Source organism: Giraffa tippelskirchi, chromosome 5, assembly GCF_054371585.1.
Source record: "Giraffa tippelskirchi isolate mGirTip1 chromosome 5, T2T-mGirTip1v1.2.pri, whole genome shotgun sequence".
NCBI lineage: Eukaryota > Metazoa > Chordata > Mammalia > Artiodactyla > Giraffidae > Giraffa > Giraffa tippelskirchi.
The window spans coordinates 28,063,456-28,201,126 of NC_137279.1; the positions used below are offsets into that span (position 1 = coordinate 28,063,456).

At 54.9% G+C, this 137,671-nt stretch overlaps 6 protein-coding genes across 24 annotated transcripts; 3 read left to right on the forward strand and 3 right to left on the reverse strand.

The window, feature by feature from the left end:
- Nucleotides 1-664: 664 nt before the first annotated feature.
- On the reverse strand, nt 665-19,106 carry HES4 (hes family bHLH transcription factor 4). Its single transcript, XM_081488150.1, has 8 exons — nt 18,911-19,106; nt 17,778-17,905; nt 5,451-9,796; nt 4,776-5,327; nt 4,582-4,677; nt 4,415-4,502; nt 2,352-4,332; nt 665-1,809 (listed from the first exon to the last, which is right to left on the reverse strand). Exons 4-7 carry the CDS (start codon nt 4,881-4,883, stop codon nt 3,956-3,958), a joined length of 669 nt encoding a protein of 222 aa, XP_081344276.1. The 5' UTR covers nt 4,884-5,327; nt 5,451-9,796; nt 17,778-17,905; nt 18,911-19,106; the 3' UTR covers nt 665-1,809; nt 2,352-3,955.
- A 115-nt stretch (nt 19,107-19,221) lies between these two features.
- On the forward strand, nt 19,222-25,985 carry ISG15 (ISG15 ubiquitin like modifier). Of its 3 annotated transcripts, none has more exons than XM_081488152.1 (3): nt 19,222-19,760; nt 20,035-25,005; nt 25,445-25,985. In XM_081488152.1, exons 2-3 carry the CDS (start codon nt 25,003-25,005, stop codon nt 25,961-25,963), a joined length of 522 nt encoding a protein of 173 aa, XP_081344278.1. In that variant the 5' UTR covers nt 19,222-19,760; nt 20,035-25,002; the 3' UTR covers nt 25,964-25,985. The 3 variants fall into 3 exon arrangements, with proteins under 3 accessions (XP_081344278.1, XP_081344277.1, XP_081344279.1); XM_081488153.1 differs by lacking the exon at nt 19,222-19,760 and having other exon boundaries at nt 20,035-23,170; nt 24,846-25,005; XM_081488151.1 differs by lacking the exon at nt 20,035-25,005.
- A 2,099-nt stretch (nt 25,986-28,084) lies between these two features.
- On the forward strand, nt 28,085-60,210 carry AGRN (agrin). Of its 3 annotated transcripts, XM_081488147.1 has the most exons (39): nt 28,085-28,425; nt 30,584-30,845; nt 42,021-42,068; nt 45,537-45,752; nt 46,003-46,227; nt 46,316-46,540; nt 46,726-46,932; nt 47,994-48,212; nt 48,287-48,481; nt 48,573-48,773; nt 48,856-49,004; nt 49,091-49,196; nt 49,897-50,013; nt 50,096-50,260; nt 50,416-50,559; nt 50,666-50,790; nt 50,881-50,986; nt 51,079-51,411; nt 51,491-51,628; nt 52,085-52,212; nt 52,352-52,466; nt 52,545-52,664; nt 52,856-53,203; nt 53,321-53,513; nt 53,622-53,837; nt 54,304-54,533; nt 54,621-54,755; nt 54,853-54,949; nt 55,052-55,216; nt 55,332-55,443; nt 55,650-55,661; nt 55,902-56,018; nt 56,175-56,367; nt 56,447-56,534; nt 56,699-56,722; nt 57,321-57,353; nt 57,639-57,863; nt 58,330-58,433; nt 58,787-60,210. In XM_081488147.1, exons 1-39 carry the CDS (start codon nt 28,219-28,221, stop codon nt 58,942-58,944), a joined length of 6,201 nt encoding a protein of 2,066 aa, XP_081344273.1. In that variant the 5' UTR covers nt 28,085-28,218; the 3' UTR covers nt 58,945-60,210. The 3 variants fall into 3 exon arrangements, with proteins under 3 accessions (XP_081344273.1, XP_081344274.1, XP_081344275.1); XM_081488148.1 differs by lacking the exons at nt 55,650-55,661; nt 56,699-56,722; nt 57,321-57,353; XM_081488149.1 differs by lacking the exons at nt 28,085-28,425; nt 30,584-30,845; nt 56,699-56,722; nt 57,321-57,353 and adding an exon at nt 40,093-41,442.
- Nucleotides 60,211-61,812: 1,602 nt separating this feature from the next.
- LOC145505618 (tyrosine-protein phosphatase non-receptor type 11-like) lies at nt 61,813-74,386 on the forward strand. Of its 8 annotated transcripts, none has more exons than XR_014053156.1 (15): nt 61,813-61,857; nt 67,868-67,990; nt 68,992-69,189; nt 69,876-70,062; nt 70,133-70,252; nt 70,454-70,567; nt 70,720-70,816; nt 71,030-71,109; nt 71,442-71,597; nt 71,806-71,937; nt 72,626-72,780; nt 72,887-72,954; nt 73,105-73,216; nt 73,326-73,423; nt 73,579-74,386. XR_014053156.1 is itself a non-coding variant. In XM_081488154.1 (14 exons), the coding sequence occupies exons 1-14, from the start codon at nt 61,844-61,846 to the stop codon at nt 73,631-73,633; spliced, it is 1,845 nt and encodes a 614-aa protein (XP_081344280.1). In that variant the 5' UTR covers nt 61,813-61,843; the 3' UTR covers nt 73,634-74,386. The 8 variants fall into 8 exon arrangements, 5 of the variants coding, with proteins under 5 accessions (XP_081344280.1, XP_081344281.1, XP_081344283.1 ...); XR_014053157.1 differs by having other exon boundaries at nt 73,105-73,192; XR_014053159.1 differs by lacking the exon at nt 70,454-70,567 and having other exon boundaries at nt 73,105-73,192.
- Nucleotides 74,387-75,206: 820 nt separating this feature from the next.
- On the reverse strand, nt 75,207-76,451 carry RNF223 (ring finger protein 223). Its single transcript, XM_081488167.1, has one exon. The coding sequence runs from the start codon at nt 76,449-76,451 to the stop codon at nt 75,693-75,695; it is 759 nt and encodes a 252-aa protein (XP_081344293.1). The 3' UTR covers nt 75,207-75,692.
- Nucleotides 75,207-107,658, reverse strand: C5H1orf159 (chromosome 5 C1orf159 homolog). Of its 8 annotated transcripts, XM_081488159.1 has the most exons (14): nt 107,626-107,658; nt 95,274-95,703; nt 92,689-93,312; nt 91,064-91,170; nt 90,883-90,971; nt 89,329-89,404; nt 87,123-87,209; nt 86,745-86,810; nt 85,133-85,267; nt 84,570-84,595; nt 84,425-84,455; nt 83,248-83,330; nt 77,878-78,232; nt 75,207-76,460 (listed from the first exon to the last, which is right to left on the reverse strand). In XM_081488159.1, the coding sequence occupies exons 3-13, from the start codon at nt 92,751-92,753 to the stop codon at nt 78,011-78,013; spliced, it is 987 nt and encodes a 328-aa protein (XP_081344285.1). In that variant the 5' UTR covers nt 92,754-93,312; nt 95,274-95,703; nt 107,626-107,658; the 3' UTR covers nt 75,207-76,460; nt 77,878-78,010. The 8 variants fall into 8 exon arrangements, with proteins under 8 accessions (XP_081344285.1, XP_081344288.1, XP_081344289.1 ...); XM_081488162.1 differs by lacking the exons at nt 92,689-93,312; nt 95,274-95,703 and having other exon boundaries at nt 77,952-78,232; XM_081488163.1 differs by lacking the exons at nt 92,689-93,312; nt 95,274-95,703 and having other exon boundaries at nt 75,207-76,441.
- Between the last annotated feature and the right edge of the window lie 30,013 nt (nt 107,659-137,671).

A 137,671-nucleotide genomic window follows, 5' to 3' on the forward strand; every position in this document is an offset into this window, starting at 1 on the left:
AGACATGCAGACTTTTTGTTTGAAGTAGGAGGCCAGGAGGTGAGCCCAAAGTCACCAGGTGGGTGTCAAGGTCAGGCAGGACACCAAGAAGAGACCTCTGAAGCAGCAGCAGCCAGTTGCCTCTTGGTCACCATGGACACCAGGCTGCAAAAAGGGTTGATGTGCCCACTGGGGACAGGTCAGTGTGGCCCTGGGGAAGGTTGCAGGGTTTGTGCTGGGAATGGCAGGGCTGATGGGAACAGGCCTCTCTGGGCAGGGCGGTCAGCTCTGTGGTTCCCAGCATGGAGCATCGCCTACGCCTGTTTTTGTTTGAAGTCGGGGGCCCAGGAACCCCCAACACTATGTTCTGATATAGTGTGCCCCCTCAGTTACTGAAACAGAAATGGCCCCCAGCCCTGCCCACAAGCCACACGGATGGGGCCTGGGCTGCGGCTGGTCAGCCCAAGATGGGAATGGAAGGGGACAGGGGGCTGGCCTGTCCCTGCACCCCCAGCTGGCACTCACAGGGGATCTGCTTCCCAGTGGACATGAGTCCAGTCTGCTCCACTCATCACCACCACTGCAAGGGCTGTTTCTGGGCCTCGCTCCACCCAACCTCTTCCACAATCCCATCATCAAGTGGGCACGAGGTGCTGGCAGCCCTGGGTGACCATGGGCACATTAGTTGTATGTTGCTATTATTACTCACAATTACTTTAATTTTACATAAAACATTATTGTTAATTATAGCTGTACAACAAATTAACCTACAATTTACCGGTTTAAAACAACAAACACTTATTATCTCACACAATTTCTGAGGGATAGGAGCCCAGGAACTGCTCAGCTGGGTGGTCCTGGCTCTCAGTCTCTTCGGATTGCTGTTGAGATGTTGGCAGCAGCTGGGGTCCCATCTGAAGGCTGGAGACCGGCTTATAAATCCCACACTCTGTTGGACTCTCCATAGCAAAGGACAGCTGGCCTCCCCCACAGTGGAGAATGTTAGAGATAGAGAGAGACAGGCCAGGACTCCCCTGCAACCTCATCTTCTACAGGACCTTATTGCTGATGCAGGTCAACCTCAGTACATTCAGAGGTAGAATACCAGGTCAGGGCTCTCGGGGTGCCTCTTTGGAGGCTGTCAACCCCAGGGCCTGTTTCCTTTCCCAATGGTGCCTCCCAGGAGAGGTATGGCCCCTAGAGCTTCAAGGGGCAGAGAGCAGCAGGCACGGCTCCAGAACCCCCTGGGTTCAGCTTCTTTCTCGGGGGAAAGGGGAGCAGGTCCTGGAGCCTAGAGGAGGCTGTTGGGGCCTGGAGATAATCAGGCAATCACAGGAGCTCTGGTAGGGGAGCTAAGGCCTCACCTTTCAAAAGTCAAGACTCCCAGGAGCCCCAGGCCCTACCCCACTTCAAATTCCCAAGTGCCTGGAGTTTCATGGGCCTGGAGAGGCTGACTGCTGTCACCGTTAGGACCAACTCTTTCTACAGATTTCAAACACCTATGATTTGCTGTCATTGTCTGGTCCCCAAGCCCTGACCCCACAGGCAAGAAAGAGGGACCCAGAGTCACAGGGTTCCACAGGGCTGAGACACCCACAGAGCCAGGCAGAGCACCTGACTGCACACAGGAATTCAGCAAACATTCATTGACCCTTGGTCCCACCGGGAACTGGGCTGGACGGAGGCCACAGAGGAACGCAGCTCTACCTGCCAGTGGAGGGGGAAAGGGGCCACACCCTCCCCCCAGAAGGAGGAAGTTCTGGTTCCTTCCCCACCCCCTCCGCATGCTGGCCCAGAGAAGGTGCTTCCTCTATTATTCATCAAGAAAGTCTGCAAGACAAAAGCCAAGACACAAATAGTTGGGGGTGGTGGTGGTGCAGAGGAATTCCCCAGAGCCCCTCTGAAGCAGGGGAGGGACAGGCAATGGGTGGAAGAGTGGGGAGAGTGGGAGGAAGAAGAGTCCACCCTAGCTCTCCACAGACCAGGCAGGGGTCCAGGCTGAGTGTGGAAAGGGCCACGGCTCCGCCCCCAGCAGACGCCAGGATACTGCCCTCAGCTGCCCAGGGGCAGCCTGGGGAGGGGGCCCAGCCTCAGCTGTGCTTCCTAAGACTCCCCTAATCTAATCAAGGGTGAAACTCCTTTCACCCAAGCTAATTAAGGAGGTCTGAATGGCCTGAGCATCTTTCTCTTCCAAGCAGGTGCTGGGGATAGGAGTGAGTGACACAGAAAGGGCCCTGGCCTCCAGAGCCCTCGGGGCCTGGGGTGGCCGCCTCAGGTGGGAAAGTGGGGAGAGAACCTCGGGGGGCAGGAAGGGGGCTGAGCAGGGAAGAGACAGAGGGGGCAGGGAAGGGAGAGAGACACGAGGAACTTGCCTGTCTGAGGAACAGTGTGGTTCCCTTAGAGCCGGAGAGGTCCCTGGAGGGTTGACAGGGACCTCAGCACAAACATCTCTTTGGCGACAGAGTCTTGAGGACAGATGACCAGGAATAGGAAGTAAGGAAGTAAAGGCGAGCACAGCCCAGGAACAGGGGGATCTGGTTTGACACTGTGATTGCCCCCTCCCTGAAGAGTGATGACCCAGCTCCAGGTGACCTTCCTAGGCAGCCCTCTTCCCTCTGGCCACCAGGTGGGGAGTTCCCTTTTATTCCTTCAGGCCACGTGGAGCCCAGCTCTGAGGAGGTCCTGACCACCCCTCTACCCATCCAACCACCTGGCTTCATATCGCAAAGTCCCTCGCCTTTCCCTCCTGCACTGAGCCCCACCCCAAACATCTCCCCTTCCCCAAACAAGCTGAACTTTTGGCTCCTGAAATGGACCCTCTGCAACTCTTCTGCTGGGAGGGCTTCCCAGGCTGGTCAGCAGTAACTTCCCATGGTCCTGCTGGTGACCCAGCTTTCTGAGCCTCCCCAGGGCCTGGACCAGTGAGTGTGTGCAGGTCCCAGGGTGCAGCTTCTGGCCCACATGGCTGCCACTGCCCCGAACCACTGGCCCATCTCCCTGGACACCCAGGGAGATGGGCCAGGCAGCCAGAGAACGGGAGGGGACTGGCTTGGTGGGACTTGGAGGGCCCTGCTTGGTGTGCAAGGCTGAGTCCCGGAGGGCAGATGAACCTTGCTCACAACCATGACATGGAACAGGAGCTGTTGGGGCCATTGGAGGAGGAGACAAGCCTCTAGCAGTGACTCACCCTCCTCCTCCCTGATGCTTCCTGGCCAGGCAAGTTGTTGGCAACCATCTGATGAAATTGGCTGTGGATGGGAAACCCATCTTGCCTTGACCTCAGAGGGCGCAGGATGAGACATTGCAGTATCAGCCACATGACTCGACCACCTCCTCACTGCCCCTGGAGCACAGCTCCCAGCAGCAGCCTGAGGAGATCTGGGACCACAAGACAGTGGCTCCCCAGCCAATGCCCCATGCCGGCTAGGATCACTGTATTGTGGGGTCAGCACACAGCCAGTGTTCAAGACAGGTGCATAGGCCTGCCAATGAACCCCCAATTCCTTCCTACTATCGGGGGACTCCCCTCTCAGGGCAACAGCATGCACACGTCTCCTCCTTCCAGGGGCCTCAGGAGGGGTTTGGGGAGAGAACTGTGCCCCGGGATGATGCGCAACCGCTTCCCAGCACTGGGAGACGCTCTGGGAAAGTGGTGACTGTTCCAGTCCTCCCTGAGCCCCCCAGGGACATCTCACACACACCCTCCCCCCTCGAGGGGGGTCGCGGCTTCAGCGCAGACCGGTACAGCCAAACTCAAGGCCGGGCGAACCCCGCGCGGCCAACCGGCCGGCCCAGGTGGGAGCAGAATGCCCCCCTAGGCCAGCCCCGCCCATTCACGAGAAGACATCAACCGACCCCGCCGCTGGGCCTCGGCCGAACTGGACCTTTCACGAAAACGACTAAACAAAACTCCCTACCCGGTCTCTGGACATAACCATTTTCTGGCACAGTCTCAGTCGGTTCTAGGGCCGCGGCCTCACCGCAGCCACGGCCTCCAGGGCGCGCCCTGGCCCTGAGTCCCGGACCCGGGGGCGGGGAGGGCCAACCCCGGCAGGAAGTTGGGTGCCAAGGCCGCCCCGGGGCGCGGCAAGGGGCAGGGGCCGTCAAAGGCTGGCGGCAGCAGGCGGCGCGCGTAGAATTCGGGCTCCAGGGCTTCGGTAGCTGGGGCCAGCGGAAACGCGCGGCGGGCGGGCCCCAGCTGGGCCAGGCGTGCCGCCAGATGGCCGACCAGACGAGACCGCACGTCCGCAGGGACGCCTTCGCAGCCGGCCAGGAAGCGACTCACTTCGGCCAGACACTCATGGAAGCCGGCGCGATACTTGCCCAGGATGGCGGGGTCCGAGCAGAGGGCGGCTGCGGGGGTGGCAGGAACAGGCGGTCGGCGTCCGCGGCCGCAGCCCCGGCCCCTGAGCCCTCGCCGCCGCCCTCGCCTCACCTGTCACCTGCACGCGCCGCAGGCTCTGCAGGTGCCTCACGGTCAGCTCCAGGATGTCCGCCTTCTCCAGCTTCGAGCGGCGGGAGCTCTGCGGGCGGGGCCGTTGAGGGCGGCAGGGGAGGGCCGAGATTCCAGGCTCCCCGATCTCGCCCCCACCCCCAACTCACCTCTTTCCTGAGGGCGTCCAGGAGGAGGCTCTGCAGCTGAGCCAGACTCTCGTTGATGCGCGCTCGGCGCCGCTTCTCCATGACGGGCTTGGAAGACTGCGGGGCCGGCAGCCGCTGAGTCCTGCGGGCGTTAGCTCCCTTCTCCCCTTCGCGGCGCCCCCGCTCCTGCCAACCCACGCCGGCCAGGTCCCTACCTTCCGGTGCTCGGCCACGCTCCGGGGCTGGTCTGGGGTCCTGCTGGCGCCGGCCGGCGCTCCCGCCCGCGGCGAGGCCCTCGGCTTTCCCGAGGTGTCTGCAGGCATTGTGCGCCCCCGCGCCGCCCCCAGCCGAGGGCAGGCTGGGCGCGCGGTTTCCCAGGCCCCTCTCCCGCGGGTCCCAGGCTCGGCTACCAAGCGCGTGTCTGCAGCAGCCAGGCTATTTAAGGCAGCGCGGCCGCGGGGCGTGGGAATCCCTCTCCGCGTTCTTTCCCACACTCGCGCCAGCCAATGAGCCGCCGGCGCCGGGCAGCCCGCCCCCAGCCGCTGCCCCCGCCGGCTGTCAGTCACTAGTCAGCTCCCGGCCCACAGACCCCGCTGGCGACAAAGGCGAGCCGGGGCACCCCGCCCGCGCCTGCGTCGGACCACGCCGGCCAGGCGGGAAAATCGCCGCTCCCCGGTCCCCCGTTCCGAGCGGTGCGCGGAGGGGGCCTCTCCAGGAGGGCGGAGGCGCGAGGCTCACCTTCAGGCCGAGCGGGGACCGCGGGAAGTCTGAAAGGAAAATTCGCGAGGGGCACTTATGCGCTCACGAAGAACCGGCGAGCCTCCGCCTTCCGCGGATCCCGCCGGGGCCTTGGACCTCCGCGCGGCCCTGACCCTCGCCGCCTGCAGCACCTGCACGACGCCGGGGACACAGTGGACGTGGAACACCAGCCGCTGGACAGGAGAGAGGCTGGCTGGCCAAGGTTGTGAGGGAGGCAGGGGGGTATCACAGGACCAGTGAAAGAGATGCAGCAGAGCAGATAGCGACGTCATCACAGGCAGGATGATGTCATTGTACAGAATTTAAGGATGTTACTGGTCAGGTTGGTGATGTCTCCAGGCAGTCATAGGTGATGTCTCAGGGTTAAGGTAGATGATAACACAAGCCAGATGTAATGATGTATGGTCACTGGTGATGTCACTCTCTTCTGGATTACACAACAGTGATGAGCCAAGCGCCAGCCAAGAAAGTAGAACTCACAAAAAATGAAGGATAATTGTTACATTTCTGTTTGTTATTTCAAAGAAGCGCCTGGAGGAAAGAAGACTAAGCTTATTTTCGTGTTTGATGTTATTGTCACTTTGAATTCCCTTGTGGGGCACAATCATGTTTTGAGCTCTGGGGATGCCAGCCCGTGGTGGCCTGGGCAGTCTTGTCTGCATCCCACAGACCTCTCCGGAGGCCCACTGTGGGCCCGACTGCCCTTGGGGCTGGGGAAGCATCTCCTGGATTCTGAACTGATGCGGAAGGAAAAGGCAAATGAGCAAAATAAATAATGACATGGTTTCCAGAGACAGAAAGAAATGTGTAGGTTGTGGGGGGAGCGGAAAGCCTTCTTTCCAGTGAGTGGTCTGGATGGTATTTTTGCAGTGAGCTCTGCAAGTCCAGAGGAGGAAGTGGCATTCCCATAATGGAAAGGAACCACAGGACCAAGGGAGGAGGGGCAGGGACAGGCGGGATCGGGGCTCTAGGGGCTTCAGGTCCCCAGAGGGGTCTAGGAGAGTCATGCTTGGCTTTTCTGAGCAGCAGAGGAGCCGACTGGCAGCTCGGAAGGGCCACCTCCCATGCTACATTCTACCTAGTGGGTGGCGATGCTGGGTGGCCCCCACCTCAATACCCTTTCCCAGGGGTCCAGTCTGGGACCCCATGCAGATGCCTGTGATGCAGGTTTGATCACTGGGTGGGGGAAGACCCCACCCCCCACCCCCACCCCGGAGAAGGAAATGGAGACCCACTCCAGTATTCTTGCCTGGGAAATCTTATGGACAGCCTGGCGGGCTACAGCTCAGTCGCAAGAGTCAGACACAACTGAGCAACTGAAGGAAGGACCCTCCTGTACCTGTTTCCTTACCTGTAAAATGGGCTACCTTTTCATTTAGCCCTGGGCTACAGTCCATGGGGTCGCAAAGAGTTGAACACCACTGAGCAACAAACATTTTCACACTTTCACTGAGAAGATAAATGAGATCTGATTTTGAAAGCACCCAGCACATGCAAGCAGGATGGAGTCACCTGGATTCACCTCTGCCACATGCTCCACTGTACCCTCTGCCCTCTGAGACACCCCCTCCCTACCTGGGGTCTTCAGAAGCCTGTTTCTTGGCCCTTCTAGCCCCAACAAGGAGCCTTCTGTCGCCCAGAGCAGAGTGAGTTCCCAGGGGTGTCATCTATATCCCTGTATCCTTCCCACTGGGCTGCACCCTTACTCTCTCTGGGCCCTCGTACCTCTGGCTGTCCCCTCCCTGCCTTTTACATCTGGATTTGATCTCTTGTAGGACTTGGGACTCCTGGGGGCCATAGGGGCTCCCTTGCTCTGAGTAGGGAGGGAGAGTCCTGGGCTGCAGTGGGGAAACTGTTGAGAAATACTGACGCGGAACACAGCCTTTTCCAAAGATGGCTACAATACATCCACCCCAAACACTCTACCTGTGTGTCCTTGGTGAGATTTTGTGATGACATTAACATATAAGAGAGGGGCAGTGGTGAGCTATGAATTCTGAGGCTTGACTTTAAAAAAGTTCACCTTGCTGTCCTGGGAAACTCACTCCTGGAAACCATCGTCCCCTCTGTGAGGAAGCCCGAACGGGCCTCATGGAAAGGCCCCATGGAGAGGCCTTGTATAAGTGTTGAGCCAGAAGCCTAGAAATCTCAGCTGCCAGACAGGTGATCCCAACCTGCCACTTCAGAGCCCCCACTCACACTTTCCCAGCTGCCCCTGTGTGCTCTGTTCCATTCTTGATTCACATGACTGGTGTTACTGTGACCCTTTGGGGTCATTCGTTACTCAACAGTAGTAACTGGAATAGCTAAGATGGCCCAAGCCCTCGACCTGCCCCCTTCCCAGCAGCCCCAATCCTTGTTCCTTCCTTTCTCTGGCATTCACAGAGTCGCAGGAGCTTCCAGCACTGGCTGTCCATCTGACGAGGTGATTTTTGCAGCTATCCAAGGCCAACTATCTGTCCTCCTAGATCCAGGCTTGAGTTGGCCAAGTCCCAGTAGGCTGATGGTCCCAAGGCATCTCTAGGGACCACTGTTGGCCACTGGTCAGGAAAGGTAGTAAGGGAGTCTGTGTGGGAAGAGAGGTGTACTTTCCAGTCCAGACACTGGGCTGCAGCCTTGAGGGGGTGGGGGGGATGGTCTTTCTCACATCTGGCTCCCAGGACAGCATTCCACAACATTCATACGGTGTCCCTTGGGGGCCTGCCAGGTGCTGTCTGTGCATAGGCCCCTCCCAACCTCTGACATGGGGGTGGCACCTGCCCTTGCACTGAGCCTCTCAGCATTCCACAGGCACGTGGGTCCCAGGATATCAGAGACACCATAGACCATGACCAGCAACCTCCTGTTCCCTCTTCTCCTACCGAGGGGCAACAGCTTGTGGACTCAGGCAGCCAGGACCAGAGTTGCCAAGTGACCAGGTTAGAGTCCTTACAGGGTTTCTCCTGGAGCATGGGAGTTGGGTGCTTGGATGATAAAGTGGCAGAGGCTAGGGCTGGAGGAACCCAGGATTCAGAGGAGAAGAGGGAAGCAGATGACCAACACCCTAATCCTAACCCTGAGGGGGCATCTTTCACTTTTACAGGCCAGGGGACCAAGACACCTTCCCTCGGCCCTTGATGCTGGGCAGTGGGAGCATCCCACCAACACCTGATGCCTGACAGCACCTCCCCCGAGGTCTGGGCATTGTCAACATCTTTCTCCATTATTGGATGTTGACACCTCTCCACACTGGGGAAGCCATGTCCCCCCAATTCTGTGTGGTGACAGAGTTCCCACCGTATCTGCCTGTGATGCCACCTCCCTGTGGGCTTCCGTGGGTGCTTCTCTCTCCAATCTCCTTGGACCACCACTCTCCGGAGAGGTACACTTCACTCTGCTTCTGCCGGTCACATCCAGACTGGTTTCTTCTTCACCAAAAAAAGTCCCAGCTTTGAACCTCATCTTATTAACAGATCTCACCTTGTGAAGTCCACTGCAACCCTGGGGGGGGGGCCTCCCCATACTTTCTAAAGGTTCACTCCTGATTCCCTGTCACTTTCTCCAGCGGCTCCTGTCACAGTCCTTGTTGATTTCAAAATTCACACGGTTGATCTGGACTTCCTGGCCTCCATGGGGCATCCTGGTGTAGAGTTGGCAACTAAACTTCCAATCCTAGGCGCTGGGTGTTGACTGTAGCTCTCAGATTCCCACCCACCCTGGAGGACATGCCCACCATGAGGTCAGAGCCTGTGGTACAAGATCCCTGCTGCTTTTCCAGGGTGACTTGGGATCCTGCCTCCTCCCTCCACACTCTCAGTCTCTTGTCTCAGGTTCTGCCTCCCGTTTCTCCTTGTGCCTTTCGGTCCTCTGGTACTTGGGGAACAAGTCGTCACCCTAACCTTTCTATCCACACAGCTGGAGCACTCTCTGCCCAGTGGTGGAGCCTGACTGAGGCACCAGCCTCCTCTGAATCTGACTGTTCTCAGTTCTCAGACCAGCATTCTGCCATCATCCTTGACCCTGGGAGTTTACTCCCAGTGCTGCTCTGGCAGGTCCTACAGTGGCTCTATCTCCCTGATGTATACAAACACCCACTTCTGACCTCTTGCTTTTCCACCACCAGCTGCGAGCCGCCACCACCTTCAGCCAGGAATTTTGTAGATGTTCTTTGCCACAGCAAGGTAGCCAGTCTTGGAGCCAAGTGCTCAGTGGGGGCAGGTGGACAGGAGAGGAGATTAGAGGGCCAGCAGAGTCAGAAGAACAAGCCTAAGCTCCTCTCTTCTCTGGGAAGATTATGGGAAGCCATGGGAGAGAAGGTTGTGTGTAGATCACTCTGGCTCTTGGCTCCACCACAGATTATGGGGTCAGGATAGAAGCACAGCTGCTCGGCTGTATCCACAGCAGCCTCAGTGGACAAGGGCGCATAGATATAAGTGAGGTCATGGATGTTCTTGGGAGAGTTTTTTGTTGTTGCTACTGCTGTTAGATGGTTGAAGGGCTTAAAAATAAAAGCAAGTGTTTTAAATGATACAGATACTGTTTTAAAGGTTTAAGGAAGTTTAAGTTAGTTTGTAAATGAAACCAAATATTAACCAAAGACCCCTTTATAAGTGGCCATTGTAACTTCATAAATAGGATATTCAGGTTTTTCTCTAGAACATATATAAATATTTTGTGGTCATGTTGTTAGGTGCCTACAAATTAAAAAATAATTTCATTTTACCAATGAGCTCAACCTGTAATTGTTATGCAACCTTCTGCATCTAATAATGCTTTGACTATAAGATTTCTTTGTTAATCTGTTAGTAAAATTGCTAATATGGTCACATCTGTTTCCTTTTACTTAACATTTACATGGTAGGTTTCTTTTCACGGTAGGTTTCTCTTCATCCTTTTACTTTCAGTTTCCTGTAACTTTATGTTTCATATGATTTATGTCTTCTGTAAGCTGTGTAAAATCAGATTATTTTTAATTAGGCTGACAATCCTGGTCATTTAGTCCCCCTGGATTTCAGACCTCTGCTCTTTAGAACTGTGAGGGAATACATTTCTGTTGTTTTAAGCCACCCAGTTAGTGGTGGCTTAAAAGCCTCCAAGACACAGAGACATGCTTCCAGGGTTATCATTTTGCCTGCCTAAAGCCTTTGCATTTAGTTCCTCTTGTCCAAAGCAGGTGACATTCAATGAAGTAACTAAAAGAAAATAAAGGTTCTATTACTGTATATGCCATATTTTTGTTATCCTTTTAAATTTTTTTATTACTTAAAAATTTTTTGAATTGTTGTTTCATTCTTTTGTCTTTGTGCCATATTTAATGAGGACTTTCCTGGTGGTCCAGTGGTTAAGACTAGTGCTCCCAATGCAAGGGGCATGGGTTTGATCCCTAATCAGGGAACTAAGATCCTGTTGGCTGCATGCCATGGCTGAAAAAAAAACCCAACAAAACACAAAAAAACAGAATCAAAATAATGGTTTTTTGAAGGAGACAGGGATTTTCACATTCTATATTCTTTGTTATATTTGTGGCTTTCTTTTTATAATACTAATATTATTTATGCAAAGAATGAGTCACATTAGAAATTTAGAATAATATAAGCAATAGTTAAACTGTTTTGTGCCTGTTAACAACTTTGGTGCCCTATAAGATTATTTTGGGGGAATTAATGGAATGATTAATTCGTATGAAAACAATTTGGTTTTCCCCATTCCTTTTATTTAAATTTTATTTATTTACTTTAAAATTTATTTTTAAAATATTTAATTATTTTTAGGTATTTAATTTTATTTTATTTATTTATTTTGGCTGCAGCTTGTGGGATCTTAGTTTCCCAACCAGGGATGGAACCTGTGCTCCTGAAGTGAAAGTATGAAGTCCTAACCACTGGACTGCCAGGGAATTCCCTAAGTATTTATTTTTATTTTTAGCTAACGTATGCCTGAAATGTGCTGTTTGTAATAGTAAAAATGTGCAAACAACCAATATTTATTCAACAATATGAGACTGGTTAACTAAATTACACTTTATTCTATAATGGGCTCATTATGCTATAGGCAACAAATGCACATATGCAGCCATTAAAACAACTTGCACAAAAGTATGAGGCCTTACAAATAGCTGAGAAAAGAAGAGAAGCTAAAGGCAAAGGAGAAAAGGAAAGATATACCCATCTGAATGGGTCTGACAGAATGTGGCCCACTGGAGAAGGGCATGGCAAACCACTTCAGTATTCTTGCCTTGAGAACCCCATGAACAGTATGAAAAGGAAAAAAGATAGGACACTGAAAGATGAACTCCCCAGGTCAGTAAGTGCCCAATATGCTACTGGAGATCAGTGGAGAAATAACTCCAGAAAGAATGATGGGATGGAGCCAAAGCAAAAACGATACCCAGCTGTGGGTGAGACTGGTGATAGAAGCAAAGTCCGATGCTGTAAAGAGCAATATTGCGTAGGAACCTGGAATGTTAGGTCCATGAATCAAGGCAAATGGGAAGTGGTCAAACAGGCGATGGCAAGAGTGAACATCAACATTCCAAGAATCAGCGAACTAAGATGGACTGGAATGGGTGAATTTAACTCAGATGACCATTATATCTACTACTGTGGGCAATAATCCCTTAGAAGAAATGGAGTAGCCATCATGGTCAACAAAAGAGTCCGAAAGGCAGTACTTGGATGCAATCTCAAAAACAATAGAATGATCTCTGTTCGTTTCAAAGGCAAACCATTCAATATCACAGTAATCCAAGTCTATGCCCCGACCAGTAACACTGAAGAAGCTGAAGTTGAACGGTTCTATGAAGACCTAACACCCAAAAAAGATGTCCTTTTCATTATAGGGGACTGGAATGCAAAAGTAGGAAGTCAAGAAACACCTGGAGTAACAGACAAATTTGGCCTTGGAGTACAGAATGAAGCAGGGCAAAGGCTAATAGAGTTTTGCCAAGAGAACGCACTGGTCATAGCAAACACCGTCTTCTAACAACACAAGAGAAGACTCTACACGTGGACATCACCAGATGGTCAACACCGAAATCAGATTGATTATATTCTTTGCAACCAAAGATGGAGAAGCTCTATACAGTCAGCAAAAACAAGACCAGGAGCAGACTGTGGCTCAGATCATGAACTGCTTATTGCCAAATTCAGACTTAAATTGAAGAAAGTAGGGAAAACCACTAGTCCATTCAGGTATGACCTAGATCAAATCCCTTATGAGTATACAGTAGAAGTGACAAATAGATTTAAGGGACTAGATCTGATAGACAGAGTGCCTGATGAACTATGGACAGAGGTTCGTGACATTGTACAGGAGACAGGGATCAAGACAATCCCCATGGAAAAGAAATGCAAAAAAGCAAAATGGCTGTCTGAGGAGGCCTTACAGATAGCTGGAAAGAGAAGAGAAATGAAAAGCAAAGGAGAAAAGGAAAGATATTCCCATCTGAATGCAGAGTTCCAAAGAATAGCAAGGAGAGAGAAGAAAGCCTTCCTCAGCGATCAGTGCAAAGAAATAGAGGAAAACAACAGATTGGGAAAGACTAGAGATCTCTTCAAGAAAATTAGAGATACCAAAGGAACATTTCATGCAAAGATAGGCTCAATAAAGGACAGAAATGGTATGGACCTAACAGAAGCAGAAGATATTAAGAAGAGGTGGCAAGAATACACAGAAGAACTGTACAAAAAAGATCTTCACGACCCAGATAATCACGATGGTGTGATCACTCACCTAGAGCCAGACATCCTGGAATGTGAAGTCAAGTGGGCGTTAGAAAGCATCACTACGAACAAAGCTAGTGGAGGTGATGGAATTCCAGTTGAGCTATTTCAAATCCTCAAAGGTGATGCTGTGAAAGTGCTGCACTCAATATGCCAGCAAATTTGGAAAACTCAGCAGTGGCCACAGGACTGGAAAAGGTCAGTTTTCATTCCAATCCCAAAGAAAGGCAATGCCAAAGAATGCTCAAACTACCGCACAATTGCACTCATCTCACATGCTAGTAAAGTAATGCTCAAAATTCTCCAAGCCAGGCTTCAGCAATATGTGAACCGTGAACTTCCAGATGTTCAAGCTGGTTTTAGAAAAGGCAGAGGAACCAGAGATCAAATTGCCAATATCCGCTGGATCATCGAAAAAGCAAGAGAGTTCCAGAAAAACATCTATTTCTGCTTTATTCACTATGCCAAAGCCTTTGACTGTGTGGATAACAATAAACTGTGGAAAATTCTGAAAGAGATGGGAATACCAGACCATCTGACCTGTCTCTTGAGAAACCTGTATGCAGGTCAGGAAGCAACAGTTAGAACTGGACATGGAACAACAGACTGGTTCCAAATAGGAAAAGGAGTACATCAAGGCTGTATATTGTCACCCTGCTTATTTAACTTATATGCAGAGTACATCATGAGAAACTCTGGGCTGGAAGAAACACAAGCTGGAATCAAGATTGCCAGGAGAAATATCAATAACCTCAGATATGCAGATGACACCACCCTTATGGCAGAAAGTGAAGAAGAACTAAAGAGCCTCTTGATGAAAGTGAGAGAGGAGAGTGAAAAAGTTGGCTTAAAGCTGAACGTTCAGAAAACTAAGATCATGGCATCTGGTCCTATCACTTCATGGGAAATAGATGGGGAAACAGTGGAAACAGTGTCAGACTTTATTTTTTGGGGCTCCAAAATCACTGCTGATGGTGATTGCAGCCATGAAATTAAAAGACGCTTACTCCTTGGAAGGAAGGTTATGGCCAACCTAGATAGCATATTTAAAAGTAGAGACGTTACTTTGCCAACAAAAGTCCGTCTAGTCAAGGCTATGGTTTTTCCAGTGGTCATGTATGGATGTGAGAGTTGGACGGTGAAGAAAGCTGAGCACCGCAGAATTGATGCTTTTGAATTGTGGTGTTGGAGAAGACTCTTGAGAGTCCCTTGGACTGCAAGGAGATCCAATCAATCCATCCTAAAGGAGATCAATCCTGGGTGTTCATTGGAAGGACTGATGTTGAAGCTGAAACTCCAATACTTTGGCCACCTGATGTGAAGAATCGACTCATTGGAAAAGACCCTAATGCTGGGTGGAATTGGGGGCAGGAGGAGAAGGGGAAGACTGTCGGGAGCCGCGGTAGGCATTACTGACAAAATGGAGGCACGGCCCCAACCCCCTCTCCTCATCCTGCAGGCACGGTCCCGGGATGAAGGAGTTAGGTCTTGTGATTCTGACTTGTCCTTTCCTTCCTCTGGTTGAGTTGGCTGGAAAGAATGTTATAATCCATAACGTTAACTATTGACATTTATTCAAGGATCTTTACAAAGAATGCTCCAGGATGAGCACATAGGCTGCAGCCTGAGATCATGGGAAACATTGTTACCTGAAACCTGCCTGTAAGGGGAATGTTTATGGCAAAAGAAGTTTGCTGAGTTTAGGGGTTAGGAATAATTAAGAATAATTAGCAGCTAAAGGTTTAAGGTATGTTGTGAAAGTGAAGTCGCTCAGTCGTGTCCGACTCTGTGACCCCGTGGACTGTAGCCCACCAGGCTCCTCTGTCCATGGGATTTTCCAGGCAAGAATACCGGAGTGGGCTGCCATTTTCTTCTCCAGGGGATTTTCCCAACCCAGGGATCGAACCCAGGTCTCCCACATTGCAGGCAGATGCTTTAACCTCTGAGCCACCAGGGAAGGTATGTTGTGGTGTTGGCATATTTTACTATAGCTTATGGAAACTAGGTATTTTAGAGATACTAACAGCCAAAAGCCTTTTTAGGAGATGATGAGCTTAAGTTACTAGGGGATAGCAGGATTTAAAGAGATAAGAAATAAACTGAGGAATGTAATATACAGCCCAGAGACAAACTTGAGTTACAATGTTATCACAAGGACACTTAAGAAGAAACTCTGATGGACAACAATGATTTATGGAGACAGTAAATATGCGTGAGGGGAAACTGAAGATGTCATACCTCTGACCTAATGCTTTTGTAAAAGTATAAAAGAAAACCTGATGCTTAAAATAAACATGCAGCCTAGTGCTTTGAGCGAGAGACTGCATCATTTTCGTTCGCCAACCCTGTTCATCCCTTCAGGGCGTTTCCCTGGCTGCAGAGCTGGACTCCAGCAAGTGTCGCCTGAACAGAGAACACCTGAAGGGTAAGTAGTTAATCAAGTAGGTAAGTAATTAATTAAGCAATTTCATAAATGCAAAGCGGGACGGGTAGGATTGTGTTCGTGGGTGACCAGGGCCCCTCTGCAGTTCAGGCAGGGTGAGGAGAACACAGAATCAGTAAAAATATTCTCTAGGAAAATGGGACTCTCTGCATCCAAGAATAGACAAATGTTTATTGAAACGTTACTCACATGTTAGCCCATAGAGGCATTAAACTTCTAATTTTTGTATTCTCTAAATGTTTATTAAAATATTACTTCACATGTTAGCCCATAGAGGCATTAAACTTCCAATTTCTGTCCAAGAGCAATGCCCATGGTTTCCTGAGGAAATCTGAAAACCTGGGTAAGGTTGGAGATCAGTTACATTTGTTTTTTACTTTGCATGGGCCAGAAAAGGTTCCGGTAGATGCTTTTGCTCTGTGGAATATGATTAGGGACGTACTGGACCCTCGGCATGAGGCTGTTAGACAGCCTATGGGAGAGGCTGCAACGGTGGATGGTGGGCTTCGGCCTTCCGCGCAAAGTATGTTTTCTGCCATTGGCGAAGAAAAGGAGGGAGACTGTACTCAACCTCCCGAGGAAGGAGAGGACTTGCAGGACGCTGCGGCCGAGCGCCCTACCAAGGCCCCTCCTCCTCTGCGCAAACCTTTAAAAATTTATCCATCACTTTCTGATTTAAGGCGATCGCAGCTGCCTCCGTTTGCGCCTCCCAGGGCCCAAGAGTTCCCCACTTTGCCCCCAAAGCCTCCCAGAGCATTGCCTGAGGCTGAGAAAGATAAGGAGTTTTCTGAAACAAAGAAGCTTTTAAAGCAGACGCATGCACAATATACAGAGCGTGCTCCTTGGAGAAAGCCCCTTCAGGGGGCCCTCACCCAGGCTAAAAAAAAAAAAGAGTAAAACAACAGGGAGACTTAGAATTCTCTTTGGCCTTTCCAGTAGTTTTTACCAAAACAAAAAGGGAAGGTGAGGAAGCTCCAATTGGAGAGTGGCTGGTCCCCTGCCTGAGGGCATTTTAAGACTTGTGCTCGGGCGTGGCTCGCTTTCCCTTCAAGGAGTTTCGGTGGTGCCTGATGTAATAGATTCTGATTATATGGGGAAATTAAAGTTTTGATTTCAAAGCCTGCCAAAACCGTGCAAATTAATAAAGGTCAAAGAATAGCACAACTTCTGCTTTTACCTTATTATCAGATAGGAAAAACCTTGACTTCTCAAGCTAGGGGCCCCAGAGGATTTGGATCTAGTGATCTAGTCTTTTGGGTGCAAGAAATTACAGCTTCAAGGCCTTTGAAGGATCTTTTAATTCAAGGAAATAAAATGTCAGGGCTGTTAGACAGTGGAGCAGATGTCTCTTGCATTGCTGGAAAAGACTGGCCCTCGTCCTGGCCAACACGTCTGACCAATGCCAGCTTGGTAGGAATAGAGTCAATGACCTCGGTTGTTAAGAGCTCACAAATTTTGACATAGTCAGATGAAAAGGGGGCACAAGGCACCTTTTGCCCATATGTGATTCCTTCACTGCCTTTTTCTTTATGGGGGAGAGATATATTATCTCAGATGGGAATGCTTTTATATAGCCCAGATGAAAAAGTTACTAACCAAATGCTGCAAATGAGGTGTAACTCTGACAAGGGGCTTGGTAAAGATCAGCAGGGAATTGCTTCTCCATTAGAAATCGTTCCTCACAAAAATAAAAATGGTTTAAGATATTCAAATTTATCCTAGAAGCTGTTGCTCTTGCTGCCGATCCTATTATCTGGAAATCTGATGATCCGGTATGGGTGGAGCAATGGCCCTTAACAGCTGAAAAGCTGCAGGCAGCTGAAGACTTAGTTATGGAGCAACTGATGGCCGGCGATATAGAGTCTTCTAATATAGTCCCTGGAATACTCCTATTTTTGTCATTAAGAAGAAATCAGGAAAGTGGAGATTGTTACAAGATTTGAGAGCTATAAACGCAACTATGGAAGACATGGAGGCCCTTCATCCGGGTCTCCCTTCCCCAGCAGCCGTACCTTTTCAATATAATGTGATAGTCATAGATCTACAAGATTGTTTCTTTACCATCCCCCTGGCTGTTCAAGATTGTAAGAGATTTGCTTTCAGTCTTCCTTCCGTTAATTTTAAACAGCCTTATAGAAGGTTTCAATGGAAGGTTTTGCCTCAGGGAATGAAAAATAGCCCCACTTTGTGTCAAAAATTTGTGGATCAAGCTGTGCAAAATGTTAGAGGGAAGTATAAAGATTTATATTTGATACACTATATGGATGATATTTTGGCTGCCCATAAAGATAGAGCCTTATTGCAACAAATCTTACCTGAATTGATTGAGGCCTTGGAAAACTGGGGTTTGAAGATAGCTCCAGTTAAGATACAAGTAAATCCTCCTTTTTCTTATTTAGGAAGGGTGTTAAATACCCATACTGTGAGTCATGCTCCTTTGCAGCTGCAAAGAGATCATTTACTAACTTTAAATGATTTCCAAAAATTATTAAGGGATATTAATTGGATATGCCCACATTTAAGACTGACTACTTCAGATTTAAAGCCTTTATTTATTGCTTAAGGGGCGATCCTAATCCCAGTTCTAAGAGAAAATTGACTAGTGAGGCAGAGTTGGCTCTTGTTAAAGTGGATGAGGCTTTGAATGATCAGTTAATTAGAATTAATATTACCAGAGGATGGGATTTAATTATTCTCGCCACAGATCATACACCTACAGGATGCTTGTGGCAAGAAGGCCCATTAGAATGGCTCCATCTACCAGTGACGCCCCCCAAAAATAGTTTATCTTATCCCAGCTTGGTGGCACAATTAATTATAAAAGGTAGAAAAAGAAGTGTGGAACTTTTTGGAAAAGAGGTAGCAAATATAGTGATTCCATTCAATAATGATCAACTGCAATTTCTTTTACAAAATAGTGATGATTGGCAAGTTGCCCTGATAGATTTCAGGGGACAAATTTTGTTTCATTTACCCTCAAACCCCCTTTTGCACTTTTTAAAAACACATCCCGTGATTTTTCTGAAGAAATTTTCTATTCAACCTTTAGAAGGGGCAATTTTAGTTTTCACAGATGGTTCCTCTAATGGTAAAGCAGTTACAATTATTAATGGAAAATCCCATGTTCAGGTAACTGTAGAGACATCTGCCCAAAGAGCTGAGTTAAGAGCAGTTATTTGGGCTTTTCAACATTTGAGAGACCGTGCCTTCAATCTTTTAACTGACTCCCGATATATTGTAGGGTTGTTTCCTCATATTGAGACTGCTAATATTCTGGAAAATAAGACTACTATCTTCTCCTTGTTACTCGATTTACAGAAAGAGATCAAGCATAGAGTTAAGAAATATTTTGTGGGACATATTAAAGCCCATTCCGGCTTGCCCGGCCCTTTACATGAGGGAAATGCTTTGGCAGATGCATTAAGTAAAGTAATTGCCTTAAACTTACATGCAAAGATTGACAAGGCTAAAAATTCTCACAAAATTCACCATCAAAATGCAGCTGGTTTAAGGCATGAGTTTCATATCCCTAGGGAGGTGGCTAGACAAACAGTCAAGTTATGTCCAAACTGCCCAACATCTAATCCATCTCTACCATTAGGAGTAAATCCCTGAGGCCTTAGGCCTAACGCTCTCTGGCAAATGGACGCAACTCACACCCCGGTCTTTGGGAAACTGTCCTGTGTGCATGTTACTGTGGATACCTTTGTAATCACTCAAACGTAGATACACAGGGGCAGACTGCAATTATGAGACACTGGATTCCTGAGGGGGCTGTGACTCGGCCCCTGGTCAAGTGGAAAGACCTCCTTACCGGAGAGTGGAAAGGGCCAGATGTGCTGTTAACTTGTGGGAGAGGGTATGCTGGTGTGTTTCCGCAGGACTCCACTTCTCCTGTTTAGATTCCTGACAGACTGATTCGACATGTCCAGCCCCATGAGCTCTCCAAGACCACAGAGACCGCTGAGGTCGCTGAGATCCCTGGAGTCCTGGAGTCTAGGACTGAAGGATACTGGCGAGATCAGAAGCTTGTCGAGTCCGGACCTGAGGGAACGAAAGAAAGCCGAAGGGCGGGTGACCCTTCACCTGAGGCTTCACTGCTAGTACATCACTTCAGGCACCTGGCACTTCAAAAGAGACATGCTGATGGAGTCCAACCGTATTCTGCTCCACCTCGTCGCCATCATCGTACTCAAGCAACTACCTCCAGCACGGTGCCAACATGGGGCCAGCTGTAACACCTCGCTCAGCAGGCTGAAGAATTAATAGAAAGGGGGAGATATGAGGCCACTCCTATGGTAATGTTTGTGGCTATGCTTGTTGTGTTGGCTTGTCAGCCGAGGCCCTCCAGCTCAGAAAAAGCTCATTGAACCTATTTGCCTAATCCACCTTTTTTCCAGCCTGTAGATTGGATAATTGAGCCCATTCGTGTTTTTGTTAATGATACTCATCTTTTGGGCGGGGCTTCCATCTATCCTAATAATGTTAAAACAGTGGTCAGCGCTCCCTTCAATTTTTCAGGCGTGTCCGTTTATCCACCTATTTGCTTTGTCATACCTTCCTCCTTACTAGGATCAGCTCCGGTTTTGAATGGATGTGTTAGCACTTCCTTGAAAGGCATGCTTACTGATTCTCTGAGAAGCAATGGCAAGAGAGACTTTTGGTCCTTATACCTGTTGATGCTGGGGGCGCAAGAAAGACAATATGATGCCATAAAACAGGCAGCCCCTCATTTAAAGCACTTTCTGAGCTGTGCACTCCCCACCCCGGATTCTGATGAACAAGGACTACAGGCCTGGGAAAGTATAAGCAAAATTTCTGGCTTTCCTCATTGGAAAGAATGCATGTATGCCCTAAAATTATTTATTCCCATTGTTACCACCAGACATTCTCTGATTGAATGGGGGTACCCCTATCTTTTGGATCAATGGTTAAATTTAATTTTTGAAGAACGTTATAGATCCATATGAAATAAATCATTTATCCCTTTATCCTTTAGCAATTACTAGGTGGCATGTTAGTGGATGGGTTCCTCCTTTAGTGAGTTTAGATGAAACAGGTCCCATACAACCTGAATTATGGAGAGCATTGGCTGCTATGGCATCTGTGATTTTACACAGACCTTTAAATGAACAAAGATATATTGTACGGGCCTGCATGCATTCTCCCTATGCCTTTCTGTTGGCCAAAAATCGGAATGATTTGAGAGTTCTTAAAGGAGAAACTGTTTATAATGTTGAATGTGTGAATTGTTTTATATCAAATTGTGTTGATGGGAAGTGAAGTGAAGTCGCTCAGTCGTGTCCGACTCTTTGCGATCCCATGAAGTGTAGCCTGTCAGGCTCCTCTGTCCGTGGGATTTCCCAGGCAAGAATACTGGAGTGGGTTGCCATTTCCTTCTCCAGGGGATCTTCCCAACCCAGGGATCAAACCTGGGTCTCCTGCATTGCAGGCAGACTCCTTACTGGCTGAGCCACAAGGGAAGTGTTGATGGGAACGATTACAGTAATTATAAGGCTATGATGATTGTAAAGCAACCACCATATTTCATGGTTCCTGTAAAATTAGAGGGACAATGGTTTGATGATTATGCATTGAAAGTTTTGTATGAATTTAATGGCTTAATTTCTCAACCTAAGAGATTCATTGCAGCTCTGATTGTGGGAATAACTGCCTTGATTGCCACAATTGCTTCAGTTACGTTTCTGCTGTTGCCCTGTCAAAACAAGTGCATACTGCCTCGTTTGTCGATCACCTGCCCAAAATGTCTCCGTAGCTCTTGCTACACAGGAAATTATAGATAGGAAGATAGAAAATAAGGTCAATGCTTTAGAAGAAGTAGTCCTGCTTGTAGGGCAAGAAATTACAATTTTAAAAATTAAGTTGTCTTTAAGGTGCCATGCTGAATTTAAATAGATGTGCGTTACCCCTCTACAAGTGAATGATTCTGTGCATTCTTGGGAACGCATTAGAAACCATATTTTAGGCGTTTGGAATCACTCAGATTCTAGTATTGATATTTCTAAGTTACATCAAAATATCCAGAATATGAACCAGGCGGAGTCTGACTTTTCCTCTGAATGGCTTTCTAATTCCCTTTTTAAAAATCTAGAGGGATATCTTTCCCATGGATCCTATTTTACAATAATGATTAATGCAGCCATGTGCTTATGCCTGTTGGTTCTGATTTGTCTATTAGCCCCGTGCCTTTTCAGAATACTCAACCGAAGTGTTTCTGCTTTATCTACTGAGTTTCACACTTATGCTCTAAAAAATAAAAAAAGGGGAGATGTCAGGAGCCACGATAGGCATTACTGACAAAATGGAGGCACGGCCCCAACCCCCTCTCCTCATCCCGCAGGCACGGTCCCGGGATGAGGGAGTTAGGTCTTGTAATTCTGACTTGTCCTTTCCTTCCTCCGGTTGAGTTGGCTGGAAAGAATGTTATAATCCATAACGTTAACTATTGACATTTGTTCAAGGATCTTTACAAAGAATGCTCCAGGATGAGCACATAGGCTGCAGCCTGAGACCATGGGAAACATTGTTAACTGAAACCTGCCTGTAAGGGGAATGTTTATGGCAAAAGAAGTTTGCTGAGTTTAGCGGTTAGGAATAATTAAGAATAGTTAGAAGCTAAAGGTTTAAGGTATGTTGTAGTGTTGGCATATTTTACTATAGCTTATGGAAACTAGGTATTTTAGAGATACTAATAGCCAAAAGCCTTTTTAGGAGATGATGAGCTTAAGTTACTAGGGGATAGCAGGATTTAAAGAGATAACTGAGGAATGTAATATACAGCCCAGAGACAAACTTGAGTTACAATGCTATCACAAGGACACTTAAGAAGAAACTCTGAAGGACAACAATGATTTATGGAGACAGTAAATATGGGTGAGGGGAAACTGAAGATGTCATACCTCTGACCTAATGCTTTCGTAAAAGTATAAAAGAAAACCTGATGCTTAAAATAAACACGCAGCCCAGTGCTTTGAGCGAGAGACTGCATCATTTTCGTTCGCCGACCCTGTTCATCCCTTCAGGGCGTTTCCCTGGCTGCCAGAGCTGGACTCCGGCAGACGACAGAGGATGAGATGGTTGGATGGCATCACTGACTCAATGGACATGGGTTTGGGTAGACTCTGGGAGTTGGTGATGGACAGAGAGGCCTGGCATGCTGCAATTCATGGGGTCGCAAAGAGTCGGACACGACTGAGCGACTGAACTGAACTGAACCCATCTGAATGCAGAGTTCCAAAGAATATCAAGGAGAGATAAGAAAGCCTTTCTTAGTGATCAATGCAAAGAAATAGAGGAAAACAATAGAATGAGAAAGACTAGAGATCTCTTCAAGAAAATTAGAGATACCAAGGGAAGATGTCATGCAAAGATGGGCACGATAAAGGACAGAAATGGTATGGATCTAACAGAAGCAGCAAAAGAAGTGGCAAGAATACACAGAAGAACTATACAAAAAGGATCTTCATGACCCAGATAACCACAATGGTGTGATCACTCACTTAGAGACAGACAGCCTGGAATGCAAAGTCAAGTAGGCCTTAGGAAGCATCACTATGAACAAAGCTAGTGGTGGTGATGGAATTCCAGTTGAGCTATTTCAAATCCTAAGAGATGATGCTGTGAAAGTGCTGCACTCATCATGCCAGCAAATTTGGAAAACTTAGCAGTGGCCACATGACTGGAAAAGGTCAGTTTTCATTCCAATCCCAAAGAAAGGCAATGTCAAAAAATCTTCAAACTACCACAGATTTGCACTCATTTTCTCACATGTTAGCAAAGGAATGCTCAAAATTCTCCAAGCCAGGCTTCAACAGTACAGGAACCAAGAACTTCCAGATGTTCCAGGAATTGGTGATGGACAGGGAGGCCTGGCGTACTGCAGTCCACGGGGTCTCAAAGAGTCGGACATGACTGAGTGACTGAACTGAACTGTGAATGAAGCAGGGTACAAAATGTTGAAAGTAGCAGGAGGATTTTTTTTTTCAATTTTCTTTTTTATTGAGGTGAAGCTCATGTAACATAACTTAACCATTTTATAATATATAATTCAGTGGCATTTAGTATATTTAGTACAATCATCACCTCTATCTAGTTCTGAAACATTTTTATCATTCCCAAAGGAGACCTTATCTCCATGAAGTGGTCTCTCCTCATGCCTCCTCCCCGAAACTCTTGGCAATTACTAATCTATTTTCAGTCTCTATGGACTTGCCTATTGTGGACATTTCATATCAATCGAATCACACAATTTGTGACTTGTGTCTGTTATTTTTCACTGAGCACCATTCACACTGTAGCCCGTGTCAGTGCTCTATCCTTTGTTATGGCTGAATAATATTCTACTATAAGGAGGCACCACACTTTGTCTGTGCCTCCACCTGCTGACGGGTTTGGTTCCTCCCCCATTTCAACCATTCTATGACTAGAGCTGCTGTTAACATTTGTGTGCAAGCATTTGTTTGAACACCTGTTTTCAGTTCTCTGGGCATACCTTAAGGAGTGGAATTGTTGGGTCATATGAAAATTCTACTTAACCTTTTGAGGAATGACTAGACTGTTTTCTGCAGTGGCTACATCATTTCACAATCCCATCAGCAATGTATGAAGATTCCCTTTTTTTGACATCTTCACCGACACTTATTATTGTCTTTTTAATTATTATTATATTCATGCTAGTGGGTGTGACATAGTATCTGATTTTGATGTGCATTTCCCTGGTTCCCATCATTTCCAATGATGTGAACATCTTTTCATGTGGCTGTTGGCCATTTATGTATTTTCCATTTTAAAATGTCTATTTAAGTCATTTGCCCAACTTTTAATTGAGTTGCTTATCTTTTAGTTGTTGAGTTACTAGACTCAGACTCAGATGCTAGACTCTTATCTGACACGTGGATTCCAAATATTTTCTCCCATTTTGTGTAGTTTTTTCACTTTCTCAAGAGTGTCCATGAGTTCATTTTTATAGAAAAGATATATTTTTTCATTAAAACAATCTGAACATATATTGTCATAAGCACACAGTGATTATCTCTGAGTAGTTCAGATTGTCAATATTTTGTTATTTTGGAATAACCCTGGCAATATTTTTCAAGGTTACTAATTTTGCAAATTGGTAAATGGAAACTGAAAGTTTCTGATTGTTAGCTCATGTTATTATGATGTGTGTGCATCTTGGAAAGGATCCGAGGTGTGGAACATGCAGGGATTTTTGAACACACAACCCTAGAGGTGGGGATGCTATCACAGTCCCAGACCCAGCTGGTCAGGTAGAAAGCCCCCTTCCCCTCCCGCTCCATTCCTTGTGTCATTGGCATTCTGTTTTGTTTCTGCTTCTCACTCTGGGGCTGCCCTGGGAAAAGGAAACCGAAACTGAAGCTGAATCAGCCTATGTAACTCTGACGTGGTTTGCTCAGGCTTTTAAAGGGCTGAGCTGCCAGGGCTGGAGAGAGCTGAGAACAGAGAGGTAGCTGCAGCTAACCAGTGTCTGCAGAAAACCTGGCACCAGAACCCACGGCCATGGTGAGGCGGGTTTGACAGGTGGGGCAGGTGGGCTCTGTACTCCCTTGCCTGGTGGCATCTCCCAGGGGAAGAATGCCTATATATGCACAGGCATGTAGAGCTGCTCAAAGCATCCAGTTCCCTAAGTGTGAGGGGAGGGACAGGGCTCTTTCTGAAATCAGGGTCTGGGTCCTGAGAGGTGGCTTCTCCCCAGCGGCCAACCCTGAGATCCCTTGGGATCAGCGCAAGGCAGAGGGGTATTTTATTGGGGAGATGACATGACGGTTGTGGGTGGTGGCTCTTCTGCTCCCTTGCACTCTCCAGTGCCTGGGGTCCCCCTCCCAGTGGGTGGGAAGGGTGGAGAGGAGGGAGCTGCATCCCCGGGGTCTGACACTCGCCCCACTACCAGTGCCACATGTGCAGTAGCGCCAGGACTTCTGAATCTGTGTAATGCCCACAGGGCGGGGACCTGAAGGTGAAGATGCTAGGGGGCGAGGAGATCCTGGTGCCTCTGAGGGACTCCATGATGGTATCTGAGCTGAAGCAGTTCATCGCCCAGAAGATCAATGTGCCTGCTTTCCAGCAGCGCCTGGCCCACCTTGACAGCGGGAAGGTGCTGCAGGACGGGGTGTCCCTTGTCTGCCAGGGCCTGAGAGCTGGCAGCACCGTACTGCTGATGGTGCAGAACTGCAGTGCCCCCCTGAACATCCTGGTGAGGAACGACAAGGGTCGCAACAGCAGCTACGAGGTCCGGCTGACGCAGACTGTGGCCGTGCTCAAGCAGCAGGTGTGCCAGAAGGAGCGTGTGCAAGCGGACCAGTTCTGGCTGTCTTTTGAAGGGAAGCCCATGGATGATGAGCAGCCGCTGGGAGAGTACGGCCTCACGACTGGGTGCACTGTGTACATGAATCTACGTCTGCGAGGGGGGCAGGGAAAGGCCAGGAGGGCCTTAGGGAGGGCGCCCCATGCAGCGCAGTGAATAAAGTTGTAGCAAAGCCGAATATAGCAAAGTGTTCATTCCACCCTGGCCAGCACTCCACGTCATCAGCCCTTCATTCTGCGCCCTTCTGGTGAGATTGGGGGAACGGCGGAGGAGGGTGTGGGTGAGGGGACCCAGGGTCACTGGGTGGTCACCAGGCTAGGGTAGCCAAGTTAAGGGACAAACCTTGTGGGATCAAAATGGTGACCCCCCCCCCCCCAGAGAAACTGAAAATGTGTCCTCACCTCTTTGGGAAATTTCCCAAACTTCTAGAGAAATAACAAGAGGCAGGTCTGTTGAAGCCCATCCCTGTCTTCTGGTTGAGCCTCAGTCAGCCCTGCACAACTGGTCCCCACCCTCACAGCTGGGTCAGCAGATAGCACAGGGAAGGGAAAGGCCTGGCTGAGTCCCAAAGGCCACACGGTGAGTGTCCCTGTAAGTGGTGAGGGGGTGAGTCCCTAGGGCCTGCCTTGGCCAGTTGTAAGGGAGGCTCCCCCACACTAGTTGGGGGCTGAGGGCCTCCAGGACCCATCAGAATACACTATCCAGCCGGCATTGGTCTGGAGGGAATTGGGGACTGGGCCTTGGGCACACACATCACCATTCGGGTGAGCTGCTCCTTCAGAGTTCACTTCACGGAAGGGCCACAGCCAGCAGGTGAGGGGGAACCCAGGATGGGGGTTCCTGTTGTTCCCGTGGATGGGAGGGGAACAAACTACACTTGCTTCCACACTAGATGCTTCCTTCTGTGCCAGTTTCCCAAGTGAGTTAGCCTTGGACAGAATGCAGGGGACAGGGAGGGGGACACAGAACCTACACCTCTTGGGCCAAAGTCCATGACTCTGGGGACCTTCGACCTCAGCTTTCGGACTCTTCAGGGGCATTTGGCTGGAGACCCAGACCCCTTTCTGATCTGTGGGAGTCTGCATCTGAGCTGGGGGACCCCCAGGTCTGGCTTGCCTGTGACAGTTATGTGTAGACACCCAGGTGTGTGTGTGAGTGTAGGGGGACTCCTGGCTCTAGCCTCATTTCCTGGGCCCCCACCCTCACCTCTTTGTCATATTGTAACTTAACAAGTGTGAGCACACCCTTTCGGTGCTACCCTCCTTTCTTGAATCCCCTCATCAGGGTCTGGGCGAGATAGGGTCCTTCTTCAAGGTGCCTCTGGGGTGCTCACCCTCCACGGCCTCTGGCTCAGAGATCTGTGGTTGGCTTGGGTGAGGGGATGTGCAGCAGACTCAGCCCTGGAGGAACAGAAGGGATCTCCTCTCCTTCTCCCACTCTCACCATCTTCATCTAGGTCGGGTTCTAATTTGCACCCTCTGGATCTCAGTTTATCCCCCTGGACCCAGCGGGAATGGTTGGAGAAGTGCCTTGGGGGAGCTAGGAAAGGGGCGTGACTGGCCGTCCATCGCTGCTGCTATTCCCACCTCAGACAACAGGGGGAGCCCGCCGCCCTGCAGAGGGCCGGGAGCTGACCCGGGATCGCGAGGTGGGCGGGGCTGCGCTTCGTTGGGACCAATCGCCGCAGCTCCCAGCCCGCATTGGTCCCGGCTGGCCGGTGGTCCCGGGCGGCCAAGCTTCCGTCCCCAGTTCCTGTGAGGGGCTAGGGTCCCCCGTCAGGTTCCTCTCGCCGGGGGAGGGGCGCAGCCCTTTAGGGCGCGAGGGGCGGCAGGGCCTCGGATCTGGCAGCCCCTCCCTGCGGCCAGGGAGCCCCCGCCGCCCCAGCCCTGGCGCAGCCTGGAGCCCCTTGGAAGTCCCGTCACGTCGCCTCCAGATTATGCATTAACCCGATTTCAGCCGCATTTCCTGGCGGGGGGGTGGGGGGGTGGAACGTCCGCGCGGACGGGGGAGGGGCGTCCGTGGGAGTGCGCCGCAGCAGGGAGAGCACCCTCGAGACCGCCCCAACCCCGCCCCTCGGCCTGGCCAGGCCCACCACCCACCTTGGCCAAACCTAGACCGGCCCCCTCCCTCCCCCAGCCAGGCCTCCGCCCGGCGCCGCTATCCCGGCGCTTTGTTCGCGGCAGCCGCGGGTCGCAGGGCGCCGGGAGGGCCGGGGGCGGGCGGGCGGGACGGGGGGGATGGGGGCGGGAAGGGGGTGGTGCTGCCCCAGGTCCCGCCCCCGGCCCGCCCCCGCGCCGCCCGCGCTCCCGCCGCCTCCCCCGAGCTGCGTCCCGTCCTGTCCAGTCCCGTCCCCGGCGCGGCCCGGCCCGTGCGCTTGCTCCGGCCGCCTTCCGCCGTCCTCTGCCCGCGCCATGGCCAGCCTGCGGCCGTTCAGCCGGGCCCTGCTCCAGCCTTTGCTGCTGCTCCTGGTGGTGGCGGTGCGCGCCCTGCCCAGCGCCGACGGGACGTGCCCCGAACGCGCGCTGGAGCGGCGCGAGGAGGAGGCGAACGTGGTGCTCACCGGCACCGTGGAGGAGATCCTCAACGTGGACCCGGTGCAGCACACATACTCGTGCAAGGTGGGCCCCCTGGGGACCCCCAGGACCCTGAGCCCCTTCGGGCCCTTCTAGAAGCCCGGGTTGGGGGTCTTTCCCCTGCGATCCCGGACCCCTAGCCCGGAGGTCTTCCCGTCGCGATGCCGGCCGCCCGCTGAGACCCCCGCCCCGGGCCGTGGGAACGAGCCCCAGACGTTCCGCAGCGCCAGCTCCCGCTCCCGCTCCCTTGGCGACCGCCGACCCCCGGGGCGGGGGGGGCCGGTGCGGGTCTGAGAAAACTCGCGAGTGCCAGAAGGAAAGTTACTGCGGTGCCGCTGCAGTCCCGCTCGCGGTGCCCGGGCCCTGGAGACCCGATGGTGTCTGCTCCTTCACCCCAAACCCACTCCCTTACTGGAAACAAGTGCGCCCCGCCCCCCGGAGAATGTTCGGCTACCGCGCCCCCTCCCCACCGGCCAAAGGAAAGGGGACGAGGGGAGGTGACGCTTTCTGCTTGGGGTGGAGGTGGGGATTTGGCCTGTGGTCAGTGCTGTCGCCCCTTCCGCAGAGGTGAGAAGGGGTGGTCCGGAGAGGGGGGGGTGCACACCTAATCTCCCAACCCCGGGGGTTCTGGTGGGGCTTGCTGCAGTGATGGGTGTGGGGCCGGGGCAGAGAAGTGGGCGGGGCCGTCGCTGAGCCTCAAGTGCGGGGGGTGCAGGGCAGGTGCCCCATCCCGCTCCTGGGAGAACTGTATCTCCCCTGGCCATAGCGAGAGGGGCCTTGCCTGGCCTCTCCTTCCGTTGGATCTGGTAGCTCCCGGGGTAGGTCTGGTGGCTTTTTCCCACAATCTGTTCCTAGGGAGGGCTGAAGTGGACCCGGGCCCCTGCCCGCCTCTGGCCCCTAGAACCACCTCCCCGACCAGAAATTGGATCATTCCTCTTCCTTGGAGATGGGGAGGGGTGGCAGCTCCTTTCAGACTGGCCTGTGCGGACTACAGCTGGGATCCCCCGCCAGGCCCCCTCCCCTCCACCACCGCCAGGGCACTTTGCCAAGTCCCTGCAGGATTTTCCCGACTTCCTCCCCGCTGCTCCTGGGTGTGGCTGGGGTGGGGGGAGGCGATGAAAGCCGCCCAGCCCTCCCCTGCTGGTTATTGGCCTTCCAGAGCCTACTCTATGTCTAGGCATGGGGAGGGGGAAAGAGTTGGCACCGCCCCGCCATCCCTGGGCCACTGGAGGGTGGAGGGAGTCCCTGTAGATGCTGCAGACCCAAGGCTCCCAGCAGGGGCGGCCAGGTGGACGGGCCACTGTTGTCTTTCACTCCCCTTTCCAGAAGTCCTGGCCCTCAGAGATTGTGAAGAAAGGGGTGTCTTTTCTCAGGGACAGCATTCACGGTCAGTCCCAATGGGCCTGTTCCTTTAGGGCAGCTCATTCTGCCTGCAGTGCCTGCGGCCCTCCTGCCCCCACTGCCAGTAGTCTGTGGGCACCGGAGGGCTTGGTTTGTCTGAGCAGGTGCCCTCAGGGCCCCAAGAGCAGAGTGTGGAGGGTGGGGCTGCCCTGTGCTGCCCAAACTTGATTTTGTGGTTCACAGGCTGCCTTGGCTGCACTCACTGTAGGAGCCTTGCAGGAGGAGGGGTCTTTCACCTCCTGGCCGGACCATGTCTTAGCCCACCCACAGGGCTGCACAGAGCCAAGCTGGACAGGAGCCCTGAGCTCAGAGCCCATCACCTTGAAACTTCATCATCCATGTTAGTTGCTCCTGGCTCTTCCCGGAGGTGGGCCCAAGTACCGGCTGGGTTGACAGGGAGAGTAGGGTGTGGAAGGCAGGCACCCCAGGCTGGATGGGTCCCCTTCCCATACCTGAAGTGAGGTGGACATTTAGAATTGGGGTGGCTGGGGATTGGAGAGCTGGTTCTTGAGGGAAGGGGTGTGTTCTCAGGTTAGGTATCCTGGAGTATGACAAAGGCAGTGGCATCTGTCATGTGTGTGTGCTTCCCTGCAGCGTCCTCCTGGGGGGGCGCTGACTCCACATATCTGCCCAGGGTTTGGGTATACTCTGGACATCTGGCCTGAGCAAATGAGGTGGGAAAAGAAGGAAAAGTCCAGGCACCAGTTTGGTGTTTGCCTCTGGCCTCTGTGGCCACCTCCCCCGCCCCACCCAGTGAGAAGAGAACCACTGACACCTGAACACCCCCTCATGTCCACCCTAGGTTCGGGTCTGGCGGTACCTGAAGGGCAAAGATGTGGTGGCCCAGGAAAGCCTGCTGGACGGAGGCAACAAAGTGGTGATTGGTGGCTTTGGAGACCCCCTCATCTGTGACAACCAGGTGTCCACTGGAGACACCAGGATCTTCTTTGTGAACCCTGCCCCGCCATACCTGTGGCCGGCCCACAAGAATGAGCTGATGCTAAACTCCAGCCTCATGCGCATCACCCTGCGGAACCTGGAGGAGGTCGAGCACTGTGTGGAAGGTGTGTGTGGGGCCAAGCAAAGCAGGTGCCTTGGGGGCAGAAGAGAGCTTGTCCTAGGCTAGGGCACATGGCATCTTGTGGTCCGACCTCCTTTTCTGGGTCCTGACTCCCTGGTTTCCTGGCCACCTCAGTTCCAGACTCTTAACATAAGCAAAGCTCCCCACCCTGGCCCCAGCGATGCCACTATCTTTCATCTTGGAGTCTCAGCCCTGTAAAGGGATAGGCCTCCCATTCTTCCCCCCGCCTCCCCAGCTCTGCACGCCCCTTGCTGGAGCTCCCTGTTCTAGGAGAAAGGCTGGGACCAGGTAAACGAACACCAGTTGTTTGTGTTGTGAAGAAGCCCGAACACATGTCTAGACGGGGCCCAGATGTTGAGCCATTGGGGTGGGGCTTAAAGATTGTGGTGGGGGGGAGGCTACCCTGTTATGTGTTCCCAGAGGCCTGACATTTCTGGGAAGGGACAGTTACGTGGAGTGAGCTGCTTCTAGGAGTTTGAGGGGGTGTGGGATCCCCTAACAGAGGTGAAGTATCTTTCCTTGTCTGCTGTCGCCACGTGTCTACTCTGAATGGCTCAAGAGCAACCCTCCCTCATCCTAACCTCTGAGAGATGAGCGGGAATCACATGACCAGGGCTCACCCATCCCCTTCACCCCAGGAGAATCCCAGTTGGGGGCTGAGATCCTTGGCTGAGGAATGTAGCAGGGAGAAGTAGAACTGTTTGTCGCCCTCACATCCTGTCTGTCCCCTCATGGCTGCTTGGGGAGGGATGTATGGGAGGAGGCGGAGAGATCGCTTCCTCCCAAGGCAGCAGGAAGGGTCCCTGACTTCCTGTCCTGGGAAGGCGACCCTGTCCCTGTGACTTGCTCTGTTGGCCAGTAGGGAAGTTCCATCTTCTACCCAACTTACTGCTGTGGTGCTGGCTTGCTTTTGTGGGATCCTGGATGGTGGACTCATCTGGCCTGGGGCGGACTGTGTGTGTGGGGGTGGGGGTTGGAACCTGAAGTGGAAAGCCCTATAGCATCCTGCTCGGCCTGCAGTCATTTGCTCCTGGGGTTGCATCTATGGTCCTGATGCAACATTGCACAGAGACGCCAGCAGGGCTGCGTCCCTGGTCCCTTCCCAGCACTAGCTTAGCTGAGGGGTCCCAGCATAGCCCTCCCACCAGGTGAGGAGTGGAGACCCTGACTGTGCTTTGGAAGCTTGTACTCTAGGGGAAAGATGGGAGAGTGGCATGGAGAGGAGGCAGGTTGTGGGGTGTGATCCTCAGTTTTGGAGGATGAGTTGGAGGCTAAGGAGAGGTGGGAAGAGGGGTCAGGCTGCAGAAAATCTGTTTCTGCAAGATCAAGAAGACAAGTCATTAACTCCACAGCTAGAAGGGTCTAGTTCAAGGGTCTGTGGAGTCAGAGGGCATGTGGCAGGGGGGCCACCCCAGGCAGAAGAGGGTCTGCCATCTTGCCAGGTCCTACTCTACCCAGGCCAGGCCCTGGCTCTGGATATGTCAGGCTGGGCACAGGACCCCTGGAAAGGAGGGTCCGCAGGGAGAGCCCCCAGCAAGACTTCATCTGCTGTCTGCTGGCTACCCAGGATAGGGACCACTCTAGGCCCCCAGCTCCAGCTGGGCCAGTGCAGGGGTGGTGGTGGAGGGGAAGCCCCCAGGGAGGGAGGGGCCCAGAATGAGAAGCTTGGGGTCTACTGTAAGGCTCTGGGGAGCCTTGGAAGTTTTGAGTCGGTGACACGGATCCCTTCTTTGGAAGGAAAGCAGTGTCATGAGGGGCAGGGGGCCAGGGAGAGGGTAGATTAGATGGGGGTGCCTCCCCCTAAGGATCCCCAAGGCCTGAGGGACAAGGCCCCCTGGAGCTGGGGCCAGGTTTAAGGAAGGCACAGCCCTCTTCCCACCTCCCACAGCAGGGAGCAGGCAGGAGAAGGGCCCGCCTCCCATTCTGTAGGATATGCCTCCCATTCTGTAAGAGATAAAGACCTCTGACCCCACCCCAGGCTCTCCAGGGAGCCAAGCCTCACCCTAACATGGGGGTTAGGGTTAGGGATGGGTAGAGCTTGAGCTACAGTGACCTCTCATCTGACCCTGACCCTTTGCTGCTCCTTGGGGCCCCACAGCTGCCCCCGTCCCTCGGGCCCAGAGTGAAGGCTGGGAAGCTACTGCTTGTGGAGATCACCCCAAGACCTGTGTCTCTATCACACCTGTCCCCTGCCCCTAAAAGGCCCACGGGAGCCAAGGTCAGGGGACATATCCTGCCAGGCCCACCCCTCTGGATGCCCCCATCTCATCCCCGCCTGGACCCTGCTCCCTGCAGGGGCACCTGCTGCTGGGAGGCATTACCTGGTCCCCAGCTCCACTGGGATCGCCTTCCTCAGTTTCTTCTCCAGGGCCTGCAGGGTCCTGGCTCTGGGCCCCTTCCCCAGCCTCCAGCCCCCAGGAAGCTCCTCCTCCCCAATCCTCTGCCTGGGGAGCCACATTCCGAGCATAACTGAGACAGGTATGTGTCCCTCCCTCTGCACCACTTGTGGGTGAAGGAGACTATGGGTTTGCTCCAGGAAGGAGGAAGGAGACCCTCGTGCCCTGCTTTGTCAGGGAAGTGGCCTGGCCTCTTCCAGTGCCAGCTGCCCACGCACCATGAGCTGCTCAGGCTGGCAGCTGAGCGGGCATCTCCTCCAGCCTTTGGCTACTATACCCTGGTCTGGGCACTACCCATACACTCCCACCACCCTCCTCTCCCCCACCTAATGAAGACTAGTCCTTGCCCCCCTGAATCCCCTAGGAGGGATGCAGGCTTGGGGCCCTTCCCCAGGCCTTTCCCTTCCCAACTCCGAGCCAGGAACAGAGAAAGGAAGTGTTGTCTGCCCTCTCCGGGCCTGGCACAGGAACAGGGTCGGAGAGTCTGGCATTAGCCCAGCCCAGCCCTGCCCAGTCCTGAAGCCAGGGGTCCTGGCGGCCACAGCCTAGCCTGGCCTGCCTGATTCCAGCAAGCACCCTCCCTTCCTCCCTGCCACGCCAGCCTTTGGGCCTTTGGGGAAGGTAGTCCTGCGCTATAGCTCAGGCCAGAGAGATGCTGGGTCCCGGGCTGCCGGCCTGGCCTTGGTGCAGGCCCTGTGGCCTGGGAGCTGGATGTGGATGCAGACACCTCCAGACAGAGACTGGCTCCGTAGAGTAAAGCGGGGCAGGTAGGAGCCCAGGGCAGGTTCCAGAGCTGGCTCCCTCAGGGCCAGAGCTGGCTCCCTCTGCTGTCTGGCATTTAGCTTCTGTACCCCCAAGTCCTGAGCCCGCCCTACTCCCCCACATTCCTCCCTGCCGAGGTGGGAGGTGGCTTCTTCCTGTCCCTGTTTCTCTCTTCCAGACGTAAGTTCTCACCCCACCCCCTCCAGACCCGCCCCAGTGCCGTCTTTGGCCCCTCCCCCAGGCAGGTCCTTGGAGCAGGGGCAGGCCCAGGCTGGAGGCTGCGCGCCCGGGCTTTCTCCTTCCTTCCAGCCACTGGGGGTGGGGCATCTGCTCAGGTGGAGCGTGACCTCCTCCTGCGCTGTCCTCTCTCACCTAGGGTCCCCAGTAGGAAGTCTGCAAGAGCATGGGCTTGTGGGACCACAGAAGGCTAGCTGATACCCTCACTGGGGCAGCACCAGGGGCTTGGGGTACGGTAAGGGGTGGGGAGGGGGTTGCTGCTGAAACCAAAGGGCTTTGGATCCATCACTTCAAGGCAGTGCGCTCCTTTCCCTCAGGCCTGAGCTGGTGGAAACAGCTCCTGACTTTTTCCAGACCCCACCCCATCACCCTGCTCCCCACCCAGAGAAGAGCCCCAGCCTCCATACTCTCCAGCAGATGGGAAATGGAAAAAAAAAAGTTGTTTTGAAACTGTCCTTCCCTCTCCTGCTGTCTATACCTGCCTCCCCCAGGGCTCTGGACAGAGTGGATTCCTTCCTGTGGAAGGAAGGCAGAGCCATGGGGTGCTCGCAGCCTCTCTGGGGTGCTGAGAAGAACTGGATCACCTGGTCAGGGCTTGCTGGTCTGGGTCTGGGGCTTCAGCCCCCTGCCCCGCCAATCCTTTCAGACTGAGGTAGGGAGAGTGCAGAGGGTAGTATGGGGCTGCCCTAGGTAAGGTTAGCAGGGGAGTGAGCCCAGACTTCAGGGTTGTAGATCTAGCCAACTCTTGGTTGCCCTGCACAGCCTCCTCCAGCCAGTTTTGCTTCCTTCCTAAAGGGTTAATCCCCCAATCCCCTGAGAATCAAAGCCTGCCCCCACCCCATCACCACAGGGGGTTGGAAAACAGATGCTGAAACTGACCTCTCTCCTGCTTCTGCCCCCCAAGTCCTTTGCCTCCACCTGAAGGCCTAGACCAGCTGCCCTCCCTCACAGCTGTGGGCTGTGCTGGCCCGAGCAACCCCCTCACCATGGGATAGGGGAACTGTGGCTCCCCACACAGGCCCCTGAGGCCCAGCCGAGCGAGCTGGGGGCTGCAGGCACAATCCCTGAAGTAGCCCCAATAGCACTTGACACCCCAGAGTCCCAGGAAGTGCCCACCTCTCACAAAGAGAAAAAGGGAACTCATAAATGAGACAGTTAGTGACAGCTACCCTGATGAGAGCGACCCAGCTCATCAGAGAGTACTGTGTCCCCATGGGCTACACTGGGGCTCAGGAGGGATCTGGGCCCTGTCCTAGGCTGTGGCTGGGAGCCGGGGAGGGGTGACCTAGGCCTCTAGTGGAGCTTCCAGTGGGGAGGGAAGCTCCCCTCAAAGGGGCCTCTCCCCCCAGAGCAGATCCTGAGAACTTCCTCTGAGGAAGGCCCCCTGCTAGGGGCTGCTTACAGCAGGACCTGGGAAGGCGAAGATGGTCCCTCCCACCTCCCCTCCCACTGAGGCATGGGAGGGGCGAGCTCTCTGTCTTCACAGGCAGCCAGCTGTTTCCAGCTGTGTGGCCTATACGTGTGTGTGTGTGTGTGTGTGTACATCTGTATGCATGTGTGCCTGCAACCTCAGGTGTACCAACCAGCACACAACAATTCTGGTTGAAACTCCAGCTGGTGGCCTGTGGTTCCTGCCACCCTTGTATCCTAGGACTCAGCCTGGGGAGGGGACCCTGCAGATGCTCTGACAATGGGATGGTAGCCAGCAACCTTGGCTTGTGTTCCAGAGTTCTGGGAACAGGGCTGTAGCCCTCTGCCTTAGTGTGGGTCCCATCTCCTGCCTGCTGCCCCAGTGTCCAGCTATGCTCCCCTCCCACTACCCCATCCCCAGCAGAAAGCTGGGCCCCTCCTCCTGTGGGCTCTGCCTCTAGGTTTCTCAGTGCCAGAGATGGAAGGGCTGTATTGGACAGGAAGAGTCCCTGGGGTCACTTGGGTTCCCTGTCCCCTCACACGCCTGCTGGATCCTGTGTCTGGCTCAGTTAGGGAGCAGCTCAGGTCAGGAGAGGCAGGTCTGCCTTTGGTGTGAGGTGGGCCTGAAGCTCCCTGCCTCTATCCTTTAGCAGCTGCCTTTGTGCCAGGCCCAGAAGCAGGCAGCCTGCTGTGGCTCCCTGAGGCACCTGTCCCTCTGACAATAGGTACATGATTTCTGTGTACATTGGGGAGAAATAAAAGCACAACATTTGGGCCAGATTATGGCCTGTCCTGACCCATGAGTGGGGAAAGGATGTGTGTCCACCTCTGTTCCTGGAGGGGGTGCAGTGAGGCTTGCTAGAGTCTACTTGTGAATCCATCCATCAGTTCCTTCCTCACCCACCCGTCCGCTCAGGGCCTGGCAGCAGACCCTCCTAGGACCACTGGAAAGGGCTGCTGCAGCTACCCACGCAGCTCTCTCCTGTCTGGTGGGTCTTTCTGCCCCTTTGTTCCCAGCTTCTCTTGGTTCCAATAGGTGTCTGTCTGCCACTCCTCTTCATCTTGACATCCAGCCAGTCAATACCTCCAAGAAGCACCGCCCCCCAACTCAGACCTTTGTGCTGGACTGTGCATCTCTCTCAGCCTGCCCGTGGCCCTCAGCAGGAACACAGGGTCTCCTGACTCACCGGCACTGACCACACCTGGGTGCCACCCTGGCTCCTCCAGCTTTCTGTTTCCTCCTAGACATGGGCAGGACCTGGCTGAAAGAGGTGGATTTGGGGCTGTCCTAGAGGGGAGGGACAGAAGGCATGGATCAGCTAGCTCCACCCCATCCCCTACCTCAGGGGTCCCCAACCCCGGGGCCATGGACTGCTACTGGTCGGTGGCCTGTTAGGATCCAGACCACACAGCAAGAGGTGAGGGGCTGGAGGGCTGGTGAACAAGCGAAACTTCATCTATGTTTGCAGCTGCTCCCCACTTTGGCATTACCAGCTGAGCTCTGCCTCCTGTGAGATCAGTGGCGGTATAATAAATATAATGCATTTGAATCATCCCCAAACCTCTCCCCACCCAACTCCCAATTCGTGGAAAAACTGTCTTCTTCGAAACTGGTCCCTGGTACCAAAAAGGTTGGGGACAGTTGCCCTACCTTTTCTCCAGGTGTCTACTACCTCCTCCTCTGTTCGGCCGGCGCCCCCTGGTGGCTGAAGCCTGTCTTGGAAGGCTTCCAGGCCCTGGGCTCCCAGACCTGCTGGTCTGGCCTTGGCCCTTGTTTCCCTGAGGCCTCACCAGGCTGGCTTCTCCTGGTCTCGTGCAGTCTCCTGAGCTAGTTTTTACTGGGCCTCTGTAGTTGGCTCTGGATGTGCAGACCCCTCGACCCATCCTTCGGGTCTCTGTACAGATATCCCCCACGTAGATGCTGCGATCTAGGTCAATCTCTAACACAGGGTAACCTCCCAGGGGCAGAGAGCTGACCCCGACTCAGCACCTGCCTCCTGCACTGAGCCCACTCCCAGAGGAGCTTGGTCGGGCCCGGGCAGGATGAATGCTGAGTAATGAAGGAGGAGGGGTGCCGGGGTCAGCGGCCGCTGCCCTGCGAGCCAGCCCCACCTCTTCCACAAGCTCTCACGTAATGCCACCTCCCGACGGCGCGGGCTAACCGGCAGTGTGGGCCTTGCCCTGGGGCTCGTGGGTGGGCACACAGCCCGCGGACTCAAACGTGGGCGCCTCCCTGCCTTAGCCTCACCTGAGGTGGCGATCAGGGCCCGGGATGGACGCCGCCTCCTTCCCAGCGGCTGGCCCCAGTCCAGCAGCGACGTCCCGCTGTGAAACGCCCATTGTCTGCTGAGGCCGAGGGGGAGGGGATGGCCCTGAGACCCAACGCTAGGAGACTGGGGGAGGGGCCCGCCCTGCCCCGTCCTTTTCCCCTCCCCCGCCAGGGCGGCCAGACACCTGTGGCTGGAGGCCGCCTGGCACTCGACTATTCGATGCACTTTACACACTAGCGGGGTACCCTCGAGGGCCCAGGGGTGGAGACGGGCGAGGTTTCCCCACAGCAAAGGTGTGTGCGCATGCGTGGAGTGTGCCTGCCGCCGGGAGGGCGGTGCCGCCCCACCCCCACCCCATCCTTTTGGAGCGCGCCGGCCCCTCCCCTATGGAGTGAAAGGGATCAGAGGGAGGCTAGTAGATAGGACTTTCTATTCTTTCTGGACTTCGTTCCCCATCTTCCTCTCAGGGCCAGGGGAGCGTCTGGAGGGGCCCAACTACACGCGTGTGTGTGTGGGCACACCCGATGTGTGCTGTGTGGATGAGGGGCAAGTTCTGCATTGCATGAAGGTGTGCAGTGTGTATGCACGCAGGTGCGTGTGTGACTGCATAGTGCCTCTGCAGACTTGAGTGAGTGGTTGTACATATGTCCGCATACGGGAGACCTGGAACATGGAGTGTGTGTGTACACATGTGAGCAGTAGCATGTTGCTGTGTTTAAGCCTACAGGGAGTCTGATTCTTGGCTTGGTTCATCCTCTCTTCCCGGGACCTGAGCCTGCGTGGGCTGGTCAAGGCTGAATGACTTTGAGTCTGGAGATCCCAAAATAGCCGGAGTAGCCTGAGTCCTCCTCCCCCTCGATTAGATCTGAGGCCTCAATGGCCCTTTGTTTCTCTGAAGGCATCCAGCCCCTGTGGGGGCTCAGACTGGTGCTGAAAGGAGCCAGGCTGCATGCAGTTGCCTTTACCCCAGGCCCGACAGGGCGCCCAGCACCACCACCATGGGAGCATCCAAGGCCAGCCTATTTGCGGGCAGATTCCAGGATTTCTGCCTGGGGGAGGCCTCCCCCTGATCCCAGGCCTTACCCCTCCCACACTCTGGTTCCCTCCCATGGCCCACCCATGATGCTCCACAGCTTCAGTGGCAGCAGCAAACAGGGTTCCTGTGTGGGCATGTGTCCAGTGGGCAAGTCTGTGGTTTAACTCCTAGCACTGACTGTGGACCCCTCCCAAAATCAAGGGATCAGACTGCAGTCCTAGGGGGTCTGCAGTGAAAAGTAAATGGGAAATGTGTCACTGCCTGGACTCACCACACCATGTTCTGGGCTCTGGGCCAAGCCCTGCCTGGAGGAGAGAAAAAGTCAGACCCTGCCCTGGGTGCTCCCAGTCTGGGGCACCGCCAGTATCAGTGTGATGTGGGCAGTGCCAGGGTGAGGTGAGAGGGTGGGAGGCTCCCCTGAGGAGAGAGTGAGGACAGCCAAGGGCAGGGTCTCCAAGTAGCCTGATTGCTGCTCTGGGTCCATTGTCACATTTGTGTATTGGCTTTTCCTGCAAGTTTCGGGAGAACCCTAGGTTCCAGGGCTTCTCTGCTGTGGGTGATGGGGGACCCGGACAGGGTGGGCTGATCCCGCTGGGATTTGGCAGCAGTGTGCCGGGCCGTGGGACAGAAAGGAGTCCAAGGAGATGGACCTGACAGAACTGAGAGCTGGCTGGCAGGTGGTTGTCCCAGCCGAGGAAGGTTAGGAGGTGTGAAGAGCCCATCTGACGAGGAGGGAGTGAACGGGGTGTGTGTGGGAGAACTCCAGGGACGTGTTCGTGAGGCAGCTGGACACGTGGTGGGGAGGACGCGAGTGCCAGGCGAGTGCCAGGTGGGCTGTGCGCCCTGGCCCGCTGTGACGTCACGGTCCCGACTTTCCCGGACGGCCTCTGGGGGGCGCTCCGGGCCCGCGGACCGGGCTTGGAGCCCCGCGACTATTTGCATAACGCTTCTTTACATGGGACTTATTTGCATGATCCTCTCTCCGTGCGGACGCGAGTTGGGAGTGCGGGGATAATTTGAGGTGCTGATGTCAGTTCCTAGGGAAGGGTGACCCACCCTCTGAGTTGAACCCAGCCCACTTCCCACCAGTGTATATGTACTTGGAGATGCTACCCCCACAGTACCAGGGTGGGGCCAGCAGAAGCAGAGACATTGACACGCACACGCGGTGACAAGCAGCCTGAAGCCCAGAACCGGGTCCTTGGTGCAGGCCGAGCCCCGCTGCGGGGACTCAGACACTCCGCCACGCCGTCCCTCACACGCAGAAGACAGCCCAACCGGTTGGGAGCGGGAGGGAACCCGTCCCTGTCCCGCCCCACTCTCGCCCACCTACTCTGCCCCCTCTGCAGCCCCCCACCCCACCCCCACACCTGCGTCTCCAGCTCCAGCCTCCGCTCCCCTTCATCTCCCACCCCGACCCCGTCCCCCTAGCCCGACCCTGCACCCTCCCCAGCCTCAGCGCCCCACCTCTGCGCCCTCCCCGGACCCTGCTCCCTTCCAGCCCCGGTCCCCACAGCCGCCCCCCAGCACTCCCAGCCCATGCGTTCCCTTTTGTGCCGCTGTCTTCCAGTCCTCATCCGCCCCATCCTTCTTGCGGCGCAAGCCGCGACTCCCCGCGGACGCTGGGGTCCCCGGAGGCGTCTTCCTTTGTCTCTGCTCCCCGCCCTCGCTCAGCGGCGCCTCTTGCCCCTCACTCACCGCCTCAGCCCTGGCCTGGGCGCGGGGAGCGGGCGCGGCCCTCGGCAGCCGGCTCTTTCTTCTCTCCGGACGCGCGCTCGCTCCTCCCGCTCGCTGCCGTCGCCGCTCCCGCCTCTGCCGGGGACTGAGCAGCTGGGACCCGCCGCCCCGCGCCCAGCTGAGTCCCGGGCAAAGGGCCGCTCGCCGCCAGTCCCCCTCGGACCAGCCTCTCCCGGGCTGCCGGGCGGGCAGGATCCGGGGCTGTGGGACTACCGAGGCTGGCTCCGGGAAGACTGAGCACAGCTGGAGCCCGGCCAAGAGCTGCCGAAGCCTCTGGCCCAGGCCCTGACCGGTGTGGACAGCAGGGGTGGTGCTGGCCCTTGGTTGTTCCTCCGCCTCCCTCCGAGTCCAGTTTCGGGATTTCTGCTCCAGGAGAATTCTGCACACCCATTATGAGCCTCAAGGGCTGTGGAGGGGGCCTGGTGCTTCCCACTCCCTGGCTGTGACTGGAGCTGAGCTTTGAGAATAGAGCGGCTGTCAACTGCCCCAGGGGTCCAAGAATGGAGAGAGTGGCACGGAAGAGGCCCAAGGGCACCCCATGAGAACCCCCACACCTCAAGAGTGGGGGCTGAGGAGCCTGGGTCATGCCACCACTGCTGCTGGAGCGGGACCGCCGGCAGCGCCGCGGGGTCTCCTTCCTGGTGCGGTATTTCATGATCCCCTGTAACGTCTGCTTGATCCTGCTGGCCATGGCCACGCTTGGCTTCGCGGTGCTACTCTTCCTTAACAACTGTACGTGTCTGTGGGTGTGACTGCCTCTTGGACCCCAGTGACTCTGCCTCTGCTGGCAGTGGTCCCCTGCCTCAGCCAAAAGATTAGGGGACAGGCAGGGTTACAGAGAGGCCATTAGCTGCATCTTCTTGGAACACCATGGGTTGTTCTCTAAATGCCTGGGTCCCCAAAAGCCTGTCCATGGGTTTGGAGGATGGATGGGAGGATGGTGGCCAGCTCTCATCCTGAGCTGAACTGAAAACTTTCTTTGGGACCTGGGGAGTTGGGGCAGCTGGTTACATTGGGAATAGCGGCTTTGGCAGGGCTTGGGGCTCATCTAAGGAATAGGTGGTGCCTACACCCCTGCCACTGGGCCTTCCTGACAGGTGTCAGGCCAGGATGGTACAGCTGGAGGGGCAGAGAAAAGCCAAGGCCTCTGTCTTTGTCTACTGCCAGGCCTTGGCCAGTCTTGAGGGCTCTGAGTAGAGCCAGGGGAGGGATGTGTGCAGGCAAAGGTGACAACCTTCAGGTTGGACAATGGAACAGGCTATGGAAGGACCAGCTCAGGGGTAGCTAACTTGAGATTTGTTTTTTTCCAGACAAACCTGGGACCCACTTCACGCCAGTGCCCCCAACACCTCCGGATGGTGAGTAGGGGTTCACCTAGTGACAGACTGAGCTTGGAACTCTGTGCCTGGATGGGCAGTGGCACTCTTGGGGGGGGTCAGGAGCCATTCTTGGGGTGTGCACATCAGATGTGTTAGTAGTATCTGGAGCAGGAGGAGCCTGGAGGAGGAAACCTGAGGAGTCCATAGTAGTGGACAACAAAAGGAACGTGGAGTCTGGAATCCCTGGGCCTGGCTGCATCTTGGCCTCAAAGTTGGGACTGGAGCCCCCAGGTTGTGAGACAAGAAGATGTGTGCAGAGGGGTTAGGGGGCTGGGGACTCAGGGGCTCAGGGGGAGGGTCTCAGCAGGACCAGTGACAGCTGTCTGAGGAGAGATAGGTGGGTCTGTCCCTGGGCTGAGCAGGCTGGGCCTGGCCTTTTTGCCCTGCTTTGTGGGCTGGATCCCAGCCCCCTGGGTGCCTCCTGCTGTGCAGGCTGCTGCAATTAAGCTAATGTGAGAGCAGAGGAGAGGACGCTGTCAGTGCTGCAGGAGGGCAGGGGTGGATGGGGTCCTCTTGGGAGATAGGGGCGTTCCCAAGTTTGCTTTCAGTGCCTGGGAACCCTGCCCAGGTCCACCGAAGTACACACACAGAGGGCCATCCATAATGGGATGAGCCATGGGAGGGCGCAGGGCTGCACTAGACAGGGAGTTTGGGCCCAGGACTGTCTCCCATAGCCTGTGGGCAAGAGACCTGGAGCTGGTTGGATTTAAACACCCTCTGTCCCAGGATCCTCACTCTCCTCAAGCCCCAAGGCCTGCCATGTCTCACCTGCCATGTCTCTTTGCTTTCACACATGCACTGCCCCTCCCCACAGCCTTCTATGTGGGCCCCACACCTGCATTCTGAACTCATTCTGAACTCATCACATGTTTGGGGACAGCTACCCTCCCCCTGCCCCCATGACCATCGTCATTCCTCCTAGGCACACACGCTGCACATTCTTGGCCACAGGCAGGGCTCAGGGCATCAGCTCCATCCTCCAACCTACCCAAGTGTGGGGAGAGAGTTAAATATACCCACTCTAACCAGAGGCTATAAAAAGCCACTGCCGCCTCCAGCATTGCATGTTGTGAGGGGGGCCTTGGGCAAGCAGGGAGTGAGGCTCCTGCAGGAGGCCAAGCCCCAGAGGTGACCCTTAAGGGCCACGCTGCCTGCAGGTCTCTGAGCACTCCACCTGCTCTAAGGGGCAATTTACATGACGAGGATGAAAGTGTTGGAGAACGAGGAAACTAGTGGTCATACAGAAGCAAGTGTCCTTGGCCCAGGGCTTGGGACCTTGGGTGGTGTCTGGCTGAACCAGGGTGACCAGAGGGAGAGTGAGGCTTGAGCCCAAGGGCACAGACACAGAGCAGTTAAGAAGGGAGCCTGTGGTACAGTGAGGTGACCAGGTCCTCAGCCATGGGGTCAGGACCCTGGGAGAGACCTCGATCAGCAGGTCTAGTTAAAGCCAAAGAAAGCAGCCAGCCAGCCAGAGGAAGTGCCCATGGATTTGGCCGGGGGATCCCCAGGGCCTTGGGCAAGAGAGGGCTGAAGGTAAAAGGAAGTGCTAAGGGGAGAGAGAAGGAGATGGTTGAGATGGAAAGTAAAAAGAAGGATCAGAGTGGACACAGTATTGAGCCTGGACAGAGGAGTGGCAGACGTGCTTGCAGCTCTTACAGCTGTGGTCCTCGGGGGGTTGACCCACACACAGTGGCATCCTGGGCCTCTGTGAGCCTTCAAAGGTATTGGCCTATTTAGCCTCACAACAACCTTGGGGGGTAGGTTCTATTGTCTCCATCCCTGGGAGGAGATCCTGAGGTTTGGCCAGTTGATGACTTGTCTGCAGTCACATGGCCGGTGAATCGTGGCTCCGGATCCGATGAAGGATCTGGGTGGTTGCCCCTATGAGGTAGGGTTAAGACAGGGGTGTTGCAGGGACTTCAGGCTGGGATATCCATGCTGACCCCACCCTTGCCTCCAGCCCCTATTCACTCAGCCTGTGTAGGGTGGGGGCAGGGACTCCCAGACAGATACACAGGAACCCTGGTGGGCTGTTGCTGTGGTGACAGCTCCAGCTTCCTATGTGGCCCCACCCTCCTCGGAATTAAAGGTACTTCCTCCTGCCCCACTTCCTGAGCCCCCTGGGAAGTGATGAGGGGGTGCACCCCTGCTCTCTGTAACTTATTAATGATAACTGGACCCAATTAAACATTTATTAGATCCAGACAGCTGCAACTGGTAATGGGCCTACCCTGCCTGTGGGGTGTCATCCTGGGCAGGGGTCCTGAGGATTTCACCTGCCCCTGTCCTGACACTATGCTCAGGAGGGATTGTCCTGACGGCTTTGCAGCTCAGTGAGAGAATGTGCGCTGGCAACACTACAAAGTCAGGAATTAAAATGTTTAAAGAGGGGATGTCCAGGTGGTCCAGTAGTTAAGACTCTGAGCTCCCAATGCAAGTGGCACAGTTCGATCCGTGGTTAGCGAACTAACATCCTACATCCTGCACAGCCAAAAAAAAGTGATAAAATGTTTACAAAAGAGAACGGGTCTGCAAAGCCCTGTGTACGCTTGAGTCCCTGGGGAGGTCATGCTGAGCATGATGTGGGGCAGCAGGACCTGAGGCGGGGGCTCAGGAGGACAGGTGGGGAAGGATGAGGTGCATGGGTACGAGGGGCCCCAGGGAAAGATTGCACCTGGGAGGCCTAGGAGGGTGGGCGGGCCAGGAGCCACAGCAGAGCATGCCCCTGAGGAATGCTTGCTGGGGGGCATGGAAGATGGGGAAGTAGGCAGGGAAGGGCTCAAGTGGGGACAGGCCTGAGGAGAGGGGAGGCCTCCCGAGAAGCAGGAGGAGGAAGGAGTGAGAAGAGTTGAGCCCTGGAGCAGACAGGGCACTAGGTCCTGGGCCAGGGTGGACCATCCGACCAACCTCAGATACCCCCACCCCCTGTCCTACAGCTGTGTGGCCTCAGGCCTGACCCTGAAAGGCAGGGGAGGTGGTCCCTGGGGAAGTGACAAGGGCCAGGTGTGGGGGCGGTCACTGGAGCAGCTCCCAGGGATGGGGTGGGGAGCTCTGAGGAGTAGGTCACAGTCAGATGAGGGGCTTCAACTCTGATGAGAAGGCGCTGATTCCCTGTGACAGAGTTGGTCTGGGGGCCGTCTGCTCTCTGTGTAGGGGCTGGGTCAGGAGCAGATGCGATGCCCTTCCACAGTTGAGCAGAGAAGGCTCTGGTGGGGGAGCTCTGCAGGGCAGGGGAGGGGGGATTGTTGAGAGGGGAAGGCTAGAGGCCCTGGCCACGATGGACACACCGGGGTTCCTGTGAGCACCAACATGAACATGGGTGGGCACGCATAGGCAGGGTCTGGGCAGGTGTGCAGACACTGGTCCGTGTGCGTGATGACCGGAGGCCTGGAGGTGGCAGAGGCCGGGCCCTGACCTACCCCGTTGCTTCTTGCACCCCGCACGCAGCGTGCCGAGGAATGCTGTGTGGCTTCGGCGCTGTCTGCGAGACCAGCGCAGACGAGCCGGGCCGAGCCTCCTGCGTGTGCAAGAAGAGCGCCTGCCCCAGCGTGGTGGCGCCCGTGTGCGGCTCGGATGCCTCCACCTACAGCAACGAGTGCGAGCTGCAGCGGGCGCAGTGCAGCCAGCAGAGGCGCATCCGCCTGCTGCGCCGCGGGCCCTGCGGTGAGTGGGCGGGGCCCTGCGGTGGAGGGAATATGGGGGCGGGTCCCGCGGTGAGGGGAATGCGGAGGGGGTTGGGGCGAGACCTGTGGGGATGGGGGCGGGGCCCCGCGGTGAGGGTAATGTGGGGGCGGGGCGGGGCCTGCAGTGAAGGAGGTTGCAAAGGGCTGGGCGGGGCCTGTGATGAGCGGGTATGCGGAGGGCCGCTGGCCAATGTACGTAGGGCCACTGGCCCACCTTGCTCTGCCCACAGGGACCCGGGACCCCTGCTCCAATGTCACCTGCAGCTTTGGCAGCACCTGTGTGCCCTCTGCGGATGGACTGACAGCCACTTGCCTGTGCCCTGCCACGTGCCTGGGGGCCCCGGAAGGCCCTGTGTGCGGCAGCGACGGCAGTGACTACGCCAGCGAGTGCCAGCTCTTGCGCCAAGCCTGTGCCCACCAAGAGAACGTCTTCAAGAAGTTCGATGGTCCTTGCGGTGAGCACTGCCCTGCGCGTGTAGCCCAACCTCCCTCAGTGTGTGCACACAACCGGCAGTGCCCTGACCTCCGTCTTCCTGCCCCCAGACCCCTGCCAGGGCTCCCTCAGTGACCTGAGCCGTACCTGCCGTGTGAACCCGCGCACGCGGCAGCCTGAGATGCTCCTGCGACCAGAGAGCTGCCCTCCTCGTGGGACACCCGTGTGTGGGGACGATGGGGTTACCTACGATAATGACTGCATCATGGGCCGAACAGGGGCTGCCCGAGGCCTCCTCCTCCAGAAAGTGCGCTCTGGCCAGTGCCAGCCTCGAGGTGGGCGGCTCCTGGGGGAGGGCCCCTTCCTGAGACTCTGCATGACCCAGGGCCCTGCTCGTCCCCACCTTCCCCTCAGGTCTCCTGCGTCCCCAGTCATCACCCTGTGTGCCCATGGAGCCCCTACCCATCCCAGGGGGGTCTGGTGTGGTTCTCTTGCTCTTCTGATCTCCCTGCTCCCCCAGACCAGTGCCCGGAGCCGTGCAGATTCAATGCTGTCTGCCTGTCCCGCCGAGGCCGCCCTCGCTGTTCCTGCGACCGCGTCGTCTGTGACGGGGCCTACAGACCCGTGTGTGCCCATAACGGGCACACGTATGACAATGACTGCTGGCGCCAGCAGGCCGAGTGTCAGCAGCAGCGTAGCATCCCCGCGAAGCACCAGGGCCTGTGTGGTGAGCATGTGGGCGGGCTCCGTGCTGGGAGCAGGCTGGTCCGGTGGTCCACGCTGCCTGTCATCACATGCCATCTCCATGCTGAATCATGCTCCTCCTGGGCTTGTGGGCGAGGGCTGGTCACTCTGAGGAGGGCTGGCAGGGCTTTTGTCTGTCGGCGGGCTCTGGGGGGTGGGATCTGTCAGAAAGTTGGTTGCAGCACCTGGGGGGATGTTGGGTCCAAGGCTGGTGTCTGTGGGTGGGCTCCTTGGTACCTGCTTGGCAACTCTCAGGTCTTTTGGGTCCCACCCTCTTGGGACACACAGCCACCTTAGAGGCAGAGTCTCAGTGGAGCTTCGATGGGCCAGGAATGGGCAGAGAGAGCGTGTCCTGCGTGCACTGGGGCTTTGCCCACCTCTCACTCCGTCCCCGTCAGTTGGTCTGTCCATCTTTCTGGTCTCTCTTTCTGCGTCTGTATCCTCTCCTCTGCCCTCCCTTCCCTCTTGGCTCCACCTCTTGTGTCTTCCAGCCTGACCTGCTGGCAGGATGAGGTACCGCGCCTGCCGCCAGGAGCCCACAGCCCGAGGTCTGCCCCCCGCGCGGCAGGGGGGGGGTGGCTCGCTGCTGCCTGGCCTTGTGGTCCTCAGAGCAAGTGGACAGACACCTCCTCCCCCGTGTGGCCCTGGGTGTGGCTCTGGGTTGCAGACTCCTCCACCCACAGAGACTCCCCCCTGTACATGCATGGGTCCCAGGGCTGTGTCAAGGGTCAGTGGCCTAAGTGGGCTAGTAAACCTGGCCCTCCCATACCCCACTGAGGTCAGTCAAGAAAGTCCTGTGTTAGAGGCCAGCCCCATCCCACACTCATACAGGGGCCCAGGGCCATTTGGGTCTGTGTCCCTGTCCATGTCTCTCCTGTGTCTGTCCCTTTCTCTGCTGTGTCCTGTGCATCTGGTCCTTTTCCTGGTCCACTCTTCCTCCACCATCCCCACCCTGGGTGGGGGTCTGCTGCGTGGGGCTAGGGGCTTTGTGCATTGCCTAGGAGAGCAGGTGGACACCTTGCTGAGTGCCCATGTCCTCCCCAGACCAGCCCCCATCCCCATGCCGTGGGGTGCAGTGTCCATTTGGGGCGACGTGTGCTGTGAAGAATGGGGAAGCTGAGTGTGCGTGTCGGCAGGCGTGTTCAGGCATCTATGACCCTGTGTGTGGCAGTGATGGCATCACGTATGGCAGTGCATGCGAACTGGAAGCTACAGCCTGTGCCCTTGGGCGGGAGATCCGAGTGGCTCGCCGAGGACCCTGTGGTCAGTGGTGGATAAGTGGGCCTGGTTGTGGGGAGGCTGTCCCTGTCACCATGGTGATGGAGTCTTCTCCCCAGACCGCTGTGGGCAGTGCCGCTTTGGAGCCCTGTGTGAAGCTGAGACCGGGCGCTGTGTGTGCCCCTCCGAATGTGTGGCCTCAGCCCAACCTGTGTGTGGCTCTGACGGGCGCACGTATGCCAGTGAATGTGAACTACATGTCCACGCCTGCACAAGCCAGATCAGTCTGCACGTGGCCTCAGCTGGTCCTTGCCGTGAGTGGAGCTGGGTACACCTGGTGGGTTGTGGTCCCGTGCCTCCTTCATTTGGTATCCACTGACCCGCTTCTGGCTCTGCCTTCTTTAGAGATCTGCGGAGACACAGTGTGCGCCTTTGGGGCTGTGTGCTCAGCAGGGCGGTGCGTGTGTCCTCGGTGTGAGCGCCCTCCACCCGGCCCCGTGTGTGGCAGTGATGGAGTGACCTACAGCAGTTCATGTGAGCTCCGTGAGGCTGCCTGTCAGCAGCAGACACAGATCGAGGAGGCCCGGGCGGGGCCGTGTGAGCAGGGTACGCTGGTGGGAAGCTGGGGTGGGCTGCTAGGCACCAGCCTCGGCCGGGACCCCAAGGTAACCTAATTTCCTCCCCGTAGCCGAGTGCGGCTCTGGAGGCTCGGGCTCGGGAGAGGACAGCGAGTGTGAGCCTGAGCTGTGCCGACAGCGAGGTGGTATCTGGGATGAGGACTCAGAGGATGGGCCCTGTGTCTGCGGCTTCAGCTGCCAGGGCGTCCTGAGGAGCCCGGTGAGCAACCCCCCCAACCCGGCTCTGATTGGGCAGTGAGGCAGGGGCCATGGCCGCCCACACCTACCCTGACGCTGTTCCTCCAGGTGTGCGGCTCAGATGGAGTCACCTACCATACCGAGTGTGAGCTGAAGAAGGCCAGGTGTGAATCACAGCCAGAGCTGTATGTCGTGGCCCAGGGAGCCTGCCGTGGTGAGTGAGCGTGTGGGCGTGTTCGGCCGCATGCAGGCACATGTGTGCATGCTTAAAGGTACATGTGCCCATGGGTGTGAGGGAAGTGGGAGTCTGTGTCTTGTTCGAAGTTGTGTGTGTGCTGTGGTGGGTGTGTGTGAACATGTGTGTTGTATTTAAAGTGTGCGGTTTTGGTGCATATCTGTATTCATGCAGCTGTGGTGTGTGGACGTGTGTGCCTGCTGGTCAGCAAGTGTTCGCTGAGCACATGCTGTGTGCGAGGGCAGCAGTGAACCAGTGAAACGCACCCATTAGGCACATTCTCTTGTGGGAGGAGACCGATGGTGACCAGCGGTTGTATCTTTGTGCATGCACAAGTGCTCCTGTGTGTGTCTTCATGCGAGGGATGTGCTGAGTGTGTGTCCTGCCACCTTGCAAAGGCTCACTAATCTGAGTGTGGCTCTGGTTGTATGCGTCTGCACAGGGCTTCACATCCAGGATCTGTGGTGTCTGATGTATTGCTGGTCCTTTGCATATAGACATTCTCCTTCTTGTATGTTGTATGAGATTCTCACCTGTGAACCTAGCTGCAGTCCAGAGGCCCCAGTAGGAACTGGCATCCGGAGGGCTGAGTGGTGATGGCTGGGGAGGTTGAGGCAGAGTGGTCACAGCCAGGTTGGGCATCCAGTCCTGGCACCTAAACCCCCGCCCCTCCCTGCAGGTCCCACTTTGGCCCCGTTGCCACCTGTGATTCCCCTGCACTGTGCTCAGACCCCCTATGGTTGCTGCCAGGACAACATCACTGTTGCCCGGGGTGTGGGCCTGGCTGGCTGCCCCAGTGAGTACCCGAGCTCAGCCCTGACCCGCAGCCATGCAGAGCCATGCAACTGCAGTGACCCTGTCTTGCCCTGGTCTTGCAGGCTCATGCCAGTGTAACCCACATGGCTCCTACGGCGGCACCTGTGACCCAGTCACGGGTCAGTGCTCCTGCCGCCCGGGCGTGGGGGGCCTCAAGTGTGACCGCTGTGAGCCTGGCTTCTGGAACTTCCGTGGTATCGTCACTGATGGCCGGAGCGGCTGTACCCGTGAGTGACAGGGCCCATAGTCAGTCCCTAGCTGAATGCTCCTGCCTGTCCACCCTGTCCCTGTGTCCCTTGTCCCACCTGGCAGGAGCTGGGTCAGGCTGCGGAGCCCATGGAGAAGCCAGGACAGACCTCAGCCTCCTCCCCCTGCCTCCCAGCCTGCAGCTGTGACCCCCGGGGTGCTGTGCGGGACGACTGTGAGCAGATGACTGGGCTATGCTCCTGTAAGCCTGGGGTGGCTGGGCCCAAGTGTGGGCAGTGTCCAGATGGCCGTGCCCTGGGCCCTGCTGGCTGTGAAACAGGTGAGGACCAGATCTGACACTGCCCCAGGCCCCTTTGCTGGGGAGTAGATCTGTCATAGGGATGGGGCCTCCTGAGCCAGCGGACTCTCCTGTGTCTGTGCTCCAGACTCTTCAGCACCCACGACCTGTGCTGAGATGCTTTGTGAATTTGGGGCATCCTGTGTGGAGGAGGCTGGCTCTGCCTACTGCGTGTGCCCAACACCCACCTGTCCAGGGGCCGATGCTACCAAGGTGAGGGATGGGGAATGTGGAGGGTGGCGGGAGTGGGGCGGGCCCTGCGGGCCCTACCCCTACCCTCTGCATCTTTGCCCTGTGCCTCAGGTCTGCGGGTCAGATGGAGTCACTTATGGCAACGAGTGCCAGCTGAGGACCATTGCCTGCCGCCAGGGCTTGGAGATCTCTATCCAGAGCTTCGGCCCCTGCCAGGGTGAGGCCTTACCCACTGCCCCAGACTGACCAGGAAGGCCTGACTGTGCTCTGACCCTGGGCCCTGCCACCTGGGTTCTCCTCTCCTCGCAGAAGGCATCACTTCTGGTCCCCGTCTGACATCCGCATCTGTGGCCACCTCAGCACTTGACCTGAACAAGGCACCATTGCCGCCCCCCAGCGCCTTGCCCCTGGCTCCCAGCAGTACCCGCCACAGCCAGCCCACTTCTCAAGCTTCATCACAACCTTGGACCATAGCCAGCATCCCCAGGACCACCGCAAGACCAGTGCTGACCATGCCTCCCATGGCCCCCTCCCCGGCAGCCAGCCTCGTCACCTCTGCCTTCGGCGAATCTGGCAGCACTGATGGAAGCGGTGACGAGGAGCTGAGCGGTGACTTGGAGGCCAGTGGGGCTGGCTCAGGAGGTGAGCATGGGCTCTGGGACCTGGGGGCAGGGCCCAGGAGGGCTGCACCTGAAGCTGGGCTCACACTGTACCTCCCCAGGACTTGAGTCCCTGGAAAGAGACAGTGCTGGGACCCCTGGTCCACCCATGGAAAGGGCTTCCTGCTACAACTCGCCTATGGGCTGCTGCTCAGATGGCAAGACACCCTCCCTGGATGCAGAGGGCTCTAACTGTCCTGGTGAGTAGGGTGCCAGGGGCCGGGGTGGAGCGTGAGGCGTGGCCTAGCCATGGCTAGAGACGCCATCTCTCCTCCCAGGCCACAGGCCTGCCCAGCAGGTGGGCAGCCAGGGTTTGTGGTCTTCTGATTTTATTAATGGCACACATGTGCCAGTGGTCCTGGGGATTCAGCACAAGCACGTATATGTGTGTTCTCGACCCCTGCACACACGTGGGTGCCCAGGACCCCATGGCTAACATGTTTTTCCTGTTGCAAGCTGGCCTGGGGCACTGCTCCAAGGAGTCTGCCTGGTAACCAAAGCCAGCCCTGCCCTGGGGTCCCCACTAACCTCATGCCCATCTGACTAACCGCCACCTGCCCTGCACCCTGCGTGGCTTGCTGCTGGGGCCTATGCCCATGGCTGGTTCAGAAGCCAGGCAGGTGCCAGGCAGGACCTCACTGGCCCCTCCTCTGCAGCCACCAAGGCATTCCAGGGTGTGCTGGAGCTCGAGGGGGTCGAAGGGCAAGAACTGTTCTACACACCGGAGATGGCAGACCCCAAGTCTGAGCTGTTTGGGGAGACTGCCAGGAGCATTGAAAGCGCAGTAAGTGTGGGGCTGGGGCTGCAGCCCTGCCAAGCCACCAGCCTTTCTCCAGGACAGACCCAAGAGAAGCGCTGGGGGGGTGAGCCCCCACCTCCAGCTGGGGCAGCCTCCCAGAGCCTAACTCACTCCCCACCGATAGCTGGATGACCTCTTCCGGAACTCGGACGTTAAGAAGGACTTCCGAAGTGTCCGCCTACGGGACTTGGGGCCAGGCAGCTCGGTCCGGGCCATCGTGGAAGTGCACTTTGACCCTAGTGAGCCCCTGCCCTGGTCCCCCTGGGGGGTGGAGGGGCACCCTAGGCTCCACCATGCTCAGGGTTGCTCCTCCCCAGCCACAGCCTTCAGGGCGTCCGACGTGGGCCGGGCCCTGCTCCGGCAGCTCCAGGTGTCCAGGCGCAGGTCCCTGGGCGTGAGGCGGCCTCTGCAGGAACACGTGCGGTTCATGGACTTCGGTGAGTGTCTGGTCCAGCACTGCCATGGCTTGTTCCCTCCCCCTGCCCTGCCTGCCCTCGGGGGCCCCTGTTCCTTGAGGATCTTAATGGTGTCCCCTCCCCTCAGATTGTCCCCACCTTCCTGTACCCCCCACCCCCACACTGCCCGGAGACACTTCTCTTTCTGGGTCCTGATGGCATCCCCTCCCCAGACTGGTTTCCTGCATTCTTCACGGGAGCCACCCCAGCTGCAGCCACAGCCAGAGCCACCACGGTGGCCCGCCTGCCACCTTCAGCTGCATCCCCTTGGGCCCACTATCCCAGTCACACAAGCCGGCCTGTCAGCAGGACCACATCTCCCCCAACCACGCGCCAGCCCCCCACAACTGCCCCTAGTCGTGTGCCTGGACGCCGTCCCCTGCCCCCAGGCACCCAGCAGCCCCGAAGGCCCTGTGACTCCCAGCCCTGCCTCCATGGGGGGACCTGCCAAGACCAGGGCTCGGGTGCAGACTTCACCTGCAGCTGCCCAGCAGGCACAGGGGGTGCCGTCTGTGAGAAGGGTAAGGTCTTCCATGCCAGAGAGGGGCAGGGAGGCAGAGGGAGCCAGGGTGGCGTGAGGGGCGAGTTGGACTTTGTGGCCCCCATGCCCTCCACTGGCCCCTCCCTGTCTCCTGCAGCCCTGTACCCCTCCGTGCCAGCCTTCGGGGGCCACTCCTTCCTGGCCTTTCCCACCCTCCGTGCCTACCACACCCTGCGCCTGGCGCTCGAGTTCCGGGCGCTGGAGCCCCAGGGCCTGCTGCTCTACAATGGCAATGCCCGGGGCAAGGACTTCCTGGGACTGGCGCTGTTGGGAGGCCGTGTGCAGTTCAGGTGGGTGGCGGGTGGTGGGGGTCAGGGATGGGGGTGAGGGGTGGGGGACAGGGCCAGGCAGTGGTCCTGGCTCCATTTGGCTGTCCTGAGCGCCTGCTCCTGCCCCAGGTTCGACACAGGCTCAGGGCCCGCGGTGCTGACCAGCTCCGTGCCCGTGCAGCCTGGCCGGTGGCATCGCCTGGAGCTGTCTCGGCACTGGCGCCAAGGCACTCTCTCCGTGGACGGTGAGACTCCTGTTCTGGGCCAGAGCCCCAGTGGTACTGACGGTCTCAACCTGGACACTGACCTTTTCGTGGGTGGCGTCCCTGAGGATCAGGCTTCCACGTGAGCATGGAGGAGGGTGGGGTGGCCCCAACCACAGACCCCCCAACCTTGGCTCTGATCCCCAGCTCTTGAGGGTGGCTGGCATCCAGTAGATCCAAGCTCCCTGTAGGATAACACAGGGGTGGAAGGATGGGCGTGGACATTCACTGTGACCCTGGCCTCAACTCCAACCCTTGACGGTGACCCTGATTCTGTCCTGATCCTGAGGACCCAGCTGCAGTGTGACCACCAAGGAGGGGCTGGGCTGGCCTTGACCTTCAGTCCCATCACTTGACTCTCAACCCAGCCCCCTCCTGATTCTGTCCTGTTTGTGGGACTGCCCATCTTGTGAGCACTGGGGTAGGGGATGGAGATGGGGAGCAGCCCAGACTTGGGGTCCCGACTGCATGAGAAACACCACTGTCATAGTTGGCAGTGAGAGAGGATGCCTCCGGTCTCTGACCCCTGCCCCTCATCTTGGTGGCAGGGTGCTAGAGCGGACCTCTGTCAGCGTCGGTCTTAGGGGCTGTATTCGCTTGCTGGACGTCAACAATCAGCGGCTGGAACTGAGCAGCTGGCCAGAGTCTGCGACTCGAAGCTCCAGAGTGGGCGAGTGCGGGGACGACCCCTGTCTGCCTAGCCCCTGCCTTGGAGGGGCCCCTTGCCAGGCCCTGGAGGCGGGCAGGTTCCACTGTCAGTGCCCACCCGGCCGCTTTGGTGAGGGCAAGATGGGGCTGGGTGCTGGGGGCTGTGTGTCTGTGGGCAGGGCTCAGGCCTCCTGGAACCCATCCTGCCTCCATCCAGGGCCGACCTGTGCCGACGAGAAGGACCCTTGTCAGCCAAACCCCTGCCATGGAGCAGCCCCCTGCCACGTGCTGCCCCAGGGAGAGGCCAAGTGCGAGTGCCCGCATGGCCGGGAGGGCAGCCTCTGCCAGACAGGTGGGGGCAGCGGTGCTCAGGGCAGGGAGGGTGGGAGGTGAGGAGGCTCCAGGAGTCAAAGCCTAGAACCCTGTGTGACCCTCTCCTGTCCTCACAGTCTCAGAGCCGGAGGACAACCAGCCCTTCCTGGCTGACTTCAGCAGCTTCTCCTACTTGGAACTGAAAGGCCTGCACACCTTTGAGCGGGACCTGGGGTCAGTGGGCAGAGGGGTGGAAGAAGGGAAGCACCCCTGAACCCCCATCCAGCTGTCAAGTGAGGGGCATCAGGTCACCCGCCTGCCCTCCCGTGGCCCCAGGGAGAAGATGGCGCTGGAGGTGGTGTTCCTGGCTCGGAGCCCAAGCGGCCTGCTCCTCTATAATGGACAGAAGACGGACGGCAAGGGTGACTTTGTGTCACTGGCGCTGCACAATGGCCTCCTGGAGTTCCGCTATGACCTGGGCAAGGGGGCAGCAGTCATCAGGTGGGCGGGGGGCGCTGCAGGGGGCTGGACTGGGCCCGTGCTCAGTGTTCCTGGGGCCCCTGACGGGTAGACCATCAGAGCCCACAGTCTGTTCACGGCACCTGTTCTTCTCCAGGAGCAAGGAGCCGGTGGCCCTCGGTGCCTGGACCAGGGTCTCCCTGGAGCGAAATGGACGCAAAGGAGCCATGCGAGTTGGTGATGGGCCCCGCGTGCTGGGAGAGTCCCCGGTGAGTCAGTGTCTCCTGGGCCACCCCCCTGCTCCCCGCCTCCCTCTTCCTCCCGGGAGGCGTGCAGCCCCCGCCCCACGGCTGGCGCTCACTGGACTGTTTTCTCTCCCCTCTGTCCTGGGCCTCTGTCTGTGTCTCCTCTCTGCTCCCACTGCTCTCTGGCCCTTGCTCTGCAACCCCCACCCTGCTCGCTCTTCGGATGTCAGAAATCCCGCAAGGTACCGTCTCTTCTCATCCTGCTCATCCATCTCATCCATCTTCTGCCGCCTCCGCCCCTAGAGTAGCTCCTTCCCCACTAAGCCCCCACATCGCGGCCACATCTGTGTGATTAACTGCCTCCACCATGCTGGAGGGCACGGGGTGGGTCACCACAGGCGGGTGGGCCCTGGTCTGGGGCTCACATCCTGTTCCTGCTGGTGGGTAGGCTTCACCGCCCCTTACCCTGCACCTCCCCACAGGTGCCACACACCGTTCTCAACCTAAAGGAGCCGCTCTTTGTTGGGGGGGCCCCTGACTTCAGCAAGCTGGCCCGAGCAGCCGCTGTGTCCTCTGGCTTTGATGGAGCCATCCAGCTGGTATGTACGGCAGGAGAGGGGCCCTGGGGAGCCCAGGGTTGGGGGGGTGGCGATGCCCTGGTACAGTCTCAAGGAAGGGCCCATCCCAGAGGGGGCCTCTGTCCTCTGGGCCGGAGGCTGCAGGCAGGACAGAAGCTGTCACGCCTCACTCCCCAGGTCTCCCTGAACGGCCGCCAACTGCTGACTCGTGAGCACGTGGTGCGGGCCGTGGACGTCTCGTCCTTTGCAGACCACCCTTGTACCCAGGCCAAGGGTCAGCCTTGCCTCCACGGGGCTTCCTGTCTCCCCCGCGAGGCCTCCTATGAGTGCCTGTGTCCTGGGGGCTTCTCAGGGCTGCACTGTGAGAAGGGTGAGTGCTGCCCACGTGGGCCGAGGCTGGACATGGGAGGGAGCCTGCCAGAGGCTGTGCTCACCTCGCTGTCTCTCAGGCTTGATTGAGAAGTCAGCTGGGGACCTGGATGCACTGGCCTTTGATGGACGGACCTACATCGAGTACCTCAACGCTGTGACCGAGAGGTAGTATGTCTCCTGGAGCCAGGCACCCCTCAACCCTCCGTCCCATCTGCCCAGCTGTACAGGACCATATGCATGACACTCCACACCTGCCGCTGCTCTGAACCCACCTCTGCCTCTCTTCCACCCTCCTTCCTTCTCACTGTCTCTGTCTCTTTGTTTCCAAGCGAACTGACCAATGAGATCCCAGCGTAAGTAGCCCCACCTCCACTGTCACCAATAGTCCACTTCCTGGTCCTCTGCTCCTCTCCCTCCTGGCAGCACATCCCGAGTGCTAGGGCAGAACTTTCCATCCCCAGTGGAGAAGGATGGGGGTTTGTGGGGTGCTGCACGGGGCTCAGTTTCCTAGCTTGGAAGTAGGGAATCACCCTTTCCGGGATGTTTGTTGGATGCCAGTCTCCCCCTCAACCCCTGCAGCCAAGCCCTTTCCCCACAGGGCACCACACGGTGTGCAAGCATGTGCACATGCACATGTGTGGGGGCCCATCCAGGGCTCTCTCCCAGTCAGGGGCCCTCGGTCGCTAGTCCATGCCACGTGTCAGAGCTCTTCCCTCTGCACCTGGCCTGGGCCATGCCCACCAGCTCTGTGTCTGCCCATGTATGTGCACGTGTGTCACTGCCAGGGCTCTGGGGTGGGTGGGGCCAGTGTTTCTCCACGGATGTTTGCTCCTCCACCTTCCACTGATGAAGAGGGGGTGTGGGGAGGGCTGCTGCTGGGTCCTGCCCCACCTTGCGCTGTAGCCTGTCTGCCCCCCTGCTCACCTGCCTCCCTCTCTTCCTGCTTCTAAGCCCTGAAACTCTGGATTCCGGGGCCCATCCCAGGTGAGCAGTGGCCCCTGGCCCCTGCTGTCTGCCCACTGCCTTCCCATCTCCCCAAGCATCTCTGTCGATCTCTCCCTCTGTCTGTCCACTTCACTTCTCTGATCGCTGACCTGGCCCCACCATCTGTCTCTCGTCCCACTGGCCGTGTCCACCACCTGCCCACTGAGCTGCTCTGGTGGCATCATTGCCCTTATGGCCTCTGGAGTCATACCCCTCACCTTCCTCCCTCCCCTGCCCCATCCCCACCACCTTCCCAGAGGTCCTGACCAGCCCTCTGCCCACTAGTGAGAAGGCACTCCAGAGCAACCACTTTGAGCTAAGCCTGCGCACTGAGGCCACACAGGGGCTGGTGCTGTGGAGTGGCAAGGCCACAGAGCGGGCTGACTACATCGCACTGGCCATCGTGGACGGACGGCTGCAGCTGGCTTATGACCTGGGCTCCCAGCCCGTGGTGCTGCGCTCCACCGTACCAGTCAATACCAACCGCTGGTTGCGGGTCAGGGCACACAGGTCAGCAGGGAGCCCGGGGCCACCAAGAATAGCAGCGGGTGGTGTCTGGACTTGCCCGGCCAGGGCATGCTTGGCCACTCGTGGCCAGGGTAGGAGTTTGGTGTGTGTGTCGGGGGGGAGGGGTGGTAGGTAGGGCTGGTGGTGGCCCAATCTGAGGTCACTGCCAATGAGGAGGGAGGGACAAGAGGGTACAGGAGAAGCAATGATGGCCAAGAAACCCCTGATTTCAAAGGGGAGTCCCTGCTCTGCCCAGATGCTGATCTGAATCTGGCTGCCCCTCCAGCAATGCTTTTCTCACAGGAGGTCCCCCTGCCCTTGGCTACCAGGTGCTCTCCTGGGGTTGGTGCCGTTCCATCGTGGCCCCCAGGGTGACACTGGGTAACAGTCCCCAGGGTGTGGTGTTGGGACAAAAGGGATGGGGGTCAGGATCTGGAGCCCTGATGGCCTCCCTCCACCCACGCCCCAGGAAACAGAGGGAAGGTTCCCTTCAGGTGGGCAATGAGGCCCCTGTGACTGGCTCCTCCCCGCTGGGGGCCACGCAGCTGGACACAGATGGAGCCCTGTGGCTGGGTGAGTGATTGTGGGGGAGGCCAGGGGAGGGGCAGCCAAGGGTCTCTGAGGGACAGGTTCCGCCCCCTGGGGCTGGCAATTAAGAGGGGCACTGTATCAGCCCCATCCAGGACAGTGGGCGGGCTGGCTGGGCTGGGGTTGGGGTGGGGTCCTCCCCTCCTGTCTTAGCCCCTGCTGTAGCCAGAATAGGGTGGGGCCAGGAAGCTGGAGCATACCTGCTGGTCACCTGGTCCCCCCAGGGCACTGACAGGCCTCTGGCAACTCACCTAGTCATTTAGCCCTTCTGCCCGCCAGTGCCCGACGTGCCCATCACTGAGTCACGGCCTGGTGACCTTTCCTCTGTCTTCCTGCAGGTGGCCTGGAGAAGCTGCCCACGGGCCAGGCCCTGCCCAAAGCCTATGGCACAGGCTTCGTGGGCTGCCTGCGGGACGTGGTGGTGGGCCAGCGCCCACTGCACCTGCTGGAGGACGCCATCACCAAGCCAGAGCTTCGGCCCTGCCCTGCCCTGTGAGCCACGCTGCAGCCGCTGCCCACCCTGTTGTAATTATTTTCTATTTTTGTAAACTTGTTGCTTTTTTGATATGATTTTCTTGCCTATGTGACGGCCGGAGGGACTGCTGGCACGGCCTCCCTCCTAACGAGGCAGGCAAGCTGCAGAGACGGACTTGGTGCCGAGGGACTCTCAGGGTCAGGAGGGTAACTCGGCACATGGAGGACTTGGCTCACTCAGCAGCCTTGGGATGCGACCCTCTGCCTCAGGACACTGTGTCCTGGCCTCTCAGGCTGTCCGTGCACAGTGTCTACTTGTGCTGGTCCCTGTGTTCTCCAGCCTGTCGGCAAACCTTGCATATACACGTTGCCCACATTCCCTCTGGCGAGGCCTGTCCCTAGAGCAGCAAGGTGCTGTGGGGTTTGGAGGGGCCCTTCCTCTGTGTAGGCCTGGGGCCTTTCTGGATTCCAGCTGAGCCGCCCCTCCTCCCTGCCTGTGCTGGGTGGGGCCAGCCTCACCAGGGCCTGCTGAGCCCGGGCCTCATGTGCCAACCCTGTGAAACAATGTCATTGTTGGGGCCATGCTAGCCCCTCCCTCCAGCTGTGCCCACCCATCCCAGGGCACTGGAGAGCAGAGGCCAAGCCCAGGCCTGTTCAGGGCACCCTGGCCCACGGCTGGCCCTGCCCATCCACCCAGCCACCCTGGATGTGGCTGTGACCCCTTCCCACCACCCAAGTCCCTGTGAGGAGCCCTGAGAAGGAGCAGGGCCACTTGTGACATGGTGGACTGCTTGCTTTTGGCCAGCATTCCCTCTCAAGGATGCATGTCCAGACATGGCCACCAACCGCAGAGTCTTTAGGTATGGATTTTATTTGACACCTGGGGTGGTGGGGCTGTTGTCTTTCCTGTCCTGGCCTGAGGACAGCTGAGGACACCACATAGAAAACCTTCTGTCCAGTTCTGGGGTGAGGAGTGGTTGTCCTTACCCAAAAGTGACCAGGAGTAGGCTGGGTGTCTTACCAAGGCCAAGAGGCAGGTGCAGGGGTGGCAGAGACGGCTGCAAAGCCAGAAATGCCTTAAACTGCAATGTTAGGTCTCATCTGGTCCCATCCCCCCAGCTGCCACACCTCTCGTGGTGGGGGTGACAACCCTAACTCTCCTACAGCCTCTCTCACAGCCAGGCCTGGGCTGTCAGGCTCAGAGGCTGGAGGAGCCTTATATGTCCTGTTACTAACTCCAACCTGTGTCTGTGTCAATCACCGTGAAATAAAGTCTGAACACTTTCAACAGGTGCTTGTGTGTGTCCACACCAGTTCCACTCCCCTCAGCCCCACCTGGCCCTACGCTCTCCCACCTGGCTGGTTTCTGTCCTGAGAGCGCCATGATGCTCAGCTTCATGGTGGCGTGCAGGCTTCAACCTCCTTTAGGTGGCTCTGGATGGAGGACAGGTGCTGGGTTGGGGGCTGCTTTTGGCAAGGAGACCCTGTGCAGTGAGTGCACACACTGTTGTGCATGGTGCTGGCCAGGTGGGTCCATGAGGCCTGCACCCCAGGTAGCCTCCTTAGGGATGGCAGGTCCTGCCATGTGTGCATGTGTATGCAAGTTTGCACACATATCTGCCTACATCTGTGTGTCTGTGACTGCAGGGTGGGAAGGGGGCCTGTGAGGACAGCAGGTTGGCTATACTAAGGGTAAAGGGGGCTTGTAGGGGAGTCAGGATGGGGTGGGGGGAACGCTGGTCAGTGGGGATGGGGTGGGCCTGTGCTGAGCTGGACATGGGATGGAGAAGACTGACTGAGGTGCTGAAGCACCTGCGGGGGCCTTCCTGCGGCATCTGGAGTGGCTAGGTTTGAGAAGCTGAGGCCACCTGAATGGAATCCACCAGGTAGAGGGGAGTCTGGCCTGAGGCCAGGCACACTGGGGAGTAGATGGCTCTGCTTGGTGCTGAATGAGGGGAGAAGAGACCTCCATGCTGGGAGGACCAGGAATGGGTGCTCTGGGAGCTGATGCTTCCAGGAGGGGCTTTCAGGGCAACCAGTGCTGAGGGTGCAGGGCCTTCAAAGTTGTCAGGAGCATAAGGAGGAAGAGCTCAGGGTGGGGATTTGGGATCGGGGTTGCAAGCAGCAGAAGGTTCCAAGCCATGGTGTGGTGTACCACTCCTGACAAGGGGAGGGGGTGGGGTGCTGGGCAGGCCCTGAGGCTCCTAATGGGGATCCCAAAGTTAGGAGCTCTAGGCAAGGAAGGGTGGAGCCCCCACGCGGTTGGCCAGTGGGCCCCGGGGACAATCAGACCTGGCAGGGGCATCTGTAACAGGAATAAAGGCCTGGCGGTCAAAGAGGTGTCAGCATCGGATAGGAAGAGTGGCAGAGGTGGGAGAAGGGAACTTAGGGAACTTAGAACGGAACTTAGCAGCCCAACTTAGGACTGGGTAAGAGGAAAGGACCCAGTTATCAGGTGGGCTCCCACCTCCGCCCCAGGGTCCTCTCCGGTACACTGGGCGGGTGGGGCCTGTTCCGCCCGCTTCTCTAGCTCCCAGCCCCTCCCTCCAGGGTTGGGGAGTGCAGCCCCTCCCCCCTCAGAACAGAGGCGGAGCCAGAAAGGTTCTTGGAAGGAAAGCACCCCAACGAGGCACTTTCCGTGCCGCTCTGGCCAGGGCCACCTGGCGCCTGTGCCCTCTGAGCCTGTGACATGGTGTGAACTCCTTGTCCTGAAGCTCGGAGCGACCTTAGGAACTAGTGCTATTAACCCAACCTGCCAGCAAGGGCTCAGCTCCTTTAAGGGAGATATGGAGGGGCGGTACCTCTAGGTGGGCGTGGCTCCTCGGACGGGGCGGGTCTCGGTGGGCGGGGCTATGATGGGCGGGTCCCTCTGGGTAGGCGGGGCCCCCTCAGAGCTGCCAGAGAGCTGGAGCCCAGCAGACATGACCTCGCGCAGGTGAGCCTAGCCACCCGGTGGCCTGACGCTGGACCCCACCACATGGGCTTCGGGCCGACGGGTGCGGACAGGGGGTGTGGGAGAGATGCGACCCGGGACGTCTCCTGCTCCTGACCGGTGGCCCCCAGGCCTGACCTTCTGGCGTGTCATCTCCACATGTGACCTGTGACATCTCCACAGCCAGGCCCAGATGCCTGGGTCCCGGTACAGTGAGGCCCAGCCTCACCCTGGCCGGTGGAAAGGACTCTTTCAACCTGGGGCTGGGCCTGGGTGGAGGTCAGAGGTTCCCTGACCCCTGGGGAATGGATGGTGCTCTTGCATGGCAGCCGCTGGAGCCTAGAGTGGACAGCAGGTGTCCAGTCACTGACAGACCCTCTCTCTCTCACTCTCCTGGACTCCTTGCCTTCCTTTTGGCCACCAGAGGTGTTTTCCACCTGGGGGTCCGCCCTTCCCCAGTTTCAGGACTGGGAGCATCCTGGAAGCCCCTTGGCCTGCATGGTAGGCTCATCCCTTCCCAGGCTCTCCTAAGAGCCAGGTTTAGGGGCGAGATCCCTGGCAGCAGTGTGTGTGCAACCCGGGACAGGACGCAGCTCTGCCCCCATGAAGAGGAAAGGTGGGGCATGTGCAGGAAGGGGCACTTCCTGCCCTTTCTACCAGATCCCCACTCCCTGGTTGTGCACACACTCCTGTGAGCTCAGACTCTAGCTGGATGTGGATGTCAATGGGGAGCCTCACAGGTGTGAGATGCTTGTCACCACTTCCTAGCACTTGGTGCATCCAGAACACCTCTCTCTGGGGCTGGGTGAGGCTGGAGGTCACAGGAGGAATTGCCCTAAGACCCCGAGTGACTCCCTAGATCAGTGAGGGGCTGGACAAGATCAGATCTGTGGGTCCAAGGCAGTGCCTCAGTGGTGAGGGCCCTAGAATCCCTATAGGGTGTGTAGTGGGCCTGGCAAGGTGGCCTCTGGCAGGGCCAACAGCCCTCTAAGGCTCAGGAACAGTGGAAGTGAGTTGATCTCCAAGAACCTGTCAGCCTAGAGCCCTGTGGTTCCAAGATGCAACATCCAGCTGGAGCTCAGGGAGGAGGGCATTTGGGATCTGTTTGGAATGACCCTCAGGCTCCCCTGAGCCTCATTTCTTGGTCCCCCAGGCAAGTTCTGGTGCTCAGAAAAGGTCATGTCTGTGTCATGTTCATGTGACCCTGGGCCAGCCTGGGAAAGCCCCGGGTGGGGCTCTGCCTGCCCTTGCCAACCCTCCCGCCCCACCCTGTGATGACCATCTGGACTGTCACTCCTCTGACCCCGGGTCACTGCCCACAGCCCTATCAGGCCTGGGCAGGCCCAACCAAATTCCAAGCGAAACACATCCCCCCCCGTGCTCCCACCCAGCGGCCCCTTCCCGTTGCCCTGTGGTTTGTGGGTCAACGGGCATCACCATCGGCACCACTCGCCCCGGGACTCCGGCTGTGGGCAGGGCTGGGCTCAGGTCTTGCCTAGCACTGAGGTTTGATGTGTTGATATCGGTGCTTGGGAGGGGGCTGGGTCCTATGGGGGGCTACTGAGCCCCCTCGAGTTCCCCCTGTGTTCCAGGTTGGAGAGGAAAGCATGTTTCTGGTTAATTCAGTTCTGCATAGACAGGACAGGCCTGCATAAACAGGGATCAGGAGGGGCTAGGGGTAGGGAGATGGAGACAGACACTAACCATGCTCTGTGGTCCTCAGCCCTGGAGTTCCAGCCTGGGGCCCTCCCCTCTCTTCTGTGTATCTCCCATCATCCCAACAATGTCTATCCTGCAGGTACCGTGTATATAGCATGTCCACAGGCCATTCATGGAACTCCCAGGGTCCCAGGGTGTCCCATCTGATGAGACACCAAGGCCACACAGAAAGGTGGACCAGACACTGGCCAGTGGGTTCAGGCTGGGCTGTTCTTGGGTTCCTGAGCACCGACCAGACTCAGTTGGACCTTGAAGGGCCCAAGCTGTTTGACTCGGTGGGGAGCCCAGTATATCCTGCCCACCCCACCTGCCCCTCTCCCGGACCTGCCTGACCGTGTGACAAGGGCAGAACTGAGTCACCGACCTGCCACAGACCAGGGAGCCCTTCGACACAGAAGTGACCCTAGTGTGGAGATTGGAAATGGGACTTGCAGCTTCCCACCTCCTATCACCCCACAGCCAGGGCCGTGGCTGCAGCAACCTGCCGGACACCTGACTCCACCTCTTGGCCTGGTGGGGGTTGTGAAGCCTGCCTCAGCCTGGGGTTGCAGGCAAGCAGCAATGTGAGCTGCTGTGACTGCTCAGGATGCCCCTCCTCTGGGGATTTCCACATGACAGACCGCGGGCAGCTTGTGGGGAGGACAGAGGGACAGAAAGTATGAGCAAGAGTCCCCGAAAGGACAGTGTGTCCTTCGCCCTGCTCTGTGGCTTGGGTGTCCCTTCTACCCTTACCCCTACACTCTGGGCATCGCCCATCTTGAACTGGAGTTGGAGGCGGCTGGGGCCTCGGGGTGGGCATCTGGGACAAGATGTAGTTCAGCAGAGTTGGTGGCCCCAGGATGGGGGTCAGAAACCTTCCTCTGGATTCCAGTCCCCCCACCACCACCACACTGCAGTGTCTCTGGCAGCAGGAGGCCTTCACCCTTTTCCCTGTGGCCTGCTCTTCTGTGACTGGCCCTAGAATTCATCCTGCAGCAGCTCCTACCCCAGGAAACCTTCCCTGGCAGCCTCACCTGCTAGACTACTCAACCAAAACTGTCCCTCTAGAGCCAGCATGGGAGGGAGCTCAAGACTCCAGGCCCAAAACATGCCCAGGAAGTGACTGGCTGGCAGGATACCTCCCTCCCCCAGAGAGAGCCGAATGGGAGTGCTGGGTGGCCCGGGCAGGTCACCTGAGCTTCTGGGCCTCTCAGAACAAATACGTGGACCCTGGGGAGCCATGAAGGTCAGAACGAAGCCTGCCTTCCCTGTGATTCACATCTGGTGGTGAAGACATGGTGGGGGCTGGGGGACAGGTAAATGCAGAAGCCTGTACACACCTGCCTGCTTGCTGTTGCAGCTGTCACACGTGGAAGGAGGGGCAGAGATGCACCTGCAGTGCTGCAGGGTGGGGGCTGGGGTGCGTCTCTCAGGAAATGAATAGGGAGGGAGTATGAGCCATAGCCTGCAGGGCCAGCCAGAGGTGGCCAGATGAGGGATGAGGTTGGAGAACAGAGAGACGAACAACGAAATGGGAGGGTGTTTTCCAGTGGGGGGGCGGTGGTCCTTGAGGTGTGCAAGCATCCTGAAAGCCACACAGGGCCACTGACAAGGCTTACTCGGCTCTGATGTGACGTGTATTTTCTGAGAACCCGTCTGTCTTCCATGGCTCAGCCGGGAGTGGCCTGAAATCAATACTGCAGTCCAGGCAAGAGCCGGTGGGCACTCGTCCCAGGGGAGTGGAAGAAGTAGTTGGGTCTTGGGCGTTTGGAAGTCAGGACAAGAGGGTGCAGCATTGGGAGAGTGCTGGGGAGTTGAGGGCAGGGACCTGGGTAATGTCAGGCAGTGACTTTCTTCACTAAGTGAGGACTGTGTGGAACAGGGCCTCAGGGGCCTTGTCAGGACTTTTGAATCTTGGAAATGTCAAGACAGAGATGCTGTTACCTTTTCAGACAGAGATGCTGAAAAGGGTTGTGTCTGTGAGCTTGAAGCTCAGATGCCAGGTGGGGCTGGATCCCTGGTGTGTGGATGTGGAGACACATGGAGGGCACAGTGGGGAGTTTCCAACACCATGGGGTCAGAAGGAGGAGGGGGACCCAGGCCAGGTGAGGTGGGGAACTAGGAGAGTGTGGGGAACTCCCGAGTGGAGGTCGTGCTTCCTGGAGGAGACCTGACCACCAGCCCCAGGAGGCTGGAGGAGACCCTGAGAGCCCAGGGAAATTGGTCTGTGGGGACTCAGCGGCGTGGACCAGTGCAGGCCCATCCTTTCTGTGATGGTGGAAATGATTCTTTCCCACATGCAGTCAACAGCCTCCACTGGCCACACATGGCTTTCAGCAGTAAAATGTGGCCACTGTGACTCAGGAACTGGGATTATGATCATGCTGAGTTTTGATCCATTCACCTGCACACCCCACACCTGCCCTGGGCTGAGCATCAGACAGTGTGGTGTAGACTGAGCACAGATGGCTTGTTGGAGGAGTAAGGAAGCCACTGACGGTAGGGGCAAATGGAGAACAGGATGAGGCAGAGGAAGGGGCTGGAGGACCCAGGAGAGGTGTGAACTGACTCCCACTCCAGAAAGATCTCAATGGAGCAGGATGGTCTGGGGTCATCTGCAAGGACAGGACAGGATAGGGTCTGAACAGGGCACACCAGCCCCTGCCTCACTTGTGCCCAGGTTATGACTGCGAACAGCTGGATGGGCCCTGGAGGTAGCAGGTGGCAGAATTGGAGTCAGGGGCCCTGGTGTCACACTGGAGGCAGGACAGGGGGCAGGACTACCCTGGACACCGTGTGTCATCTGTGCAGTGAGCCAGGGACACACACCTCTGAAACAGAGGGCACAAGACCCTCCTGCAGTGACCTTTGGCACCCCTGTGGGAGACACACTGTTGCCAGTAGAAGTCCAGTTACTGTGTTACAGTGTCCCGCTGGGGGGTCGAGCCAGGTCCCTGCCCTGAGATGCTCTGGGGCCACCACATGAGTAGATTTAATCCCCGGCCCAGAAATTCTTGCCTTAACTGGATGAAAGAAGCCTCCCAGGTAAAAAAAACAATAGTTATGATCTCAGCATGGGCACCTGTGGAGCCCTGATGAGGGCCCCCGACCTGTCCCCCCATCTCATGGGGGCGACTGTGAAGGGTGGTCCCAGGGCAGCAGTGGGAGTGGGGCAGGGTTGAGCCCCTCTCAGCCTGGACCCCCAGCAGAATAAATGATGACTCTCTGGCCTTCCTGACCTGTTCCTGCCAGCCACCCAGCCCAACTCACCCACCACCCACCTTTGGTCCATTAATCATTCACTTCTGAATTCACGTATGTTTGTTGATACCCAGGCTCTGTTTTCTACCCTGGTGTACACACTGTGGAGAAGGCAATGGCAACCCACTCCAGTACTCTTGCCTGGAAAATCCCATGAACGGAGGAGCCTAGTAGGCTGCAGTCCATGGGGTCGCGAAGAGTCGGACACGACTGAGTGACTTCACTTTCACTTTTCACTTTCATGCATTGGAGAAGGAAATGGCAACCCACTCCAGTGTTCTTGCGAATGTTTTCAGCCCTTGTGGAACTTAAATCCTCCTGTAGGAGATAGACAAGCCAATAAATATGTAACATATGTCAGGATGGTTTTCAGTGCTATGAAGAACAATGAAGCAGACTAAGCATCCAAGAGTGAGGGGAGAGGGTCTCAGTCACGCAATGTGGGCCAGGAGTAGAGAACAGCTGGTACAGGGGGCCCTGTGGTGTATGGCCTTGTGTGGTGAGGGGCAGAGGCTGGTGGGCAGCAGCAGGTGGAGGGTGGACCTGGGCCTACGGGCTGTGCTCTTCTCCCAGGGGCGCTGCTCAAATGACTGACAAGGTCTGCCACGGTGCCTCGGGAGAGGGTGGTGGCAGGACAGAGAGGGGTGGAGAAGGTGGGAGGGGAGGGGCCACCATGGTCCGCTGCTGGGCTGTGAGGGGAGGAAGGGGGCTCTGGGTGGTCATGGGGGATCCCGAGTGCCTTTCGCCGAGCTGGGACGCCCGGTGGGCAGTGAGTGGAGGAGAGACGGCAGAGGGCTTGAGCTGAGGTTCCTGCTGGTGTCCTTCTGGGAGGGGAGGGTCTGCCCTGCCCACCTGCCACTGTGGGAAAGGTTCTGCCCATCTATGTCCCTGGCCGCTCCCAGCCTCACCTCCTTCCCCACAGACCCCAGACCCTGTGGTCACAGCCCAAGGATGGGGGTGGGCACAGGGCGGCCCCAGCGGGCATCATGGGTGTGGTCAGGATGGCCCAGTATCTCCCAGCTCTCTCACCAGCAGCTCTCCCTCTTCATTTCAGGTGGTTTCATCCCAACATCAGTGGAGTTGAAGCTGAGCAGCTACTCATGTCCAGTGGCCAGCACGGAAGCTTCCTGGCAAGACCCAGCAAGAGCTGCCCCGGAGGCTTCACACTGTCTGTCAGGTGGGTGGGTGGTGCAGGGTGGACAGGCCTGAAGCCTCAGCAGACCTCAAGGGGTGGGGACAACCTCAGCTGGGGGCACAGCAGGGGGTCAAGCTCCCTAGTCCTCCCAGAGGGCTGGTGGACAGCATTCTGAGCAGCAGAGACCTCTGCCCCTAGCAAGATCTGGGGGGCCTGGTGCTCCTGGCTACGTGGCCCCTGGGCAGGAGGGGCCGCTTAGACCTTCAGGGATGGCTCAGTGAGGTAGGCCCTGGTCAGTGAGACCCCCTTATTCCTCTGAGGGGCCTCAGTGGCCGTGATTGTACCCCCATCTGCTGGAGATGCCATTCACTGGAGATTTGGCCAGAGCCCTGAAAAGGCCAGTGTGTAGGGAGGATGGGCAGGAGGGGCCACGACCAGCAGAGTGGACAGCCGGACCCATGTCCGCCCTGCATGAGGCAGGTCAATCTAGGGTCTGGGGAGGGAGGTCTTCCAAAAGCACTCCAGGTTTTTCTGGGTTTTCTGCTAAACCTGAGGCAGCAGGTGGGACAAGTTCTCAGGGTAGGTTTTCCTCACCTGAGAGACAGGCATTCTGTTCTTACCTGGGGCTTCCCCAGCCACACTGGGCACCTGGGAGAAGCAGCCCAGCCCCTTGTCCTTCAGAGCCCCTGGGGAGGTGGTCTGGGGTGAGGCAAAGTCTGTCCTGAGAGGCTGCCCCAGCCTCAGCCACTAGGCCAAGGGAGAGTTAAGCCTGTGGTCGCCAAACCCAGTCCTGGCTGCTCCAGGGGAAATGGGGGCAGGGTGCCAGCCACCCAGGATGAGGCCTGGACACTGACTGGGCAGAGACCTGCAGAAGGGAGGGACCTGACCTTGACTGTGGCTGTTCCTGGCAGAGGGATGGCAGAGGCCAAGATGTCAGGACAGGAACACCCCCGGGGCTGTTCGGGAAGCTGAGCACTCATGGGAAGGAGGGTGGTTGGCGGGGCCAGTGGTCCTGATGGAGGCTGGTGCACTGGCCCTTCCAGGCGCCACGATGAGGTGACCCACATCAAGATCCAGAACACAGGTGACTACTACGATCTGTATGGAGGGGAGAAGTTCGCAACGCTGGCTGAGCTGGTGCAGCACTACACAGGCCAGCATGGGGGGCTGCTCCGAGAGCGTGGCGGGGCCCCTGTGGAGCTCCGGCACCCGCTGGGCTGCCAGGACCCCACGTCGGAACGGTGAGTGGCTGCATCTGCATCTGGCCAACATCTGTGTCCGCACTTGTGTGTGTGCGAGGGTCCAAGGGGCAGGGGTTGATGGGCATGGCCTCTGGATTTCTTCTGCCCCCAGGACTCAAGGTCAGGCTTGGGCACAACTGTGGCAGAGTGGAGGGAGCATAAAGCACTCCCTCCTCAGGGGTTTTGGCCTCAGTGCTCCAGGTCCCAGGCACCAGCCACAGGGTTGGATCCATGTGGAAGAGCTGCAGCCGGCCTCCCCTCTGCCCACCTGGCTGGTGACCTGGGGAGAGCATGTCTCCCAGCCTCAGTTTCCTGGCTGCACTGCAGAGGCCTGAGCCAGCGGCACCTGCTGAGGAAGCCGGTGGGGCTGGCCTAGGGAGACGGCCTGGCCCCCTCCTTGCTGAGGACTAGGCTGCCACCTGGTGGCCACCCTGGGGCCCTGCAGGGCCTGTGGGTCCCGCCTCCTGCCGCTTTCTGGGTTGGAGGAGGTTTGGAGGAAGCTTGCAGAAGGTGGGCAGGGCTGACTCAGGTTGGCCTGGGTGCAGGTGCTGCCCGGGCGCGCCAGGTCTGGGTGGGTATGTGTCTCTCTTGGTGTCTGTGCCTCAGAGACTTCAGCTACTCGTGGGTCTGTGGTCTTCACCTGGCCAGTCCAGGGCCTCTTTCTCACGTGTGCTGCCCTGGGCCAGGTGGTATCATGGGCATCTGTCTGGGAAGGAGGCTGAGAAGCTGCTGACAGAGAAAGGGCGTCCAGGCAGCTTCCTGGTTCGGGAGAGTCAGAGCAAACCTGGGGACTTTGTGCTGTCAGTACTCACGCAGCCGCTGGACAGGGCGGACCGCCAGCTGCGTGTCACCCACATCATGATCCACTTCCAGGTAAGAGGCGGGGAGGGGGGGTGTAGCTTGGGGAGGGGACAGCCATCAGGCCCTCACTGCCACCCCACAGCCAGATGGGAAGTACGACGTGGGAGGTGGTGAGCAGTTCGACACCCTTGGAGATCTGGTGGAGCGCTACAGGAAGAACCCCATGGTGGAGAGGTCAGGGGTTGTGGTGCATCTCCGGCAGGTATGTCCCCAGGCACCTGAACCTTGGGGTCTGACTGAGCTTCTCCCTCTGGGGGACAGGGGACTCTGGCATAGCCCCACCAGGGAAAAAGGGCACCAGGTAGTGCTGGGGCAGGGTGGCCGAAGGCAAGGGTGTGGGGGCCAGGGTGCTCTGGGGTCCACTGGGCCTTGCTAAGCTTGGACTCTAGCCTCTACCTGCCAGCCCCTCAAGGCCACAAGAATCAGCGCTGCAAGCATTGAGAGCCGTGTGCAGGAGCTCAGCGAGGCCACGGATGCCAGCGAGAAGGCCAAGCAGGGCTTCTGGGAGGAGTTCGAGGTGTCGGCCTGCTGCCCACTGCCCCCCCTCAGACTCCCGTCCTCTGGGCTGTGGCAAGGGCCAGCAGAGGGGTGTGGGTCAGGGGGTGTAGGGCGGGTGTTGAGGGCTCTGGGGAAAGGTCGGAGCCACAGGCTAAAGCCCCACTCCCCCAGATGCTGCAGCAGCAGGAATGCCGGCTCCTGTACCCCCGGAAGGAAGGCCAGCGGCCAGAGAACAAGCCCAAGAATCGATACAAGAACATCCTTCCCTGTGAGGCTGGGGCTGGGGTCACATGGGGACCAGGTCCTCACCCACCAAGTACAGGGCCCATCTGGCAGAGGGGTCCTGGGGGGTGGAGGCAGGGGTCGCTCCCCACCACTGGTGCAATGCCCTCTCTTGCCCCTTCGTCCTCTGCCTCTGCTCACCACAGGTCAGCGGGGATCCCTCTTCCCTGGAGACCTGAGCCACATCTTCCCTTCTCAGTTGATACCACTCGTGTCATCCTTCGTGATGTGGATGACAGAGTGCCTGGAGCTGACTACATCAATGCCAACTACATCAGGGTGGGTACTTGGCTTGCTGCACCTGTGGCCTACATGAATCAAACCTTGGTCACTCCATTCCCCATAATAATGAGCCTGGAGCTCCTGGAGTGGTCTGTGGACTTTGGAAAGACAATAGATACACAGGGAGGGTGCAGCAGTCTGCACTGGGTCCTCAGAGGGGCCAATCCAGAAACTGCTGGATTAAATATTGGTCCTAAGCCCCTCCCACCCTCCATGGACTGTGTGTGAGCCACTTGGGCTACTTTGCATATCATTTGCATCAACTTGAATTGGTCCTCTGGCACTTTAATTCCTGAAAACAGCAGGCAGCTGACCCCACCTCCTTTCAGAGTGACCCAGAAGAGAAGCCAGGCCATGGACTGGGCAAGGTGTACATCGCCACCCAGGGCTGTCTGCCGACTACAGTGGCTGCTTTCTGGGCCATGGTGCATCAGGAGAACACGCGTGTCATTGTCATGACCACCAGGGAGGTGGAGCGAGGCCGGGTAGGAGCTCCGGCTCATGTTACTCCCCTCTCCTGCCGTGTGCCCCACTGGACATGTGCTGGTGCTGGCCCAGCTTTGCTTCTTCAGTCTTAGAGATGCTGGGGCACAGCGAGGGCCCTGGAGAGACCCCATGTGTGCCCCTCAGGGAGGAGGGGCATGGGTGCTGGTAGTCTTCCAGCATGGCTGATGCCATGCCCCCACCCCCCAGAACAAGTGTTTCCGATACTGGCCAGAGCTGCACGACAGCCAAGAGTACGGCCTCCTGCATGTGTGCAACATGGCTGAGCACTGGGCCCAGGGCTATTGTGTGCGGGAGCTGCAGGTGTGGAGGCCAGACCAGGTGAGCCTGAAGGGCCTCGGGAGCTGTGGGACCAGGGTGACGTGCTCGGGAAGTCCCCAGGTCTGCGCTGGGCTGGCTCAGCCTCCACCCAACTCCACTGGCTTTGGTGGCTTCCACATCGCTCAACCCAGTGGGCAAAGTCCTGGCCTGGGCCCTGCTGGACAGTGATCCCAGTCAGGCAAGTTCCCAGCCCAGCTGTCTGGCTCCAGGGTGGCCTCACACCCATATAGGCCTCTCCCTCCAGTTCCTCCCTGGGCATCTCAGTACCTTCAGCCTTCTTTGTATGCCATTGGTGCCTGTTCCTCTCCCAGGCACATTTCCCTCCTGGCCAGTTCCCTTTGATAACCACCAGGGCTCCTGCAAGCCTCTGCATTTGGCCCTTCCTAAATAGAATTCACTTCCTGGAAGCTGCTCCTCTCCAAGACCGTCTTTCTTCCTTTCCCCAGGCACCTGAGCTGCCTGGGGCCATCTGCAGGTCCTCCAAGCCCTGAATCCCGTCTTTTCCTCCCACTCCCTCCTGCTGTGTCTGGGCCCTGCTGGTCACTCCTTCCGGCAAACCCCGCTGGGCCACGCCCTGTCTCTCCCCAGTTCAGTCCCTGTGCCCCTCCCAACCAAGGGTCACAGCAGCCCGAGGCCCTTGGGACAGCCCAGACCTCCCAGCTGGCACTCACCAGCCCGCCCTGCCCAGGAGGAGTCGCCGCACACAGTGAAGCACTACCAGTACTTCGGTTGGCCGGACCACGGCGTCCCGGCCGAGCCCACTGGCGTCCTTAGCTTCCTGGATGAGGTGAACCGAGCCCAGAGCAGCATGCCGGGGGCCGGACCCATGGTAGTCCATTGCAGGTGCGACCGGGGACAGGGCGGGGCCAGTGGTACAGGTGCGACCGGGGAAGGGGCCACGGCTCTGTCCTGTCAACCGGCCACAGGCCTCCTTGGTCCGTTCCAACAGCGCTGGCATCGGACGCACTGGCACCATCATTGTGATTGACATCCTGGTGGACGTCATTCGCAGGCAGGGTGAGCCGCCCCAGTCAGGCCCCGCCCCCACGTAGCCCCGCCCCCGGCACTTGCCGGCCCCGCCCATTGTATCTAGCCATCCCACCTTCGCCCTGCCGGCCCCGCTCTTCCCTGTCGGCCCCGCTTCGCCCTGAGCACACTCCTCCCCAGGGTTAGGCTGCGACATCGACGTCACCAAGACGATTCAGCTGGTGCGGCGGCAGCGCTCGGGGATGGTGCAGACCGAGGCGCAGTACAAGTTCGTATACCTGGCGCTGCAGCGGTACATCCAGGGCGAGCAGCTGCGCCTCCGCGAGCCGGTGGGGGCGGGGCCGGGCCGGGGCGGAGCCTGCGCAGGCATCACCATGGTGACCAGCGGCCCCTCCCCTCAGCGCGAGCTGCCAGAGGAGCGCGGCTCGCTGAAACTGGGCGTCTCGCCCGCCGACCCCGGCACTAGCCCCGGACCCGCGCCGTCCCGGGCGCCGGAGGCGTGAGTGGGGACTGTGGAGGGCGGAGTCCCGGCCGGGGGCGGGGGAGGCGGGGACAGGGAGGCCTCGGGGGAGGGGCCCTGGCTTGGGGGCGTGACCGAGTCGAGGGGGCGGGATCGCGGGCGGGCCCCAGTCGAACTCTTGTCTCCGCCCGCAGGACCCGGGAGGCCTCCCGCCACGAGTATGAGAACCTGCAAGGCCTAGAGCCGTGAAGGCCCCTCGTGCGCGTGCCCCGAGGGGAGCCATGCAAGAAGGCTGGAGCCCAGCAAGGCCGGCCTCCGCGTTCCTCCAAAGGACTGTTTAGGATTGTGCAGACAGGCGCCCAGCTCTGAGCGCCGCGGAGTTGGGGTGGGGATGTGGGTGGGGTCCCGGGTCTGCCCCTCAGACCCTCCTTGACCAGGTCTGCACGCCCAGAAATGCTGAGGGGCGGGCAGGAGATCCAGTGGCCCTGGTCCTCCTGGAGGAGGGGAGGCAGAGCTGCAGGGCTGCAGTTTGACTCAGTTTGGGAGGTCATCAGTGACCACCTGCACGTTGCGGTGAAGACATATGTGTGCTACATGTCTAAGGGTCAATCTGTATGTGGGACACGAGACCAGCAAGTGAGTGCCAGTTTGTTCACCAGCGTTTGTGACCCTCTCCCTGCTTTCTGAGTGACCCCGCCCCTTCAGAGTTGCTTCTCAGCCCTGCCTACAGCAGTGGTCTAGGCTGTGGCCTGGCAGTGGCTCAATCCTGCCACGTCCAGACCTAACCCAGACTGTCACATTGCAGTCATGCGTAGATAATGCTTGTAGAATGAGGGAATATATGACGTGTTCATCTGACCACAGCAAGGAGGGCGAGGCTCCATGAGAGCATGACTCGTTTGTGACGATGCAATGTCACTGGCTTGTGGTCCACACTGGCATCCTCCCATTATGGATGGCTCTGTGACTTTCTGGTCTCCTCAGTAAAATGCCTTCTTCTCAGTTCTGCATCTTTGCTGGGGCTTGGAGAAAGGGTGCCTGTGGTTCACCATGACTGGGCCCAGTTCCCCAGGGTCTTTCTGAGCCAGAAGAACAGCTGGTTGGACCAGGAAGTCCTGGGCTTTGGGGTGAGGGATGAGGAGGCTGAGATCTATGCAAGTCAGAACCGGCTTGGCCTCTCTTTGTCATGCCAGCCTGGTGGTGCAGGATTCCTGGACTGATAGCAGTACTGGGTGGGGGAGGGGTGGAGTGGCAGGACTCCTGCCCGTTCCCCAGGATGCTCGCTTCACCAGCCAGGTCTGGCCCTCCTCTGCTGGAGGAACCCGGGGCCTGTAGATTGTCAGGACACGCTGGTTGTTGCCACCTCCGCTTCTGTGCACCCTTGAGCCTTGGTTCCCAGGGGTCATGAGGTCCTGTAGCCCTCCACTCAGGGCTCTGGGCAGGGCTGTGGGACCATGACTTCTGGGGGTTGCAGCCTGTTGTGACCACAGTGAGGGTGGGAAGGAGGACTCTGGATGAGGCCAAGGCCCCATCCCGGTACCCCCTGCCCCAGGTGCTCCTGGCCCTCCCTATCTTCCTCAGGTAGCCTCACAGCCCCAGGAGGCAGCCAAGCCCAGAACCACTCCAGCCCATCCACAACCCAGGCAGGACTGGAGTTGGACCCCCTAGAACTTGGGCCACACACGCTAGGGGCTGCTGGGAGTCCAGTCCGGGAGGTGTCCTTTGGATTGAGAATCTTTGTGGAAGGAGCAGACTGGACTTTTCTGGAGAGAGGGGCTTAATGGTACAGGAAAGAACACAGAGGGTGAGGACTCCTTACCAATTGTGGGTACAAAATAGTTTATTTAAAAATGTACAATTCAGGCGGGCGGGATGGGCACTGGGGAGCTGGGCTCCCTGCCACTGCCCTCTGTCCCCGTGGCCACCCAAGGGAAGGGGCCAGCCCTGCCTGGGGAAGCGAGGAACCATGGTGAAATGTGAAAATAAGATGAGGGTGGCAAGTCCCCTCCCTTTTTAGCAAGGGGTAGGTCCTGCAAGTTATTCACAGTGTGGACAGGGAGGGGCCTTGCCAAGCTGTCTCTTCTGGGCCTCAGTTTCCCCATCTGCAAGATGGGAGTTAGGGAGGTGGTCTCTGGAGCCCATAGGAATCTGATTCTTGGAAGCTCTGGGGACCATTTTGTCCACCCCGTAGGACCCAGCCCCAGAGAGCAGGGGGGAGGTGTGTGTGTGCTGAATGGGGTGGAGTTCCTCAGAGATGTGGGGGCTCCTCTGGGATCCTGGAGGGGTGGGCTGGGTGGGAGTGGTGACGCTAGTTGTCCGCCAGGGACCCGAGTGAGAAGGTGGTGGCGGCAGTGGCGGTGGTGGAGGGAGGCCGGGGGAGGCAGCGCAGGCTCCCAGTCTTGAGTGCACACTGCACGGGCCAGAGGACCACACAGAAAAGCACAAGCAGCAGGGCTGTGATGAGCGCCACGCGCCTCCAGTCCCTGCAGCGCGCCCAGCAGCGGGCCAGGTGTCCCCGATGGTGGGCAGGGCTTGGGGTGGGCGCAGGTGCAGCAGGCTCAGCGGGCTTGCTTGGGCCTATGTCCACGCACATCAAGCCAGGCTCCACCGGGCTAGGCACAGAGGGCGGTGAGTAATAGCACAGCTTGGTGCCCTCTAGCCACACGGGCTCCTCCTGCCGCAGGTGCGCTGGCATCCGGGCCTGCAGCTGGCGGCTGGTGCGCAGCGCAGGGGCTCCAGCAGCGGGCACAGCTGTGGGTTGCCGGCAGAATGGGCAGGGCACAGCCTCGCTACCTGACTGGCCTGTGGGCTGGGCAGCCGCCAGCCGTGCCAGGCACTCCAGGCAGAAGACATGGGTGCAGGAGAGCTCCTTGGGTGTCTTGAAGATGTTGTCATAGCCCGAGAAGCAGATGGAGCACTCCAGAGGGGAGGCCACTTTCTCTGAGCCTGGGGTGCCTGGAGATCTGGGGCTGCTGGCTGAGCTGGGGGACCTGGGCACTGTGGCTGTGGGACTGCTCCTGCTGGTAGGGAGCATGGTCGCGTGCCGCACCTGTGGGGCTGATGACATGGTTCTGGGCTGTGGGACAATAGAGACCACTGTGAGTGAGCTTGACTGCTCCTTTCCTGCAAGGTCAGTCAGTCACTCTCTCCCCGTCCCTCTTCATTGCATCATCTCAGAGATGCCTGTGGGCACCTCTGCAAAGTCCCCCCACACCTGTCCCCGCCTCAAGGTCTTTCTGCTCAAAGTTGTAATCTGGCGCTCCCCAGCTCCTCACATGCTTTATCAGGGGTGAGCACCCTGGGGTGCCCCAGCCTGGCCGGGCCCTGTGGAACACTGCTCAGTGAACCCCTCCCACCATCCCTGGCTTACCTCACCGTGCCATTGGGGCAGAAATAAAAGTGAAGACAACAACGGCCCACAACAGTTACTGTTTACATCAGGGCTCTGCGAGACCAAGAGCCACGGTGCAGAAGAGGCAACTCGGAGGGGCCCCGGGCTGTCACCAGGAGTGTGTGGCTCTGGGCCAGGTGAAGTTGGTTTGAACACAGATTCCAGTGTGGGTGGCCTATTAGGTGGGTGCACAGCAACTTGCAGGCAGTTGTGTGAGGGTGGGTGCCAGGCCTGGCTGGATGGGCTGCCAGAGACCAGAGGGCCTATGCAAGGCTGGTGGCCATGGCCTGAGGAGGGGCTTTGTCTCCCCGCTATGGCCTCAACCTGCAGGGCCAGCTCATCTGGCTGGTGACAAGAGCCTGGTGCTGGCCCTCAGGGCCTGGAAATGCTCCTCACCCTTTGGCCAGTGGAGCGGGGAGGGTGGATGAGCCAGGCATCCTCTTTGGGCTGGCCCGCCACCCAGGAGGGTCACACCAGCCACAGCCACTGTCCAGGAGGCAGTGGGACGTTCCACTCCTCACCTACTGCTCTCTCCATAGGAGGCCCAGCCTATCTCCCAGACGAGGCTCAGGTGACCTGCCTGCTGCCCCTTCTTGGGCCTAGGTCTCTACCCCAGGCAGCCACATGGGTCCTGCTTGGAGGAGGGCAGGTAAGGGGGTGACTCGCCCATCACCTTCATGATGGACAGAGGAGGTTGAGTCCGTGGGAAGACGTGACCACATGGAGCCCATGAGGCCCCCCAGAGGTGATCCGAGCCTGACTGGCTGGTCAGTACAGGAAGGCTGGTGGAATGACTTTGCAGTGACGTGCCACAAAGGCTCAGGTATTGCTGCCACCTGACAGTGACCACCGTGAGTCATGGTGGTATCACTGTGATGTCATGACTGCTCTGGCATCGTGGTGTGAGATGTCAATGTATTTTGGTGACAGCAGCTGCCGCAGGCCAGGTGCAGCCTCAGCAGGGTCTGGGGTACTGCAGACGTCCTCCCCCAGCTGCTCCCCACATGACCGGTTCTTTGGCACTGGGCCCCACCCTTCTGAGGAGGTGCCCCACCCTGAACCTGTACTGGTGAGAGGGGAGTACCAGCTGAGCCGGCCTTACCTGGTAGCCAGGGTCAGAGGGGCCCAGGCATGACCCTCTTGGCTGATTCGGCCAGGCTGAGGCCCCGAGCTCACCCGTCCTGGAAGTGCTGGCTTCGTCTCCTCTGGTCCAGGCTGGCCTGTGTTCCCCCTGACTAGTGTTCCTCTTCAGGGCCGTCCGTCCACAGCTGTGCCGGGCAGGGGGGGCATGAGGCGTGTGCGCTCCTCCAGGTGTGGAGCGCTGTCCGAGGCAGGTGTGAGTTCTCTGGGTGTGGGCTCCTGTCAGGTGTATTTATACACTCGCTTGGGATCACGCTGGCCAGGGCGTGGCCCGGGGCCTCCAGGATTGGCTGGCCTCCCATCCTCTCCCTGGCAGGCTGGGCAGCAGAGGGCGGGGAGTCAGAAGTGAGAGGTCAGAACCTGGGGTGGGGCTGTGGGTCAGTAGGCCTCTGCAGTCTGGGCAGGTCTTGGCGGGTGACTGGATGCCTGGTAAAACCTCTCCCTACTCTGCAGCTCCTGAGATGATGGAGCAGCCACTCTAGAAACAGACCTACCTGCTCACTGGCCTTGTTCAAGGTGGGGACACCTGAGTTCCTTGGGTGGGCCCCCAGAGGGTCCTTGCAAGGAGGCCCCCCCAGTCAGTTCACTGACACCCTCCCCCAGCAGCCCCTGTTCCTGCCCCTACCCCCAACACCCACCTCATCTGTGTGGCTGCCACTCAAAAGCACAGCCCCCCCCACCCCTCAGATGGGCTTCTGCTGTCCCCACCCATCCCTCCCCACCTGCAGCCTTTGGGGGCTGGGAGGGAACTCGTTGCTCTGGGTCCAGGGAGTGGGGTGAGAGGTCAGGCTGGGAGTGCCAGTGGGGTGACTGACGGGTGAGTCAGGGGTGAAGGTGTGTCAGGCAGCAAGCTGGCCACAGGACTTGTTTCAGGGGAGCATCTGCTGGGGGGACCTTAGTTTCATAGGTAGGGAAGGGACTCAAGGAAGTGCCTACCCAGGCAGGGGATCCAGAAGTCTCCCTGGGGGACAGGGAGCAGTTTCAGCCGGTCAGTACCGAATCCCAGCACACCACAGGGCCAGCCTGCGTACAGGCCTGTCTGGGTCCAGAATGGAGGGTGTGAGAACTGTGTTGGAGGGGCCTGGAGCCTAGTCAGTGGCATGAGCTGTGACCACCCACAGCCACCGTGTTCCTGAGGTGTCATAACTACTCCATCTGATACCTGATCCTCCTGGCCACAGGGTCACAGCAGGTTCTCCCCTCCAACCCGTGGCTTCCCTGACCACCCCCCATCCCAGCTTCAAATACCACACCTCAGTGTGCACCTATCTGACCCTGGGGCCCAGGACCTGAGATGGAACCCCAATCATGAGCCTGTAGGGAGGGAGTGTTGGGCTCAGTGAGGCTGAGAGAGGGGTCCACCCTGGTAGGGGACAGCCCTGACCCTTCAGCAGATGGGTCAGGATCCCCAGAGGCTGCCCAGCCCCAAGAGCACTAGGAGAAGCACTGATGGCCAACAGAGGTCAGAGGTCATCAAGAGGCATTAGGAGATGGGCGCACAGAGCAGGCTGCCTGGGCCCAGACCCCAGGAGGAACCAGAGTGAGACGAAGGGGGCAGCCTGGACTGCAGCCACAGGAGGTTGAGGTGTGGGGCAACTGCAGGAGAGGAAGGATGACTGGGGCTTCCTTGTGTGCTCTGGGAGCAGGAAGAGCTTCGGTAAGGGGCTTGGCAAGGGCTCAGGGCCAGCAGGGTTGGTGAGGGCCCAGAGAATGGGGAGTCTCTGTGAGGGCGGGGCCCGCCCGAGCAGGATGGGGCTCTGGTTCCCACGGGTATCGTGACTCAGGGTCTCATGCTCCTCCAGGAAGTGTCCTGGTCCTCTGAGCACACCTCCCCAAGGGCTTCTGGGAATATCCGAACTCTGAGATCACTCCGAGCTCCTCAGTGGACAGTCACTGCCCAAGGCAAGGGGACAGGAATGCCCGAGGGATGTGCCCTTTGGGTGGGGCCGGGTCTCACCACACGGGACCGTGGCACTCAGGGTTCTCCTGGCCCCACACACCTGCTCATTCTCATCATGACGAGGGAAGAGTACCTGCATCTTGTGAGTGTGTGGGCTTCATGTGCGCAGGTGAGCTGCTTACCAGCTTACTCCGGCTGGCTGTGTGAGTGCACCTGTGTGTGTGCACATGCATGCACGTGTGAGGGGAGCCTGGCTGCCGGCAGATAACTACGAAGCTAGGACTTACTCGCCAGACTGGGCAGAGAGCAAGGCCTGCAGTGACCACCCCTGTCCAATCATGGCTCTCAGATGGTAGGAGTCCCGAAGACCTCAGGACACCTGGGAGTCCTAGGCTGGAGGCAGAAGCTACTTTTGGCCAAATGAGCAGGGGAGAGGCGTGCCCCACAAGGCACACCCTGGCCATGGCTCCCCACCCCCAGTACTTGTGCGAGGACTGGCTTCACGTCTCTGAGGGCTGCAGGGGGCATACAGAACAGCCAGTTTGGGGAAGGGTCTCAACATGGGTGTAAACTCTGGTGTCCCCCACAGGCCAGAGCCTGGGAGGCAAAGGCTGGCCTGTAGCCAGGGCTCTAGGGGGTGCACTTGGGCTCGGCCTCCACCCAACCCTCCGCACTCGGGCTCTTGACAAGCTTGGAGTTGCCCTCTGGCCACAAGGTGACTCCTTCGGTCCTGTCCCTCCCACACCCAGCACTGAGCCAAGTTCCCAGTCAGCCTGGCCTTGGAGGCCAGCTCTTTCTGGGGCCCGGTGTCCAGGCTCCACCAGGGCCTCTGTTCTCATGACCCATCCTCAGGCCCTGCTCATTCTGCCCTGTGCTCCCACCTCCCAACTCTACAGCTGGTACTGCCTCTTGCTGACCTCTGAGGGCTCTGGGTGCTTCTTTGGCACTGAGTGAACAGATAAGATGAATAAATGGATGAACTGCAGCTGTGACCCCAGGGCCATGCGCACTGCCCAGCCCCAGCCCCAGCTCACCTCCTAGGGCGTGGGGCTCCTTGTGGTGGTTGACATGGTGGAGCACTACGAGGGGACATGTGCCCCACCTGCCTGCTTTGGCCAGAAAAGACCCCACAAATTGGCCTTATCTTGGCTTTTTACACAAAGGCATGGATGGAGTCTGGGTGAGGAATAGGTGACAAACTGAGGAGGGGACTGTGCAGGGTCCCCAGCACAGACACCCTGTCCCTGCCAGCTGCCCCACACCCACCTGCTTTCTGGCCTGGATGCTCATCAGAGTCATGTGCCCAAGAGTCCAGGGATGCCCCCCCCTCCAACTATTTGGAGAGCCTGAGATAGTCACACCCAGGCCCAGGGTGTCCAGTGGCAGAGGGGAGCCAGCGTGGCTGAGGGCCCAAGAGGCCAGGCTACAAGAGGCCTGGAAGGTCAGGGGCAGCATCTCAAGAGTGGGGGGCAGAGGGCTGCAGGGTCAAATTCAGAGTTGAGTGTTGTTGCCAGGGGTGGAGTAGAGCTGAGGCTGGGGGCTGCAGGGCCAGGAACATTAGAGAAGAGGGGGCTCTAAGGTTCCCAGGGGAAGCCAGAGGTCATCTTGCATCCACAGGAACTCCATGGGAACCTCACAGCCCTTCAAGGCTGTCGGCTACAGAGGCAGGTGGTTCCGGGCCACTGTCCCCAGAAGACAGGGCGGAGCCTCCCCCAACCCCTAGTATGCTGACGCACTCCCACGTGCCCAGGCCCAGGGCCACACAGACACCCCCGGGGGGGGGGGTGCCCAATGGCTACAAACCGCAGACCAGGTGGTCCAGGCTCTCTGCCCTGCCCCCACTCTGTCCTGACGACTGGCTGGGATGCCTGGGATGAAGCAACCAGTTGGCAAACATCCCTGTGCTCACCAGCCCCTCCAAGGGTCACCCACCCATCCTCGCCTCCCAAAGGTGACACCTGATGCCGGCCTGCACTCTGTACTCATGTGTAGCTTCCTCCTGGGGCTGTGAGCCAGGCACCACGGGTAGCCCATGGTTGTCTTATCTGCACAGGCATAGTCTCTTCACAGAAAAGCCTCCCTAAGAGGCACCCACATGCTTTCCTATCTAAGTCCTGACAACTGGGGGCCACTGGGATGTCCTACTTGCACGAGGCCACTTGGGACAAGCCCTCTTCTCCCATGGCTAACATCCTCAGGGCTGGGGGCTGCCTGCAGGGTGGGGGTCTGGGTCCTCGTTGGGGGCTCCCCATCACCCGTGAGAGGCTTCCTCCTTGCTGAGGAAAGGGAACCTTGGGAAGGTAAGAAAGGGCTGAGTGGTTTACTGACGCTAATTTCAGGTGGCCGCCCCTCATGGCCACCAGCCGGTCATCTGTACATGTCCTGGCAACCAAGCTCGTGTCCAGAAACTGCAAAGGCTCCAGTGGGAATCATGGTGCAGAAGGTGGGAGGCTGGCCACACAGGCCCTGCCTCGGGTGGCACGGACTGGGACCAGATCCCTAAGGAGGAGACAGCAGTCCCAGTAGAGATTCTGGGGAGGCCAGGCCACACTTCACCCTCACGCAGCAGGTGCCCCAACACTCCCGTCTCCATGGGAACCTTGGCTGGTGCCTCAGGGTTGGGGCAGCCAGACAGGACTGCCGGCCAGCGAGGTCCTTGGGAAGCTGGTGTGATGAGCCAGTCCAGGCTTCCAGAAGGCAGTCACAGGTAAATGTGGCCCTGGGTGGACACGTCCCTGGGGGGCCTTGACCTCCAGCAGTTGTTTCAGGCCAGTGCCCATCCCCAGGTGGACGAGGACCTGTAGCGCCTGGGGCCCAGGCAGGGCTCAAATGAGGGCAGCATGCCTCTTGGACTTCTGTACAAAATGCATTTCTGCTTAAACACAGACAGGAGTCAGCAGGAAGCCAAGCAACTCTTGCAGCCAAGCTGCAAGTCCTGCAGCCCCTGGGACTGGGCAGCAACGTAGCATAGCCTGTGGTGCCTGAGCCTGGGGTAGGCGGGCAATCCCCAGGCCCATCCCACCTCCATGTGGACACAGCTGGAACCTCAAAGGCCTGGGCCTCACTGCTCTCAGAGAGGATGCAGGGAATCTGCTCACCATGGGCTCCAGGGCGGAGGAGCACCTGGGGTCTTGCAGGCTGTCTTTCCCATGGGGGCCAGACCCCATGTGCCTGGCTCCCCACCTGGGCTCAGGAACAGAGGCTGGAGTGATGCCCCAGGTTGATCACACTGAGTGCCATGTGTGGTGAGGAAAGCCTGCAGGTGGGAGGCTCCCCCTCTGCATATGTGGCTGGAATCAGATGAGCCAAGCCAGGGCCATGTCTGGGCCCATCCTGAGGCCTCGCTGGGCAGCGCCCAGCCTTTGCGCATAGGGGCCCCTCCTCTGCAGTGCATGGAGCTGTGGGTGGACCTCAGGGTCAGACGTTGCTCACCCGGGCCTCCAGAGAGGCGACAGTGGTGGGGCCCACATCCCTGTCCAAGGGCCGCTCACGCCGGACGTAGCGCGGCTTCCGCACTGAAATAGAGTCAGAGACAGGTGGGGTCAGAGCAGGGCCTGACGTGGCAGGAGGGCAGCGGGCTTCCCTGGGGCTCACGGGAGTGGGGGTGGGCAGCCACAGGGGAATGGGGGAGGAAGCCCACTGAGCTCCAACTCCTGGAAACCTGGAGCCCCTTGACCAGGGGAAGGGTCTGGCTCTCCTGAAACACAAAGGCACAGGTCATGGTGTGCTATAAGGTGGATGGTGGCCCCCTGCAGTGTACCCATCCTAAGGCCCAGAAGCTGGGGATGTGACCTCACTTGGAGAAATGGTCTTGGCAGATGTGACTATCTGATGGGCCCTAAATCCAGTGACCAGTGTCCTCATGAGAGGGTGGCAGAGAGCAGGAGACCCAGAGGGGGAGAAGCCAGTGGAAGGTGGGGCAGTGGCCAGAGGGATGTGGCCACAAGCCCAGGAACATCTGCAACCCCAGAGGTCAGAAGAGGCAGGAGGGACCCGCCCCAGAGCCTCTGGAAGGAGCGGCCCTGCCCACACCTGGACTTCTGACTTCAGGCCTCCAGGATTGTGAGAGAAGATACTTCTGTCCTCTCAAGCCCCAATTTGCAGACTTTGTTAATGGCCATCGCAAGAGACAACACAGGCGCCTGTGCTTGGACACGGTGCCGCTCAGGAGAAATGAGGTGCGTGTTTCACTGGACAGAGCAGATCTAGCCTTGACGAAGTAACTTCTCTGTTCCCCAAAGGAGGACATCCCCACCTGTCCCCATTCCAGATCTCTGCATGGCGGCAGGAACAGTCTGGGGAGGAGGAGGGTGACACCTGCTCTGTGGCCTGTGGCTGTGACCTCTCTGCTCCCGGCATCAACGGTGACACAGCTGACACAGTCAAACCAAAATGCTGGTCACCTTGGAGGGGCCACGGGAGGGCTTGTGCCAGCCACCAGCTCCTGGCTCGGGCAGAGCTGGGTGCTGGAGAAGGGCGGAGAGTGGTAGAGGTGACTCTGGACCCATGTTGGGAACCCTTGACAGATTGAGCATCTGAGGAATAAAAGGGAAATTCTCACCAGAGACAAGGCACCCGACAGGACATGGAGTAGGAGGATCTGACATACCTGAGGACTGAGGTGGGGGAATCATCACGGCCTTGAAAAGAGGAAAAGGCACAGTGAGAACTGTGGGCAGGATGACCACCAGCCCATACGGACAGACACCCAGATGTATAGACACAGGGCCTCTGCCTGCCCATTGGGTACTTACGGTTTCGCCAGGCTGCAGGGCGGGAGCTGCAGGGAGAGCACAGGTGTCACCTGCAGGCCATAGAGCTGCCTCAGCCTGTGGGGGGGGGGTGCAGCCTAAGGGAGCCTCAGCTTGGGGAGCCCTCAGCCTGGGCAGGGGTCCTCTCAACCTAGGCAGGTGTCCGTGCGTCCCACAGCCTGGGGGTCCATAAGCCTGCAGAGGGTCCCTGGATCCAGGCTCACTCCAGTTCCCACTCCTGTGCCTGTGGGTGCCCTCAGCCTGCCCCTGCACTTGAGATGGTGTCCCCTCATCGCCCTGAATCAAGTCACTCCCTTCCCTCCCCAGCATTCTGCCATCTCCATGAAGCAGACAAGCCAGTCTGCCAAGTGTCTGCCCCTGTCACCCTTCACACTGGGACCCCATGACATCCATACAGAGCATTCCTAGGACATGCCCCCCCATCCTGACACGAGACCATATGACAACCCAGTCCCCTCCAGGCTGCCTGAGGCTTTGCACCCAGACACTGACATCTCGGCCCTGCCCCATGCTGTTCCCCTGGGACACCAGGCAGGAGGGGGTACCTCTGTTTCTTCCATAGAAGACCTTGGGCAGCTTGCTGGCTCGCTTGAGATAGAAGAACGCAGCCACGGAGAGGATCAGGCCCGAGCTGATGAGAAACGTCCCCACGAAAAGGGAGGCAGCCACCTGAGGGCCCCCTGCAAGCAAGGTGAGGGCTGGTGGTATGCACACCTGGGCTCCTGCAGGGCCAAGGGTCCTGCATGCAGAGGTGTGGGCCTCCCCTGCACTCAGCTGACTCCCCAGGTGTCAGCTGGGGAGTTCTCAAGAGGTGGGCTGTCGAGAGGTCCAGTGTCCCCAGCCCAAGCTCCCCATCCCCTCCTCACCACTCAGCACCCACTCGGGGCCCCACAGCTCTGGCACAGGGATGTAACCTGGCTCGCCTCTCTGCAGCCTGTTAACTGTCACCCGGGTGGCCTTCCTAGCACCAGGACACCCGCCATCTCCACCTCTACAGGATCAGGACAGCTGACAGACTAATGCCGAGCAGGGGGACTCTGCGTTCAGAAGCCTGTGGCAAGCGCCCTTCTGACCCTGACATGTAGGCAGGAGGCCAGCTACAGCCACACTGGAGCCTCAGGAGGGATGACTTCCAGCTAAACTGGCCTAGATTTGCCACAAAGGAAAAGGGCTCAACACTGGACTGCAGGGGCCTTACCTACCACCCTCTGCTGCAGGGCCCAGCCCCATATCCCAAGAGGCGGGGGCTGTCTGTGCCCACCTGCCCTAACACTGCTGTTCAGCCCACAATAGCACAAGGTTATTTGCTTCCGGTTCTGAGACTCACAGGGAAGGCCTGAACCCTTGGTCCAGGTCAACACGTCCTCTGCTGAAGGACCAGGGTCTGGAGGGTCATAACCCCCATCACAACCCCAACACCTCAGAAGAGGAGGTGGCCTCACTCATCCTCTTGAATCAACCCCAGGCCCAGGGCAAGTCCTGCTCCCTGACTGCAGTGGCCTCAGGTGGCGTGAGTACCATACCCCCATGGCCTGGCCACCATGTTCCTGGTTCCAGCAGGGCCAGGAACCTTGGCATTTCTGTGGCTCCGCGGATGTCTCAGGTACAATGGGACGCCTGGCAGCAGGAGCAGGCTGGGGCCCAGAGTGCCCAGGAGGTGGCTCCTGTGTCTGCCCTGAGGACCAGGTGGCATAGTGGGCCCTTCTGTCTGCCTACAGTGTCTGTAGTCTCCTCAGAGACCTTCGTCCTAGAGGAGCCCCCAGGGACAGGGCTGGGTTTCCTCAGGATGTCCTCCTATCGTGGAGAACCATACTTCTTGGCTCCCAGGGACTGGGGAGTTTGGGGGATGGCTATGAGCAAGGCAAAAGGTTAAGACATGTGGTCTGTTCAGAGGCATGTGGGGGCCCATGCCAAGTGATCCCAGCCACACCCACCCTTTCGAATCAACCCCAGACCCTGACTTCAAAGCTGATAAAGCTTCCAGACTCTGTGAGCAGGGCAGGGTCCTGTGCAGAGCTCTTGGCTGGGGTGGAGTCTCCCCGTGACCATGGACATGGCCCTGTCGTGGCCAGCACGGGTGACTGGGTCTGTGTTGGAAACGGCTCTGGTGGTGCCCTGCATCTCCCCAGAACTGGTGTGGTGAGCTGAGAAACTTACCGACACTCTGCCGCCCAGGCATCCCTGTGCTCTTGTTCACAGGGAACTGTGCACCTCGGCCGGCGACTGTGGGGGAGCACAGTGGTCAGTGCTGCTGGAGGACCCTCGGGGAGCCAGAGATGCAGCCCAAATGCAATTGTGAGCCGGAAATGAGAAAGGGAGGTGGCCGTGGAGGCAGAGCAGCCCCTGCCCCACAGCTGCTCTGAGGGACATGAGGACTCAGGTAGGGGGCTCTGTGGGTGCCCACAGGGGAACAGTGGCCCAGGTAGGGGGACAACAACCCGGATCCCCACCCTTTCCTCCGGAACTTGGAGATGTGGCCCCCTGGTGAGAAGCAGGCAGGAGGACAGGGTGGGGAGGAGGGGCGGGAGGACATACGGCCTCTGCACTCAGAGCTGTTGTGGGTTCCGTTCCTGCACTGGATGCAGCTGATGCTCCCATCCTCGGCTGGGTGCCCGTAGCAGCCTGTGCCAGGGGACAGGGGTTGCAGTTCGAAGCACAGCCACGTCAGCTGGCTGCCTTCAGGGAGCACTATGCTTTGTATTTGTAAAACTATGTCCATTCCAGAACACTAGTTCATCCATTCTGGAAGTTTGGATGGACTTCATAAAACAGAAGCCCCTCCACAGGAACCAAAGCCTGCCTTTTCTTGCCTGGGGATCCCCATGGGCCCCTTGCTGGACATCTCAGAAAGCTTCTACAAGAATGGAATCTACAAGTGTTAGGAATAGGCCTTCATTTCTTGTAAGAACTGGGCTTCTCTTCTAAAGCAGGTGGACTCTTTTTCCTTCACTTGGCATTTCTTGAGAGGGGTTGACCTCAGGGAGGCGTCTCAAAGAGGCCCAGGAATGTGGGGTCCTGGGCGCAGACCTGTTGCCAAAGCAGCAATACTCTCGAGGGCTCCCTTGGCCAGCCCTAAGGTAACTGGACTCCTTGGCAAAACTGCCAGGGTGGCTGACCACGAGGAGGCCCTGGGCTGTGTGTGCAGGGCAGGACTAGCAACCAGACTTAAGGAGCAAAGGTTGACTTTATGGAGCCTTACAGTGCCATGGAAAATAGCCCAGGGCCCGGCTCACTGGCTCTCCACCTTTCCCAGTGAGTGAGGAAGGTCACCGCCCAGCAGGGCCAGGAACCTTGGCATATGGGGACTCAGGGAGAGGGAATTCACCCCAACCTAAAGATACTGAAGGTGAGGTCTGGTGGTGAGTCCTCGGCTTGGCTTCCTGGATTCGAGAGGCCTTCAGAAGTACCATCTGAGAGTCCTTGTGAAGAGGCCAGCAAAGTAGACTTCAAAAGAGCCTATGTGGTCAATCACTGCTTTGGCTAAACTTCTTAAACAATTAGGCCCAATTTAAAGGGGATAGACTTATTTTTAAGATAATTTGTGTCACTGTGATTTTCTCTGGTGGAAAGGGGTGGCTGTAGAGAGAAATGATCTTTCAGTAGCAGACTGGTCTGGCTGGTGGACAGCAGACTCCAGTCCTGCTCTTCGACCTTGAGGTCCAGCCCCCATAAACTGGAGTGGATCCTGAAATCCCCGTCTCCCCCAGAGTCTGGCTCTGACTCTCCAAACTAATGTTTCTGCCTCTTTCCCACCTCCTGACTTGGAATCACCAAGAATCAAAACTGCCTTTTCCTAAAGCCCTGCAAACAGATGTGACCTTCAGAGCAGTCAACTCAACAGGTCATGGCAACCTGCTGCCATGTGGGCCTCCTGGAAAGTTCTGGAGAGACTCGGGCTGTGTCAAGGGTTCCATGCTGCCCCCACCTGCTGCCCACATGCAGAGGCTTCACTATGGATGGAGCCCACCCACAACCTCTTTCTGACATGGTCTATGGGATGGCCTGTTCCAGAGATGAGGGTCAGCACAATGTGGGAACCGGTGCTTGCCTGGTTCCATCTGCTTTCTTTCTCCTTTGCTGACCTCCTGTCCCACAACTTCTAACCCAAATCTCTCCATGGATACCAACTTGGCTTTCAATGTGTGACACTATCTGAAAGTAAAGTTTCAAGTGGGGACTGAAGGAAACCAGAATATGTCACCACTTCGGCACAGAGATTGTTTTTGAGGTGAGGCAATGAGAAAAGAGCAGGTGCCAGAAGGCTGCTCTGACCTTCCTTTTCCTTCCCAGAAGCAGGAAACAAACCCCATGAGAGCTGCCCCTTTCCCCCAGCCAGGAGGAGACGGGGCTCAGGGGCCTTGTCGTCATCCCCCCTTGACCCCCTTCAGCTGCCCCAGTGTCTCAGTCACTTGCCCACAATCGCCTCCTCATTCAATCTGATGTGTTAGCACCGAGGTTCTGCCACTCATTTGGGGCTTCATTTCCTCCTGAGTCACGTAGAACTTCACACATTTGTGTACTTTGCTGCTCCTATCTTATATCAGTTTGTCTCAGCCCAGCCGAAACTCGTTGCAGGGAACAGGCAGTCTTGCCTGCCCCTACCTCCCAGGATGAGGCCACCGTGTCCTCCTGGGGTTCTGCCCCAACTCTCAGGATGAGGCTCCATCAACCCTGCTGCCTCTGCCCACACCCTAGCCCCTCCTTCCCCAGGCCACCTAGGCTTGTTCACACCAAAGCTCACCTGGGCCACACAGGCTAGTGCCTGGGCAGGTGGCGTTGATGTCCCCTGCATCCACACAGCACTCAGGCTGCTGACCCTAGAGGGGAGACAGCGGTGAGTTTCCAGGCCCTGTGGCCAGGTGGTGTGTGTGGGCCAGGCTCAGGGTGGTGTCCACAGAGGGGCTCCCAGAGAGCTCACCCCAACACCCTGGGCCCAGCCTCTTGTAGTCAGCATCTGGGGACGGTACCTGCTGACCTAGAGCGAGGTCAAGACACACGACCACACTGCACAGACCCTCCCTGGGACAGCACTTGCTGTTTGGCAAGCATCTGGAGACTGAATCGACAACTGAGGTGTCTGGTTGGGACCTGCTGGGGCACTCTCCCAGCACCTAGACTTCCAAGAGCAGGAAGGAGACTCCCTCGGGCTGACCCAGAGAGCCCGTTAGGGGTAAGCTGGGGCAGCCTAGTGGGCAGGGATGGACCTCTCCTCCACTGCCCACTGCCCTCCCTCGGGGCCTCCCTGATCAGGGGCAGAGCTGCCACCTCTCGCTTTGTGAGCTACAGGCAGGCACAGGGCAGGCATTTCAACCATGAAGTTATTAGTTGTCACTTGCAGCTGGTGGCTTTGAAAATCAAATGAGGCTGCTAAGAAAGAAAGCACATGTGTTTCTGGACTGTGGTGACTCAGGAAGATAAACCCAGGCTCCCGTGGCCTCCCTGGTGAGAGGCCTGGGTGGCTCTCATGCTGTGTCTACCCCTCGCTCCCGACCAAACGGCTCACAGTCCTGGACGCCTCAGTGATGCTCCTGCAATTCTACAGACACCCCCTGGGGGGATTCCAGCTTGGCCCCCACAGAGGAAAAGTTTGCCCTGGGCACCACTTCAGGGGCAAACACGCCGGCCAGGCCCACATGCAGGAGTGGGTGGTGCAGGTGCTTCATTCACAGACCAGATGGTTAGAGGGGCCTCGAGAGGGCGTTCCGGGCAGCTCTGCTCCATGTTTACCCAGGTTTCCCATGACCCGGCCTGTGACTGGCAAGGAGTGCCTAACGGTGGCCAAGAAATGGAGGGCACCATGGGGGCCAGGCCAAGCCTAAGAAGGGAGGCTCAACTGTCCTGTCCCACCCAACCCAGCTGAGGCAGAGCGGCTGGAAGGCCCACCATCCTGGAGACGGGCAGCCGGTGTGTGTAGACATGGCCAGGCACCTCCAGGAACCACAGCTCAGCACACTTGTGTCACTGACTTGAAAGTCATGACCTGGCCGAGTTGAGCTGGAGCAGGCATCTCTGTCCATCCCACTAGCTCTGGCCAGTGCCAGCGGGCAGCTCTGTGGAGACCCCATTTCAGCTCCAAGAAGAGGTCCAGCTGGGCAGAGGGAAAGGAGGATCTAGCAGGCAGAGAGGAGCAGGGGCCAGGGGTAGGGCCGTGCATCAGCTGCCCACCCAGAGGCACAGGCCCCAACCCGACAGGGTGTACAGTCAGTGTCTCTGGGGCTGGGACAAGGGTGGCACCCACAGGTGGAAGGGCAAGACCCCTGGTGAAGGGCCCACGTGCCACATGACAGGTGCTTACCGCAGTTCCTGAGGATCTGCTAGCAACTTCCACCAGGAGGCCAGCCAGGAGGACGGCACGCTGGAGCGCCATGTCCTGGAGTGCAGGGTCTGTGAGAGAGAGCAGTGCTATATGGCTGCAGGTGCCACCTGCCAGAACAGGGCATGATTGAAGGAGGCGGGCTGGGGCAGAGGACACTTACCTGGCCCTCTTGGATGTGGGCTGCAGACATTCAGGCCCTCGCCACCCTCGATCAACAGTCGGGGGGTTGGTCGCTGGCTCCAGAGTGTCACAACCCTGGAGCCCAGCCTGCAAATCCAGGTGGACAGGTGAGGTCCCACTTCTGGTCAGGCACAACCAAACACGTCTGGGCCTTGGCCTTGGGGCTCAGGGTCCGACCAGACTTCCCTTCAGGAGCCCCCAGGGCTCGGCCAGCCCGGATCAGGATCTCACTCCCTCCCTCTGGCTTTGTGCCTCCCGTGCACTGTGACTTCCCAGAAGGGAGGCTGAACCTGAGCAGAGGGGTCAGGGGAGCTGGCTGTTCTACCCGCCACTTCATCCTGTCCTCGTAAGACCCGCATTCAATTTCCAGCATTTTCACCTAGAGACAGAACCGTCTGGTGGTGGGTGTGCCTCTGAAGGGCCAGGCCAGTCAGAGGAACATGAGCTGCCCACCTGCTGTCATCACAGAAGGGTGTGTGAGCAACCTCCAGCTGGGGCGACAGCACAGGGAATCCCAGGCAAGGGCTTCTGGCGGGTGGTGGGTCCAGAAAGCAAACAGACAAAATAGGACCACCCGCCTCAAGTAAACTTCTTAACACGGAAACCACTCAAAACGAGACAGCCCTGGTGATTTAGTGCTCACGCTGCCACATCTCTAGAGTAACCAGGGAAACACACTAGCCCGCACGACCCTGGAAGGAAATCATTAGTTGGATTTTTAACCAATTTCTTCAAGGTGGGAACCACAATTATAATCTGTCCCAAACACACAGAAGTCACTTCTAAAAAGACTTTTCTCTTAATAAAAACAGCTGTAGGAGGAAGCTGTGCATGAGAAAGAAAAGCTCAGGTTCAAGGGAGGGTGCATCCCAAAGAGCACACTTGGGCCTGGGGGCCGACGAGCGGCTCCGTCCACTGGCCCAGGGCCCAGTGGTCCCAGGCTGAGGTCTGTCCTGTTGCTCGCTCTGTGCTGGGTTCAGTCCAGGCTGATGGAGCAGATGGCGCTCCCCTAGTCCCGAGTCAAGTACCCCCATTAAAAACACCAGCTCTTCCCTGGGGCACCGGCCCCTTTCTAGGATGTGAAGTCCCTTCAGTTGCAACTACTGGTGTTACACACACACTGCCACCTTTGATTCAGGAAATCAGCTCAGCCGACACCTCCATCTGCTTCTTAACAGACACTGCTGACACAGTGTGCACAGCCCACTGCCCTCCTCAGACCCCACCACTACACGTGGACTGTGTCTCCTGGAATTTCAGGGGAAAGGACCACACCATCCATGCACCTTGGGTTGGGCTCCTGCCCATCAGCATGGCCACGGGGATCTTTGAATTTCTCTGTACTTTGCCCTCTCATGACTCAGTGGCATCCACCGTGAGGACGCTTCCCCTGCCCACTTCCTGCCAATGGCCACATGGCTGTTTCCACATTTTGGCTAACACTGCCGGGGACATTCTTGGGCCCGTCCCTGCACAGTCACTTGCCTTCCTTCTTCTTGGGTCAACATCTGGAAGCACTGGGTCAAGGTAACTCTGGGAAGCCAATGCCCAGCTGTTCTCCAGCCGTGGCTCCACATGCAGCCCCTGCAGCCCTGAGCGCCTCACCTGCTCTGGCCACACCAGGTCGTGATCACACTGGCAGGTGGGCAGCAGTTCTCCTCTGTTCCCATCTGTTTCCCTGGTAACTAGCAATGGTCTGCATCTCTGTCCTGCTTGTGGGCCACTCACACACATTACATCTCTTGTGACGAGTCTATTCACATCTCTGGGCCACTGTGTTCAGCTGAGTTGTCTTACGTGCTAGCTCTTCACATGTGCTTTGCTGGGTATGTATACTGCAGACATTTCTCCCATTCTGTGACTTGTCTTTTCATTTTCTTATGGGTCTCTTTAGAAGAACAAACGTTTCATTTTCATAAAATTAACTGCATCCATTTTTTATCTAATGGTTCTTGCTTTTTCCATCCTAAGCAGTTTTTCAGATTTCTTAGCATCTTCTACATACATAAACATATCCTATGCAAATAAATGCAGCTTTACTTCTTTACTTTTCCTGGAAGCTTGTTTCAGGGCACAGCATTTGGTCTATGTTAGAGAACATGCACTTGAAGGAATCTGTGTTCTGCTTCTCATGGGTGTGGCTCTATAAACAACACTCAGGTCAAGATGCCAGGAGCACTGTTCAGACCCTCTTTGTATTCACTGATTTCTTTAGGTCTTTTGTTCTAACTGGTGAGAGAAAGATGTTAAAATTGCCTATGATTGTGGAACTTATTATTCCATTTATTGGGTGCATTTGTAACTGATATGTTTTTCTGATGAAACAACTTCTTTATCAGTAGAATTTTCCGGTTCTCTTTGGTAATACTCCTTATCTTGAACCTACTTTACCTGATATTAGTATATCCACTCTAGCTTTCTTGTGCTATTTGTATACATACACATTTTGCATCCACTTATTTTCAGCTTGTGATTTTTATATTTAAAGTGAATCTCCCATAGACAGCATGTCATAGGGTCTTGCTTATTACCCATTCTTATCATTTCTAACTTTTAACTGGAGAGTTTAGTCCACTAATATTTAAAGTAAATATCACTGTGGTTTGACTTAGGTCTACTATTTTATTATTTGTTTTCTACTTGTTCCTTTGTCTTAATACATAAAAGGTTATTTTTTTTAGAATAGTTTTGGGTTCACCGCTAAACTAATCAGGAAGTAAGAGAGTTCCAATACACCTGCTGCCCTCACACAAGCAGAGCTTCTCCCACTATTAACATCCTGCCCCAGAGAAGTACTCTGATGAACCTACATGGGCACATCACTCTTGCCTCAAGTTCATGTTTACAATAGTATCACTTTTGATGATGGGCTTTGGCAAGTGTATAATGACACCATGGTTGGGTTTAAGGCTACTGTTTTATTTGTTTTCTGCTTGTCTCTCCAGTGTTTTACTTCTCTGTTCTCTCCTGCTTTCTTTTATATTATTTGAATTTTTTAAAATTCCCTTTCAATTTATCTTCTAGTTCTTTAGTTATGGTTCTCTGTATTATTTTCACGTTTGTTGCTCTGACCCCCTCTGTTTCATAGCCTGCTTAGAACACTGCAGCACGACATGTCAAGGCAGAACCTGCAGGTCCATGGACCCCTCACTGCACTTCATGTGATGACAATCATGCATATTTCACCTGCATGCATTACAAACCCAAGACACGTTCTGATTTTTTTCTTTAAATACATATTTCACGTTTTTTGGGGGGAAGGGGGGTGAGTCACGTGGCACGCACAATCTTAGTTATCCAATCTGGCATTGAGCCAGTGCTCCCTGCATAAGCAGTGTGGAATCTTAATCACTGGACCGCCAGGGAAGTCTCTAAATACATACTTTAAAGAAGACATTCCCCCAAGTATTTACTCTTTTTGATGCTAATCACTTGCTCATAAAGACCTGAGTTTCACTCTCATATCATTTACCTTCAGCCAGAACAAACTTCCTTTAGCATTTCTGATAGTACACAGATGATGGCAACAAATTCTACCAGCTTTCCTTTTTCTGAAAATATCTTGTTATTTAGCACACGCTGCTGGGATGTCGACTATCTTTCTTCCAGCACTCCACTGGCCTTCTGATGATCAGTTCCTAGTGTTTGCAGCGCTGTGTGTATGTACTCTGTTGTTTTTCTCTGGCTGCTTTCAAGATTTTTAAAGTGAATCTTAAAGTGTTCAGTAACTTAAAAATGATGTGCCCAGGTATGGTTTTAGTCATATTCACCTGGTTTGAGACTCCCTGAGCTTCTTTAATCTGTAAATCTACATTTTTCACCATATCGGGAGAGTCTGTTCTTCAAGCACTTCTCCTGCCCCACTGTGCCTCTCGCCTCCCCTCTGGGCTCCACAGTCACCATGCATTTCACACTTGTCGCTGGCCTGTGAGTCCCTAAGGCTCCTCTTGCTTTCCCCCATCACTTCCCCAGTTTGTCTTCAGACCAGATAATTTCTACTCATCTGTCTTTGAAGTCTATGACTACTTCTTGTCCTTTCTAGTCTACTATGCCCACTCAGTGAATGTTTTATTTCAAGTGTTATATTTTTCAATTCTAAAATTTCCACTTGGCTGGTTTTAAAAAACATTTTCTATCCCTCTGCTGAGATTCCCTATGTTTTTGTTCACTAGGAGTGTATTTTCCTTTACCTCACTGAACACAAGTTACTCTGTTGGCTTTGAAGTGCTTGTCTGATCACCCAACACCTGAGTCATCACATGATGACAGTCTGTTGATTGTATTTTCCCTTGAGGATGGTTTACAGCACCCCGGCTCCTTGCATGTGGCGTAACTCTGGATTGCAAAGACTCTGCAATCTGTTATGTTGCAGAGACTCTGAATTCAATTATATTCCTCTGAAGAGAGGAATGGTTTTGATTTGGTAGTAGTGATTTAGTCGCTAAGTCGTGTCTGACTCTTGCGACCCCACAGACTGTAGCCTGCCAGGCTCCTCTGTTCATGGGATTCTCCAGGCAAGAATATTGGAGTGGGTTGCCATTTCCTTCTCCAGGGGATCTTCCTGATTCAGGAATCAAACTCAGGTCTCCTGCAGTGTAGGCTGATTCTTTACCAACTGAGCTACAAGGGAAGCAAGGGAAGAGAGTTTATGGTTAAGATTTAGCAGGTAATTAATTTCATTAGATTCAAAAAGGAAACCATCACCATCAATGTTGTGATAAGCAGTGGCCTCACTCTTGGTTGAGGTGGCTTGGCCAGAAATCAGAGCAGAGTTTATTTGCAGAATTCCTTTTTCTGGGAATTCTCTTACTCTCCAGCAGCTGCAGCTGCCCAGCTCCTCCCCCTGGTCTAACAAGGAAGAGTGCGGTCTTTCCACCAGAGTTCTAACCACCCCACACCACCGCTGCAACTGCACTGCCCTCAAAGTTAAGACATACAAACAGGAAACACACTCTGGGCCTGCCACTTCCTCTAAGCTGCCCTCAGAACCTGCCTGCCGTGCCCCTTCTCAGGTGTCCTCAGGCAGCTGCTTCCTGTATCTTGCTCTTGGTTGATAACTGCCACCTGAGGAAGAGTTGTTTTGTTGGAGCTAATTCTTCTACCCTGGGAACGACTAACTGCACTGCATGGTTTTTTTATTCAAAAACCCAATAGTGGGCACAGAGGCTGTTTCCGACGTGCTGCTCCTGGTCAGCAGCAGGGCACATGGAGAGAACTGCCAGGCCACGATGGTCTTGTCTCCACTGGGCAGGAGTCAGCCCCAGGGAAACAAACGGGGAATGGACGCCCAAACACTATTCTCATTTAAGAGCGTGAATCCAGTTGCAAAAAGATTAATTTAAAATAGTAAGTTACACTGAACATTACTTTAGTAGCCCCTTTCATCTCTAAAACATTCCCCGAAGGATGATCAAATTAATCATCGGAGGTTTACTCTCCTATGAAATGTATTTTCACACCTTAGAGGTTTGTCACAGTCTCTTTTTGCTGTAGATCCCGGATCTCCAAGGGATGTGAACCTGCTCACTGTGTAACCACAGCAAGAACAGCAATCATACAGCACCTGCTGTGTGCCAAGCACCACTCTGAGTCCTTCACTCATATTAACCCATTTGACCCTTCCAACAATGCCTACAATAGACTCCTTTTAAAGAGGGGAAAACGGGCTTGCACAAGACCACGTGGCGAGTACATGGCAGGGTGAGGACCAGACAGGCCTGGTGCCAGAGCATCTATCTACCCACCACACTGAACTGGGGTCCAAAGGTTTCTCCTGAAGCCAGTGGGCACTGCTTGTTTTACAGCGTTCAACTAATACATTTAGCATGTCTGGCCAAGTATGGTGCAGTTCTATAGAAATTCTCTCTTTTTTATTTTGGCTGCACAGAGAGACTTTTAGAATTTTAATTCCCTGACCAGGGATCGATCCCAGGCCCTCGGCAGGGGGAGAACAGTCTTGGCCACTGGACTCAGAAATTCTCAATGTAGTAAACAAAGGCATCTGAGACTTTAAAAATTAAATATAATACACCTATATTTTTAAAGAATATTAGCTAAAGTAAAGATAAAAATTGTGTTGTAGAATTTTCTAGCACAAGAAGTAAAACATGCCTCCAAGAGTACAAGAAGTAGAAGGTGGTCACTGGGACCCTCTGTACACAGATCTCACATTGTTTGTGAAGTATAGGATTAATTTTTAAGGTAGACCATGACAAATTAAACCTCTACAGGAACCCCTAAAAAAGTAACATAAAAGGGCAGAACTAAAAAGTCAATAAAGATCAAACAAAAACTTGGATTCACCAAATAAAAGGCAGGAAAGGAGGAATAGAGAAACAGATGGAAAAACAGAAATCAAACATGAAGGTGGTAGACTTAAACCCAAACACTCTAATAATCGTACTAAATGTAAATGGACTAAATACTCCATCAAAAAGTAGAGATTAACACTACTAACCACTAGGAAAATGCAGCAAATATACTATTCCACAACCATGAGGATGGTTGCTATCAAAAAAAAAAACCCAGAAAAAACAAATGTGGAGAAATTTCCACCACCTTTTCTGTTGCTGGGGGAAATGTTAAGTGGTGCAGCTGCTGTAGAAAAGGGCAGGGCAGTTTCTCAAATAAAACACAGAATTACCATATGATCCAGCAATTACACTTGTGATTATACACACAAAAGAATAAAAAACAGGGTCTTTAAGAGACATTTGTACACTGGTGTCCACAGCAGCATTATTCACAATAGCCACACACACACACACAAAGGGTAGAAACAGCCCAGATGTCCACCAATGAATGAATAAACAAAATGTGGCCCATCCATACAGTGGAATATTATTCAGCCTTATACAGGAGGAAATTCTGACACATGCTATAACATGGGTGACGTAATAAAAAGTGAAATAAACCAGTCACGAGAGGACAAATAATGTATGATTCCACTTATATGAGGTCACCAGGGTCATCAAATCCATAGAGACAAAAAGTAGGAGGCTGGGTGCCAGGGGCTGGGCGAGAGGGATGGGAGTTAGCGTTTAATGGGGATAGAGTTTCAGTTTGGGAAGATGGAAAGTTCTAGAGGTAGATGGTGGTAAGTGTTGTACAATATCATAAAAATTCTTAATGTTATAGGCTACAGACTTTAAAATGGTTAAAATGGTAAATTTCATATTATGTATATTTTACTGCAATAAAATACCTAGAAAAAATGAAAATACATAATACATATAAAGTGCTTCATAAATGATAGTTATTAGAGTTATTTTTGTAAATAGAGATTATCAGATTGAATAAAAAAGCAAGACCAAATGATATGTGCTTTGTAAGAAACAAGTTTGACTCTTGTATAGATATATATAAATAATATGCATAATATACCTATTTTAGAAAACTTATGAATTTTTGCCTAACTAAAAAAAATTATGACAGTTTGATTCCACTTGTTTAACTTATTTTGAATAGATTGCTGGGTTTCTAATTTTAAAAATAGATATGCGACAAGCAACAAAGGTTTGCTGTACAGCATGGGGAACAATTGTCAATATCTTGTAATAACCTACAATGGAAAATATAAAAAATAATATATGTTTATGTATAACTGAATCACACAAAAAAGAATTCTACATTTTGAAATTTAGTAATGTTTATCTTTTTGTCAGTTTTTCTAAATGTCCTATGGACATCTAATAACGTACGAGATACAAAATTTTAAATATTTTATGTAGGATATAAGATTAATATAAATTAATATAAGTAGAAATCTATTATATTTAAATTATTAATGACATCATTCAAGATGCCCCTATTCTTATTTTTTCTGCACTTGATAAAATATTCTCAGAGAAATGTTAATGTCTCACTATGATTATATATTTTTTCTTTTCCCTTATATTTCTTCTGATTTTTGCTTTATGTATCTTTGTTCCTTGTTATTATGTGTCAAATGGTTTTATGATGTCTATCTTCTTTGTGAACTGTACTTTTTATCATTAAAAATATTCATCTTTGTTTCATTTAAAAATAAATAAAATTTAAAAAGGACCAAATATTTAAAAAAAGGAAACAAGCTTGAAACATAAAGACACAGAATATTGAAAGCACAGATGGAAAAGATAGTCTATACAATTACTGAGCATAAAACACTCATGTCAATATACTGATACCAGACAAAGCAGACTTCAAGAAGATAACTGCCTTAGAGAAGAGAGGGACCTTTCACAGCAATAACACAGTAAATTCATCAAGAAGATAAATCAGTCTTCTTGTATTGATTTGTATGCACTCAATAAAACCTTCCAAATACATGAAGTTGACAGAACTAAAAGGAAAAAGACAGATCTACAACTATGATCAGAAACTTTAATATCTCTCTTTCAAACTGACTGGACAAGGAGACAGAGAAAAAGAGAAAAAGGATGTATCAAATGACTCAACTTAACTCACAAGTATAGAATATGACACTCAACAAGTGTAATACACATTCTTAAGTGCAAACAAAATATTCACTAACAGACCATATGCTAGACCATAAGACAAGTATCAACAAATTCAAAGGGTAAAAATCATACAGAATATATTCTCTAAGTGTAATTATATTAGAAATCAAAAACAAAAGATACTCATAAAATCTCCAAATATTTGTAAATGAAACAACAGACTTCTAAATTACTCATGGATCAAACACAAGAAAATTTCAAGTATTTTTAACAAAAAGATAAACTGCAACCTATCAGATTTTGTGTAAGAAACTAGAGCAGTGCTTAGAAAGAAATTTGCGGTTTTTAATGCCTGTATAAGAAAAGACAAGTGTAAAATCATTGATCTATGCTTCCACCTAAGAAGATAGAAAAAGAAGAGTGAATTAAGCCATATTAGGCAGATGAAGGGAAATAACAAGAATGGAAATAAACGAAACAAAAAATGAACAAAAATTAGAGAAAGTAAGCCAAGTCAAAAATTGGTTCTTTGAAAAGATTAATAAAATTGATAAACCTCTAGCAAGAATAATAAAAAAAAAAAATCAATGTGAATTATCTACATAGAAATTAAAAAGCAGACAGGCATCACTACAAATACTACAAACTTGGTGGGACCATCAGGCAATATTTATAAACAACTTTACGCCAATATATTCAACAACCTAGAGGAAATGAGCAAATTTATTTAAATATACAAATTAAGTGACACAAGATGAAGAAGAAAATCTGAACAATCTTATATACATTAAAGAAATTGGGAGCTTTTCTGGCGGTCCAGTGGTTAAGAATTCATCTTGCAATGCAAGGGACTCTGGTTCGATCCCTGGTCTGGGAAGAGTCCACAGCCGGCGGAGCAACTGAGCCCGTGCACCGCAACTATGGGGCCTGAACGCCTAGAGCCCATGCTCTCCAACAAGAGAAGCCAACGCACTGAGAAGCCCTTGCTCTACAACGACACAGTAGCCACTGCTTGCCACAACTAGAGAAAGCCCATGAGCGGCAACAATGACCGAGCACAGCCAAAGATAAATAAATATATTTTTTAAAAAAGAAACTGAATTAATAACATTAAAACTTCCCACCAAAAAAAGCAATGAACCAAGATGGCTTCAATGGTGAAGTCTATCAAAAAATTAAGGAAGAATTAATGCCTGTACTACACAAAGCCCTTCAGAAAGCAGAGGGGAAGACATCTGTTCCAACTCGGTTATAAGCCCAGCAAGCAGGACTTAGACCCAGACCAGCAAAACCAGACAGAAATCCAGACAAAAACATCACAAGGGGAAAAAAGCAGACTAACATCCCTCATGAACACAGACCCCCCAAACTCTTAACAAAACATTAGCAAACTGCATGCCTGCATTCAGCAAATACTTAAAGGTGACAAAACATGACCGAACAAGTTTCTTCCAGGAACATAAGACTAACTTTACATAACAACCAGTAATCAACCACTTTAACAGAATAAAGGGGTTCTATTAAATATAACCATTTTAGCAGATGCAAAACAAGCATTTGACAAAATTTCAGGCCCAAACTGAAAACAGAAGGAGAGATACCCTCAGCATGAAGAAAGACATCCCCAAACAACCCAGAGCTAATGACAGGCTGATCGAGACGAGGCTGAGGACACTCAGCTTCTGCAGGTCTTGTCAACACTGCCCTGTGGCTCAAGCCAGAGCAGTAACGACAGAAAACAAAGCAGAAGCTGCAAGGATTAGAAACATGAATGATCCTGCCTCTGTGCTTACAGCATGATTGTTCGTATGGGAAATCCTAGGAAATTTTAAAAACCTACTATGATTTGTAGGTGAATTCAGCAATGTTCCAAGAATATAAAAAGTGAATATAAAGTGAAAATGCAAAATCAATTGTTATTTCTATACACTGGCAACAAGTGATTGGAAAATGAAACTTAAATAAATATTAATATCATTCACAACAGCATCCAAAAACAATACTATTGGTGGGAATAAATTTAATAAAAGTGTGTAAGAGCTGTACACAGAAAACTACAACATACTGCTGAGAGAAGTTCAAGATCCAAATAATGGAAAGATATACTATAATGGTATATATATATATCGGCACAAACACACACACACATATATATGGGTGATATCTCCATTAATCCATGTGAATGAACTAGAAGACTCAATATTATTAAGATTAACTTCTCCCCAAATTGATCCAATATTTTATATAATCCCAAACAAAATTACAGCAGGCTTTTTTTGAGGAACTGTCACAAGACAGTGTGGACTGATGAACAGAGATTAGTGTAACAGAAACTGACCCTCACAAAAACAGTCAAATGATTTGTGACAAGGTGCCAAAGCAATTCAATGGGGAAAGGAAAATTTTTTCAACAAATGGTGCTGGACAGCTGGTTACTCACATGGAATAAAAAGTGAACCTAGAACTTCCTTGGTGGTCCTGTGGTTGAAAATCCACCTGCCAATGCAGGAGACACAGGTTCAATCTCTGGTGCCTGTATCACACTATGGAGCCTGCACTCTATAGAGCCCACAAGCCACAACTACTGAAGCTTGTGGCCCCTAGAGCCTGTGCTCTGCCACTGCAATGAGAAGCTTGCACACCCTGCTTGCCACAACTAGAGAAAGCCTGCCCCAAAACGAAAACCTACCGCAGCCAAAAAAAGTGAAACTAGACTCACAGCATATGAAAAATTAATTAGAGATGGCTCACAGACCACCTGATGCGAAGACCCAACTCACTGGAAAAGACCCTGATGCTGGGAAAGATTGAAGGCAGGAGGAGAAGGAGACCACAGAGGACGAGATGGTTGGATGGCATCACCGACTCAATGAACATAAGTTTGAGCAAGCTCTGGGAGACGGTGAAGGACGGGAAGACCTGGTTTGCTGCAGTCCGACTGGTTTTTGCAGTCACAAAGAGTTGGACACAACTGAGCAACTGAACAACACAGACCTAAACACAAAACAGAATCTATTAACTTTCTACAAGAAATGACAGGAGATTATCTTTATGACTTTTGGTTGTGTGTGTGCATGCTCAGTCGCTTCAGTTGTGTCCGACTCTGTGTGACCCTATGGACTACAGCCTGCCAGGCTCCTCTGTCCATGGGATTCTCCAGGCAAGAATACTGGAGTGGGTTGCCACGCTCTCCTCCAGGGGATCTTCCTGACCCAAGGATCGCACCCATGTCTCTTCTGTCTACTTGCATCGGCAGGCAGGTACCGATGAGCACCACCTAGGAAGCCCATGATTTTTGGTTGGGCAAAGACTTTTAAATAGAACATAGAAAGCATGAACCAAAAAAGAAAAACTGATAAAATGAACTTCAACAATATTAAGCACTTTTGCTCATTAAAATACACCGTTATGGTGGAGAGACACTCTATGCATTTGCCAAAACCCACAGAATGTTATATCATAGAGTATACTTTAATATAATGCAAAAAAAATCAACAGCATCCACCAGCGATGTCAGGATGGAAAGCAGACTGTGACCACCGAATCTAACTGTATCACAACATATGACACTAACACACAGGAGGGGACAGGATGAGAGTGTTTAGAAAACACTCTTTGGAAACTGTTAAGACCAATGATAAGAAGAAACAGAATATAAAACATGGTACTCAAGTTGATAATTTTGTTTCTCAAGGTGGGGAGGTATATGGATGAACAATTCTGAAACTGCCTTCTAAATACACTGCTGCTGCTGCTGCTGCTAAGTTGCTTCAGTCGTGTCCGACTCTGTGCGACCCTATAGACGGCAGCCCACCAGGCTCCTCCATCCCTGGGATTCTCCAGGCAAGAATACTGGAGTGGGTTGCCATTTCCTCCTCCAGTGCATGAAAGTGAAAAGTGAAAGTGAAGTCACTCAGTCATGTCAGACTCTTTGCAACCTCATGGGCTGCAGCCTACCAGGCTCCTCCATCCATGGGGTTTCCCAGGCAAGAGTACTGGAGTGGGGTGCCGTTGGCTTCTCCTCTGGGGTGGGACAAATAAGAAAATGACGGCAATGGTGGTGAGGTTACACATAAGCACTTTTGTTACAGATTACAGGTTACAGACACACAGGTGAACAGGTATATACTTACCTATCTGCTAAGAGGACTACAAGCAATGACACCCCAGCACAAATGCCCACAAACTACTGCCTGGTTCCTTGTCTCTAAATCCCACTCTCCAATGAAATGAACTAGTGCTCCTTGGAGAACTGTGACAGGAACACTACAAGAGGAAGAGAAGCTGGAGTGGTTGGGAGTGTGAGAAAGGGAAGAAGTTCTTAAAAGTAGGAGCTGGGGCTTGATGACATCCTGGTGGTCAAGGCTGGAGCAGGTGAGCAGCCAGACAAACAGCACGGAGCTGGGTCCCCTCTAGGGTGCAGACACACACCCACAAGTCCATCCTCCTCAAGGAATTCCAGACCACACAGTGGGTCTTCCCTGAGCTTAGCTCCCACCCCCAGGAGGGTGGGCTGCTTCCGTGAGTGGCCACCAAAGAGACTGGAGAACAGGACAAGGAGCAACTCTCCTTGGCAGACACCACCTGAGCCAGGTGACCAGGCCGACAGCCCCTGTGATGTTGTGCAAACATCAGCTACCCTGACGTGATGTGACAAGAGGGCCACCTTACTTCTGGGGTCCTCCTTCCAAAATCCCACAACCCCTATCCAACCAGGAGAAAACATAGCAGACAAACCCCAAATCAGGGACATGCTACAAACACCCGAGGAGTCCTCCTCATAGCTGTCAAGGCCACGAAAAGGTAGGATCCTAGATGGGATCCAGGGCAGAAGGAGGACCCTGGGGCAGCATGTGACCTGAAGCCTGTAGTGCCGGGAACAGTAACAGAGCACTGTTGTGTTTTAGCTTCCACAAATGTGCCTTGGTTGGCAATTTTTCTGCAAGTCTAAAACTACTCCAAAAGATTTTAAGTTAATTTTAAAAAGACACCATTAATAATGTGAATAGGCAATTTCAAACAATGGAAGGTAATATCTATCTATCTGTATTAAACCCCAGTCTCCTGCATTATAGGCAGATTCTTTACCGACTGAGCCAGGGCTTCCCAGGTGGCAGTACTGGTAAACAATCTGCCTGGCAATGCAGGAAACATAAGAACTGTGGGTTCAATCCCTGGGTTGGGAACATCCCCCGGAGTAGGAAATGGCAACCTACTCCAGTATTCTTGCCTGGGAAATCCCATGGATGGAGCAGCCTGGCAGGCTACAGTCCGTGAGGTCGTAAAGAGTTGGACAGGACTGAGCAACTTCACTTTCACTTTTCACTTTCATACATTGGAGAAGGAAATGGCAACCCACTCCAGTATTCTTGCCTGGAAAATCCCATGGACGGAGGAGCCTGGTAAGCTGCAGTCCATGGGGTTGCAAGGAGTTGCACACGACTGAGCAACTTCACTTTCACTTTTCACTTTCATGTATTGGAGAAGGAAATGGCAACCCACTCCAGTATTCTTGCCTGGAGAATCCCAGGGACAGGGGAGCCTGGTGGGCTTCCATCTATGGGGTCACACAGAGTCGGACACGACTGAAGCGACTTAGCAGCAGCAGAGTGCGCACACACACACACACACACACACACACACCTGTCTCAGCTTGTATCCAGAGACCTAAAGGACCTGCTCAGATGCCTTGAGTGGGCGCCACAGGCCCAGCATCAATGTTCAAGCACATGCCAATGGAAGACACAAGCAAACACCTCTCTGCCCACCAGGCCCACATGGCAGTCTCATGCCCACAGAACACACATGGAAGAATGTGCACAACTCTGTCACCCAAGGCGATTCCAGAAACCCACCCAAGTGCCCTCCAGGGATGGGTATCATGCTGAGGACAACCATGGCCGTTCCACAGACCACAAGGTCTAACATGGCACCATAAAGGAATGTGGCAGAAGTCAGAACTGTACCTGCTTCTGGGAGGTGGGTCTGGGAAGGCTTAGGGAGTCTCAGTCAGCCCAGCGCAGCATAGACAAGATGCTGCTCCTCACAGAACTGGGTCTGGGAGGCCCAAGATCCAGGTGCTGGCAGATCTGGGTTTGGTGAGGCCCTTACTGGACTGCAGAAGGCTTCCTTCTCAAGATCCTCCAGCCCCTTCCTTGGTGTGCAAGCAACTGTGTTCCTCCTGTTGCTAGGGTATTGATCCCCTTGTGGGCCCCACCTCACCCTGAGCACCCCCAAGGGCCCAGCTGTAGACACCATCACATGGGGGTCAGGGCTTCCACCTGACGATCCAGAGGACATGACACGAGGGAAGATTTAGGGATGACAGAAGCGTCCTCTATCACCACGATGTGCTGGCTACACAGTTGTATACAGCTGTCAAAATTGGTCAAACTGAATCTATGCAACTCACTTATGTGAATTATACTTAATCATGAATTGAATAATTGCAATTCATTTTCAATTTTGAAAATCTTAGCCAAAAAGCTAAGGAATTGGGTAAAAAAATTCAAGGTAATTAAAAATTTGGTGAGAATTTAAATTGTACCATATTTTCCTTCACAACTCATTTTTCTTTAGAGGAATTGGTTTCAAAGAAGGAGTCACTGTGATTTCTGAACAAGTAACACTTCAGGTATCCAGGGGGGATTATTCTGGTCCATCAATTTCCTGATGCTGGGAAAAGCTGAGGGCAAGAGGAGAAGGAGGCAACAGAGGATGAGATGGTTGTATGGCATCACTGACTTAATGGACATGTGTTTGAGCAAACTCAGGGAGACAGTGATGGACAGAGAAGCCTGGTGTGCTGCAGTTCATGGGGTTACAAACAATCGGATACGACTGAGCTACCGAACAACAACAATCAACTGGGGTTGGGTGCGGGCCAGAAAACCACACGAACGCCTTTCCAACAGGAGGCCCTGCCCGGGGGATCACGGTGGGAATGCACGCTTCGCCAACCTTCCCCGCGGCTGTGGCTGGAGAGCGGAGAGGGGCAGGGGGCCAACCGCTTCATAGTTCACGTTGCTGATCTTTGCTTTTGCTTCTCCCGCTGGATCTCCAGCTCCTCAGTGAGGCCACCGCTCGTCAGCGTCTCAGCAAGCAAAGGGCGCCGAGGCAGAACGTGGCTCTCGGGACAGGATGAGAACACAGACTCCTCGTTCACATGCTGCCCGTTCCGAAAATCCCTCCGCGCTCATGGAGGATCATCAGCTCAGTAACCGATCTGACCGCTGTACAGAAAACACTCCAGGCTGCTGACACGCTCTGTGGCCTCAGCAGGGCCGAGACGGTGCTGCCGGAGGTCCCCTGGAGACTCGATGGAGGGGGTCCTTGGTCTTGGGGACGCAGGATTTTCAGTGATGCGGTGACCAGAGGGCGTTCTTCAAGTGAATTACCGAACAAATCACAGCTTACCTCGCGGAACTGGGCAATGCAGGAGAGGCGGCAGCACCCTCAGGGTGCCGGCGACCCCTTAAGGCGCGGCCGCTCCGCCTTTGGGAGGAGCGCCCCGGGCGGGGTGGGGCGCGCATGTGCCAGGAGAAACTTTCCGGAAAACCCGGGTTTTATTTCCTCCGAGGAGCTGGTGAGATCACTGTTGTGGTTCAGATTCTTGCTAACACAGACTGCTGTGGGGGTGCTGGGAGGAGCGGAGAAGGACGGGACCCAGCTCTACCCCCGGCGCCGGAGGGGCCCCGGAACAGGACAAAAGGGCCACCTGGGCTCTCGGGCACCTCTGAGGAGAGCGTTACCCCCATCGCTGCGCCTTGAAACGCTGTGAGAGGCGCGTCCGAACCCCGGAATCAAATAAACGGAAACTAAGCGTCAATTAAATCGTCCTGATGACGACGCACACAGACCCCGCTGAGCCACAGTGGACACTCTAGGGGAGATAAACCCACTCGCTGGCCCTCCCGCGCGGCGGAGGCGTCCGGAGCCGGTGACGGGGGCGGGGGCCGCGGAGAAGCAAAGCGGCCGGACCCCGCGCCCCCGCCCCATCCCGCCACTGCAGCCTTGCCGGGGGGCCGCACCCTGAGGGCCGCCCCAGCCCCTGGCCTGCCCCCGCGCGCCTGCCCCCCGCCCCCACCGGTCCCTCACTCACCCCCGCGCCCTTCGAGTTCTCTTTCGTACCCCCCGCCCTCCAGGCGGTCTCGTAGTGCCCCCTGGGACTTGTAGTCTCTCCGCCACCCGAGCCAGAGCGCCAGGGAGCGTGGCTCCCAGCCTAAAACTACACCTCCCGGCGGTCCACGCTATAACCCGCCCGGTCAAGTGGGTGACAGCCCAGAGTTCTCGCGAGATCTAAAGGTGCGTGCAGAGCGACCTGGGAAGTGTAGTCTAGGGCCCTAGAGTTCGGTTCAGTCGCTCAATCGTGTCCAACTCTTTGCGACCCCATGGACTGCAGCACGCCAGGCTTCCCTGTCCATCACCAACTTCCGGAGCTTACTCAGACTCATGTCCCATCAAGTCGGTGATTCCATCCAACCATCTCATCCTCTGTCGTCCCCTTCTCCTCCTGCCTTCAATCTTTCCCAGCATCAGGGTCTTTTCCAGTGAGTCAGTTCTTCACATCAGCTGGCCAAAGAATTGGAGTTTCAGCTTCAGCATCAGTCCTTCCAATGAATATTCAGGACTGATTTCCTTTAGGATTGACTGGTTGGATCTCCTTGCAGTCCAAGGGACTCTCAAGAGTCTTCTCCAACACCACAGTTCAAAAGCATCAATTCTTCGGCGCTCAGATTTCTTTATAGTCCAACTCTCACATTCATACAGGACTACTGGAAAAACCATAGCTTTGACTAGACCGACCTTAGTTGGCAAAGTAATGTCTCTGCTTTTTAATATGCTGTGTAGGTTGGTCATAGCTTTTCTTCCAAGGAGCAAGCATCTTTTAATTTCATGGCTGCAGTCACCATCTGCAGTGATTTTGGAGCCCCCCAAAATAAAGTCAGCCACTGTTTCCACTGTTTCCCCATCTATTTGCCATGAAGTGATGGGACCGGATGCCATGATCTTCGTTTTCTGAATGTTGAGTTTTAAGCCAACTTTTTCACTCTCCTCTTTCACTTTCATCAAGAGGCTCTTTAGTTCCTCTTTGCTTTCTGCCATAAGGGTGGTGTCATCTGCATATCTGAGGTTATTGATATTTCTCCCAGCAATCTTGATTCCAGCCTGTGCTTCATCCAGACCAGCATTTCACATGAAATACTCTACATATAAGTTAAACTAGCAGGGTTACAATATATAGCTTTGACATATTCCTTTCCTGATTTGGAACCAGTCTGTTGTTCCATGTTCGGTTCTAACTGTTGCTTCTTGACCTGCATACAGATGTCTCAGAAGGCAGGTCAGGTGGTCTTCTCTTCCCATCTCTTTCAGAATTTTCCATAGTTTATTGTGATCCACATAGTCAAAGGCTTTGGTGTAGTCAATAAAGCAGAAGTAGATGTTTTTCTGGAATTCTCTTGCTTTTTCGATGATCCAGTGGATGTTGGCAATTTGATCTTTGGTTCCTCTGCCTTTTTTAAATCCATCTTGAACATCTGGGAGTTCTCGGTTCACATACTGTTGAAGCCCGGCTTGGAGAATTTTGAGCATTACTTAGCTAGTGTGTGAGATGAGTGCAATTGTGCAGTAGTTTGAACATTCTTTGGCATCGCTTTTTTTGGGATTGGAATGAAAACACCTTTTCCAGTCCTGTGGCCACTGCTGAATTTTCCAAGTTTGCTGGCATATTGAGTGCAGCACTTTCACAGCATCATCTTTAAGGATTTGAAATAGCTCAACTGGAATTCTACCACCCCCACCATCCTTGTTGGTAGTGATGCTTCCTAAGGCTCACTTGACTTCGCATTCCAGGATGTCTGGCTCTAGGTAAGTTATCATACCATCGTGGTTATCTGGGTCATGAAGATCTTTTTTGTATAGTTCTATGTATTCTTGCCATGTCTTCTAATATCTTCAGGGCCCTGATAGAGTAGCGGGAAACAAGGGGAGGCCCACGCTGCCCAAGATCTCTCGCACGCAGCTGTCTCTGGCGTTGCCAGGAGACCAGGAAGCCAGGCGGTCGGTGCCAGGACGTCTGGCTCCCGGAGTTGGGGGCCGGAAACCCCTCTGCGGACGCTCAGCGAGGCTGCTCAATGGTGTCCAGCAGGGGAGCGATTCCCCAGACAGCACGGGGTTACACAGACGTGTCCCGGAGGGCGAACCCAGACTGCTAGCAGGTCCCCACAGTGTCTCTGGACTCAACCTGAGGGCTGCTCCCTGCGCTCGGGCATGGTGGATGGCGGGGCCTGGAAAAGGCCTTTGTGGGGTTTGAGTCCTCTGTGCACGATTCCCCAGGAAGGAAGCTGTTCCCGGGCTGCCCTGCTCCGCCCCCCCACCCCACACCTGCGCCAGCTCTGCCACTTTCGGGATCTCAAGCGGAGCCTGTGGGGTCAGGGTATGTGGGGCTCCCTGGGCCTGGTCCGCGCTAAGGCTGTCCCTGGAGAAGGCTGTGATAGGAGCTTGAAGAAAAGAGAGGAAGATCAACAGTCGCCTTTTCGTGCTTTCTGTGACATTGGATGGGGGCCGACTTTCCTCAAGGGCGGCTACTTGGAGAGGAGTGTCTGGGCCAGTGGGTCTGAATTGAGAGGCCTGGACCAGGACAGGCTCCCATGCTGCAGACTGCAGTCCGTAGGGACACATAAAACATGGGCTTTTCAGGTCTCTCTCGAACTTCCTTATTCGATATGAATAGGGGTGGATTGGATAGACGGCGATCTCTGGTTTCTCTGAACTGGTGAACCTGGTCCAACTGGTTACTCTTTCCACGAAAGCTCCACTCTGTGGCCTTGTGGTGCCTCCCACGTGCTGGGAATGCTCCCCACAGTCTGTCCCTAAGACCCTGGGGTCTAGGTGACAGGATGGTTGGCATCCCGGGTTGGTTGGTTCCAACAGGATGACACTGGAGGAATGTCTGCCTGTGTGATCTCAGGCTCTGCCTCTGTGTCTATGTCCTCCAGTTGTCACTTCTCAGCACACAGGATCACAGGTGTGCCGATGAAAGGATGCGGGCCCTGTGGGCGTCCCTGGGAGTGTCTAATGAGAGTGGGGTGCAGGTTAGGGTCAGGATCTACAGGTGTATGGGGTGCTGCAGGACAGCTAGCATAAGCCCACACCTCACCCTGGGGCTCCCAGATTCCAAGGCTGACGCCATCCCCACCCTCAGCTGGCTTCTGCCCCAACTGGCCATCTGGCCCGAATCCTGTGGGTTCTCTTCCCCATGGGGTGCCGCCTCAGGACACTCATCCTGAAGTTTGAATGTCCAGAGTTGAATGTCAACAGAGTGCCTGTTTTGTGGTGTGAGGCTACTGCTCTCCTAGGAAGAGTACTGAGGAGTAGAGGTTGAGTCACATTTGTGTCTTCTCTTCCAGAGGACAGTGGTCACTGAGTTTCTTTAGTTAAAGCTGGGCGCTCCCTCTCAGGATGGCCCTCGGAGGCCTCCGAGGCAGGAGCTGATGTAGGCTCCAAGCATAACCTCATGGCACCTTGTTGCCATGAGGTGCCATGAGGACAGACACCAGAGCTGGGGGGTCACTGACTACAGGTTTTCAGGATGATGCGACTCTTGATGGTGACGGTAAAGTCTCTCAGGGTGAAATTGTGCCTGGGAATGTGACAGCTCCTGTGGGCCCGTGCAGTCAGGAGGAACCTGGCCTGGCATTACTGGGACGTCTGAGAAACATCGTGGGGTGGCACAGCAGCGTCTCTGCTGCCAGTGGCTGCTCTGTGACCCTGCAGCTGCCTTGCCTGTCACAGAATCACTGCTCCCTTCCATTTCGTCCGTTTCCACTTTCTCGGTGGTTTTCTGAACCCCCGTGGAAACAGCATTCTTCCAGGATCTTGTTACTTATCCCCGAGCCTGCCTGCTTCAGCCCCACGTGCCCCTAACATCAGGCTGTCCCTTAATAACAAATCATCTAGTATCAGAGGGTGATCTTTTCACTCTAGTGATTCTTAGGTCAAATGCGGGCTCCCTGAAAATGCTGCCAAAGAAGCCTGCAATGAGCCAAAGCAAGTATATTCTCGACTGAGTCTCTGCGGAGTCCCCTTCGGGAGGCTGGGGTCTGGGTCAAACTGGGCCTTCAGTGGGAAGGAGGCTTGGTTCAGATTGGGTAAAGGTCTCCAGGCTGGTGGACATAGCAAGGCAAAGGGGTCTGAGGAGTCTTTCCATGGGATCTATTGAAAGCCTAGGGTTTACATTTTTTCCCATAAAGTTTCTGAAATGAACAATAAAATTATCTGCAACTTTTTCTATGTAGTAGTTTCTTTTTTTCTCTTTAATCTATTCATTAAGAAATCTGTAAATCCACTGAATCCCTGTTAAGACACTAAGAGGATTTCACTTTCACAATTTGACAAAAGCATTCAAAAGTCACCTGTGGGGAAAATGTAGAAAAATAGGACAATTCTGTAAAAACCAGTAATAAAGTGAGGGCAGATCTCAGTGTGTAGGAGTTTCTTGAAGTCTCCTGTGACAAGTGGCCTCCTTGACACCTCTGCCTGGAAGTCTCATCTGTCCTTCATACCCATGGCCCACAGGGAACCCCCATCTCACTTCTACTTGTTTTTTTTGTTTGCTTGTTTGTTTTGTTTTAAACCAAGAATGGATGTTGGGTTTTGTCGAATGCTTTTTTAAAAAAACAACTATTGAGAAAAGTCTGTGAGGCGAATTACATTCTCTAACATTAAACATCAGGGCTTCCCTGATGGTTCAGCTGGTAAAGAATCCGCCTGAAGTGCAGGAAACCTGGGTTTGATCCCTGGGTTGGGAAGATCCCCTGGAGAAGGGAACAGTGACCCACTCCAGCGTTCTGGCCTGGAGAATTCCATGGACTGTAGAGGGGTCTAATGGGGTCGCATGGGGTCGCAAAGAGTAGGACACAACTGAGTGACTTTCACTTTCAATGTGAAACTAACCTTATATTCCTAAAGAAAAGCCCATCTGGTCATATGTTACCCTTTTTATATATTGCTGTGCCAGTTTGCTAAAATTCTCTAAGAATTAATTTGCTAAGATTTTTGCATCTGTGTTGCAAGGGATGTGGTTTTCCTGTAAGGCCTTTGTTTATCATCAGGGTCACACTGGACTCACAGAGGGTTAGAAGGTTTGCCCTACTCTTCAGTTTTCCAGAGCAGGTAGCAGAGAATTGCTCATGACTCTTCCTTAAACACTTGGTAGAATTTTTCCCAGTGAAGCCATGTAGGCCTGGATTTCTCTTTATGAGAAGGTTTTTAACTATGAATTCAACTTCTTGGGTGAAGTTATCTATTTTCTTTTGAGCATGGTTTGGCAGTCTTTGGCTGGCTGCTAGATGTGAATTTGACCTTAGTGTTGGACCATTTTGTATTCCGTCAGTACTCCTGAGCTCTATCTTGGGATGCACAAAGGTTTCTTGGAAACAGTCTGACCCTCTTGGACCTTTCTTTTGAGCTTTGTGAGGAGATCCTGGGCACTACAGCCATACTGGGTCCTCTGAACCATCAGCTCCATCTCCTGACTCTAAGGGCCCTCGGCCCTGCATCTGGGAGTCACTATCCTTGGTTGCCTGATGTCCAGTGCCTTGAGGGCAGTCATCTGAATCTTGTCTGGGTTTTAGCTGGTTGGGGGAGAGGTGATTGGTCCCTGTGACACCTTCTGGCTAGGACACCCTCTGTCTCTATTTTTGTTTTTAATCTTGATTACACCTTTTCCTTCCAAACTCCCAATTCCCATTCCTTAGGGAAAACAGCCCTCCTGAATGTGTGTTGTGGTTCCCCTTGTCACCCCGTTCCTTCAACAATACATGTGAAAGTTATGCTGACTTTTGGGGTCAGCCTCCAGTGTTGGCTGTCAGATGTTTGCTCTGTGCATCACCGTGCTGGACGGACCCCCAGCGGTCCCCACATAGGCCTGTCTCCTGGCAGCTGTGTCCAGTACCACACCATCAGGGGCTTGGAGTATCACTCCCTGCTCCAGAAGGCATGCAGGCAGGGGCTCACCTGGCCCCCTCCCAGGGCAGGGAAGGGCCCAGCAAGGCCTGGGGAGTGGTGCTGGGGGTGGGGGCACATTCTGAACAAGTCAGGTGGGTGTCTGTGGGCGGTGGTCCCGTGTGGCCTAGACAAGCCTGAGAAAGATGTTCTGGGACTTTCTGAGGAGCCCCGTGAGCTGCACGGTCCTGGTCCTGTTAGGCTGGTGGGGAATACAAGGACGTCTCTGAGGAGCCCATCAGGTTGAAGGATAATTTCCAGGAAAAAATGGAAAAATATGTTTACTGTCTTAAGGGCCATGAAAATACAAAATCCCCTACAGCGGTCATGTTGGGGAGGCTCCATGAAGGCCACAGGGAGCAATGTGGGATGCCAGGGTCAGCGATGGATCTAGCCAGCATCCCCCAGAAATCTCTGGGTCAAGGTTACTGCCTGGGCCGCCAGCAGACTGCCCGTGAGTGGATACCTCCCCACTGGGGGTGTTTTCATTCAGTGTAGGGAGGGCTACAAGAAGCAAAGACTCAGGCACTGTTATTTATTTGTGTTGAAGGGGAATCAGTGAACATTTTGTGTTTGTCATGCAGAGATTTTGTCCTGTTGAAATGGTCAGCTTTGCGACTGAATCATCCTTCAAGAGAGGAAATTATTTACATTTGTTTCTTTAAGATGAAATCCTACAATCCTACTAAACTTATGTAAGTGTTGAAAATTTAAGAGAATTTTTGGAATAACCTACATATAAGTTTAATTAAAATAGGTATCTGTCAATTATTTAATTGGGAGGATTTTGTTAATTCAGATGAAAAGGAAATAGAATGTCAGGAATTCCCTGGCAGTCCAGTAGTTAGGACTCAGCACTTTCACTGGTGGGGCCCAAGTTCAAGCTCTGGTCAAGGAACTAAGATCCCACAAGCCATGCTGCACAACCAAAAAAAAAAAAAAAAAAAATAGAGAGAAGGAAATAGAATATATTACATTTGCAAGTAGTTTAAAATATTAGAAGGTGGGTGAGAGATGTGAAGAGACATTTCACTGGAAAAGGAGTACAGATGGCAGAAAAACACTTGTAAAGATGCTCAGCACCATTAGCCATCAGAGAATTGCAAGTTAAAACCACACAAGGTAACACCACTCACCCATCAGAATGGCTAAGATTAAACATAGTGACAACACCGATGCTATCAAGGCTCCAGAGACCCGATCACTCTTGCAGTGCTGGGAATGTGTAAAGGGGCAGGTCCTGAAAGACTGACTAACAATTTCTCATCAACCGAACATTACCACGGCAACCAGCAATGGCACTCCTGGACATTTATCCCAGATAAACAAAGACTGATGTCTACATAAAAAAACTGTACAGACTGTTCACAGCAGCTTTGTCTGTAAAAGCCAAACCTGGTAACCACCCAGGTGTCCCTGGTGGGAGAGCAGCCCAGCCAGCTATGGGGCTGCCGCACGGGGGAGCTGCAGGTGAAGAAAAGCTAGTCTCAAAGGCTCACGTAACCCCGAAATGACAGAATTATGGAGGAGTAGGAGAACCGACAACAGTGGGTGAGGGGGCAGATGGAAGATTCCTTGTGGAGGACTGCTCTGTGCCTGACGACAGAATGCTCCCAGGATCACGTGTGAGACAAGATAACAACCAAGCAGGCAGCTAGCAATGCTACAGTTTTGGGAAGATGTTCCTGGCAGGGAATGTGGTGGCTTATCTGCCCCCGTCTGGCCTTGACCATCCCAGGGTTTTTATTTCTGTCTCCTGAAACCCAGTGGGCTTTCTCGTGCTTCGCTTTTCCTGTAAGATGGCTGCTCAAACAAAGGACTCCCAGCCTCTCCACTCATCCTGCTGCTGCAGAGAGGGAGGGCCCTCAGGCTGGGCCAGGGTTGCCCAGAGGAACCCGAGGCACAAACAGTCCGCACCCCCACCCCCCCCCGGGCTCCCAGAATGCCTGTGGGGCCTTTCTGTTGCATCAGCCCAGGAAGGCAGGTCCCTGGGCGCCCAGGGAGCAGGCCTGCCCAGGCTCGCCTCCTCCCGCTGTTTCCCGCTCCTGGAGGTGGGAACAGCAATTATCCGCACTGCTCTGGGTTCCCCTGGGGGCTGCCCTCCCCTCCTCCTCCCCATTAAGAGAGTGTTTTCCGCAGGTACTCGGAACCTGAGCAGGCATAGACAGACTCAGGACCCCCAGCCCAGTGCCTAGTGTCCCCAAGGATCCAACTCCCAGAGCCCCTTAGTCCTATCCTCCCCCTTCCCACCCCCACCCCACATCTGTGCAGCCCTTGGGACTGTCCCCCTTTCCCACCGCCCCCCCTCCGCAACTTTGCAGCCCAAGGAGGAGCAGGTGAAGGTCCTTAGCTCTTTCCAAACAGCCCCTATGCTGAGGGAGGCTCAATATTCAGCTAATTAATCGCCTGCAATTAGAAGGAGACCTTAATTGCTGTTTACAACCTGCCTCCCCTACCCTGCCCTCCCCAACCTGGTTCACTTCCCTGGGTTGTGGGCTTTGTGTGCAAATGTCTGTGCAGACTGGTGGGTGGAGCTGTCATCTGAAGACCAGCAGGAAGCCTGCTGGGCCAGGTGCAGAAAGCACATGCTCCACCCTGAGCTTGCCTTCTGGGGTCCTCACTGCGTGCAGACCAGACTGTGTGGTCACCATGCACCTGGTGAAGGGCTGGGTGGGGACAGCACCTGGAGGGTGCCAGCCTCATGGACCCCATGCCTGCCAAGCTGACCTCTGGGCTGTGTGTGCTCCCCACTCGTGGTTGAAAGCCCAAGAGCACATTTGACCTTGCTGGAAGCTTCTCAGAGCTCCAGACACCAGCCCAGCAGGGAAGCCAGTCTCCTGCTTGTCCTTAACAAACCTCCGGCCAGACCACCCTGGGCTGGAGCCCCAGGAATCGCATGTTCCTGAGTAGGCCTGTAGGTGGCGCCCTTGTCCAGCGGGCGATGGCCTGGACGGAGCCTGCAGCCTGCGCCTCCACTTTCCAAGGCCCTCTGACGGTGGAGAGGGGCAGACCTGGGTCTGGACCCTTCCCGAAGGTGCAGAAATCGATGTGTTGATGCTCCAGGACTGGCACTGAGGCCCCGTTCCCTGGGGAGGAGAAAGGGACCCTGCCTCAATCTGTGACTCCAGTGCCTCCCCATAGCTGGTGCCCAAAACTCCCCACCATGGTTGCCTGGGGTCCCCAAAACCCTGAGACACCCTGGGAGTAGCCCTGGCCACTTTGAGGCATTGGGCCTGCTGCCCACACAGGGCCCCATGCTGGTCCTCTGTGTCCTCCCCAGGCCTCCAGGTGCTGCTCCTTCCCTGCAGCCCCTCGTCTCACACCCCCTTCCCCGTGGATCACACAGCCCCTCGCTCTCACCCGCAAGAGGGTCCTGGCCAGTTCCTGGGCCTGGACACTGGGGCCCCCAGTGACTCAAATCCTCCCTGACCCAAGCCCAGGCCACCCTCTACCAGCTGAGCCCTGTGTGGCCACAGCCACCCATCCACCCGGATGTAAGTGTCAGGGCCTCCAGAAACACACACCAGCAGGAGGCACATGGACAGACAGAGATTCATTATGAGGACTTGGCAGTCATGTAGGCCAAGATCCTCAGGATGCGCAGTCAGCCCACTGAAGGCCTAGAGAGGACAGGTCACTCCTGTCTAGAGGCAGGAACAGCCCCACCCCCTACCCCCACCCTTAGTGGGGAGGGTGCTGGCCTTCTTGTTCCATTCAGGCCCTCCACGGATTGGACAAAGCCCACTCTCAAGAGAGGGCCATCTTCTTTCCTCCATCCACCAATTTAAATGCTAATCTCATGGGAAAATGCCTGGGACAGGATCTGGCCATGTCCCTGGGCTCCCCGTGGCCCAGCTGAGCTGGCACAAAATCAGCCCAGACTCTGGCTCACCGTGGGGACTTGAGGCTGTGTCAGAGAGGCTGCAAACAGGGACAAACACACAGGATGAGTGCACACGTGTACCCGTGAAAACTAGGTTGGGAAGCCTGATAATGAACATGTCCCCACGATTCTGTGGACAAGAAGCTGTGGGACAGCGGTGGTAGGAACCCCCATGTGGGAACAGGTGCGCCTGGCCTGGCATTCATAGGAGTTAGGTTGACAATAAATGTGCATCTTTTCAAAACTCCTCTCACTTTACAGTCTTACTTAACCAACCAACCGCCAGTCCATCAGCAAAAGCAAACAAATGCCCACCAATGGGATGAGCGGCTTCCAGGAAACAAACCAAAAGTGCTGATCCCAACCAGCGCCCTCCCCTCCACCTTTCAGTTTACTTTTCCGTGGACACAATGTGAGCAAGGGAGAGGTGGCACATCCGGGGCTGGTCATCAGGTAGCTGTGGCCACCCCTGTGGGCAGCCTCATGACACATCAGTTGCTCTGAGGTCCCCTTCTGTTTTCAGGCACCGTGTTGGGGCTGTCTCATACCTAGTAGCACATGACTGATGCAGTCGGCCTGGACGTGCCTTTTTCTGCCTTGTCCCCTGTTGTTCAGGACAAGCGATGTCCTGGTGGACCTCTGAGGCAGACAATGCCCCTCCCCTGCCTCTGTGCACCTCGAGTTCCCAGGATTTCTGCTGCCTTGGTCCTCCTTGGTCCCTGGGGTGACCTTTGCTCAGGGCTAGGGTCAGCTCTGCCTCCTGTCTGGACAGGGTGAAAGGGAACACAGCCAGGCCAGCATCCCCACACCACCCAGGTCCTCCAGGATGGCCACGGGGTCCTCCAACTTTCAGCCCATTTAATACTTAACCCTGAGCACCGAGCCCCACCCTGGGCAAATATTTATTTGGCAATTAAGGGCTCACCAGGACGAAGGCCATGGAAGGTTCTCACAGTCGGGGAGGCAGCAGAGCAAACCGTCGTGGCTGACTGTCCAAGAAGGGTTGTCAACATGGGCCTTGGAAGGGGAGCTGGCTGCACCTTGGGGCTTTCGGGCTGCATGGCGACGACGGCCCACTTAGCAGGAGGCCACGCTTGAGCAGCTTTGGACATCCGTCCTGGTGCAGAAGCACAGGATATGTCCTGGTGCCTAACCTACATGTACTGATGCCGAGATAGCAAGCCTGGAAGCGTCTGTACCCTGTGGGGGCGGAGGCCTGGAGAGATGCCCGAGGGCAGCGGAGCTTCCAGCCTGCCAGCACCTCAGCTGGTGCTCACCTGCCCTGGGGGCAGCATGGCGCCCTTGCCCTGGAGTCGGGTACAGCAGTGGGACCTGCAGACCCTCCTGATGGCAATGCCCCAGCTCTTGCTCACCACGGAGGGGCCGTGGTGGGGCCGTGGTGGCTGCAGCGTGTCTTGCAGGGACCTCAACCAGGCAGACTCAAACACCAGGAAGGGGCTGCCCCAGGGCTACAGCTGACCCCCGCCTCTGCCGACCACACTGGCAAAGTGGCTGGGACTGGGCAGGGACAGACCCAGAGCTGGCTTCCGCCTAGATTTCAGCCAAGACGCCTCCTGCCTAGGCCCTGGAGTAAGAAGCTAGGCAGGTGTTGTGTCCCCATTCCGGCCTCTGTCCCCTCAGGCCCCCAGGAGTCTCCTGGGAAGATGCAGGTACCACCAGACAGACCCTGTTCCCCTCTGCCCTCTGGGCACTGGCCTGCACTCAGATGCACAGAGGGGTCACACCGCAGAGCCTGACCCACACTCTCTGGAGAGCTGAGCCATCCAGGGAGTGATGAGCCTGGTCCCAGTCAAGGGCCCAGAGAGCCCCAGGGTCCCAAGCAGAAATGAGAAGCACCACTGGTCGCAGACCTTGGCAGAGCCCCTTGACACCTGAAGTGAAAGCACATATGCTATGGCTGGTGAGCACGCCCCGCAAGGGGGCAGGCCAGGGGAGCCCGGGAAGCCCCACAATTCTCGCTGGGAGCAGCCCCCACCCCACCACCCTGGGGCACTGGCCTGGGAGTGGTTCTAGTGTCCCCCAGGAGCAACACCAAAGGGGCCAGGGTGCCCACCCCTCCATGGAGTCCAGGATGCAGCTAGCCCTCAGAGCCTGGGGGCCAGTGCTCCGCCCATGCTGACCACACCTGGGAGGAACCAGGAGGCCTCTGTGTGGCTCATCTGTAAAGTGGACAGAAGCTGGGGACACTGGTGTGGCAGTCACCTGCCAGGGCACTGGCTCTGAGCTCATTCCTGGAATTCTGACTAGAAAAGGAAGCGAGGTGCTCACCCGACACCCAGGAACCAACTTGTTATGCACACATAATATAGGCAGACCTTGGAGAGCATGCGTGTTCTGTTCCCGACCCCCTGACACAGAGAATATCACAATAAACGAGTCATGCATTTGCTTTCCCAACGCATGTAAGTTATACTTATACTGCACTGTAGTTTATTAAGTGTGCAATAGCATTATGTCTAAAACCCAGTGTGTACACCTTGATTTTAAAGTACTTTATTGCTAAAATCTGCTAACAGTTATTCAACAGTGCAGGGTTGGCATACACCTTTGGTTTGTGAAGCACACAATACCCACGACGGGCAGTGAAGACCACGGTGTGCCCACTTTGGTATGACAGCTACCATGTCCCATCAGGGAGGTGTCATAACACCAAGTGAGAAGATACAGCGTGGCTTGGGATGGAACAAGCGAAATTGGGTTTTAACTTAGGATTTATTTGCTTAGATTTACATCAGTGCATAGCAAAACATTTGTAAGGAAATACGCGGACATGCCAGTAGGATCATGTGGGACTGGGCTGCCGGCGGTTCCTCCTCATAGTCCCAGGCATCTCCCCTATGAGTACCGGCTTCATCACCAGGAATAACCTGGCCATATGCCAGCTGGTGAGCTCCTGCCGGCGGTGCAGCACCTCTTCTCTGTCTGCTGAGTGGTGACCTCTGGGCGCCTCGTGGTCACCTCCCAATGCCCACTCACTGCAAAGGGCCCCTTTGTTAAACATGGGAATTGCTGACCACTTTTAAGAGCTGCCTCCTCCCAGGACCAGGCCACTCAGCCCTGAGGCAGTCCTTGGAGAACCGTGCATGTTGTGCCCATTTCTGGAGGCAGTGAAGTGCTGAGAGCAGCTGGTTCCCTTCTTGGCTTCCACGTTTCGGCTGTGTCCTGCATCCCCAGGGCCCTGGCCGCCTGGCTGCTGTGCTGCCCAGAGCCTACCCAGACTGGGGGACCGGGCGCCTCGCTGTGCATCGGATAGAGCTGGGGGTGGTCTTGGATTCCAGCCCGTGGGCTCCTAGAGGCCACATCTCACCCAGAAGGAGACCCTGATGAGCCGAGGCTGCATCCCCAAACGCCCCTCATTCCAGGGAGGCTGCAGAAGCTCAGCTCATGGCCCGTGGGAAAGGCCTTCTCCACCTCCAGGGTCACCACTGCTCTGCGGCCTCGCAGGCACCCTGCCTGGCCTGGGACTCGAGGAGGACTGGTGCTGGTGGAAGGGGTGCCCACCGGCTGACTTGGGCCTGGGAAATGCTTAGCCTTTGGATTCTGAGGGATCTGACCCTGGGCAGACCCCAGACCCCCCTGAACTTCTGGCACCCTGGATCTGGGCATACCTCTCCAGACACACTTTACCAGCAGGGAGTCGGACTGTCCTCAGTGGTCACAGACCAGAGCTAGACCTGGTCCTCAGTCACTCTCCATGGTGTGTGTGGTGGTGCACGCACATGCACATACATGTGCACACACACATGCGCACATGTGCACACGTTCCAGGGAGGTCCTGCCAGCCACCAGTCAGTGCCCTGCCACCACACATGCTGGAGAACATGGGAAGCTGCCTCCCCCATGTCCCCAAGAGCTGAAAGAGCCTCACAGTTGGTGCTGCCCTTTTCTACTCTGGGCATCTGAGACATCCCTGCAAGCAGAGAGGATGGTCCCGGAGGCACAGGTCGGACAGTTGGGTGTGGGGAGCCTGTCACCATGTAGAGACTCCAACTTCAGCCCTGGTGCCAGGACAAGGCCGGAGCCCCCTGGCCAGGGTCAAATCCTTGCCCCTGACCCAGTGCCTTCTCTAGGGAACACACTACACCTCTGACCCCTAGGCTGTCAGGGGCCATGGTCATGGTTCCCACCCTCCCTGGCCTGGACCTGCTGATCACCCCATCCTCAGACTTGCTCCCAGACAGTGTGGCACCTCCTGGCCTTTGTTTGCTGCCTTAACTTGTCATTCCTGTCAGGTAGGGGTGTCTCATCCTTTGCCGACTCCCATATGTGTGTGGTTTCCCCACAGATCTGATCCTTCATGCTTCGGCACTGACCATCCCCGACATAAGTTCCCCTAAACTGGGAGACAGGGGTAAGCACACACCCTGAGATCCCGCAGCTGCACCCCTTGGGTTTCTGCCATGGTGCCCTGGCACCCCCAGCAATGTTATGAGTCTGAACACACTTCACTTTCAGATGCTTTTTCTTGGGTTTCTCTGAATCTTGGTGCTGGATACCTGTCCAAGCACAGCTTCCTAGGGGTACTTCCCCTGTGAAAAGACGTTATCTCAAGGCCAGAGGATTTCAGTGTATCAGTTCTTCAAATATCTTTTTTTTTTTTTTTGGCCAACCTCGCAGCTGGCAGGATCTTAGTTCCGGGATCAGGGATGGAACCCATTCCCCCTGCAGAGGAGGCGTGAAACCCTAAGCACTGGACCACCAGGGAAGTCCCTCGACACCTTATATGTCAGACAGTAAGCTCTTTTACTGATCTGTTTTCCCTTGAAAATGATGAGCTGTGTTCCCTGTTCCCTGCATAGGATGACTTGTTTTCTAAAATGCTTTTTTCTACTCTCTGCCCAGATTAACTGTCTAAGAACTGCATGAGCATCTTAAATGCCAGTGGAATTCACATCCTACAACTGCCTACACCTGAGTCCCTTTGAGGACTCCATCATAGTCCCTCCAGTTTCAAAGGGACTTCATTAGGCCCCTGGATGTCAGGGAAGGAACCTACCCACCATGTCCACTGCTGGATCCTGATGCCCAGCACAGAGCATGGGGAGTCAGGCAGTCTTCCTTGTGTTAGGAAGTTTGATATTCAGTGTGCTGTGTCTTGGGCCACCCCTGATGCCTCTCCCTTGCACACCTTCCCATAGATGAGCAAAGGCTAAACGGTCATGGCTGAAGAAGATCAAACAGCACCCTGGGAAGGTGGGCCCTGCTGTGTGTCCCTGCAGTGAAGGGCATCTACGTTTTGCCTCTTACCATCAAGATCTTCTCAGTAACTAATGAAATTCAAGTATATTAAAAATAATACATCATGATCAAATGGGCATTGTAGGGCTTCCCTGATGGCTCAGTGGTAAAGAATCCACTTGCCAATGCAGTAGACATAGGTTTAGTCCCTGATCCAGGAGGATTTCACGTGCCATGGAGCAACTAAGCCCATGTGCCACAACTATTGAGCCTGTGCTCTAGAGCCTGGGAGCGGCAACTACTGAGCCACGAGCCACAACTACTGAAGCCCACGTGCCCTAGTGTCTGTGCTCTGCAACAAGAGAAGCCACTGCAATGAAAAACCTGCACCCACAACTAGAGAGTGGACTCCACTCATTGCAACTAGAGAAAGCCCATGCGGCAATGAAGAACCAGCACAGAATTAACCAGATAACCAGAAATAAAATAACTAACCAAATAAAAATTGTTAAAATTGGGCTTTGTAATAGGAAAGCAAAGATAGTTTGATAGAATAAAAAAGAAAATGTGGTTAACTGAATCAGGAAAAATTTTACATAAATTTCAAAACCTATTGTAATTTTTAAAATACCTTTTAATAAACTGGCATTAAAAATGAGGTTCAGTAACATGACAAATTTCACACATTAAAACCTCACAGCAAACTTTCCATGAACTGGAGAAACTTCCAATGTGTTCTCTTTAAGATCTGGATGGGACCAAGACTGCTCCCATATCATGGCTACTGCCCAACACAGGACTGGAGATCATGGCCAACATGATAAAGAAAGAAAAGTAGATGATGTATATGATTATGAAAGGAGATAAAAATCAATATAATTTGCAAAGGTACAATCATCTGTCTAGAAAAGCCAGTAGAATAGATGGAAAACTTTAGAATAAGAGTCCAATATGATTGCTGAGTTAAAGACCAATGAATAAAAATCAATAATATTGATTAGGACATTCAGTTCAGTTCAGTCGCTCACTTGAGTCTGACTCTTTGAGACCCCATGGACTGCAGCACACCAAGCTTCCCCATCCATCACCACCTCCCAGAGCTTGCTTAAACTCATGTCCATCGAGTCGATGATGCCATCCAACCATCTCATCTTCTGTCATCCCCTTCTCCTCCTGCCTTCAATCTTTCCCAGCATCAGGGTCTTTTCCAACGAGTCCGTTCTTCACATCAGGTGGCCAAAGGATTGGAGTTTCAGCTTCAGCATCAGTCCTTCCAATGAATATTCAGGACTGATTTCCTTTAGGATTGACTGGTTGGATCTCCTTGCAGTCCAAGGGACTCTCAAGAGTCTTCTCCAACACCACAGTTCAAAAGCATCAACTCTTTGGTGCTCAGCTTTCTTTATAGTCCAACTCTCACATTCATACAGGACTACTGGAAAAACCATAGACGGACCTTTGTTGGCCAAGTGATGTCTCTGCTTTTTAATATGCTGTCTAGGTTGGTCATAGTTTTTCTTCCAATGAGCAAGAATCTTTTAATTTCATGGCTGCAATCACCATCTGCAGTGATTTTGGAGACCCCCAAAATAAAGTCCGTCACTGTTTCCATTGTTTCTCCATCTATTTGCCATGAAGTGATGGGACCAGATGCCATGATCTTCGTTTTTTTGAATGTTGAATTTTAAGCCAACTTTTTCACTCTCCTCTTTCACTTTCATCAAGAGGCTCTTTAGTTCCTCTTTGCTTTCTGCCATAAGGGTAGTGTCATCTGCGTATCTGAGGTATTGATATTTCTCCCGGCATTCTTGATTCCAGCCTGTGCTTCATTCAGACCAGCATTTCACATGAAATACTCTCAATACAAGTTAAACAAGCGGGGTGACAATATATAGCTTTGACATGCTCCTTTCCTGATTTGGAACCAATCTGTTGTTCCATGTCCGATTCTAACTGTTGCTTTTTGACCTGCACACAGATTTCTCAGGAGGCAGGTCAGGTGGTCTGCTATTCCCATGTCTTTAAGAATTTTCCACAGTTTGTTGTGATCCACACAGTCAAAGGCTTTGGCATAGTCAATAAAGCAGAAATGGATGTTTTTCTGGAATTCTCTTGCTTTTTTGATGATCCACAGATGTTGGCAATTTGATCTCTGGTTCCTCTGCCTTTTCTAAATCCAGCTTGAATACCTGGAAGTCCACGGTTCATGTTGTTGAAGCCTAGCTTGGAGAATTTTGAGCATTACTTTGCTAGAGTGTGAGATGAGTGCAATTGTGCAGTAGTTTGAACACTCTTTGGCATTGCCTTTCTTTTGGATTGGAATGAAAACTGATCTTTTCCAGTCCTGTGGCCACTGCTGAGTTTTCCAAGTTTGCTGGCATATTGAGTGCAGCACTTTCACAGCATCATCTTTTAGGATTTGAAATAGCTCAACTGGAATTCCATCACCTCCACCATCTTTGTTGGTAGTGATGCATCCTAAGGCCCACTCAACTTCGCATTCCAGGATGTCCGGCTCTAGGTGAGTGATCACACCATCATGGTTATCTGGGTCATGAAGATCTTTTTTGTATATATCCTCTGTGTATTCTTGCCATCTCTTTTTAATATCTTCTGCTTCTGTTAGGTCTATACCATTTCTGTCCTTTATTGTACCCATCTTTGCATGAAATGCTCCCTTGGTATCTCTAATTTTCTTGAAGAGATCTCTAGTCTTTCCCATTCTATTGTTTTCCTCTATTTCTTTGCACTGATCACTGAGGAAGGCTTTCATATCGCCCCTTGCTATTCTTTGGAACTCTGCATTCAGATGGGTATATCTTTACTTTTCTCCTTTGCCTTTAGCTTCTCTTCTTTCCTCAGCTATTTGTAAGGCCTCCTCAGACAACCATTTTGCCTTTTTGCATTTCTTTTTCTTGAGGATGGTCTTGATCACTGCCTCCTGTACAACGTCACAAACCTCCGTCCATAGTTCTTTAGGCACTCTGTCTATCAGATCTAATCCCTAGAATCTATTTGTCACGTCCACTGTATAATCGTAAAGGATTTGATTTAGGTCATACTTGAATGGTCTGGTGGTATTCCCTACTTTCTTCCATTTACGTCTGAATTTTGCAATAAGGAGTTCATGGTCTGAGCCACAGTCAGCTCCCGGTCTTGTTTTTGCTGACTGTACAGAGCAAAGCACAGATTAGGACGTTAGGCTAAGTGAGATAAGCCAGTCACAAAAGGAGAAATAAATATGATTCCACTTATATGAGGTCCCTGGAGGAGTGAAACTCAAAGACTGAAAGTGGGAGGATGGGCGCTAGGGGCTGGAACAGGAGGTGTGGAGTAAATGTTTAATAGGGACAGAGTAGTTTTTTTTTTAAATATATTTATTTACTTATTTATGGCCTTCTCCAGTTTTGGCGGGCAGGCGCTACTTTCTAGTTGCAGTGCATGAGTTTCTCATTGCAATGGTTTCTCTCTCTTGTTGCAGAGCACAGGCTGTAGGGTGACCTACAGCACGGGCTATAGGATTTTAGTAGTTGTGGTGCACGGGCACAGTAGTTGTGGCTCATGGGCCAAGTTGTCCCACAGCATGTGGGATCTTCCCAGACCAGGGATTGAGCCCATGTGCCCTGCACTGGCAGACAGATTCTATACCACTCTGCCACCAGGGAAGTCCCAGGGACAGAGTTTTAATTTAGGAAGATGAAAAGGTCCTGGGGGTGGATGGTGGTGATGGTTGTACAACAGTGTGAATGTGCATAATGTCACTGAGCTGTGCACTTAAAAAAAGGTTAAATAGTAAATTTTATGTTAGGTGTATTTTATAAAAATAAAAAACCAATAATATAAGAAAGAAGCCAGATAAGTCACAAAAGTCACATATTGTATGTGTGAGTATGTGTGAGCCCGTTTTTAAGAAATAGGCAGAAGAGGCAAATCCATAGAAACAGAAAGCAGACTGGGGGCTGTGGGGAGAATGGGAAATCACTGTATAATTCGTTTCAGGGTCCCTTGTAGTGGTGACAATATTTGAGGGGAGTGTGGTCACACAACATTGTGAATGTACTAACTGGAACAACCTACACTTTAAAATGGTTAATTTCATGTTATGTAAATTTTCCTTAATTTTTTAAAAAGAAAAAACAATAATATTGCTCTCTACCAGCAATAACATATTAGGAAAAGAAGAATTCACAATGGCAAGAGAGAAAATATAGCATCTAGGAATTGACTTAGGCGAAACTACACATAACCTCTATGGAGAGAGCTGTGAACTGAGATGAAGGCTGAAGTGCTGATTTGAGTCAGTAAGGGGTCCTCTGCCTTCTTGGGGGCGAGAGCAATGTGGCAGAGATGCCAGTTCTTCCTAATTAATCTGTATGTTCCATACAATCCTAGTCAAAGTTACAGTTGGAGTTCTGCAGAAACTAGAAAAACTTATCTGAAATTAATGACAGAAAAAGGTATGAATAATGGAGTAAACATTTAAAAAGAGGGAAGAGGAGAGCTTGCTCTCCTAGATGTTGGGGCACATGACAGGGGTTAGTCACACAACCATGGCAGGGTGACAGCCACACAGTCATGGCAGGAAGGACACATGGGCCAAGGGATGGGAAAGATGTGTCAGTGTGAATTGGCAGGGCTGGCATGGGGATCATGGAGCATGTTTTCTCACTTTTTGGGTAGGATTCCTCTCCTTCTTGTTAAATTGCAGGTGTCCCTCAGCCACCTGGAAGAGCCCGCCGGGAATGCCTGATGGCCTGGGAGGGAGGGACAGGGAAGGGGCCTGAGACATCGCCCCAAGCGCCCGAGCCCTCAGGCAAATAGTGGATGCGTTTGGTTATAAATATCAGGATTTCTGACCAATGAATGGGCAGAAGTGGAGAAGATCATGGACTGTGCCCATCTGTAGGGACTGTTATCTAGGATACGCAAGGAATTCTTCAATTTAACAAGAAGGAGAGGAATCCTACCCAAAAAGTGAGAAAATGGTCATGTTTCAGAAGACCTCGTGTGGGGACACCTTCAAGCCCATTAGAGAAATGCACATGAGTGGCCACCTCCCCATCAGACAGTCTGCCAGGGAAGACTGGAGCATATGCGGCCGTGGGACCCTGGGAGAGTGGATGGGGTGGCCAGGTGTGGACGCGGTGAGCAGCTGCGGCCAGGGTGGCTGGATATGATTGGGCTGGCCAGGTATGGACAAGGCAGCCCAGCTGGGGATGTGGCCAGCAGGGTGATGACCTCCCCAAAGAGCTGTGTGGGGGTTGCAGGCATCCCCAAGTGTGGATGGGCAGCCTGAAGGGGGCACCTCACAGGGCTGGGAGCACGTCTGAATGCTCAGGGCTCTGCAGACGTGTCCTGAAATCCAAGGCTGAGTGAATGATGGTGGGGGGAGGAATGTGGGGTTGGCAGTGCCAGCACCCCAAACAGCCAGTGCAGCCTGGAGGGAGCAGGATGGGGCGGGAGTGGGAGTGTGACCGGCACCCCCTGGCCCCTGGTCAGGACTAGGGCCCTCTTTTTATTTATTTATTTATAGTTTTGGCTGCACTGGGTCTTCGCACAGGCTTTCTCTAGTTGTGGTGAGCAGGGGTCTACTGTTTGTCATGGTGCACAGGCTTCTCATTGCAGTAGCTTCTCTTATTGTGGAGCACAGGCTCTGCACGGGCTCAACAGTTGTGAGGCACAGGCTTAGTTGCTCTGAGGCACGTGGAATCTTCCCAGACCAGGGATTGAACCCATGTCCCCTGCATTGGCATGTGGATTCTTATCCACTATGCCACCAAGGAAGTCCGGACTAGGGCCCTTTTGCCCAAGGATCCCCAGTCATGCACACTCAACAGGCTGCCCTGGCCATCAGGGGTCCTGGCCTTGCAGGCTTGCCTGGGTTCTCTCTTTACTGCTCCCAGGGTGATCACCTTGCTGGCAGGCAGGTCCTGAAGGGGGTCCCCCGCAAGCTTGTGTGAGTTTTATTCCCAGCGTGGGTCTGAATCAGTGTCCCACTCTTTGGCAGAGAGCCTGTGGCCTCCCAATCCATCCCCCAGTCCACCTGCTGTCCCCAAGCAGGGCCTGGGGGTGCAGGGGTCACACGTGCTACGCGAGAAGTGTGGGGAGCCGAGGACAAGCGGTTGGTGGGAGCAGCCTCTCCTTCACCCCCCTGCCCAGGCTCTCATGTCGGCCTCTCTGGCTGGCCTCTCTGGCTGCTGCACAAGACCCCCTCATCCCCTACCCACCACTAAGCTCAGCTTCTAAGGCACAAGGCTCTCCAAGGCAGGTCCCAGGGAGACCTGCCGAACAGAGCTAGGCGCCCAGTCCCCTATCCTCTAGGTGGTGAGAATCCTACATCCCGGGGGGCCAGTGCCCTCCCTCACAGGGTCTGAGGGCCTCACCTGGGCACCTTAAGCATTGATGACTCCTGTCCCAGCACTGGAGAAACTCGGGATCTTTTTAAAGGAAAACTCTGGTTTCTCAGCTCCCTGTGTAACCATTTTGAGGGGGGCTGGCCGGGCTGTCCCCTCCCATGTCATGGCCACAGGGCTCATGGGAACTCCAAGAGGACTTGCCACTGCAGCTGCAAGGTCACAGGCCTAACACTGGACGAGCACAGAACTAACCCCAGTGTGGAAGGTGGACATGCAGGGTGCAGGGGTGGCGCCAGCTTGGCTCTGGCAGTTTGAAATATGAGGCTGTTAGGAGAAATCGCAGAACTGGGTGTGGGGTTAGAGGCTGGGGAGGTGGGGGCGGTCACCAACGCAGATTCATATCCAAAGAGCAAGATGGGACCGGCCTGCTGCTGCTGCTGCTGATGGCTAGCTGGGTCCCCAGACACTTTCTTCTGTTCTTCCTCTTCTTATGCCGAGGTGGGTTTTTTTGTTATTACCGAGGACTCTGCTAATGAGTGGAAGGCCCTGGCATTCCATGTAGACAGACAGGCACACAACCTTGGTTTTCTCTCGAGCAGAAGTTAAAGATTATTCAAGGCAGAATTCCTGGGCTGTGCTGCAGAAGCGGGTTGTACCAGGCAAAGACTTCCACCGCATCCCCCGGCCAGGCCGCGATAAGGCAGCAGGAGCTGCACCTCGGTGACACTGCCTGCCGCCTCCACGGGGACCAGGTAGGATTGAAGCCCACAGCTGGTGCTGGGGAGAGCTTGTCTTGTGGGGGTCTGCAGTCACCCCGCAGCCTCTAAACAGAGCTGGCTCGAGAACTCCCCTCCCCCAACTGCGAAGCTTTGCTGCCATCCAGTCCGCGGTCACCGGGTGCCGCCTGGGGCCAAGGGGGCCATCACAGCTGCAAGCTCAGGGTCGGAGCACTGGGCCAGCATAGAGTCATCTGCAGGGAAAGTAGGGGTCTTTGGAAGAGCCTGTTTTGGCCGGAGGGTTTTCTCTCTGCTGTTTGTTGGGCAAGGGGGTGGGGATCGGGTCGGCGGCACACCCTGGGGCCTGTGTGGAAACAGCAGGGCAGGCTGGGCTCTCCAGGGTCCGGAGGGGCACGCCGCCCGTGTGAGGGGGTTCACGGGCCTCCCTCGGTAACATCAGTGGGTGTTTTCGAGCCTCTGGTGGGCGAGGGTTACTGTTAAGGCCCAAAACTGTTCACGGAGCCTGCCTGTGATGTGGCCACCTCTGAGGACAACAGCCAGAATGCAGGCCCCGTGGGAAGGGAGCAGGCCTGAGACACGTGAGTTTGCATGACAGCGCCCACAAGGCTCTTGCAAGGAAACCAAATTCACTCTACATATAAAGTCAGGTGTATCTGTGAGTTCCCCCAGAGGTGTGGAATTCGGGATCAGCTAGAGCAGGACCTGCTTCCTTCACCAAAGCTGAAGTTCTATCCTGCCCAGGATGCCCCAGTAAGAAGAGGGTACAAAAGAAGTAAGACGTGGGTCTAAGACCTGGGATGGCTCCGCCGCAGTGCTCACTCTGCGTGGCCTCGTGGAAAGATGGGCAGGGTGCAGGGAGGCCACACGGGACCAGGGAGGTGGACGCTGGTTGGGGTGCTGGACCCCACGTGGCCTTGTGATGGGAAAACCCAGAGAAATGGGTGCTGTCCTGGCAGAATCTCAACTGTCAAAGAGGGGGAAGGCGTGGCAGAAGCATTAGGCCAAGTAATCAGAGGCATATCCTGAAAGACAGCGACAGCAGATGGGTCCTCAGCCCAATTTGCTTACAGGTCATTCCAGGGTCGTGGACACTGTTCCCAGACCTCAGAGGGTGGGAGGGCACTGACTCAGTTTTAATTTCATCTTTATCAAAGTTACACTTGTATGTGGTTTAAGAGTCAAACATTTCTACAAGGCTCAGACAAATACGGAGAAGGCAATGGCACCCCACTCCAGTATTCTTGCCTGGAAAACCCCATGAATGGAGGAGCCTGGTAGGCTGCATGCAGTCCATGGGGTCACTAAGGGTCGGACACGACTGAGCGACTTCACTTTCACTTTTCACTTTCATGCATTGGAGAAGGAAATGGCCACCCACTCCAGTGTTCTTGCCTGGAGAATCCCAGGGACAGGGGAGCCTGGTGGGCTGCCGTCTGTGGGGTCTCACAGAGTCGGACACAACTGAAGTGACTTAGCAGCAGGAGCAGCAGCAGCAGCAGACAAATACGCCCCGCCAGCCACCCACGCCGGCTGCAGAGGCAACTACTTCCCTCTCCCACATAATTCCTAGGCCCTTTACCAGCATCTGGGTGACAACATGATTAAATAACAGCTTCTCATTGTTTCAGGTTTAGGTATTGTCTATTGAATTCACCCCAGGGAAGCTGGTGTTTATTTCTTCTGCCTTTCCCCTTCCCCCGCACACTCGGGTTCCCCTGTTTTTGCAACAGAATGACGTTCTAATTTTAATTAGCTCTGAATTCAGTGGTAAGGTCTGTCTGTGTCCACACCAGGCCTGGGGCAGGCCATGGTTACTGTTCCAATCCGAACATGTGCAGTTTTCCCCAGAGTTAATCATCGCCTTCCTTTTTTCATGCTTGCTGAGTTTTCTCTGAACTCATGATTAATTCGTCCTCAGACTCTCGCTGTGGCTTCAGTTCAAACACATGGGCATTTCTGAGGCAGCGCCTCTGGGAGCCTCCGCCCTGGCCCCTTGGGGGCTGGTCCTCCTAGGTCTACAAGAGGTCTGGCACCCCAAGATCTCTCCTGGCCCTCACCTGGAAGATTCCTTTTGCTTCTCCCTTGGGTTGGATTTTCCTGGACCCCACGCCCTCCTCCTTCTGGGTTCACCCAGGTTCTGATGAAGCACATCCTTCCTGAGACAGGATGCCCACAGACATGGGGCTTTCAATGCCTGTCCCTTTCCAACATGGAGGCCTGTCGCTGGGGGTGGCCCTCCAGCCCAGAACCTTGTCCCCCCAAACTAGGACCCCAGCCTCCGATGCTGCTGCAGGTGAATTCCATGTCACTTTAACTCCTGATTAGGAGGTCAACTGGCTTGTCAGTTCTTACTGGAAGTTTCAGGGCTCCTTTTTTGTCTCCAGTGTTCTGACGGTTCATGAAAATGGCGTTCGTGTGGGTTCCTTCTCACCCTCTACCACGTGCTCTGTGGCTCAGTGAGTCTGGAAATTCTTGCTCATTTCCAGGATATTTTCTTTAATCATTAATTTTAAATTGTTTCCCGGCTCCTGTTTTCTCTATTCCTTCTTTCATGGTAAATATCGCTGGGACCTGGGAGCTCATAGATGGAAGTGAGTGACCTGATCTCCTTTTCTGGGTCTTTCAGCTTTAGTTTCCTTTGTTGAGGTTTGTGCTTGGTCTCTGAATATTTATTTCTAAAGCACTCTGATCTTTTTCAGTGGTCACTCTATTTTCTCTTCTCTCTTTGAAGAGATCAATAATAGCTGTTTGTTTTTAAGTTTTTTCCCCCTTGTACAGGCTCTGTTTACAAAAATGCAATAAACAACTTTTTCCCATAATCACACTTACTATATCAAAGTTAAAACTTAAACATAGCAAGATAATCCATACGTAAAGTCTGCAGACAAATCAATTTGAGAAAATATTTTAAAGCAGACAAGTGATTACAAGATACTGGAATCACTGAGAAAAGTGATTACAGTATTCCAATACTGTATTAGGAACTTATAAGTTGTCAAGAAAAAGACAAGAAACTCCATGGAAAGATGGGTGAGGGCTGTGACTGGCAATCCACTGAGGAATCTGGGAGATGTCAAATGAGAACGCCTGATTCGTTGGCATCTGGGAAGCCAGAATCCCAGACATTGGATCAGTGTCCAAGGATCAGAGCCTGGGACAGGGTCCTAGTGTGAGAGGGGACCCGGGAGCACCAACCGGCCCACCTCAGTGTGGATCACCGTCCCAAGTGTGACTTCCCAGGGGGCCCGGAGAGCCCTGGGCTGGGGGGCCATGCCCCTGCCAGAAGGGAGCCTGAGTTGGGGCACCTGGCTTCTTTGGAGGTGAGCCGTCACCCAGAATGCGTCACTCCGGAAAAATGAAAAAGCAGAAGCACAGATTGCCAGAGGGGCCAGAGGGAGGGGAGCTCCTTCTCGAATGTTGTAGAGGAATTCAGGGCCAGGCCATCTGGTCACATCACACAATTAGAAGCATCTGCAAACCCTGACTCCACCGGGTGTCTGCAAGGGCGCCAGGCAGGAGTAGTCGTGCAGCATCTCACAGCCCCTCTGGGGGTGGTAGTGCAGAGTGAGTGCTAGGTGTGCGGTTGTCCTGGGGCAGCTGTAGCAAAGTGCCACAGATCCAGGGCTTAGAGAGTAGAAGTCAGTTTCCTCCACTCCTGAAGGCGGGGGGGTCTGAGCTCAGGGCTCTTGTGAGGCCACTTCCCCAAGTCCTCCTAGGGTCTGTATCCTGATCGCCTCTTCTTTTTTCGTTTTTTAAGTGTAGAATTTCTTGAAACAATTTTATTTATTTATTTATGGCTGTACTGGGACTTTGTTGCTGTGAGGGCTTTCTCTAGTTGCAGCAAGCGGGGCTACTCCCTAGTTTCGGTGCACAGACTTCTCACTCTGGGGGCTTCTCTTGTTGTGGAGCACCGGCTTTACAGTGTGTGGGCTCAGTAGCTGTGGCTCCCAGGCTCTAGAGCACAGGCTCAGTAGTTGTGGCACACGGGCTTAGTTGCTCCATGGCATGTGGGATCCTCCCAAATGAGGGATTGAACCTGTGTCTCCTGCACTGGCAGGCAGATTCTTTACCACTGAGCCACCAGGGAAAACCCTGATTGCCTCTTCTTACAAGGACACCAGTCAGATTAGATCAGAGCTCACTGGCCCTGTTTTACCTTAATTCCCTCTGTAAAGGCCCCGTCTCCAAACACGGTCACATTCTGAGTCCTGGGGGCCAGAGTTTCAACATATGACTCTGGAGAACCCAGTTCAGCACTTCCAAGGAGGGAAGGCATCCAGGTGACTCAGGGGCATCACCACACAGGTGAGGAGTGACACATCATGCTTGCAAAGACTCCAGTAAAAACCCATAGTCACAGAAGTGTGCCTGCAGATCACATGTGCTTGTGTTCTACGTGTGAGTGTCAAGTTTTGTGCACAAGGAGAGCACATGAGAGATGATCTGGGCACGTGTGTCTGTGTGAAGAACAAATACATCAAAACGCCTCCTTCAGGAAGACAGAAGGCAGATGTACAAGCTCTGAGGGGTGACAAGGGGGCGGCTACATGGGGTCCCAGTGGTGGCTGGTCTATCCCGGGGTCCCAGTGGGGGCTGGTCTGTCCTGGGGTCCCAGTGGGGGCTGGTCTGTCCTCAGGGGTCCCGTTGGGGGCCTGTTTCCTGGTTTTTGCCCCAGGTGTATCCTTCCCATGTGGGGTCACTATGAGGGCAACATTCCCACTAGATGGTGTCCTTTGCACAGGGAGGCCTGTGAGGGGCTTGGGGCTGGCCAGGGAGCGTGCCTTCCCCACCAGCCCAGGGCCTCAGTGGACCAGGCACCAAGCCAGCTGTCCCTGGAAGAGAAGGCCTTGTGCCAGGCATGGTTTCTGTTCCCAGGCAGCGCAGGGAGCAGCCAGTGGGACCACTCATGACTCCCTCCCGGCAGGATTAACCCTGGACGGGATCTTTAACAAGAAATCGGCTCCCAGGAGTGGCACTTTTCCTCTGACCCATCAGGTCTCGCCAGGATTAGCAGGAGCTTCAGGGACTGAAGGGTCACCCAGGGTGTTTGTCCACAAAAGGGTTTAGCAAAGGGCAGATCTGTCCCCAGTCTTTTTGGACAAGTGCAGAGTTTCTGGAGCGTGGGCCCTTGGGTGCTGGTCTGGGGAGGGGCCGTGTCCTAGGATGTGGAATTTGTGTCCTGTTTTCCTAAAAAGGAACAATGTGATAAAGTGCCAGTCTTGGTTGCTGGCTCACCATTGAGAAGCAAGGGGTCAGGAGGGCTGACATCTCTCCTACCTCAGACAGAAGCCTGGTGTGATCAGCACGGGGCCAACACCTCACTGCCCACAGCCCCTCTCCCTTCCAGGCCGTGGTGCTCCCCCACCCCACTCAGGCCAGCTCCCCCTCCTCCCTGCCCATCCCGCTCTGCCAAAACCTTTTCTCACGTTCTATTAATCCCAGTAACACCGGAGGGGCCTCTGGGCCGCCCCGAGACATTATAGGTCTCTAGCAAGTGAGGTGCCTCGAGGGAGCAAAGGGTCACCAAACATGTCACTTCATACAGGTGGGCAGGCTCCAGGCCACAGAGTCTCACCTTGTCCTGTGGACGTGCCCACAGGACCCCAGGTCCCCTGCAGGAGGGGTACCAGCCTGTTCTAGCGTCCTGCTGAACAGGTGTCCAGAACGTGGCTGCAGAGAGCTCCAAAGGAGGTGGCTACACCAGGGGCCCACATCAGGACCCACGATTGCTGGGGCAGAAATGGCCCCCAGGAAATGGCATTTGGAGGAGGGGTGGAGTCCACAGAAGGCCCGGCCAGGGGAAGGCCTTAGGAACAACAGGCAGCTTCAATGGAGGAGGCTACTGTCCACCACTTCAACTACCAGGCTTGGGGTCACTGTCCGCTGACCACTGAGCCTGGGGAAGAGGAAGAGTGCGAGCCATGACCACTTCTTCATCTGGTTTCCTGGAGGCTGAGGAGGTAGGGGCCAGAGAGCCTGCCCTTCCTGAGTTATGACTTCACTCCTGGTCCCCCTACCCCCGACTGGGGTCCTGAGGGCTGCTCCAACCTGAGACCAAACTGTCCACACCAGTGAATTCCCCAGGTTTTAACCTCTACTCCGCGAAGGCCTCCATGCCTGAGAGCCCATCCTGTGATTTCACCTCCCAGGGTCAGCAGCGTCCTCCCTGCAGCAAAGCTAGGCCCCAGGCCACCGCTCCAACCACCAGGCCTGAGGCTGCCCAGGATCATTCAGGTTGCCCTGTCCTTTGGACCTGCAAGAGTCCCACAGCCCCACACCCAGTCCACCCCTTCCTGAGCAGGACTGGAGGGTCTGGAATGGGATGGTCCTGGACCACGGTGACTTGTATATGTTGCTAGTGGCCCCAGGGGCTGGTTGTGGCATTTTTTCATTTCCATGGTGGAGACACCCACCACAGATCTCAAGGCACTGAGGTGCAGCCAGCAGGCCCTGAGCTGGGGAGCAGTGTGGTGAGCTGGGTGGGGGGATTCCCAAACAGCCCGGGTGAGGAATCCAGGGCTTTCTGAGTCCTTCCCATGGGGGTCCTGGGTGGATCGAGAACCGTTGGAAGCATGGGTGTCCCCAGGTCTGAAAGTGGGGACCTCAGGGCAGTGTGGCTGTGGTCCTTGGTCCCAGGGAGACAGAGTAGGCCCCAGTCTCCATTGCCCCCCACCGCTGTGAACTGGGACAGGATAGGGGCAGGACCCACGGTGAAATGGAGGGCGCCAAAGGGACAGCACATGTCCACACACCCTGTGAAGCTGAAAGGACCTGTGTGCTACCCTGCTCTCTGGGTGCCAGGGGGTGGGGTTGGGGGCAGACCCTGCAGCCTTTGACTTGTAGAGAGAGGCCAGCAGAGCTCTGAGAAACATGGGTAGGGGGTAGAGGAGGTGGCCCTGGAGGGCTCTCAGTTGAGTGTTTGGGGGGCAGTGAGTGAAGGACTACAGGACCCCCAGCCCTGGGGATGGGCTGAGGGGTCCACACCAGACAGGTGGGCTATGCTGGTGGGTGTTGAGCGGTTGCAGCCACCTTGTAGAGAAGGGTGAGGTCAGCCATGTTCTCACTGGGAAGGCGGCATGGAGAGGGGCTGTCGCAGCCTGTGGGGCGGGGGCCAGGGTGGACGGTCGGCTCTGGAGCCAGGCTGTCTCTATCGAGTCCTGAGGACAGTGAAAGCCACACTGAGAGGAGCATCTCCCTGGAGCAGATTTGATCACCCCAAGGACAGAGCACGGGGAGGGTGGTGCTCAGCTCTGGGGATGCAGCTGGACCCCAGGGCTCCCAGCAGTGTGGAGTGGGGAGGCTGCTGGGCAAGCACGCCACCCTGCCCCGAGCCTCTGAAGTGAGCAGACAGATGCCCTAGTAGGGTCCCTACCTGGTCAAAGCTTGTAGGAAGACAATGTGGGGGGGTAATTTTTCTGGTGGGAGTCATGCAATCCCGCCTCCCTTTGCCCATTAGACTTGAGCGCAGGTGCAGGTCTGCAAACAAAGGTGCGGTTGGCCAGGCACTTAATGCTTTCCTGGGGTGGGGCAGCCAGTGGGGGCTGGGGGCCACTGGGGCCAGTAGTGCTTTGCCCTGGGCACTCGGCCACGTGCCCCTAGGTGGGGATAGTGGATCCTCGCACCTGTCCGCTACCACCCTCTTTGGTCTTGCAGCGAACAATGCAAGCGGGCAGGGGCCCTGAGGTGGCCTCATTGTGGGGACCACTCCTTCCAGGGTGGGGAGGGCGTGGCTGGGCGAGAGCTGAGCTTTGCATAAGGAAACCGGAGCCAGCCAGGTGCCCAGGTGCAGGGGGTGGGTGCTGGGGGCTCAGGTCTGCATGCAGGAGGGGTGGGAGGGAGGTGCCGAGACCCTGTGCCCCACCCCCACACCCAGGACCAGGGGGACCATGGGGGACTATGGGGGGACTATGGGGGACTAGGGGAGACTATGGGGGACTAGGGGGGACTAGGAGGGCTATGGGGGAC

Excerpts from the sequence above, each read along its gene's own strand:
- HES4 (XM_081488150.1), bottom strand. The coding sequence starts at position 4,883 with ATGCCTGCAGACACCTCGGGAAAGCCGAGGGCCTCGCCGCGGGCGGGA. Across the intron at positions 4,503-4,581 it reads TGGACGCCCTCAGGAAAGAG|AGCTCCCGCCGCTCGAAGCT; the intron begins GTGAGTTGGGGG and ends CCCCGCCCGCAG. Across the intron at positions 4,333-4,414 it reads GCGGCGCGTGCAGGTGACAG|CCGCCCTCTGCTCGGACCCC; the intron begins GTGAGGCGAGGG and ends CCACCCCCGCAG.
- AGRN (XM_081488147.1), top strand. The coding sequence starts at position 28,219 with ATGGCCAGCCTGCGGCCGTTCAGCCGGGCCCTGCTCCAGCCTTTGCTG. Across the intron at positions 49,197-49,896 it reads GGCCCAGGGAGCCTGCCGTG|GTCCCACTTTGGCCCCGTTG; the intron begins GTGAGTGAGCGT and ends CCCTCCCTGCAG. Across the intron at positions 50,261-50,415 it reads TGGCCGGAGCGGCTGTACCC|CCTGCAGCTGTGACCCCCGG; the intron begins GTGAGTGACAGG and ends CCTGCCTCCCAG.
- LOC145505618 (XM_081488154.1), top strand. Across the intron at positions 72,781-72,886 it reads CCCATGGTAGTCCATTGCAG|CGCTGGCATCGGACGCACTG; the intron begins GTGCGACCGGGG and ends CCGTTCCAACAG. Across the intron at positions 73,424-73,578 it reads CCGTCCCGGGCGCCGGAGGC|GACCCGGGAGGCCTCCCGCC; the intron begins GTGAGTGGGGAC and ends CTCCGCCCGCAG.
- RNF223 (XM_081488167.1), bottom strand. The coding sequence starts at position 76,451 with ATGTCATCAGCCCCACAGGTGCGGCACGCGACCATGCTCCCTACCAGC.
- C5H1orf159 (XM_081488159.1), bottom strand. The coding sequence starts at position 92,753 with ATGGGAACAGAGGAGAACTGCTGCCCACCTGCCAGTGTGATCACGACC. Across the intron at positions 86,811-87,122 it reads CAGCTCTGAGTGCAGAGGCC|TCGCCGGCCGAGGTGCACAG; the intron begins GTATGTCCTCCC and ends GCTCCCCCACAG. Across the intron at positions 84,456-84,569 it reads CCCTGCAGCCTGGCGAAACC|GCCGTGATGATTCCCCCACC; the intron begins GTAAGTACCCAA and ends CCTCTTTTCAAG.